Consider the following 136,429-nt stretch of genomic DNA (forward strand, 5'->3'; position numbering starts at 1 on the left):
ATGGAATGAACGCTTTTCCAAATGGCTGGTTAGGTTCAACTGCGTCTCAATTCTTTGAGTTAAATTTTAAAGATGAAATCGGATATTTATTTATTAGAGATTTTTTTTTTTTTTTTTAGCAGCATGAATTTTGTTATACATTGTTATGTTTTGTAATTAATTTGCATACGATTTTGTACTATTTTATAACCACAATTTGCATGTGTCATTACACCGACTTGTACAGCTTATATTCATATAGTGGAATTTTTATTTTGCCGCAAAAACGAATTTTTATTGTGGCCTATTGAATTGGCAAATTGCTTTTTTGCTTGACACTCTGTACGTAAAGTCGAATTTAATTAAATACACATTTAAAATTGTATAAATAACTGGCCAATGATTTGTATTTGGATTACCTTGGGGCTTGTGTTAAATTCAGCGCGAAATTTGTCGGGACATTCACAATTATGTTTGTTAATAATGAACTGGATATTATAGAAAGAGGTTTTTCATTGAATATTTCTTTCATATTTAACTTCGCTGAAATGTAATTTGTTTTTAGTTTTGCAAGATAAATAATACAAGTCAGACTTTTCTAGAATCTTTTTCTGATTTTGATGAGTTTTATTATCTGCATTTATTATCATTTCAGTAATTTCCTTTGCTTTCATTTAAACAATCAATGTTCTCGTCAAAAACCACAAGGACTTGTTGAATCTGCATTCCTGATTCATCTTCCTTTTCCTACCCTTTGAGAGACAGAAAAATTGTGTCAATTTCCTGTCTGGGAGATAAACATATTTGGGGAAAACTCTCTACCTTTCCACTGCTCACAATTCGCCTAATTGAAGTCTTTTCACGCAACCCACACACACGTACAAAATGAGTGAGTTGGGCGGAAAATGGGAGGATTCCTCATCATTATCTGCAATGAGCAAAGGAAGCAAGTCGGGCCAAAAAAAAAGTAATATTTGCAGCTGATGTAGATAAATGCGTAGACTTCGTGTTTCAATTAAAGTGATTGAAGTGAACCAACGTGTATGCCTGTCTCCCTCTCTATCGCCCTCCCGCTCGCTCCCCATCTCTTTCTCCACCTGTCTGTATCTTTCATCTGCCCCTCAAAATGTTTTAGCTGACAAAAAGTTAGTCTGCCGTTTCAATGCCATTTAAACTTTACCCGGCAGCTGCTGTTCCCTTAGCTTTTCTAGCTGATGCAAATTAATAAGCCAAGTTCTTAGCCAGATCAATCTAAATTTGCCTGTAGTGCCATGCAAAACTTGTGTCAAGCTAAGCGAACTCGAGCATAACAATCCATCAATGGTCTAAAACTAAATCGTAATATCTTTTCTATAAAGTTTTTCGGCTAAGCTGGCTGAGTGTGTTGAAAAGTTTTCCCTCTGTCGAGTTTTCTCTATCTTATCGCAATTGTTAAGGGGAACATTTGTGCTTAGCAAAAGTTGGCTTTGTGTCTCATTGGTTGTCATTAGGCTCAATGCGGGTTTGGCTAATGGGTCAGCAGATAAGCTTTAAATTTTATTAAAATACTGTAGATTGAAAAATATATGTATATTAATTTACTTTTACAAATATTTGCATTAGGTACAATAGTTAACTCTTCTGGTAGTTAAGTTTGCTGTTAATTTCTTGTTTTGTATTTTTTCCAAGTTGTGTGATCATCATTTATATTAAAAAAGTAAAGTTTTTCGCAGTAAAATACTTTGCGGAATAGCTGCAATTCTGCTGCCCGCCTTTTCCACCGCCACCTTCGCTCATTTGCGCTGAGCGACTCCTGTGAAAGTCATTTTTATCTGGCATTGCAAACATTTGCATGCGAAATGCATCTAAAATTTTCCACCTGCCTGCCTGCCTGCCTCTGCCTGCCGTGCACTCCATCTTCGGCCGGCTTTCCCACTTTCCCGCTTTTCAACTCTCCACTTTTCACGTTCAACCTTGTGCTCGGGTCTTGCTGCGTTGTCTGCTCCATTGCAGTCGTCGTCGTTGTCATTATTACCCTGCTGCTGTCATCATGCATCAAGTGTCGTTGTCACTCTGTCTCGCTTTCGCTCCGCCAGCTATCTCCTTCCCACCGGTTATAAATGAGCCAAAGCTTTTCCTCTCGTATTTTCAGTTTTCACAGAATTTGTGTGTCTTCTTCCTTCGTTTTTTTATTTATATTTATTTTTTATTTTTTTTAGCAGTAGCGTTGCGCTTGAAAAACTTTGCACATAATAATAAAATGGCTGTTGGCTGTTTTAGAGTCGCTCGCGCCGTGGCTTATGCAATAGAAAATGTAACACAGCAGTTTGCATGCGTGGCTGTATTGGTGTCTACAGGAAAACACCTATAAATGTAAAATAAATCTTTACAAATTTTAAAAGTTTTTTTTCGTATATGTTAGAATCCAGTTGAAATTCTCTAAAATATTAAAGTTTATTAAATATAAGCTTTGTAATCGGAAGTTGTAATAGGGCTTTATATTGTAAAAGAAATATGTTTTGTTTCGTTCCTGACATTTTTCGAGATGCCAAACTATTAGGTTAGGACTGTTTGACATTTGAAATTTCCAGCTAAAAATGTTCGACTGTATCTCTGGTTTTTGGCCACAGCTGTTGTTGCTTTGATAAGCAAGCCGCGTGTTGAGGTCGCTCCTGTTACTTTTGCTGTTTCGCTCCTGCTTTGTTGCCACTTCAATGTTGTTGTCGCCTGTCAGTGTTTTAGGGCTTTAAAACTGTTTTTGGCCGAAGGTGGTGGAGGCGGCAAAAGTGGCAGGTGAAGTACGTGAGTTGTGTTTGCAAGAGCGCAACATACAAAAAGCAGCGCCAAACCTGATGAAATGTTGGGCAAATGGATTATAAATTCAAACGAAAGAAATTGCCTTTCATCTTAATATTTTCTTTTTTAGGTAAGGGGGAAATGTTTTTTTCTTTTAATATAAATAATATAAATGGATATTTATTAAGGCTTGACACATATTTATCAGTTTCATGGCCTTTAGTACTTGATTTCCTTCTGAAAGAAAACTAGCTTTTGTACTCAGCTCCAATATATCTTCTTGTATCTGAATCATTTCAAAGTTGCTCGACTATCTCATTGTGAAATTTCATTTCAAAGCAAACATGCAAATAGGCAACTGGCTAAAACATCCCAAAGCAGCTAACTGAAATCTCAAACAGCATCTACATATCTCAGCTGGTGAAAGTGGAAAGACAGTGTTCAAGCCAGGCTTTTGCTAAAGTTAAATTGTCCGGAGCGTTTTAATTTCTCTAACTGACGGCCAGCTAAACAATTTGCACAGCTCTCAAAGGCTGATCCCGATGTCTGTTAATACCCCCTTTTAGCCCCCTTTTTTTTTTTTAGCAGTCTACCACCCTTTTAGCTGGTATTTGCAGAAGGCCCCTGCTTTTCACACAAGCATTTGCTTTGTGTCACATTTCCCCCCCATTCCTCCTCTTTTACCACTCTTTTTCATCCTCACTCACCTGCTGCAAAATTGCTGGCAACAATTTTTGTGTTCAAATAGTTTGCCTCGGGGCAATTGCTTGCTGGCTGGCCCATGAAACCACCCAAGAACCGCCCGTTAACCAGCAGCAACACCCACCCACTCGACCAGCCACCCATCCATTTCCCATTTTCCAACCTCTTTGCTGTCTGCTGCTGCTTGGCACATTTACCTTTTTAAATTGAAAATAAATTAGAATCTGGCTACGTATTTCGCACCGATTTGTGTTGTTAAGTGATAACAGCTAACACACATAGACGGATGTGTGTTTGAATGTGTTTGGACCAGTCTACACGTGCCACGCAGCATAAGGATAAAGCACTGGAAATGGAGAATTGTGCCTGCGGGAGAGCAACATGTGTTGTGTCGCATTTCCATTTATGACGTGCGAAGGATGCACCGGAGAAAATTAAAAATATTTTTAAACTCTTATTTTTACCGAATTGGATTTCGGTTGTTTATGTCAGAATTTTTCAAGTTGCTAAAAATACTCCTTACACCTTTACACCTTTAGTAAACCATTCATAGTTATATTTTCTGAGAAGATAATATTTTGCAGTGTAACACAGAAGCTGAAAGTCGAAAGAAAAATCGGAAGGGGTGAAAACCTTTTCGCTCATTGAGTTCTGGACTCTGAACACAATTTTTGCATGTGAAAAGAAAATGGGCTATGAAAAGCAGGCAGGAAAAACATTGATGATGAAGTTGCTGAGGAATTCTAAAAGCGAAGGACTGAAATGCAAGATGAAACGAAAGGGGAAAACAGGGGGCAAAATATGAAATGTTCATTACAGTTGACAAATATTTGCGCTGGCTGTTTGTTGGTTTTTGATTTTTCTGCATTTTATGCCCAGATCGCATCCTATTTTTCCTCTTCTATTGCTCCGGGCAACTATGTAGGTTGACTTGCACCCGAAATCCCCTCCCGGCTTTGATTCACTCCCGTTTTTATATAGGGGGTATATTCTTCTGTACTGTTTTTGAGCTCTTGCATGTTTGATTAAACGCATTTGTTGCTTTTCCACGCGCGTTTGTTGCCAGTTTGTTTATGGAGGGTTCGAATAGCCCTGCTTTATTTTAATTGAAAGTGTTGAATGGGTCGTGCTCCAGTTGCCAGTTAGTTGCTATAGATTTTGTTGTATAAATATTCAATATTTATTTACCCTAGGTGAGAGCATCACTCGCTCTTTGCTGCTTTGTGCTAAATTATTTTTAGGATTTATCCAATAGGTTAGTAAAAAAATACATATTGCTTTAGCTTTGTCGACGAACAGAATTCTAAACTAACAACTATATAAATATTTTTTTTTTACGAGTTTTAAGTCTCTTAGATAATTTTTGGTAAAGAATTTTCCTTTGCCCAATTTATTCTTTCAAACTCAAATTAATTCATAAAACTTTTGCGACTGTCAAACTTGGTGTCTCCGAGCTCCTTTCATAAATCGCAAAAAAATAATAGCAAACTGTTGAACCCAAAACTATTAAATCCAGCCATCCAGCAACGCCTCTAAAACTCTAAAGAAAATGGCTCAAACATTAAATCGTTGGGTAACTTGGGAATAACTTTGCTCTTTATACTCGTGCCGTCAAATTGCCGGGATAGCTTTAACTTATGGTGGCGATTGTATATTGTGCAAAAACTACAAGTAATTTTTAATAGACTTGCAACGCTTGGACGCATAATGCAGCCAACTTTTTGGAGCACACGAGAGGTACGAGCTTGAACTTTTTAATACAACTTCAAAGTTGCATTTGCATGACTTAGGCAAAAGTTTTGTTGGACTCCCGGAACCCCGCAACAACGGAACCCCCTTAACCCCCTTAACCCCCTTCTGCCCCGCGGTGTTGACGATCTCTGGCAGTTGTTCGACTCCGGCAAATAAACAATTTTTCAATGAAGAAAATTCTCTCTGCCAAATATGCAAAAATCTTTATAAATATTCAAATTCCTTTTGCAGCAAAAGTCAACTCAAACTTCCCTTTTATAAACTTTATATACACAGAATGGTGGGCAAAATAATAGTGACGGGCATTAAAATAAAAAGATTTTTTAATACTTATAAAATATATTTTTTTTTATACTCTAACATTAATAAAATCTATAAAAAGTTTAAAGTAGCTATTGAGTAGTTTGGAGTTTGATTTTTATGAAGAGTGCATAAATTAGGCAATCGTAATTTGTATTTTTTTTCAAGATCTATCCAATTTAATTTTGATAATATTCAAATGCATATTTTCTATTCATCACAATTGTCTATATGCATTTTACAGAACTTGCGATGTTTATTTTAATTCTCGCTCTTTTTCTCCAGTCCGCTTGAAATAAGAAATATTATATAAAAATAGTCAACGGAGAAAGAGGAGTGAACTTCTGGCAAAAGTTTTTCTTGGCAATTGAAAAGCCAACTTCAATGGCATTCCCATACGATTGTGTGTGTGTGTGTTATTTTTGTGTTAGCTGCAAGTGCTGTGCAAATATCTTTTGGTATCACGTCTGGAAACCAGTTAAGAGGTTGAGGTCAATATAAATCCAAAAGCGATGACAGGTGCAACGAAGGCTGAGATGAAATTTCTTGTGAAAATTTCATATCTGTTGCCAATAATGTTGCAAACTATTTGAGTAATTTGTTTCAATTGTGACGAATTTCAGAGGCTTTGAGTTAGTTTATTAGTATTTAAAAAAAAACATAATTCTTTATAAAAGTTCTTTATTAAAATAACTTACCTTTATTATTTAGCATATATTGAATTAAAGTTCAACTTTGGCTCATAACTACTTAGGTTGCACAATGTTCTTCCCATTTGAAATTGCTTAAATTCAAATCAGCTCGTCTTGGCTAAAATCTGCGCCTGCTCCCGCTGCGTGTGGCCCACCAAAATCAAGACCACCAATATCAGCGCCACACCACCACAGCCAGCACTTACAACATGTGGCCGTGTGAAGTAAATTGGTGGGGCAACCACCTGTCGCGAGCGGAACCTCAATAAATAAGTCGCAGACAGTTGGCGAGAGTTTATACGAAAGTCTGGGGACTCAAAGCTGGCACATTTTAATAACTTTTTGACGCCCTCTACTAACACACACACGCCCCCCACCTCCCCAGTTGCCACGCCCCTTTGGCAGGCGCGTTTCACGTTATTGAAGTCGTAAATAAAAAAGGTTGCCGCCCGGTCGAGCTCGAATGTATGCTACATTAAATTGCGGTTGGCGTGTAAATAAGATTTCGTGTTAAGTTGCACGAAAGATGCCGCTCGAATTTAATTAAAAATCGTGCGAGTTCCCCGACGTGATGCGTGAATTATGTGTATGCAAAAGTTAACCTTTGTTTTATTATAAAAAACTTTAAGTCTTATTTAAAAGGGAAACCTTAACAACTTTAAATCCATAATCCATCGAATTGAGTGGCGCGAAATAAATTGATACTCTTAAACTATTTAAATCCAAGGCAAATCCAATAAATCACACTTTCCTTTCACTCTCGCCATTAGTTTCTTCCATTGATTTCATCTGATTGGCCAATCTCCTTAAGTTATTTATTTAATTTGGAGCCAGGCTACAAGTTTTGTTGATTTTCTCTTCGCCAGTCTCTGTGACTGCAGTAAACCGTTCTTCGAAATTAATTTATAAGGCCAGTGTGCAAGGACACTTTGCCACTACGGGCAGCACAATTGGCTTAAATTGTTCATGAAATGCAATGAAATGAAGTAAGAAAAAGTCATTTTAATATTGCGGCATTGCGGCGCGGCAAAGAGCGGCACAAAACGGGTCAAGGATTCGCCGAGAAAGGACAACGCCGGTTGACAAGGCTCGGCTTTGGTTTTCCACCCACATTTCCCTCCCATTCCTCCCACTTTCCCTTCCATTTTCCCGCAGTCGCCGTGTGGCCTCTGTGGATTTGCAATTAATGTTGCCTTCAACTTTGCCTCTTTGCCACGCCTCTTTGACCCCTGCGCCTCCCTTTTGCAGTCGCCACGCCCACATTGTAAATTTGCTTAAATGAAAGTGCGAGCGCGAATTTAATTAGAATCTGCTCCTTGGGTTTTGGCCTGGCTATCTGCAGGATCTGGATCAGTTTCACTTGGCCTGGTCCGTCCGTCGAGACCTTATTTTTCCCTCTTTTTTTAATTACTTGAATTTTCCACTTTGTACAGCAACACGTGATGCTAATTGTTGTTGTTGTTGCTGCTTCCGCTGCAAGTGAAGTTAATGTAAACTTAACCAAATTAGTCGAATCAACTAAATGAAAGAGGGGAAAAATTCAAAGTGGCTTAAAACGAGAGATTTTCCGTTTAAAAAAAGTCGTTGAAAGTTAAAAAGGTTTTTAGCCAGCACATTTACCTTTAATTAACAAAGTATAAATTTTTTTAATTGAATTTTATTTGGTAATGGTTTACCATCTTTTTCTGTACTCTTTACTTTTATTTTTTTTGTTGGTTAGCATAAGTGAGTCGAACATTTGAATTGTTAATGTATTATTGTACGCTAAGCTATCATAATATTGTTTATTTCATCTATTTGTAAACAAACTGAAAACCACTCGGCCCTGATTGATTAAATGCAAACCGTAATCTCTTCCTGTGTTTGATAAATTTGCCCAATACTCTGTGATTTTCTTTTTTGTTGCCAATGTAAAAGTGGAAATCCCTGTGACCCGACAAATCGTCCGATGTAATAGTTGGCTACAAAACATATTTCCAGGACCCGAGCAAACATACAATTTTTTTCGAAATGTTCCTGGCCGACAATTGAATAATATATGCTATAATAATAAAAACTAACACCAGCACAACGATAGACGATAACCGAAGGCAGAAAACAGCGAAGAAGGAATAACATGCAGCATAAATAAAACAGGAAAATGCAGAGGGGCAAAATGAAAACAGGGAAAGAATTTGAGAAAAAAAATATATTTACAATGTTTATTGTTGTGCTTCGTAGAGCGCAAATACATTTCCCATGCAAATATCAAATGTGATTCAGTATGCAGCTCCGTAAATGCGAGAGTGTGTCACATGCATTTAAACTGGGGAAGAAAGTGGAAATGCAGCTCGGTTTACATGGTCAGTTGGTGGAAATTTAATATGCACTTTCTAGCCAAAATCGAAGTGGTAAATTATGGCAGGAGCCGGGCGAATGTTATTCCTTGTGGCCCAAGTTTCTTTGACAACTTTGCGTGTGGCTGGTTTCGGTTGTGGCTAATTGCTGTCATTCAGTTGGCCTGGTTCGACAAACATCCTTGCCAGGATCCATCCTCTGCTAGCCTTTGGCCTTCTCAATTTCGAGCTCGCTCCGTGTAAATTCAGTGCACGTGTTGAATTTATCCTTTGCACTTCCGAAAACTCCGAAGACTATTGAACTCATAACTCATGATGAGAGAAAAATAAATATGTTGATGGTTATCGTTTTAAAGTTAATAAGCTATATATTGCAATTTTTCAACTATTTTTAAGTATTACTAAAATATATTATTAACTATCTGTTTATGAACATTTTCTCTCAGTGCATTTGGGAAGTGAAAAGCATAACCAGAACTAGATCTGGATCCCAAACGAAACCCTTCACCGCCTTTTGGAACCCATCTACCATCTACCCCGCTCCCCAGTCACAAGTTGTTAAAAACTAATCAATCTTTCAAACTTGACTAAAGGTTTTGCCTTCGCTTTGACTGACTTTGACGCGCCACGCCCCCTAGAACTAGCTCCTACGCCCACACGCCTTTCCACCCATTGACTATGTATGCGTATCTGCGGAATGTACGTGTGAGTTTGTGTTTGAGTTGTTTCAGTTTTTCACGCTAGTCGCGTTTTCCTTTCTTGTTTCTTTTTTAGTTTTATTCTCTTTTTTTTTTTTTTGGATTCGAGCTGGAAAATCCAGTCGTTGTTTGGCCTTAAATCAAATTCAGTTGGGGGAGATGGCGTTGCAACTGAAATAAAAAACCGGAGGGACTTTCCCCCTTTTTGGAGTGTCAGTTGAGCTTTATGGAATGTTGCTATTGACACTTCAGCGATTCCATCGAGAGGTGCCCACATGCGAGGACTTCCTTCGATTAGCCATCGATTGCCACAACCAATTTGTGGCTTATTCCTCTGAAGGTTGCCACTCGATTTGAGTTGGGCTTCATCAAACTGTGTGTGTGTGTCTGTTGATTGATGTGGTGGGTGTGTCTGATGAAAGGTGAACAGGAGCAAGTTCACCTGTCGGATCCAAGTGTTCGAAAATAGTCGAGGCTTAAATCTAATTGGCGAATAATTATACTTCGCTAGGCAGCCTTAAATTTTAGCGGCGTTTAAATCATTTTTAGTACAAAAGCAATGCAATTAAAAATGTTTTTATATGACAAATATTTATACCTACCATATTTTTAATATTAACAATACTTGTTTGCTTGCCCATTGAAAAAGCAAATACAAACAATAATGACAGCTTGTTCGCCCATTTAGTTTTAATGTTTTCTACTTCACCTAAGTACTTTGGCAAAAGTCACATACTTCCCGAAGTGAAAATGCCGAGCTGCACTTTGTTTCCAGCTGCGTTGCATTTCGATGCACATAAGATATTATGCCTCTCATAAACATGAAATTTTATGAAGGTAGAATGCACTTGAAAACAATGGATTAGCCAAAAAGCGATGGAATGGCATCCTCCAGCTTAACAACCTTTATCCCTTGGACGAGCATATTAAATATTTTCCCATAAATACTTAAGTGCTTTCGGTTGATCCTTAGCCTTGTATCAATCGCATTTTTTTTCGCCGAGTTTCACATTGCAATTGGCAACTGCTTTGGTTTTGGCATAGCATTGCAAATTGCTCAGTGAGCTGCTAAACATGCCAAACAATGCTGAGTTGCAAATTGAATAGATAGACGCTACACGAGGTTGTTTGTACACACGTGTACTTGCCAAAAGAGAAAATATTGGCTTGACTAGAATTTAAGAAAAAAGTTATTCGTTAAAGCAGTCTTACGAATATTCTTAGAAATTTTAAAATAATAGTGCCTTTGTCCATTCAACTTTTTAAGTTTCATTTCTCGAGCCAACTGATTAGAAAATAATTTTGTTTTTTTTTTTATTAAGTCCCCTACTATTTTGACCCCCAGTGTATATATGTAGTTCATTCTTATTCGATGCTTATGTGCAGATAAAGAAATCTGGCAACAACACTGCAAAATTGTTGCCAAAGCCGCGATTGTCAGATTTTTGGGGCTCAGCTCCTGTCTGCTTCTTGGTTCGCAACCAGAATGCTGTGCATATCCTTGAAATAACAAGTTTAAAGGCATGCGCCATTCCCAATGCCAGGATAACTGGATTCCCTCTTTGGCGCCGTGAATTGGTTGATCGAGCTGTGGATGCAGGAGGGGTGTGAAGTTCGTGTGCTGATTGAGGGATTGAGCGTAAAAATCGAAAACAGTGGCGGCAATTTTCACGTTTTCACGCATGCCACTTTTGCTTTCCACTCTTAAATACACTAACATTTGGAAAAACACTTCCGTATGCAATTCTCGCACATAGCTGAAAATAGTTACATTCTATTGTATTAATAGCAGGCGACTAGTGACTTAAAACCCATTAAAAGTAAGGATTGGGAAGTACCCTAATTGATATTCTAATGTAATGCTCTTAAGCTCAGAAAAACAACACAGATCTAATTTTTTGACTGTAAACAATAAAATATAAAATTATAATAAATAAAATAAAAAAAATTAGTTTTCCTAGGGCTTTTATTAAATTATGTTTTTCAATCAAAACACAGTAATTTATAAAATAAACACCACATTTTATTTATTATAGTAAAACCGTATTGTTATTTACACTTAAAAGTACAATGACATTTTTTGAGTTGGTATTATTTTGCACATAAAAAAAATAATTTGTATAGAATATGTTTCATACAGCTTTTCCTATTTACAATTAAAGTTTCCAAGTAATTGGTTCGACCAGAGCAAACACAATTCGTAGTTTTGTTGCAGCCATTCTGGAGTTTTAGTCTTGTTTTCATTTATTTTGCTTCATCGCTTTTGATGGGTTGGTTGGGCGCTGGGTGGGAAAACAAAAATTACATTTCGTTACCGTTCGGTCCTCAATGGTTTTTGGGTTGCACTCGCTACGTTTTCGGGGTTGGGTGGTGTGGATTGCGATGTGCGGTATTCGAATATTGACAGACAATATTTTTGTGCGACTCGGGAAAAAAGCGTAGCATATTTTTTTTGGGGCTCCCACTATCTGGGCGAGTGAGGATGATGCACGTTGTAAAACTACAGTCAACGTTGGAGGAGCATGAAATCAATTTGATGCACGCTGCTTGGTTAAGCGTTTTCAATGCAATTTTTATTGGCAACTGTTTCGCCGGTTGGCTCTTCATCTCTTCCTCTGGTGCCTGCATTTTATACTCTTCCCCCCATTGGGCTTCCGCAGACCCCTACCCCCTAGCCCCTCCTCCTTCATTTTCCGACCCGTGACACCCATGGCATACCCTCAGATGTTGCCGGCAAATGAAATAAAATCAAAGTATCGCTGCAATTGCGTCAATTGTGCGAGTGTGTGGCCCTGCACCGAAACTTCAAATATTTTGTGAGGCCCCTCTGCTGTGTATAATGTCTTCAAATATATTTTAAATTTTTTTATGCAATTTATACAATTAGTAGGATGACTTAACGGCTTAAAATATTTTCAGCAGGCTTACCACAATATGTTTTCAGTAATTTCCTTTAAACTCTTTTTATTGCAGATTAACTATTTTATTTCGTTAGCTGACAATGTGTATTTATGACTATCTTTAGCTCAAAATATCTTAGGAATAGCAAACATTGAGCCTTGAAATTGAAATATACATTTATTTAAAAAAATTCAGAGTAGTCATGTATATCAAAGGAGATGCCGAATTTCGTCCCTTTATTTTTTCTGTGTGGCTTGAACTTGCTCGCAGCCTCATTCCGTCTTGCTGGGAATGTCCTGTCCCCCGGCCCTGAATTCGTTCCCCTTTTACCCCACCCCCTTATCCTTAACTATAGTCGACTTGCAGCGACTTAATTTCAAAAGCTGTTACGGCAATCAACGCAGCTGCCTGGAGTAATAGGAGGATGGATGTATGGGGCTCTGAGGGGGTGAGGGGGTGTTGCCGGAGGTGGAGGACTGCCAGTAAGAGCCAGATAGATGGGCTTTCAATAAGCGTAAAGCTTTAAGTTGCCAGCGACTGTGTCCTTTATTGATCGCATTGGGTTTAATTGGAACATTTTATTAGTCCTTTTACAGTCCATCGATTTCCGGAACGAAAAGTAGACAAAGAACTTGAAAACTTGAGGCCATTCAGTCAACTTTGAGGTTAAATGAAGGCAATAAAAAGTAGTTTCTTCTCTTATTTTAACTTGTCCGAGTTGTGCAAATCATTTTATATTTTAGTATCATTTATCGTTTATAAATTACTCTCAACCGATTTGCAAGAGGTTGAGAGGCATTCATTAGCAGAAAAGCTGAGTTAAGCCCCCAATATGTCTTTTTCACTTTAACTATCGGCCTTTCGATTCCACTCTGTCAGTTGACAAATTCCAAATCAAGCAATTGCACTTTTGAGTAAAATATATAACACGGCACTATATAACACCCTGAACAGCTCTGCAGCCAACCGCAACCGCAACAAAGATTACCTTTCCACCCACTGAAGTTTTCCTGTTTTCCCCCCTTCCGTTTTTTGTCCCCCTCTCCCCAATCAGAAGTCTGGTTAAGGTCAAATGACAGTTGTAGTTGGTTGAGGTTGTTGGCTGGTGCTGCCGTTCGCTTTTCGCCAGGTGTAAATTATAACGCGCATTGTGAAGCTGCCAGTAGCAGATCCAATTCTCCGCCAATCTACACTAGAAATCATTTTGGTTTGATTGCGCAAAAAATAACATTTAAAAATGTAGAGATATTATTTTTAAAGAAAAAATGATTTATTGAATTGGAAGATTTTTAGATTTGTTAGGAATTTTTAGTCCAATAAGTTGCCGTTTCATGAAAACAAATATCTGTTATGTATCTGTATATCTATGCACCCCACCTGAAGGTTTTCTTAAAGAAAGTTGTAAGAAAACACAATATTTCTGGGTTTCTTCAAGTGTTTGAGAACCCCTCTCAATGTTTCCCACTCCATCTCGCATTGAAACCGCCCCTGTTGTTTGGCCAGGTAAAAAGCCATCCGAACGTCACAAAAAATGACACTTAGCGCGCCATGATGCTGATTTATGGCTTAGGCAATGAGAATTTATTGACTTGGCAGCGGGTCAACGGCGACATTTGCCCTTTTCCCCCTTGAATTTTCCACCTGACCTCGCCTCACCACCTTCTCATATAAAGGAAATGCGTTATAATGCAGACAAATCCTTAAATCATCAGCAGCTTTAAGGGTGTAAGTCGCACTGAAAATTGATTTGAATCCCTGAGAAAAACAGTTTCGCAGCCAAAAAAGAAAAATAAAAACACAAAAAAAAAAACAACCTTCGGCAAACGAAAACTTTCGCTGAAAACTTTCGAAAGTCGCTGCACAAAATGGTAAATTTTGCTATTTATATTTATTCGCAGAGGCAAAAGAAAAGGAAACTGAAATGGAAATGATTTGCAAGAACCTTTTACTTGCCTGTCAGTCTGCCCTTTTTCCCTTTCTCCGGCACTTTCTCCGCTCGAAACGTGACAAAATTAAACCAATAAAATGGATAAAGCGAGGAAGCCGAGCGACAGCATATGAATCAGGTACACAGTATTGAATAGTGCGAAAAGACGAGCTCAGAAAATATTTCCTTCTGTCAGTAAAGCAAATTAAATTCGTCTTATGAATATCAAGCAACTTGCTAAAAAAAACTCACAACTTCTTATATCAATAACACGGTGTAATATCATTAATTATTCACGGATATTAGACACACATTGTAGTAATTTTTTTTTTAGTTTTAGGTTTACAGCTCCCAGTCTTTACGTAATTCAAAAACGAACGCACACACAATTTCCCGAAAGAAAACGTGAATATGAAGCAATTTTTTTTTGCCTTCATTCTAATTTCTATAATTATTTTTGGTGTAGAAAGCGGTGGGTAGTACATTATATAAATATTTACATTATATTAATTGAAGCTTATCTGTTTTTAGCGAGGAGCAGATGCAGTCTTAATTTAAATCCTGGTAGTTGTCAACCCTCGAGCAAACGATTCTTCTATAGTGCTCTTATAAACACGTGTATGCCGTTTATGTATGGTGGCTGTGGTGGCAATGCAAATAGGTTTATTTCTTACGAGAGCTGTAAGTCAACATGTGTCAATAAAAAAATACCAAAACGGAAAACGAAAAAGAACCGAAAAGATAAATAACCTGAAAATTTATAAGCATTAAACCATAAGGTTTTATTAATGTGTAAATTAATCTAGAACAAATACCATTAGCGAAAGGTATTATAAAACTGTTAGTCAAATATATTTTTCCGGTAGTAACTCGTTTGACTTGCAGTTGTCATCAATACTTGGAAAGTAAAATGAATATAAAGTTAATTATTATCTTCTTTATAATGTTTTTCTTAAATTCTTGTCTCGGATGGCAGAGAAGTCGTAAGTCTTATTATAAAAACCACCAATAATGTTATAAAAATTACGAAACTGTGGTTTTTATTTAGATAATAATTTTTTATTTAACATTAAAAGCAACATTTTTTTAACAGGCAAATGCTTGGAGCCGGTTCTTAGAGGACCTTGCACTGGCCGTGATGAAAGATACTATTTCGATTACAAAAGCAAAAAGTGTAAAACTTTCTCTTACAGTGGATGTGGAAGCAACGCAAACAATTTTAAAGACGTTAAAGATTGTATAAAAACATGTATCAAAGGGTAGATAAAATCTCTATAAAATTTAAATAATATTTACAAAATATACTTCCAAATAAAAACCAAGACCTTTCAATTTTAGACACAAGACAAAATGTGACATTTAGCTTCTTATGATGTACTGAAAAACAAAAGGTAGGGCATGATTTTTTTATTTTCTGTGATGGCATATTAAGCTAGAACAAATACCATTAGGGATAGATATTAAACGTTATTCACACATATATTTTTAGTTATAACTCAATTGACTAGCTGCTGTCATTAACGCTTCGAATATAAACTGAATATGAAGTTTTTAGTTATCGTCTTTATATTGGTTCTCTTCTGTTATTGTCTCGGATTGCAGAAAAGTCGTAAGTCTTATCAACATTAAATGTATAACATTAGTTTTCCGCTTATGAAGCATAAGAAATGATTTACCAAAAATAGGATTTTTTAAATTAAGTATTTTTAACTTGCATTTAATTTTAACAGTATTATTTTTTTTACCCAGAGAAATGCTTGGAGCCTATGGTTAAAGGACCCTGTGTTGGTCGTGTTGACAGATACTTTTACGATTACCGTACCAATAAATGTGTCCGCTTTTCTTACAGTGGATGTGGCAACAACGCCAACAATTTTAAAGAATATAAAGATTGCGCGAGTGCATGTAAAAAGACGTATGCTAGAACTACTAAAAAACGATAAAAACGAACAATTTAAGCTGTTAGAAGATTGTGATTTATCTTCTTATGATGTAACGAAAAACCAAAAGTGTACAAAAAAGTGGGCATGCTTTTTTTGCTTAGCTAGTTTCGGTTACCTTTAGTTTTACGATTGTAGAATACTACTTTTTTGGAATGCACTTTGAGAATAACCTAAGTTTTTTGTTTTATTAATTTTTTTTTTCTGCTTTATTCTTAGTTAGTTTTTTTTTTGGTGGATAGAGAGTCTGGCGAAATTGTAATTGTTTATTAATTGTAATTAATTACTCATTAAAAACCAGAAGATAGATAGAATTTATAGAGTAACTCCTGAGATGGGTTTTTTTCGACCAGTGCTCGTCTTCAGATGAGTTGAATGGACCATCAGCCAGCAGCCTTCGCCTTGGCACACATTTTATGTTTTCGCCCCTCATTGTTTGCCTGGGCGGCCGTGTGTATGATGTGGAAATTAAATACTTTGCTTGAAATGCCACACTGACGACTGTCGCGCTGTGGGCGATGGGGGCGTGGCAGGGGGCTGTGGGCTGGGGGCAGAGGGTGGTCGTGGGTGGGCGAGGCAAGGATTTTGGGGGAGTGACAGCGGGACAGAAGGACAGGCAACCCATGACAAGGCAGCGAGGCAGCAACTTGTTAGCGATGCTCCCTCCGTGCCGTTTTCCTTTTCGCTTTCACTCTCGCTTAAATTGTGCAACATTTCCGAGATGCCTTTCTTCCTCTCGAGCTGTTGTTGAGTAATTAAAATGCAAAGCAAAGTGCAGCAATTTGAGCCTAATTATAATGGCAGCATAAAAGTTGCGAACGGCAGGGGAGGAAATCAGCAAACAAAATGGTTTAACCGACGTCCCCCCAACAATGTCTTGCCGCATTTCAGTTTTGTGTGTGAGACAGCAAAACATTTTCAATTTCCGCGCTGAAAGCCGCAGCAACGAGAGCATTTTCAAAATTGAATGTCACTGAAAATGGCCGCAGAGCTGGGCAAAAATCATTTGACCCACTCGGAACCCCAGTTTAAACTGCTCTAGATTTGTGGCCCGCTTTTCACGAGATTGCGAGTTCATTATAAATACTTTTTTTACCAACCTCAAAAATGTACATAATATTCCGTGCACTTGACTAACACTCGACATTTGCATGTGAATAAAATAAAAACAAGTTCGTAAAAAAAACCTCCCAAAAGCCACAAATATGCGGTGGACCTATGGAGGTCAAACATTTTTGGGTATAAATATTTAATGTTCCATGAAATGAGTAGGCGACGCACACAGAGAGCGAATAATGGAAAGGGTTTTTCCGAATGGCTAACGAATATGTCAGTCGAGGTGAACGATGGGCTCGGATTATGCGAATTAAATTCGCTTTTACTTCAAATTCGACTGAGTCTAGAAATTGCGTTGTTATAAAGCTCAAAAACAGAAGGCCAGCAAATATTTTTGTAAAGATTTTTTCAATGAAAATTTAACGCATATTTTCTCTCAGTTTATTGTACAAAAAGAATAAATATTTTATATAATTCCAGCAAATATCTAAGTGATATGTGCATACTTTTTCAATACATAAATATTTATACCTGGTTCCTCATATTTGCCAAAAAATCGAGAACCACTCAAATTTTCTTCATTGACAGGCAACAAGTTCTTCAATCAAAACCATTAAACTTATTCCCACCTCGCCAGGTGCTAGTCCAAAAGGAAAAAGTTTATTTGAAACCTTTTCCAACAATTTTATGCTTTCCCTTTTTTTCGCAAGTATTTACATATATATAATACATTTTCACTGACCAAACTTGCCAGAAAAGTTTAACTTGTTGCACAGTTGGTGAACGACTGTTTCTTGATTTTTCTCTGCGATTTTTTCCGCCAAGCAGTAATTAATTGTGTCCTTTCTGCAAAACACTTCGTCTTTTATTTTGCTTTTATTGAAACCACAATATTTAATATAAAAAATGGGGGAAGAGGGAATATCAACAGCTCGAATAATAATTAAGTATACGCCCTGTTGCCCTTTGCGAGGCAGAAGAACAAAAGTTTGTTGATTTTTTTGCGGTTTTTATGTGGTCTACTTTTTTCTGTTACCCTTTTTCCGCTTTGTTATTTTACTGTATTTTAAGTATTTTAATTTACGCATTTTCTTGCCAATCAAGCGTAATTTCAGAGGGGCTAAAAAATGACCTAAAAGTTTAGGTAATTTACATTCGGCGGTAGAGAGATGTTTTTTTTTTTTCATTTTATTGATGTTATATCTTCCTCTATTTTATGGGAAATTTTCAAATCAGACCTGTTGCTGGCGAACAAATGGCAACCAGTGCAAATTATGAAGGACACTGGGAAAAGCTTGTTGACTACTCAAGTGGCACAGTTCCTTTACGGGCTTTGAATTTCTACAGCGTGATATCTCTTTCTCGTTTTTTAGGATATGTGCGACCTGCTCTTAGAAAAGCTATAGAGAACTTTAAGAGCTTATCCAATTTGGTGTGCCAGCCACAGTAATTGTCACAATTGTCCAAATGGTTTAGTAATTTTTTTTAGCTCCATTTACTCACTTTAAGCCTTTAAAAATCTCAGTTGGTAGTACGCTACTCTTAAAAGCTTTGAAACTAAGAGAAATTTTAGGGGAAAGCTTAATATCCACAATTTCTCTTCGATTTTCTCTTTAGCTTAAACCTTATTCAGCAAAGAGAATGTTTTTGTGTATTGCAAGCTTTCGATAAGGACTCGCCTGAACAGCTGATTAAAAAAAGCTTTTAAGGACTTGCTTTGCTGGCGCGTTTTTTAATGGTATTGAAAAAAATATAAATATTTTTTACGAAATCAACGTGTTTCTATTATTTTATTTCTTTTGGATTTCTATAATTTTGCAAATAATAAATAAAATATATCAATAAAGGTGTTTATGAAAAAATATGTTCAATTAGGAATATCTTATTTTTTAAGTCAAATATATATTTTTAAGGTTTTTACTCAATATTAGTAAAAATCAAAAAGTCAATTATAGAGTTTTTAATTTATAACCCTTTTTTAAACAGAATGGAATTTTTCTATCTGAATACCATTTTCACATTGCTCAACCGCAATGTTGCCAACAAGCAGGTGATCCAACATCTGATAGAAGAACCGGTAACAAATTTTGTGTTGTATATTTTAGGGGGTTTTGTTTATTCCTCTGTTGTCCCCTGAGTTTGCACTACTCTTGATTTTTGATTTTTGTTTGATTTCTATTTGACTTTGTCCGCCTTCTAGATTTTCTTCCCCACCTCCGTTTTGTGTGTTTACCTAATGACTGTTTTTGTTGCCATTATTGTTTTTGGCTTGCAGAAACTTCGCACTAGTAGTTGTTGAATTTGTATGCAGATTGGAGGAAATTGCAATCTGGATTCCGACTCGACGGAGTTATTCGCATTTGGTTAGTTAGTGGACAATAAACTGGAGCTGCGTGCATATTTATGGTCGGCGTAGGTTAACTGGTAATTGAATCAATGCCTGCGACATTGTTTATTAATTTGCAATTTGAGGTGGAGGACGTGGGCCCTCAAATTTGGTTTATAGTCAGCAAAGGGCAAACTAATTAAAGGAAATTAATGCGCCGCTGATATCTGAGCCGGATTATGTAATAAGCAAAATGCGTGGTCCACGAAATACATAACACTGGTAAGCCGATGCAACTTCTATATTTATTTAAATAGATAAGTAATTTTAGTTTTTTATACTATACTTACGCTTTAAAAAAAGAGTACCATAATTATTTTTTGTTTCCTGCCCACAGGTATAAAATAGTGCCCAATCTGCAATTTCGTTGAGAGTGCATTGTACCAGCCTTGAAAACTTCATTTTATTCACTCCCCCTCAAGTCAATTTCAATGTAGTGCCTTCGGCAAGGAACATAGGAAAAAAACTGCAAAATTGTATTTTACTTTTAAGCTGTCGCGGCGGACTGTGCAAAAAAACCAAAAAAAGTGGGATCCCCTAGAAATGGCAAAAATAAAATATACGAGACTCGCTCTGTTTTTGTCTAATGTAAAATGCGACGCTTCGGGTAACGCGCAGATTTTGAGCTTTATAAATTGAAATGTCAGAAAAAGTTGAGGGAGCCTCAGCAGTGCCGAGCAGTTGACTGACTGACTGACTGACAAGCAGCCACAGCCAGATACCAAAATCTGCCAGCAGACAGAGCCAAGTCAACTGCAAAACTTTGCCATATTTTATTATTATTATTTGCCCTCTTTTTCGGTATTAGCTAAAATATATAAGCGGCAATGCGGCTATGAATAATGCGACATGATTATCGTTTTTGCCTTTGGAGATCGGATCAGAAGTGCGCTATTATTTAGTGTAATTGACGTTGTCGTGCTAAGCTTTTCTTAGTTTCACTTCAGCGAAATTTCGCCGGCAGTCTTAACTGCAATTTCAATTTACTTGTCGTAATTTTGACATTTCATTCAACAAGCTAAATGTTGACTGAGTCCTTTGACTTTCGCTGGCGGCAATATATTCTGTAGTTGTTAATTAACAGCAAGCAAATTGCTTTCAAATAGATGTAAATAATCAAATTCGAAATTAAAATAATTTCCTCGCTTTGATTTATAATTTTTTCTGATAGGTCGACCATTTATTTTATAAATACTGAAAAAATTATTGAAATAAAATGCCTTTCGTGCATAAACGAAAAAACAAAATCAATCATCACCTGTATTTTTTTAAAGTTAAAAATCGCAATCCTTAAAAAAAGTACTTCTGTTTACAAAATAAAAAGCCACTTACTTATTTATTGCAAATTTAATTGCTTTGCCGTTCAGAAATAAACACTTTTTATATGGTAAAGAATTTTATTCAAAAATTTTTCTTGTTCAGCTTAACTTTATACAAATTATAACTTACAAAATACAAAAATCAATCATCATCATGAAAGTACATTGTAATTCATTTATGCACTTAACTAAGTCAATTATCAATTAATACGTAATTGTGTAAATTGTTATAAATAATAACATTAATTGCCAGTATGGAAAATGGATGGATATTGTTAATATTACAGAAAAACAATAATAATAATGATAGAATACTTTTTAATTTCAAGAGATGTTCAGTATATATTTTTTCTATTCAAATTTGTCCAAAGTTTTGTTTAAATGCTTTTTTTCTGGCAGCCTAAATTGTTACAGTTCCTAATTTTGCATATTCAAAACGGCGATGTGTACAAAAATGTTTGCGTAAAAATAATGTAAGGTTCTCTAAACAAGTGTACTAAAATTTCGCATAGGTTCTTATATTTTTTTTTTTAGCTTCTTGCCTTAAATTTACATTTAGCTTAAATGCGAGACATTTATGTAAATAATTGAGATTTTCAAATGATTTTTTTTTCTCTTGCCTATGTTTATGTAAATTTTATTTATATATAGTTTTGTTTTTGCAAATATTCTTTTAGCTTTTTTAAGGTTCTCTTTCATTTTATCTTGTTGTAAATTTGATTTAATGTGTGGGTTTTTAGGAGAGGGGTAGATATTGAGAGGGCGTGTCTTGTGTCAAGTTTTCTGTGCGGAGAATTAAGTTTAAGTTTTTGTATAAGTTTTATTTTGCGCTTTTGTTTTATGTTTTTAGTTTCACATTTCATTAGATTTTAGTACACACATTCAAGAAGTTTTTGAAAAACCACTTAAGACATTTTTATATTTTTTTTTCTGCGTTCTTAATATCATTGTAAAGTTAATTTAATGCTGCACTGGGGTCCTTGCTTACGTTGCTGCTCCTTAATTTTTGTGCATTCGTTTTTATGTGTTATTTGTGTCAGCCTCCCAGGATTTTATTTTGATGGGCTAGATTATTTTTTGCCTTCGCCTCCCTTTTGCACGTAAACTATTTCGGCGTACTCCGTCGAACTTTTACCTCCAACTCCAGTTCCTTCAGGTGTTTCTGCTGTTGTTGTTGTGGGTGCTGGTGGTGCTGGTTTTGTTGTTTCATTGGCTGGTTTTAGTACAAGTTCAGCATAGACGAGTTGTTTGTCTTGCTAGTTTGTTGGAAATAGAAGTAAAATAGATCATCAGTATTGTTTCAAGTGAGGTAATTATTTAATGGAAAATTTAAATTTAAGGATTTTGGTAAGGGAAATTTTCAATACCTTTTCCATTTGCAATTTGCATTTAGCTTTTCTTTACTTAAATGTCCACACTGGTGAGGTGCTCTGCCAAACTATAGCCTTTATTTGCGTATATATACAAAAGTTATACAACAACGGATTTTATTTTGCATGCGTTTGTTTTTTTTTGTTTTGTTTAAAACGGAAAGAGCAGAGAACGGCAAAGAAAATTATGTAGAAAAATTTGTGATTATAGCAAAAGTAAACTTATAAAAGAAAAATTGTTGTTTACTAAAGCTTGCGTTCAAGTATAAAAGAACTATGCTAAGCTTAAGGTAAATACAGCTCGCATTCAAATATACACACACACACACTCATATGTGATTCAAACAGAGAAAAAAAGTGTTAACCAGCCAAATTTTATTTTTTTCTAATCATGTTAATATTAAAGTCTTGTCACAACACTAATTTAATTAACATTTATTGCTGCATACTTTTAGACATATGTGTTAAAAACAACCCCTTGGAATAAAGTCACTGTAAAAGTCTAAAAATATGCCAAACAGTAAAATGTTATCATAATTAAATCTTCGATTTTATAAAGTGTTTACTGTACTGTTTTTTTTTCTGTGTGCTCGGAAGAAGACAGAAAATTTGAAAAGAAAAAGAGATGGAGTCTGGGACGCTTTTCTGTACCTTTGGTTCATTGTCATTGCCATCGATGGCGTTGTTGCCCGCTGGATTCTCCTGTTCGCTTCCGTCCACAATATTCACTGACTCCTGGTTATCCTTGTACTTCTTTGAATCCTTTTCGTTGAAGCGCTTTAAAATTGCCACGGCAAAAGCGGGCAATCTCGTGGCCTTCTTCTGTTGCTGTTGTTGTTGTTGTTGTTGTTGTTGTTGTGGCTGTGGGTTCTCCTCTTCGTTAACGGTATCCTCCTCCTCAGCCGACACGCCCACTCCGCCCATTGTAGTGGTGGCCGTGGCCGTTGAGGTGGCTTTTATATCGGCGCTTTCGGTGTCGCTGCTGCTTGTTGGTTGTGAAATTGTGAGGAGGTTTTTGGATGGGTTCATGATTTTGATTTTTGAATGAGAGTTTCTTGCTGTTTTTCTGTTTATTTTTTTTTACTACAAATTACTGTGTCAAAATAGTTGTTGCTGTGCGAATTCTCTTCCCAAAAATATAAGTAACCAAAAACGGCCATAAAAGTGTTCGGGGTTAGTCGTGTGGTTAAGGGTCTTCCCTTGGCAGCTTTCCGCTCTTTTAATAGTATCCTATCTGGCGATTGTTAGTGGGCTTTGGAACTTGTGTTTTGGTAATTGCGTAATTGTTATTGCTGTTCGTGTGTGGCACCATTTAAACCCAAATTGTGTTAGGAAAAGCAAATACTCGTGGGGAAGTTTGTATTTTAAACCTATTAGGAATTTTAGTTAAAAAGATTTTTAATTTCTTGTAATCCTGTTTGAAAATATTTTTTTAATATGTTAGCCGCCTTAACTTTCAAGTTTCACAAAAAAGGATGTTTAAAAAAGGTTTTATTAAATTTCAGATTTTTGGGTTGCAGAAAGTAACCTTAGCCATGGCCATATGGAATATGAAATTCGCATTTGACCTTTCACGGACTCCTAACCCAAATTCACCCCCACTTGAAAAGCCATATTAACGGGGGCTGACCAAGTAAATTGCTTTCGCCTGGCTGAAATGAGTTTCATCTATATTCTATAAATATTTTTGGCTCATTTGAATGTCTGCCTGCTGTCTGGGCCAACTCAACAAGTATCTGCTGGATACATTTTCATGTCAGTGTGTGTGTGCATGTGTTCGTGCTTGTATTTGTATTGGTTTCTGGCGTGGCGTGTTAGTCTCTCATATGTATGAAATGTTTATTGCACAAAATGTTGCTGTTGTATTTTAATGAAATTGCTTTTGTTATGGAAAACCTAAAATTGTTCGGGGAATTTCCTTTTTGTAACGCTGCATTGTTGGGAATTTCCTTTCAGGTTGAACTTTACATATTTCCATTCTAGTAAAACATCGCTTTTCACACACACACACACATTATTCAAGCACTCGTAAAATAAGTAAATCCAAATAAAGGGAAACTCATCTGAATTTTAACAATATTTATTGTTGTTCATTACATACTAAACATACGTATTGTGAATAATAATCAAGGAAAAACAACTGGTATCAAAAGTTCCTAACTACATTTTCGGTGTTTAATTACTAATTATAAATGTTATTTTTAGGTTATCTTCTACTGAACAGAACTTAAGCCAACTCAATCATTGAAATCGAAAATAAAAAGAAGTTCCTTTTCGATCTTAAAGTACAGTGTGCGCTGCTTAAGTTGAACACTTTTTTGATGCGCATTTATCTCACTTAATGACTTTGTTCTACAGTGCCTACAATAAATATTTATGTAAAACAATGATTTTTCGCTTCATGCTTGCCATGCAAACTCTTTATATTATATGTATTCGATAATAACTTAATTTCATGCCGGCATCTCTATGAAATGAAACAGTTTTTATAGGTTTTAATGTTTGGTTTGTTTTTCGTTGTGTAGGAGAAGAAACTTTCGTGAATTAATACAAAACTCAGAGCCTTAAATTAAGTCAGTTTTGCTTTGGGCTTATAACTTTTATCTGGGAACTAAAGTTATTGAATAACGTTTTTAAGGAAGATCTCACTGAGCTCTAAACTTTACTCGTAGAAAAACTATTATTTTGTTTTTTAAACTTCATTGGAATCTAAATTTGTTTTGTATTTATTTTGCTTTTACTTTAAAATTTAAAATGTCATTGACACATATGGCTGCTTTTCCCAAAAATTCTCAAAGGACGCAAATCTGCTTTATCCCTAATCCTGCTGCGCGTTTCCTGTACCCAAAAAGAAGAAATAAATAAATATGAATGCCACACGCGCACACACACACGTGCACACTCTCAGATTTCCGTTTCCTGTGGCAACTTTGGCGTCGTCGGTGTTGTTGTTGTTGTCGTCGTCGTCGAAGTATTCGTATTGTTTGCCAAGGTTTGGGGTCTTTGGGGCTTAGGTGGAGTCGCTGGAGCCTTGGACTTGCCCCTTCCCGAAAGTAACATCGCCTGCTTTTCGATCAGCTCGCGTTGATCCTTGGGCAGCCATCGCGAGAATCGTGACTCGGGGATTCCCAGTTGGTTTCCCTTTTGCAGGAGATCAGCGTTCTCATTGCCATCTTCCTTATCGCTGTTGGAGCTTCGGGAATTCCGACCTGCCGCCTGACTCATCAGGATACTTTTCAGGGGTCGTGTGGTGGGATTATAGACACTGCTCTCACGATCAGTGGCATAGTCAAAGCTGTCATCTTCATCGTGATGTCGCCTTTCAACCGACAGACGATCCTGAACATTTCCATTCGCCTCTCGCAATTTACTGGATCCCAAAAGCGTAATTCCATTGGGGGTCTCCAAAAGTGCTACATTTTGACCATGATTGGTTTGGTTTTCCAGTTCCAGTTGCTTATCATTCTGGCTGTATATGTTTTTATATGATTTACAATTTTGTATAGATTTTTTTGAGTTTAAGGTTTGAATTGATAAAACGAGTTATGAAACCAAAAAGTTTTTAACAGTAAGGAAATGTTTTTAATTTTTGTTGGGGTTCATCACACATATTTTCATAGTGTTTTTCGTTGGGTTGTCGGTGTTGTTTGTTGTCCATATGAAAGTAGTAGAAGAAGAAGACAAAACATAGCAAGAAGTTTGTTTTCGTTTCTTTGTGTGGTTGAGATTTGATTTTTTTTTATTATATTATTTTTGTGATGCATTAGCAGAGTGGCTCTAACACTAGAGTTGTTTTTATTTTGTTCTATGCATTTGTTTGCTTCTAGTTTTTTGTTGAATGACTGGGACAGCGACATTTTTGACATTTTTAGTAAATGCGTGAGACAGAGCGAGAGAGCTTTATGATGTTCAGAGGGTAAGAGGAAGACAGAGCGAGACAGAGACTTGTTTTTTTCTGGTGGGCGAGCGAGCAAAGTGGGTGTGGCAGGGCGACTAGCGAGCGTTTTATTTGTGAAAAGTTCAAGAGTGTATATTATGTATATGTGGTGTGTGTAACAGCGTGATAAGTTTTCTAGCTGACCTTGCTTAAATGCAATTACAATTTAGAATTTAAGCTTTAAGGACTTTCCAAATACAAGACGAAACACGAGACTTTAGCAATGTGTGTGTGTGTGGTTGTGGCGTGTTTGTGTGTATGCGTGTGCTTAAGTTAAAGTTTTTTACTATAAATGGACTATGAACTAACCTAAGATGATAATGAGCTGCTTCTACATCTAGAGATGATTGCTTTGCTGACATACGGTTAATGTAAGTACGAAAATTAAAGCCACTCAAGAGACACATGCAAGTAGACAAACAAACACACATCCGAACTACGCAATATTAAGGTTATTAATGGATAACAGATTAATGGCTTTGAAAATTAAACAAAATAAGCAAACCAGATACCGTCGATGGGTTAGTTGTGGATCCTTGGAAACTATTTATGTTTTTATGGCCTTGCCCTCTTCTTTTTGCACTTTTCTGAACTTATTTTGACATTTGTTAGGCTGATGGGAGTTATTACTGTACTTACGTTTCGTTTGTGGGCGTCTTGATTGATTTGCCTGTGTGGAGATAATAAAAAATTCATTAAATTTTATTTACAACAATATCAGAATCATTTGCATATTAAATAATAATGATTTTCATGATTGATGATTTCAGAATAAAAGATACCCCTCCTAACAACATCATCATCAGCTTACTTTCGGCCACATCACACACAAAAAATAAAGAAGCTTTCCCAAAATGTATATTTTTCATGTTTTTGTTTATTTTTTTTCGTTTTACTAAAAGTACAAAAGAACAGAAAAAAACACAAGAGTGAAGCGGATAACTAATTAAAATAAATCATGGGCATGTTTAATTTTCTAATTTGTTATGCTTGCCAAGTTTGAATTGATTGATTTGCCAATCGATACAAAATAATAATTAGAACATGCAAAATGCTGGCAGCTTTTATAGCTTAAATAAATACATGGTGTAAATCATTATTGCTGGACAAAATATAATACAATAAATTGGACATTTTTGATTTATTATTCATAGTTTACATACATTAATATGTATATGTTTTGTTTTAAATGTATTCGAGTGGATAAAGAAAAATTACACTTTTGGAGATTCTCGATTTACGAAAATTGGTCACTTAAAATTACTTGGCCTAAGGTAAGTTGTTGCTTTTGTTTTGTTTATAGTAAAATTAAACATATTATTATTGCTGTTGTTGTGCGATTTTTGAGAGATTTCTTTCTTTTCATTATTTTTAATGAGAGAGCAAATATTTGAGAGCAAAAGTGTGGTAAGGAGATATATGTTTATTCGTTTTTTTCGTTTCATTTCCCTCTTGCTTTTAGCAAATGGGGCACACAGCTAACTGGCCAAGAGCCACGCCCACTTATTGGGAAAATGTGGGGCGGCTTAAACGGAAGTGTTTGGCGGCTTGGGAGCCTCAATGCCGTTTAAATTGTGCTGGCTGCCATTTCCAGCGGCAATAACCGCTGCCGCCTGGGCTGCCGCACTTTTCTTCAGATCCGCCTTCTTTTGCGCCTCCAATTTATCGGTAACGGGGGGCGTGGCCTCCTCCGATTGCTGGGTGGTATCGATATGCTCATCGCCATTATCGCGACCATCCAACTCCTCGTCGTCATTGAATTCCGGATGGATCTGAGCCTCGGAATCGGGACCGATGTCCGTGTTTAAAGTGGCGCCTGTAAAAACGACAACAACAAGAACTAACATTTAGCTTTTTGTGCAGAGGAGAGAGAGAGAGAGAGAGATAGAGAGGAGGATAGACAGAGAGAGAAGTTTTCGATCTCGAAGATACCAAAATTCCATATTAAAGTTGAGGTTAGTCCGTTTACCAAAAAGCTTATCAAGCAGAAAATACAGAAAGCATAGGAAACAGAGAAATACATTTTTTCTTTATAATTATTTAAACATTAAAAGCAAATAACACGTTTTTAAAAATATTTTGGAATTTTGTTTGGGATATTTTTAGTGACCAATTTTCTTGTTTAATGTTAGCTCTTCATGTTGTTGTCATTTGTAGACACTTTTTCGCAGAGAGTTGTACAATTGTTTAGTTAAACTTAGGTATCTAATAAATACAAACATTATACATTTAGATTTACATTTTAGTTGGGGTTTTTTTTTTTTTGGTTTTATTTTCAAGATTTATTCAGCACGCAGCTTTGCTTCAGGAATTACCATTTTTTTTGTAAAATTTTACGCTCCAATATTTGTATCTTTTAAAAACGACCTAGTTATTCTTTCATTTTCTCTTTCATATGTTCCATATTTCAATTTTTTGCCCCAACCACACACTTTTGAAAGAACATTTTTCCACAGAAACTCCGCCGGCAAAGTCAAGTGAAATTTTTTAATTAGATGAGTTTTCTAGGGCTGCTGCGCTCAAGCGACCCTTCAGCTCATCCTTCTGCTAGGTTAACGCTAATTAAAATTTAAAAGCCGCACAATGTGTCGAAAGTTAACAACGGCTTGTGGCCCACAGCCCCCAAAAATCCGAGTACATATATGAATTGCAGGATGAGTTGGTGGGATGGGGAAAAGTGGCCGGTGGTGGTGGATATGGATGGTGGCGATGGAGTTGAGTGGTTTTTGGGTGGAATACCTAAAGCCAGAAATTATTGTTAGCATAGCTGATGATGAGACAATAGTGGCGTTGGATGATCATGATCATGTTGATGATGATAATGATGTTGTTTTTGTTGTTGATGTGGCTGATAGGCTAATGACGATGTTTCACCCACGAAATAAGCAAAAATGTGTGTATGGAAAATGGTAAAAAAAACAAATTTCGACTTACCGCCAAAACACCATCGGCCAGTGGCCCGTGCAAACAAAATCAGCAGAACGACGAGGACCAAAACGGCGATGGCCACCACAATGCCAACAATTGCGGCAACATCGAGGCTGCTGCTCGGCGGTTTGCTCGACGAACTGATTCGCACCTGGTAGTCCGTCAGGCCCAGTTCATTGCTGGCCCTCAGGTTGTAGACCTTTGTGGTATCTTCCAGAGTCAGACCGGCGATGGCCAGAGTCACGTTGTACTCGTCGTTGCCCAGATACTGCGGCTCGTAGGCCGAGTAGCGTCCGTCGGTGCGTCCCTGCCCCACAATCGCCCCATCGATGGTCCACTCGATCTTGGGCTGCGGACTGGCCCGAATGGTGATGTTTACAATGGCAGTGTGCTCGAGGTAGAGACCGTAGACGGCGGCATCGGGCTGGTGGACGGGAGCATCTAGTTGGGGAAGAAGGTTTATTAGTGATAACTTTAAGTAAAAGAATTAAAATATCGATTTAATGGTAAGCTTTTATACTAAAATGATGCTTAGTATTAAAAAAGAAAAAACTTTTATTTAACTAGCTTTAGAATACATTTATAGCCTTTTAATTTAAGATTTTAGAGATAAGAATTAAACAAACACGTATTTAATGAATATGTTGTACAAATATTATGAAAGTTATATGAACTGTTCTTCGATATATTGAAATTAAGTTTAATAACAAGTGGCAAAAATAATCAATTTAAAGTTATTTTAATATAAAATTTCACGCTCGTGTAAAATATTTAAAGTGTAAATCATAAGCGTTGCAAAAGTTAATTTAGAGAACTCTTCAACGGTTTAATATTTGTACTACCACTTCTTATTCATTATTGTGTGAGTATACAAATGGATATGTATACACGTAATTAAATCAGAGTTAAGAGTACTTACATCGCACGTTGATGATGTAGGCGGCCTCCTGGGGCGGGACACTTTCGCGATCGGTTTGGTGGTGGGAGCGGCAGACCAGTTTCCGGTTACTGTCCTCGGGCGACAGGTGCCATTGGATTTCCTGAATGGAGGTCGATAGCTCAACGTTGTCGTTGGTGGAGGACATGACCTCCAGGGGAGTGGTGCGCTTGTTGGCCGGCATGTTGTCGATGTACCACGAGATATTCGCCGGCGGGCGACCATCGCGAACGCTGCAGCGAGCCCTGAACTCGGTTCCCTCGTTGAAGTAGCCCTCGCGATTTGGCCGCGACAGCAGCTCGATGATGGGTTGCTGGGGACGCACTTTAAGTTGGGGAAGAATGGGATTTTTTATTAAAAAAATCAAGGTATTACAGAAGCTTAGAAGCTACATTAACTAGGTTAAAATTGAGTTTAAAAATAAATAAAAAAATACCAACAAAAAAATGGTTGCTTTAACTATGCTGTTTTTTCAGGAAAATAATTTATCAATAATGTATCAATGTTTTCTTCAATAACTTTTTTTATTATATTTTAGTTTTTTTAAGTAGGTCATAGATACTCTGCTCAAGTGGAGAAATTTCTATGAAATATGTAGGTAATAAATAAAGTACTTACATGCCACCACCAGGTCGATGGTGCCCGAGAGCTCTTCTCCTTCGACGCCCAGACTGCACTTGACCTGGCCGTTGTTGCTGGCCTTAACCCGCTCGATGCTCACTCCGCACTGGCCGGCGGTGAGACCCGCTCCGTAGTAGGTGAAGCCGGGGGTCTTGCTCCACTCGGGGGAGAGATTGAGGACCTTCTGCTCGCCGGGGATCTCGATGCGGCAGTAGTTGATGGACCTGCCGTAGCGGCAGAGCAGCTCGGTGCGATCGCCCTCGTTGAGGAGCGCTGTGTTCGGTTCCACATTCAGTTGGGCCCAGGTGAGCGCATCTGAAAGATAAGTGCAAACAAAAGGCGGCGATTATGCTGGGGTTGTTGTGCAATTCGCTTGAGTATCTTGTATCTGGTATCGCATAACGCGCGGGGCTTTGTGTTTCGCCAGAGAATAAAAAAAACGGCACGTTCCATGCAATACTCGACACGCTGTCCTAATGCCTCGGCAATCAGGCAAATGACTGTCGCATTTAGCAGAGAGACACCTGCCCGTTTGCATCTTAAAGATACGCATCGCATACTCAGAGATTGTTTTTGCCTGTTTCACTTGCCATCGCAAACAATGCGGCTGCATATTCTCATTAAGTTTCGATTAAGTTATTCGCTCGTTTTTTCATCGCCTTGGTGTGGAAATGTTTTCCCACTCCCATCGCTGCAGTTGAAAAAGTTTTGCGAAAAGTTCTCGCAACTGCAGTTGCTTGCCATTCTTTTTCAGCATTTCCTATTTGCCAATTAAGACATTTGAGTAATTTTCTAAGTTGGCTACTAAACGTTTGGGTAGAAGTGGAGCTTTCGCCTGGCTTGTTTGTTTGTTTGTTTGTTTGCAAGACTTTGGCTTTCTCGGTTAGGCGGGGCAAATATGTCAGAGGAGCATAATTTCTAATGAAATTTCTACTTTGGATTATTTGGATTCTGGTAAATGATTTTGATTTAATTTTACTTAAATTGTGTGCTTGGTTTTGCACTTAAAGTGCATCGAAATTTACTTCTAAAATGCTTGGATTGTGTTCAATGTAATTAAATTGTATTTTGAAATTAAAATAGATCAGCTTATGGTATTGAAATTGTTTTCACTTAAACATAATCTTTAAGCAAGCACGTACTTTTGTTGAGTAAATGCTTAAGGAAATGGAAATGAAACATATTTTATGAAAGCTATTTTCGAGAACTCTTTTACTTAAACAAGAAATTCAATATTGAGGAGAATATCAAAATACATAAGCCAACGTTTTCGGAAATTGCCGACTAATTTCTGTAAATGAAAGCCGCAAAATTGCAAATTGTGGCATGAAGAGGTGGGGTATCGAAAACAGCTGCAGTCTTTAAACCGATGGGAATACGAGGTGAAAAAGCGGGGAAGCTGTAAGCAAACCTCAATATGCAGCTGGCCAAAAGTGAATTGATTTCTCCGCTCGATTCCGTTGCGCTTTTTGGCTTTTGGATGACTGACTGGCAGACTGGCTGAGTGAAGTTTTGTTTGGTCAGCCGGAAACGTGCGGAAAATCAACAGCATTTGCATTCGACTTTAAAAATCGGGTCAGCCAGCTGGCGGTGTAATGCGAAACTTTTCGACCGCCCCATGAGATGTCGCTTAACTTTTGACAATTGAGTTGTGAGCGAGTTTTTTTCTGCTTTGCTCGCAGACTTCTTTCGGCTGCTTCTGATATTTTTATGCGACTCCCCCTCTTTTTGTTTTATTTTTTTTTTTTTTTTATTCTCACATTGGAATCTGCAGACCCTATAAAACCACTTAGAGATCTGAAAAGGGCCTCGTGAAATCCCGCCGAGAAGTTTTGCTGCAGCTTGGATTCCAGAGTCCAGAGTCAGCAAAAATCGTTTCACACTTTCCCCCACAAATAAAAACGAGAATTGCAACAAACTGTGGCTCGGGTTCCGAAAAAATGGTACAAAAAAGAAGGGGGAAACGTTGAAGTTGGACAATGTCACATTCACAGCTATGAAAACAAACGCTGGCACTCGAGAAGTTGCATTGAGTAGAGATGAGTGCGTGATAAAAGACGATTAAATAATTGCTTTAAAATAGTGCTGAGCTCCAATTTTAGTAGTTAAGACTAGGCATCTTTTTAGTAAGTGATTAGAGATTGAATAATATTATTTCGCATGGTTTTTCTTGGCTTCTTTGTTTTGCATAAGGAACTAGATTAAAAAGATCTATCTATATTATAAATTGGCAATAAAAATTCTATTAGTTTTTGGTCAAAATAAATGGTAACATTTATATCAACTTCCTCACGAGTTCAACTCTCTTGTCGACATACGCTTCGTATCCATGTGTTTATTCACAGCACAAATCTATTTTTTATCCATTCCCCTGCTGGTGATATTTATTTATTTAGCTTTTTTCACTGGCGGAATTTTCGGTGGACCATCGTCGGTCCTCTGGGTTGGATTTACGGATTCCGACTGGATTCTCCTTTTCTGTTGTTCCCCATGTTTTATTTGATGCCATGTCTGCAGTTTTTGGGAGAAACGTTTGTCCAGTTCAGTGGTCTTGCCTCAGCGGAAACGCTGCCCCAAACTTAAAGTGATTTTTTTCTAGCCTCACATGTGTGGCCATAGAAATCATTTCACTTCACTTTTCCCCTCTATAAATTGTACAAATAGATATAATTTAATGCCCTCACTCGCCCCAATAAAAATCAAGTTTGGTCCGGGAGTCCATATCGATGCATCGACTCGGATCCTCCTGTTGTGGCTATTGTTTCCCATTTTTTGGCCACGTTAGCGTCTTTTGGTCGGAACGTGATTTTTACTTGAATTTTGTATTCGGGTACTTTGATTTTTCAACTAGAGTTTTAGTTGGACGTTGTGTGAAGTTGCACAGGGCACCGTGGAATAAATACAAGTATTTATAGGCCACAAAATATATGTTTGTTATAAAATAATATTCATTTGCTTGGGATAAAAAAAAACATTGAAGCTGTGTATTTTAATTGAATAATAAAACTTGTATTTTTATTTCCTTGAAACATTCTGATGAGAAAATTGTTCCCATTATCCCCATCAACATCTAGTTGATTTAAACAGAGAAGGAAAAAATGAAAAACCCACATATGTCTGGGCTGCTGTCTACCACAAATTGGTATGCAATTTCAGCAATATAAAAGGAAAATCAAATGCTGCATGCACGAGTACACGTACTTTTGTGTATGCAATCTGTGAGCTTATCATCCCGACCATTATATATCGCTTGGCTGGTAATTTTCAATTTATCAGCATCGATTTACCAGCTTTTGTGATACCAGCTACCTGCATTTGGGCAATTGCAGAGCAACAAAAAAGATAATTATTACTGATTTATGGCTGGCTTTCCATCGACCGACTGACAGCGAGACTTGAACTCAAAGCCAATAAGAGTTCAGCGCCAAACTTGTTATTGTTAACTTCTGGCTTTTCTTTTCGGGCAACATTATCGCGTGTGTGTGCAATTTCTTTTTACCTTTACGGGTTGGTTTTTATCCAGCGTTTCGTGGCTATTAATAATGATTGGTTGTTACATCAAATTGCCGTGTCGCGGCCTTTTACTTTTTTCTTGACCAATTTTCTATTTATTATTGGGATTATTTATGGCCTTTATCAATCATGTTTTATGTACAAATTTATTAAGCTTTTTTTCGGAAGTTTCTTTTTCGCTTTGATTAATGCAGAAGTGCAAAAGTGTTAAGCAATAACCGAAAATATTTTTGGTAAAGTTGAAAGGAAAGTATTTTCTGGGGAAGGAGGTTGGTGTGGTAAAGTGAACGTGACTTTTGCCACACGTGGCACACAGGTGCATTGCAGGCGAAAGTTTCCTAGGGCTTTTCCTCGGCTTTCCATTAATGGCAGGGGTTGCTTTTCAGGCCGGCAATTTTTCCTTTTCATGGAGATTTAGATATCCACTCGCTGCCACAAGTGAAAGTTGCCCAAAAAACAGATGAGGAAAGCCAAAAAAAATATCCATTTATGATCTGGCTGCAGCTCCACTCCCTGAGATATCATTTTGTTCAGCCAGCTGGTGTAAAATGGCACGTCACTGAAAAAAACTGGATTTGGACTGGAGCAATTAACGGTGCCCAAAGCGATCCCATAGAGCTGACCATCACAAAATAGGGGGCCACCGAAATCGGTAGTACAAACACGATTTTCCAAGGATCTCACACATATTAGCTCATCGTTTTCTAATCGAGACTCCTTTAAATCTTTCTTTACACTCAGACACTCTTCAACAGGTCGCAATTCTACATCAACAAATAACATGCTTTGAAATGATCCAAATCTTTGTCTCTAAGGAAAATCCTATTAATGATTTAATTATTTTGTTATATAATAAATACCCACTTTAATGCCAAAGTTTCCACCAACGGTCTTGCAATCTTTACCAACTTCTAGTGGAGAACTTCCTATTACAACTTTTGCCAAATGGTGGCCATCAAATTTAACAGTTCTCTTTAGCTTGATAATTGCCAAATCATCCTGCTTGTTTCTATGGTAATAGGGATAGATAACCATGTTTTGGATTTCAACCAGGAATTCCTCGTACTGTGGACTTTTAAAGAGAGCTGAACAAAGAGCCACCACAATTCTTTTTGGGTTCATCATCATACCCTTTTTACTAAGAAAACCGTCTAAAATAAATTATTGAAATAGAAATTAATTGATGTACCTACTCTGTGATGCAATGTGCTGAAGTGAGTACATGGCGGTTAGTTAGAATCACTCCGGTGCAGAAGTGATTATCTCCAGGAACATAAATATATTTACGAGTTCGCAAGGACACCAAATACGAATTCAGGTGGCTATAAGTACCATTCGAATATTGATATCCTGTGGTCAAATTCCCAAGCGAGAATATCGGAATTTGCAGTAGCAATAAATAGGTAAACCACATTTGTAAATCTATTTGCTTTGAAATAAAAATGATAAACAACTCAGGGATTCCTAGTTATTGATATTCAACAATGTCTGTAAATGGCTAATAATGTATTATGTCACGGATTGTGCAAAATTTGTACAATTTTCGGTATTGCAATAGAGATGATTTACAGAAGAATAGAGATTCCTTCTCGCTTTGCCATTCAATCTATAAACTGGCTGCATAAATACAAAATTAATTATTTTCACAAGAGTTGGCAAATTTTCACTTTCAAGTCATCAGTACAACATTTGCATTATTTATGCCCCAATTTGAGCTTCCCTTTACAATGCAAACACTCCACATTTGTTTTCTCGATTGCAGACGTTCGGGTATTTAAGCGGCTGAGATTTATTTGAGCCCGGCCACAGAGGACAAGAGAGTAAGACAACTTCCCCAGCAGACATTCCCATCTGTCAGTTAATTAATGCGAGCGAGACAATGAGGTTCCCTGGTTCTCTGCCATTTGCATCTTGCATTTGGCACTCTACTTTTCGATGAGCTTATGAGCGTCTTATTGTAATTACCCGACAATGCAGTCAAGTGGCGTTGACTGTCAGGGCAAACCGTTTGCATATTTGAGGGCTCCCCCTGAATGCCAAATGCTTATTAAGGTCCAAGAAATACTATCATAATTAATGCCCCAACCAGAAGTGCAAAACGTACTGCAAAACTTTGTCCACTTCTCAAGTTGAAATTTATGCTAAGTTCTGGATTATTATACAATGGCAAACGATATATATTCTGTATGTGCGATTAAAAGAGGGGGAAAGCGTTAAACTTGCCACTGGACATTTGATAAATATTGCGGTCCATATTTCTCATAAATCCAACGATTGCAGGACAAAATTGCAGCCAGCAATTTATATAATTCTCCATCGTTGTGCAACATGTTACGGGCCAAATTAATATGCGGCCGCCTGCTTGTGCAACTCACTTTCTGGCCTTAACCCTTTAAGAAGCTTATACAAATTGTGACGATGACAGCGTCTGCCAAAGTAGAGAAGACTGAAATAACATATTCCAGGCCAGACGAAGGTTGCCTAATTTAATGCATAAAAACGCACACGCAAGCAACAGACGTGGTTGAACAGGATTGAGGAGGAGTTGAAAAATACGTGGTACCCTTTAAATTTTACTTAAATATGATACACTAGAAAATCGGAAAAAATTTATCAAATTTCAGAATTTTTGAAATGATTTAAGATCCTTGAATCGAACTTTATTCTGCTGAATTCATGCAGTTAGCAGTATTACAATGTTTTATGAAGATGTAAAAATTTTTTTAAATAGTTTTAAAGGCAATAAAAATTAATTAAATTTTTTAAAGAAATAAATCAACCATATATTCAAAATTATATGAGTGGAAAATAATATTCTCTTAGTTAAAACCAACCCAAAATCGAGCACACCCCACACACTCCTACTAAAACATTATGTTAGCAAAAGCAGACGCCCCAAGGGGAAGCCGCCTCCAAAGCAGCTAGAGAACTGGGAAAACAGCAGGATCCGCAGCCAAGCGGAGTATAAATTAACATAATTTTCATATACACGAGCCAAAAGTTGCAACCACACCTAAACCTAGACGAAAGGATCCAGGATCCACGCCCCGTTGAATTATGGAAAAAGTGCCGTGTGGCCAAAGATGGGGAATCTTGAGAGACATATGAATTTCTTAAGTAAAGTGAAAAAAATATCAAAGAAATTGTGTATGTGTGTGTGTGTGAGTGGGGAGGAGGATGAGACAATGACAGCGTCTCACCCAAATGACAGTTATTAATATATACGCAAAAAAAAAACTGTCTCGAAATTGTTGCTGCCTATTTTTTACGGATAAATGTTGGAAGGCCGCCAAGTGTCGCCAACGATTTGCGAGACATTTATCAAACCGCAGAGAAATTATGCAGACAGACTGAAACTTCGCTTAGCCAAATCAGAAACGGCAACAAAATCAGCACCCAAGCCAAAAGGTAGATAAAGTCAACTGAGATACTGAGATATATATAAAGGCTAGACGTCGCCGGTGCTCATAAAAATTGTCTGCGAGTGGGTTTTAATTGTTTTTCCTTTTTCGCTGACATTTTCACAGGATGTTAGGGAGGGCGAACCTGTCTCGAGCAACAAAATAAATTGATCTGTGGTTTTGGCCTCATAATTTATGGGCTTTCTTCGAGAGGAAGAGAGGATGGTGAATGCGAAATTTGACAAATGGCTTGAAATCACCAAATGGCAGCCACCTTCATCCCAAAAAACAGAAAAGTTCTTCTTGTAAATGCTAACGAAACTGACATTAATTTTATGTTACTGGCAAGCGAAATCAATTAATTATTGTTGTTGTCAATTGTGTTGTGCAGAAATACGTACACAAATAGATGGAATATATTGATTTCTATTGGTGTTGACATACCTTAAGGGGATGTCTACCAGCTAAAGCGTGTCTTTAATGGGCAAAATTACTTTTGGGTATTTATAGATAGTTTGTTAAGGTTATAAATAAGGTAAATAAACAAAAAAGCAAGTATGTTAAATAATTGGGTTTTTAAATTATTTTGGTATTTATTTATTTAATGTTGAAGTTAGTTTTATAAGCTTAAAAAGTTGGTTTTTTATATTATTTACCCCTATGAAAAGTAACTGGATTTTCAATTAAGTCAAAGTATATTAAAATACCACATTAATAACCAAATCTTTTCGCAAAAACTACTTTTTCATTTTTTGTTGTGCAGATCAATCAAACTTTGCAATAATATTTTGCAACTTTTCACCTCACGCTTCTCTGCTCATACAATAAACGCGGTCAAATTTTATGTGACCTTTTTTTATGTTTTCTGTTGTAGTTTTTCTTCATGCCATAACGTTCCATATGCGCGTCACAGTTTAATTGCATAATTAATATGCAAAACTAATTTGTATGCTAAATATGTTATTATTTATATTTGCAATTTCCTTTTTTTTTTTATTTATTTACGCAAAGGCACATAAAAGAAATTGCTTGGCCATGAGTAACAGCTTAACGGTTATGTTTTAACGGTTGACTGGGCCATATGTGTCTTTGAACCCACTTCGGGCTTAAAGTTTTCAATGTTTATGGGCAAAAAAAGAGTGTTTCTGCTTTCTGTTTAGTTTTCGCACTGATCTGCCGAACGGATATGGCGATATAGTATGACTCAGTCCCTTTCGACTGACCCAAAATTCCGCGAAGAGAGAATTGTTTTCGTTGCTAATTGTTTGTCAACGCTTTTGGGACGTTTGAAATGCTTTGCTAATTAAAGCATAAAATATAATGCTGACAATGGCAGAGTGGTGAACTTTCTGGGTAAAATTAAAACTTTGTCCAAACTTTAGCAAGATCAACTTTTTGCCTTGCCTTCTGTTTGCCTTTCGTCTTTAATTTAATTGCCCTGTGTGCATTTGTTGCTCAGTTGAAGAGGCTTTGAAAACAGTTTGGCAACTAAGCGCTTTTCACAAAATACAAAATCAACAACGCCAGCTGAATGCAACATTTGTCGGCGTCCATGACTCGGTTTTCATTCACATGCAAATGTGCGAGAGATAAGTGGGAAACATGTTTTCCCAGACCAACAAAACTGAAGCCCCAAGGCTGAGAGTTGTCCAAGTTGCAGCGGCAACATTCGAGTTGCAGCATTAGAAGACGTGGCCTGTCTTCGTTCAAGGTTATCCACTTTGGCTCCCATAGTTTGTGTATCGACTTGCCGCTTCAACTCAACTTGCCTTTAAATTTTCACATTCAGTTTTTTTGTTCAGCCCAGGGGAAACTCATTTATTAAAGCCATTTTTATCTGCCGCTTACCATATAAATTTTAAATGACAGATGCATACAAAAAATTGCTCCTTCTGGTAATTAAAGTTTATTAATAATATTTTCATATTAACTGTGCAAATATTGTAGCAAAAAATAATATATATTTAATGCAGGCCTACTTTGTTATTAATACGCATTGACAGACTGGCTAGGCTTATGGTATGAATTATATGCCACGTGCATTTATAATTCATAAACTGTGCTGACATGTGCTGACCAAATTGAAACACACAGTTTCACTTCCTTAACAGGGAATAAAATATATTTAAAATTCATGTGAAAATAATTTTTATTGCCGCTTTAGCTTTTGCTTACTTTTATTGGTTTGTAATTCACCTACAGGCAATCAAACTAATAACCATTAAATAAACTAAGTTTTAAATAACATTTTCATTTATTTATAATCACACCATTAATTTACATTTCTAAAATGACAGCTCGGAATATTTTTCAGAAATTAGTTGGCAAACCCATTGGGAGTCAAACTATGAGCCAATCTTTGGCCAACCTTTCGGGCCATTTCACTTGGATAATTTATCATAAGAATATTCAAGGAGGTGAAACCTTTCGTTGGAGCCGTAATTAAAATGTTATCTCTCCGCCGTTCGCATTTTCTCCAGAGGGGGTCACTCACTCGCCACGGAAACTGAGGTGACGACAAATGTGTGGGATGCCCAGGGGCCATCAGGGGGTTAAAGTGTGATACCTTGAGCCGGGGTTAAGTTTTGCCTCGCTGCGCCCATTTAACCTTTAGGTTTGTGTGTGTGTGTGTGGCCACGGGCAAACATAATTGAAGTCATAAATAACGAATTATGTTGTGAAAGTTGGGCCGGGGATATCAGCAGTAGCGCCAGCAGTGGAATGAGGCAAGGTTTGTTTAGTTAACTTTTTCTCCTCCAGCTTCAGGTTCACACTTTTTGCATAATTATGACATGACCGGGAAACGTCTACAGGGGTGGGAGTTTAAGTCGTCCGAGTTGCTGGCTAATTATGCAAGCCCAGCGCAAGCCAAAAGATTTATTATGATGGAATAACTTTTTAATGCACGAGGGAAGGGTAAGGGTTAGGCGCGCAGGATTTGCCAGGTATCTCTCTAATTAAAAGCTTCGCCGCTTAAATACATTTAATGAATTTGTTTCACATGCCCCAAGGCCGTTTTTCAACTCCCTGCACATACGTATGTATATGGTTGTATATATGCTTTCCTGTTTTAGTTGGACGAGTGAGTAGTAAATACGAGAGGGCAATAAAGTTTATTTTTTAACACCGCCAGCGAGGCAAAGTGTTTTTAATTAATGACGTTGATGCCTCCTCCGTTCGCAGCCCATTGAATGCCAATAAAAGTGCATTAAATTGCAATTATGCTGCTGCTTTTGCTGACAACACGGCCGAGTATTGAACGTTGAACATTGAGCATTCAACAGCCAGATAAATGGCTGTGAATATTTCGTCAGGCGGCATATGGGGCGTATGCTTGTTGTTTGCTCTTACAAAACCTTTTTGCACGCTTCCTTTTCTGTTTACCGGTTTTTTTTTTATTAATTAAAGCAAAGTCAACTTGCAGCTTCCCAGGCAACTGCGTTAACCACAAAGTGCAAAAGTGCATTAAAAATGCATTTCAATATTGGCTGAATGTGTTGTCCATGCGGTTATTATACCAGCTTGGATTGAAACATTTTTTTTACTTGTTTGACTTTGAGTTCAATAGCGTTCCTTAATGATTGCGAAAGGGGAATGTTTTCTTATTAAATAAAATAACCGAAAATAATTACTTTTTTTTGATTCGGAAAATCAATATATAAAACGTTTAAATATCTTGTTGATTCCAAGCATCTATTCAAGAATTTTCTCCCATTTTATATTCACCTCGTCTTCGCAACGACTTAGAATATAATTAATTGCAGGACATTTGTTGATGTTCGCTCTGCCAAAAACTTGTCATGTCTTTCAGCCAGTTTCCGTTTCCGAATCCCAGAACTTGCCGGAGATTTCCTTTGCCAGCACGGTGAACACGTTTGCGGCGATGGGGAAAATGAAAAGTGGCTGGCAGTCGTGGGGTAAACTGAATTACATATCTCCACCGAACAAGGGATTACAAGGAATGTGTATACCTGTGACAACCCGCAGATTTACCCAACGTCCCGAAGTTGGTCCGCAGTCCGGCTCATTTACGTTGATTTCGAGCGGAAAACGTTTGTCGCCAAATTTCATTTCAGCTCGCTTCAATTCGATTCGATTGACATTAATTAATGATTGTTTCGAATCGCCTTCGCTTACAGCTAGAGCATTGATTTACGTTGTCATCGATTCCCCTGGTCGCCTTATTATTATGCTGGCACAGCGACAATTCTCCGACTGCCGACCAGCAGAATGGGTCGAAATATCTCCATCCCGTCGCCATTGACGACGGGAATTGCTGGGACGGGTGTTAATGATGATGAGACATCCCTGTCCCTGTCGGTGAGATACTCAAAAAAATCTATTTGAGCTTCTCAATGGAAATTACTATAAAATTCAATTCAAAAATATAAATTTTGATGTGAATTTGTTTCTTGTTAAATAATTTTTCTTTTCCAAAGCAAATTCACATCATTGACTCCTGATTTAAATATTTATTAACAATGGGATTATTAAAATTTGTCGAGTGTATTTCTATATTCCTGTTGCCCTTCTTCATTGTCCTTGCAAATCTCAATTGTGGTACGGCTTCGTGCCAAGTTTCGATAATTATTGCTCAAACCAGTTTGGACTTTGCACCAAGACTGGGGAGCTTTATTTAATTATGGTTTCGGTCCGGACATGAGGTCGGGGGTATGGAAATGCTTCCGTCTCCGAGTTTTGTGGCTTTCCCTTCGACCGTGAGTGTGGGCGTGTCTGCCAGTTTATCAATCAAATGGCAATTTGGCGATTAGCATTTTACTGTAGCTACTTTCATTAGCCGAAACACCAGACAATTGAAAAGTCAGCACTGGCAATTCGGCTAAAAGCCTGTGAACTATTAATCTACTAATAGCGAGGGACCTTCGATGGCATTAAAAATGAAAAGCAGGTCTGTCGAGATTTTTATATAGAGTTTATCGCTTCGATTAGCTAATCGGATCTGTTCGGATCGGAAACAAACAATGTGCTGGTATATTGTTTGCATATTTCATGACCTTTGACAACAATCAACCAGGAGTGGAAAATCCCCAAAAGGATATCCGTTCACCTTTGTTGGGCAGGGGAAAAGCTTTCAGCTATCACCGAGCAAATCCTTGCGGATTTTCCCCGACTTTACTGACTTGCATTTCTATGCAGGACAGGACACTCCTCGGAAGGGAAATGTGGACGTAATAAATGTCAGTTCTGCTGGGGAATATCCCAATTTTATTGCGGTTAAGGTAAGGGTAAATTCCTGCTGATAATAAGCTGGTTTATTCAAGAACTAATGATTAAATTCTAGAAACGTGAATTAGAGAATCATATCTCTAAATTAAATTTAGTAATTTAAAGAAATAATCAGAAAATTGAAATATCTTTTCTCTGTTCATTTCTTTTTGATTCAATTATATCATCGAAAGCGTGACTTCCAAGTTAAGCTATTGCCAGTTCACATTGCATTTGGTTTTCCCTGCATTTTCTTTGAATCCTCCCCTCATCGGATGCATGCAAATGCTCTGCAATATTTGCATAATTTTGTATTAAACAGCACACACAAAAAACTGAAGTTTTCATTTAGCAATTGCAGGGCATGGCATTTGATTTTAAATGAAGACAGCCAGCTGCGCACACAAGTGTTCAGGGGTGTGTCCATTCAATTTAGGGGCGACAGGGGGTGCGGATACGGGATTTAAAAACCCAAGTGGCCGGGGGTAGTTCACCCCAATTATGTCAGAGTGTGTAAAGTCAGGCGGCTGAAATTCGAGCACTCCGAATTATGTCATCAGGGAAAGCGGAAAACGAACAAAACAAAAGACCGAGGCAAAAAAAAAAGTAAAGCAAAATCCATTCCCTTAGTCTTTTGTGATTAGCTTGGTCATTTGGAAATTGAGACGTCAAGAGAGCCTCAGGGCTTCTTGTCCGGAGAGGATCGGGGTATTTCGGCTACTTACGGGTTGGATTTAACAGCCACAACAATGGCAGGGTAAAGTTTTGCCACTTCTCCTTCGCTACCTGGGGCGAAGTAGCTGGAAAAGTGTCAGCTGTTGTGGCACAAAAATGGGGAAAAATGCAAACAGGTGCTGTCTGCATCCAACTTTGAAACAATCTGCCTTCTTCTCGAGCTCTTTGCAGTGTTGAAATTGCATTTTAGCTAATGTTTGTCTGGACCTGCACTTTGTGCTCAGTTTTCGGTTTCAATTACATTTCCACAATAGTAGCTAATGACTTTAAATGGTTTTGCAGTAGCGCAAGGGAAAATTGGAACATTTGCGCGGCCTCTTTTGACATTGGTTGGAAATTCGAAAATTTGATTAAAAGCCCGTTTTGGGCGGTGGTGGGTGGTATTTAAATAAGCTCACAATAGACAGTAAATTAAGTGAACTGTTAATCAGATTACTTGAGCAAATAAGTTCATTTTCAAATTGCAGCTTAGTTTTCGGCGCCTTTGTTTGCAGCAGATTCTTGTGATGCATGACTGAGCGATCAAATCACGTAATGTTAATTAATGAAACCTTGCAAGGAGATATGCCACAAATATTCTTAAAATTGAACTAGTTATGTTAATTGCTAAATGATTACTTACAAAACATCCACAAAGCGATAAACCATATTTCCAATAAAACTACAGAACGAAGAGAAAGGTCCTTCCGATATTTTGTTACTAATTTCAATTCTTAGTAGAACCTTCCCTAAAGTTTATGTACTCAATGGGCAGCGATAAGCCCCTCGAGTGACCTTTAAGTGACCTCATAAGCCCGAACCACCCCGTCAATTGAGCTGTCAATTATCGCCTCGAGCAACCCAATTTCCAAATTCGACTCATTGAACAGTGAATACAAAAAGTAACAATAATAACAGTCAAGCTGAGTTTGCTAATCCCACCTAACGAGAGGATCGATGGGTAGTAAATCCCACTTGGTGACTAGTCGTGAAAGAGGCTTATAGAATTCGCTACCTGAATTTGGAAAAGGAACAGGGAAAAAAAACCATCGCACACCCGATTTTAGATCATTGTCTGAGGGTTTTCGGGGGATCCTTAGCTCTAGTGAATGAAATGCGTAGAGCACCACAATGGAACATATGTAACTGCCAGTTTGGAAAGCATTGTGCAATACATTTGATAAATGTCCGTTTGGCGAGTGCGAGGAATAATTCCGGCTAATGGCCATTGTTATATGCAAGCTACTGTTCCTATGTTCATTTGTCTATTTGAAATGCGGATTTCGAATGCGCCATGAGTCCCTCCTTCCGCTTCCTGTTCCACAAAACATTCCTCACTCTTGATTTATTATTAAATCCGTACATGGTTATTAGTTTTTCTCTTCCTTCATGCAGAGGTAATAATTTTCCAAATTTATATATACGTATTTTTGTATGCACCCCTGCGGTCCTTTTGGCATCGGGTATAAAAAGGAACCCCCGGTTCTCAACGCCATTTCGGCGCTAAATTTGATTTATATACATTTGATTGTATATATTTGTTGCTGCCTCCGTACTACCCTTAACATCCTTGCTATCCCTCCTGATTTTCCCCCTTTTTCGGGTGTTTGGCGCTAATGAATTCAAATGTGTGCGTAATTGAGTTATTAAAATTTCAGTGAACAGGCCATGGAACCCCTTATACTGGCGTTAAAGAAGCGTATATGCGTGCGTTTGAGGAATTTCAATTTTGAAATACTTTAGAGGCGTTCATGTAAGGATTTTCACTAGATTTACAATTGCAAAAAATATATTTTAATTTATGACCAAATCCAATGTAATTAATCTTTTTTTGGGCATGGTTTCAATCATACCAAAATGGTGGAGGTAAAATAAATATTTAAAGGACAACCATTATATATGTTTTTATCAATCTATCTTTTTCTATTCCCTCAACTACTGTACAAAATGTTCCGTAAATTATTGTTATTTGATTCGCAATCGAGTATAAAGTTAAATTTTATCGAAATCAAATTACCTACAATTGCATTCAAATTGCAATTTGGTCGTTTTTAAACCGAATGCTCACCAATTGTCGCAACAATCAGCCTTTTTTCACCCGGTGCTGCATTAAATATTTCGCAGCCAATAATTCCCCTTAAATACGGTCGCTTAAATTATATATCAGTCGATGGCTTTTCGAAAAAAATATTAACCGATGCCGAACAAAAACCCAACCGAACTAGCCGAAAGTGAAAAATGTTTCGTTAGCTCCACAAATATGTGAAAATGACTTTTCATTTTTTTTTTGCCCCTCTCACATTTTCGCATTTGCGTGTATTTGGGGTAAATCGTTGGAGTTTTTCCTTTACGGCTCCTGTTGTTGTGCATCAATTGGCGCCACAAATTTTGTACTGCTTTTTTCATTCCCTTTTTACACCCTTCTTTTTTTGGAAATTTTTTATGGGCCATTTAAAGAGCGCCATGGGAATTCTCTGGGGTTTCCAGATCCTGTTGGATTATTCGGTGTGCGAACGTGGGCCGGCAAACAGCAAATATTAACCTTTTTATATGCACACATACCCGTGTATAATATACTCCCACTCCGCGTGATCTGCAAATATAATGTTTGCGATTTGAGCGGGGTTAAATCTATATAATAATTTGGCGTGCTCTTGATTTTCACGGCACTTCTAATTCTCAAGTGCAGAATAAAAAGGGGTTGCCGCCGGCATAAAGTAGAACCCATAATTTGGCTTAATAGTTTTTGCAATTACCCGAAGGGGTTCCGGAAAATAACCCTCTCCGGGCTGCCGGAAGTGCCGCTGAAGAGGCGTAGAAGTTGAGTGGATAAACAGGACGAGGAAGTTGAGGAAGCGGAGGAAGTGGCAGTGGAAACAGCCTGTTTATGCGTGAAATTCGCCAGGCGTCAGGACATTTGTCAAACAGAACGCAAAAGGGGGGAGGCAACTTGGAAGGGCAGGGATACTTCGAGCCCCTGTCAATTATGAATTTATTATGCTCCGACATTACCTCTGTCTGTGCTGTCTGGGTAATTACCGTCAGGAGTGCTATTTTTCTCGATTGGCAGAATGGAAAAGCCAGCCAGCCAGCAGCTGGCGAAGTGAAATGATTGAAAGGTTCAGGAAATGGTGCAACGGAAAGTGATCCAGGTATGGAAAAAAGTAAACAAAACGTTATCGACAAGCAATCAGGGCTAGTAAAAAAAGACTTTACAGAAGTTTAAAGCTTTAGCTCTTCCAGAATCTTAAAATGGGGAAAAATCTTTTTCAATTTCGGGTACAAAATCGTTGGCAACAAAACTAAAAATCAAAATGAATGATAGTATATTTCTATCCTTGGCCTTTCCCATGTGTTTGTTTTCTGTTCAACAACCTTTCCTTTGGGCTCACATTTTGTATTTTCAACTACCTTTTAGGAGCACAGTTTTTCTCCCAGCTGAAGCGCTTTTGTGGAAACTTCAGCAACACTTTCATTTTGCGCAAAGCCCAAAAACGGCACTCATATTTAGTAAACGTTTATCTTGTTCATTGATTTTCCTTTCCGCCCAGTAAACTCTTGAAACTAGGAGTTTTCCCTCTCTGTGCCCTGGTTTATTGTAAACTGTTTGAAGGGCCACTCCACTGCCTCTTTTTCCCCTCTTCTCTCTACCCCTTTTTTTCCCCACTCCACGCTTCAATTTATGTAGATTTAAAGTGGCAAATTGTATTTGCATTTTTGTATGAAAGAGCAGAGACCACAAGAGGCTCTTTGTGTTTGAGTCACGACGGCTTCAGAGGGTTAAGATAGAGGGAGCAGGGCACTTGCTGATTGCTTATTAATTGAACAAATTCATTATGGTCTGCCCTTCTCCACATTTACTGTTTGGCCTTTCGAAGGGGCTCTTTATTATTTGAAACGAAATTAGTCACTCACGAAACTGCTTTGAACTCGTACTCCCCACAGAGTTTTGGTAGCGGTTTGAAATTACCTGCAACGAAACAAAAGAAATATAGAAATTAGTTTTATATTTTACAGCAATGCAAAAGAGATATTAGCAGGAATAAACCAAACAAAGACGTGAAAAAAGATGTAAGGATAAATACCGAAAGCCCACATAGCCACATGTGTACACAAACACACCGATGGGTCATACATCTCGGCTTATTACACTAATTACTGTAGGGCCAAAACATTTTCGCCCGCCGCCTGGCAACGAAAACTTTTGCGGCTTAAGGGAGATATAGAGATACAGCTACATATCTCCTCTTTTTTCGGGTTTGTTTTGGGTTAATGGCTTTCAGGGGAATCGCGTGCGGTAATACAATTTCATAGAGTTACAGCAAAATACAGAGAGAAAGAGTGAGAGATCTCATGGCTAGTGCATAAATAGCCAAGAAAATAGTGCAAAATATTCTATGCTTTTAATTTTATTTTATTGCAAAACCGACTAAATAAAATAGGGGACTGTGCGACAGTTTCGGGGGCTTCTCGTTGTACGTATGCAGAGCTAACGCCATTGCGGAATTTTTATTGCCCTTCCGTCGCCATAGCGAGCACACCTTATATACACAAAGCTTTAAAGTGCCATCATGAAATATTTCATATGCAAACCAAAAAAAAAAAAAAAAAATTGCAAGAGAAATGCAAAAAGGTATCTGAAACAAAGGGAGGAGTCTGAAAGCGGGAATGCCAACAATGCCACAAACCGTGGCCCAAATGGGAGCCCCACAGTCAACTCAACTGCTCATGCCCGCTTTTCCTGCCGGCGTTTTCGGGTTGATTTTCATTACAAATTACGTTTATTTACAATTGAAGCCAAAAACTGGGCAAACGAAGACCGCAAATATTTTCACAAAATATGAGAGCATTTTTCCACGTATTTACTATATACATTGCACTACTAAATTAAAGAAGTCACCGTTAGATGCGATTTCAGCACCGTGCCACAAAATTCAACTGCATATATTTCGCTCTCTAAAAATTCCAACTCAGCTAAGAGCTTTTTGAATGGTTGCGGGCAGGAACATTCAAATCTATTCGGATAGTTTGATTGCCAGCTAAAGCGAATGGAATTTTAAATAGCTGTTGAAGGACAGTTGACAGCAACTGCAGTGGGGGGTTAAGGGGTCATAAAGGGGTTAAGCCGTGAGTTGGAAATTCGTGTCCCGGGGTGCTTTTGTTTTTGATTGAAGCGTTGAGCGCGAACAATTAATTGACAAATCTTAAAATGCGTTCAACCGCATAAATTGGTTTTTGAAATTTGCAAATAAATAATTGATTTTAATTATGTTATTGAAATATATGCGTAACTAATGTGTCATTAACTATTGGTAAAACATGTGTTTTAATCATGCACTCAGGAAAATGAAAGTGCTGTATTTTTTTTTTTAAGAAAGAAAAAAGAAAATCTTTGTTATCTATTTTATGAGCTTTGATGACAAGTGATGTATTTTTCGATTTTTAGCAGAATACATTTTGCATTTGAAACGTTCATTAACTGCTTATCCTATGTAACAAGCCAATCTGGATATCTGAACCATTCATTATCCCCGGCTTACCCCAAGCTTATGTTCTTTTTTAACCCACATCACTGCTATTTTAAGCCACCCCGCCTGACCACCATTTTTAAAATCCACAAAGCAAAGCTAGGTTTTCTGATTTACCTTTTTTGTAGAAAATGGTGCGGTGCAACCAATAAATTTCCATTTTGTGTTTGTGTGTCGGGGCGCGTCGAATAAATCAAAAATGGTGGCCGCCCCGCCGTGTGCGAGAAATGTGTGACCTATGACCTCAATGCAAATGGAACGCAAAAATATGCCAAGCATTTAGCCGAAACATGCTGTACCATGAGCAATTTTAGAGATATGTATTTTTTATCCCCCATTTTTTTGGCCACTACCATCCCAACCCCTATGGTGGAAAAATTAAATTTCTATCTTCAACGTTTTCTCCCTTTCGTTTTTTATTTGATAAGGTGCGGATAGGGCAACTTTCTAACCCCGGGGTTGATGTTCACCTCAAGCTGATGTTTACTATGCTGCCATTTTTGCCATCCGCCCGATGTCGCTATGGGTTTATTAAATTTCGCCAGCTCTAATGAAATTTTCGCTTACCAAATTGCGTTTACTTTTTCCGTTGAGGGCCGCAGAAACCTGTGATGGCCATTGGGTTTCCTGCGGCTTTTCGGGGTGAACAATCTGCCGCTATCTACCCCACATTCTCGTCAGAGACATCAACATCATCATCCCAGGAAGCAAACATCATCGGGCTAAGATCCCAATAGCTTCAGTTGCCATTGGCTGCAGCTAGCAAAAAGTTTCCCAACAATTTTTAGGGTTGACATTTTGCAGCTCAACAAATGTTTCTAAGCCAAATGTTGCATTGACAGAAATGTTGCAGCAACTTTGGTGCAAACATTTCAATTAGGGTTAGGGATTTATCTACAGAAATATTGTACCCAATCCATACACTAGCAAAATTTACAACATATTTTTATTATAAAATGTTTGGGTTTATAACTGGCCTCTTAAAGATCTTTAAGCAAACGGATTTAGAAAAGTTTTCAAACTAAAATTCCTTAGCTTGAGGCACATAAATCTTAGTTTTTTGGACAAGATAACTTTAGTAATTATTCAAGTAAAATGGGAGACTAGAAGCAGGTGATGAAAGTGTCCCTAATTGGCGGTAGATTTTCCGGGGAGATCCCACCGAAAAAGAGAGGTCAGAAAGGGGTTTCCACAGGTGTTAGGAAACTTTTCTAGTTGGCCTCTTGCCTAATTTAATTAGAGACGCAAAACTTTAAAATTTTCTGTCACCTAGAAATTGGCCACACACGTGAGTGTGTTGCATGTTGCACATACAGGATTCACCTTCATCCTTCCCCTCTCGTCCTGTTTTTGTCACTCAACTGAAATTAGTTTACATTTTGTTGCTGTCTTGGCATTTTCGGGGAAATATTTTTACAAGTTTCTTCGACTAAGTGAATTAAGGTGCAAAAACTTAAGCTAAATTGTCTTTCAAAAGGACTTAAGGAACCGACTGAGCTGAGTTTTCATACAGTTTTCCCATTTATTTATTATGAAACTTGACAGAAAATTAGTTTAAACTTTAAGGAAGATTTGGAACTTTAAGTAAACAAGGTTATTGCCTAGAAAAAAAGTTTATTGGTATTTCAATGCAAAATATTGGTTTTTATTGTATTTGTACCTGACAGAATTTACAACCAAATCAAGGTAAACCGTTTTATGCTCAAATAATTTACTACTAATTGTGCCCACAAAAGTCTACTCGTAATTAACAACCATTTGATAAAATGGCTTCCCTCCTTATTAGGTTATCTAATGGGTAATCAAAATGTCAACAAACACGCTCCGAATGATATTAAAATTTAATTTTCAATTGTCTTCGTTAAATGAAAACTCATTTGTAAGAACAACACGTGCATATCTGTCCTAAGACGTGTCCCGATCAACTTATTTTCCTCGGGGTCATCATTTGCTACCAACCGCATTTGAAGATTCGGCAATTTATGCTTAGATTTAATTAAATCGCAAATTTAAACCCACATGGTACATTTGGCGAATGTTGATTACATTTTTGGGGACTGTCTATAAGTCATAAAGGGTTGTGTTGTGTAGTTGTGTATATGCAAATTTTATGGCCAACATGTGTGACGAAAGTTTTGTGTGTAGGCATTTTGCATTTGAATTAGGCCCATAAACCAGTAAACTAATTTCATTTACTTTTGCCCACAATTTGCTTTATAATTGTCATTTTCTGTTATTGTCAGAAAACTTTGTGGTGATATATGTCAAAATTTGTTTCAACTATTTTGTGGAATGCAAACAAAAAAGGATTTCGGGTTAAATAATTTAAAGTATTTTTCAGGCAACTCCTATGTGAAAGTGACCTCAAAAAATAACCAAACATAAATACGTTCTAAATAAAGAGAAAATTAGACCAATCTGATATAGATTTGAGGCTACAATTGAATGAATATTTGTCGTGGGATTTCCCTTATTTTATTGCTATTTTATTTGACTTCCTTTCTGGGAATCAAAATTATAGTATCAATATTTGAATCAGTTTCAAGCATTCAGGAAGTTGGCCAAATGTATATGCGTTCAATTAAGCCGCCTGCGATTAAATGTAAATACAACTTGCTCCCAATTGAGACGTAAATTTGTTAAATCAAAAATCAATTAAGAAAAGTTCTCTCATATCGGCAGGCCGCAAACAAAAAAGTTTAAGTGGTAAAAGAAAAGAGTTTTATTCGCCTTCGCTTAATACTCCCATGTAATTTTCACAAGCAGCACACATTTTCGTTTTCATTTATTTTTCGGTGCTCAATGGCGAACGCATTTAATAAAATATTTTCCATGCTGTCCAAGGCCTTGTAGTCCTCATGTCATTCAGAGCTTTTACCCCGGTAGTGAAAAGCCCTTTTCCCGCCGCCTTTTGTTGTGCGAAAATTTATTGATATGAGTGCGTTGTGGGTCTGTATGTGTATGTATGTGCAATTCATTTTGGCAGTGAAAATGTTAAGCGTCGTTGAATGCAATTTAAATGAGGAGTCAGCGGGTCCAGAGTTCTCTCCTCCGAAAAGCGCATTTTCTACTCGTTTGCATCACGAGTGGGTCCTTGCATGTGTAATGCCGAAGTTAACATTATTTTTACCCAATAATTCTTAAATAACAAGGCCGTCAAGCGACTTTAAGCCGCTTTTCAAGTTGCCTGTGCGTGCGCGCGTACCAAAAACAAGAAACAAAAAACAAAAAGTATGAAAAGAGTTGAATCGCATCGAGTAGGAATTTGCATATTTGCAAAGGAGCATTGAACTCGTGTCAGACTCGTTGGATCGTTGGGTGGTTGGTTGGCTTTTTTAGTTTGCTGCAGTTTCAGTAGTTTCTCCGGGTGGCTCCCGCCATGTAATCGTCATCGCTGTCGTTTTGGGTGGAGCGAACACGTCTCAAATGACGCCTCCGCCCGTTTTGTTTGCCCAACTGATGGACAAGTGTCATGAACATCGAGAATGAGGGATTGGCCATCGCCCCACCACCACCCTACACATGAATTACTTCTCGCACATTTTCCTTTAAGGTGCGTCGTCGTGGCTCTAAATTTGATTAATTCAAGAGGCATTCGCCTGGGTTGTTAAGCTTGCAACGCGAGACTTTAGAAGTTGCTGAAGTACGGTTGAAAACAAAATTAAACAAGAATTACAAAAAAAGGGAAGTACTATGCAATTAGCAATTTTAGCTTATATTTAATGATAATTTATTTTATTATTTTTAATTTAAAAAATATCTTTGCAGTGACAACCATTTTTCTTATGCTTGTAATGCGAAGCTTTGGAAATTTTTCGAACACCAGAGGCGGCAATTTGTGCGCTTAGATGGGGAAATTTGGCGAAACGTTCTCCCGGCTAATGAAAACCTCAAGCTGTGCGCTCGGACTGTAGAAAATCAGACATTGGCGCAACGGGAGATGAATTGATTTTAAATCAATATTGACAGATGACACTGGCAACAGCAACAGCAGCAGCAAAAGCAGCGCAGCAGCAGCATTTGAGGCAGAAAATGGTTAGCAAAACCAAGTAAACGGGAGTTGTGTGGGGGAAAATCGGATGCTGGCAGGGAAAATCCTAAGGGGAGGTTGTGTGTAAAAGTGTGCAATGTTGCAACACGTTATATCGCTGCCGTTCAAGTGGAAGTAGGGTCGGTAAAAATTCAGCTGCTTTCTCAGCTGGAGACCGGCGATTAGAGAGAGGCGGCATTGCTGGATATAAACTGTCAACACGACTATTTAGCAGAGACATCTATATATCTGTATCCGAGACGGGGGAATTTAAAGTGCATGACATTTGCACTAATGGGAATTTATATATGTATGTCTGAGGTGGAACCGAAACCCCGCCAGAAGGTAATTGCTTGTCTGCGGCTTGAAATCTCGACAGCTCTACAGAATATTCTATTGCTACTTTCATTTAATATTGTAATAAAAGTTATGGTAAAAAATAATATTATAAGTCATATATATATTTCAAGCAATTTAGTTTGCTCATTGCTCATTGTTTCAGTAGCAACCGATTAATCCTTTTATTTTCATGTACGATAAAAGTAGCAAATTAAAGATACCGCCCCCTTGTCAATAATTTGATTAGGCCATTCAATCTAGACGGCCAAGCCTGCCCTTTCCTTTCCCTCAAGCCATTTAAAATTTTCTTGTGTCAACCCCGGGGGGTAAACTAACCGCAAATTCCACTCATTTTCCGAGCAGACCGACAACAATTGGCCAAACCGCAGGACCCGCATCACCGACGTAACCCATAACCATAAATCCTGTGTCTGGCTACCTACGCAGGACACATAGAATTAGAAGTCAAATGCAATGGGTGTCCCGAAGGAACTGTCATCAACAATTGCAAGTTAATAAATGTCAAAAGTGACATTCTCTCGACTGCCTTAATTGAATGACTCCACCGCAATTATCTAGATCTACTAGAAACTAACTCCCTATTATTTTCCCTCCCTGTCGACAGTATTTCGTTTTTGATGAGAATATCGATAGGGGCTGATTAGCAACTGATGGAGTGTACTCCATTATATGGGTTCTTCTGCTCAATTAAATGAAACTATGTCAAGGTTCACAGACGGAGAAAAGAGATAAAATCCGCAATGAGTGTGAAAATTGCATAATGTTGCGGGAAACCCGCAGAGCTTTCCCACTTTAACTCTGCTGAAAACTGTTGCACAATTTCAATTGCCACCTGCCGAGCTTGAAGCCGAAAAGATTCGTTGTCTGTTTTGCTTTTCTCTTGCCGTGAGAAAAGAGGGAGAGAGTAACTCAGCAATTTGGAAAATTGTATCTGCCAGATAAGATGAAGATGAAGGCAAAGGCAAAGAGACTTTTGCTATTTGCACTTTTTCTTTCTCTCACTATCGGGTTTTTCATTTTGCGGTGGTCTCTTTTGGGAAACGCCTCCTTCCTGGCCAGACTTTTGTAATGAAGCGTTGAAGTTGCTGTTGACTGTGTTGCTGTGTTGCAAGTTGCCATCATAGTTGTTGCTAGCTGCTTCCGTGTGGCCTGACTTGACTGCAGATTGCCCCTTGGGATCGCTGTCAGTACGAAATGCCATCGCATAATCACAATAGACTAACGCCCCGCAGGCAATCTCTTTACGTCCCTAGCAAAAAACTGACTTTTGTCATCGCCAAATAGTTTTCCCTCACCACACAAACACAAAACAATCAAGCTGAAAACTTTGCCTTTCTCACATTACGCAAACAGTTTCGGAAAATATATTGAGTCAGCCGTTTGAAGAGACTCCGTTTCATTTTCAGCCGCGAGTTCATATATTTCATGTTTCACGGGTTTTCTTTCATCCCTTTTATTAATCAATATATGTTTTTTTTTCCATGCAGTTTTCCCATTCATGTTGCAAAGTGTTATAAAGTTGTTGCATCGTTGAATGCTTTCAATTTAATTAAGTTTTTTCAACAAGTTGGGGCCCTTTTAACATTTTATTTCATTTCGCACTTTTTTTTCAAGATGCACTTTGCCCACAATTTTTAATGGGCTTGGGGTGCATTTAAATTAAGTTGTAACTTTATGAATTTGGTACTTTAATCAGTCGTGTTAATCGAATATGCAATCCTAAGTTATGTTCAGTTAATTGCCAAAACCTAAAAAAACATTTTTCATAGAATGCAAAATCCAGTCTCTAAATTATAAAGGTATAACCTTTGATGATGTAACAGAATGTTAATGGTTTATCACCGGTGTGTTAATCCACTTAAAGCATTTAATATTAAATTACGCGATGTTATGGTCTAGAATCCTATAAAAGGCATGTTTCCGGTTGAGTTTTCGCTTTCGTGAAAGTACCTGCCTTAGGATGTGGATTTTGAGGTGTCAGCAGCTCATCGCCGTTCTGCTCTTCGGAGCCCTGATGCCTTGCGAATCGAATTTGATACAAACACTTCATGAAAGGTTAAAGCAGATTGTTAATCCGCCAGTGGTTGAAATTCAGCAACCCCAGTTAATTCACTTGCCCCACTTAATTCAACTGCAGCCTCCTGAATTAATCGCAACGCATCCATCTCAATTGATAACTGTGCAGCAACCTCAGGTGATCACAGTACCCAGGCAAGACGTGATCCCACTGCCAGGGCAACAGGTGATTTATCCTGTGGTCCAATATCCAGATCAAAGTCGGCAAGCACAAAATCAGCAACAGGCAAGTGGAGCTGCTGGACAGCAACAGTCGCAGTCTCAGACGAGTAACGTCAATATAAACTTTGATTTATCGAAATTGAGTGGAAACCCGAGGATCGCCAGGCTTAGGCAACTGCTTGCCGATCCCAATTTGGCACTTGTTCCTAAGGATAAGCTGGCCCAACTGCAATCGCAGCAACAGCAGCACCAGAAGCAGCAGCAACAACAGCAAGGACAGCAACAAAAACAATTACAACAGCAGTCAGGACAAATGCAACAGCAGCAGGAACAACAGCAAGCACAACAACGACAGCAACAATTGCAACTACAACTGGGACAATTGCAACAGCAACAGCGGCAGGAACAACATCAACCAGGGCAACGACAACAACAATTGCAACAGCAGCAGGGACAACAGCAGCAGCAACAGCAGCAAACACAGCAACGACAACAGCAATTGCAACAGCAACCACAGCAACAGCAACAAATTCAACCACAGCAACAGCAACAAATTCAAGAGCAGTTGGGAGAACTCCTAAAGCAACAGCAGCAGCAACAGCAGCAAACACAGCAACGACAACAACAATTGCAACAGCAACTACAGCAACAGCAACAAATTCAACCACAGCAACAGCAACAAATTCAAGAGCAGCTGGGAGAACTCCTTAAGCAACAGCAGCAGCAACAGCAGCAAACACAGCAACGACAACAACAATTGCAACACGAGCTGAGACAACTACAAGGACAACAGCAGGATCAGCAGAAAGATGACCAGCAGCAACCACAGGAACAGCAACAAATTCAACCACAGCAACAGCAACAAATTCAGAAGCAGCTGGGAGAACTCCTAAAGCAACAGCAGCAGCAACAGCAGCAAACACAGCAACAACAACAACAATTGCAACAGCAACCACAGCAACAGCAACAAATTCAACCACAGCAACAGCAACAAATTCAAGAGCAGCTGGGAGAACTACTTAAGCAACAGCAGCAGCAACAGCAGCAAACACAGCAACGACAACAACAATTGCAACAGCAACTGTGGCAACTACAACGACAACAGCAGGATCAGCAGAAACAGGACCAACAGCAACCACAGAAACAGCAAAAAATTCAACCACAGCAACAGCAACAAATTCAAGAGCAGCTGGGAGAACTCCTAAAGCAACAGCAGCAAAAACAGCAAGGACAACAGCAATTGCAACAGCAACCACAGCAACAGCAACAAATTCAAGAGCAGTTGGGAGAATTCCTAAAGCAACAGCAGCAGCAACAGCAGCAAACACAGCAACGAGAACAACAATTGCAACAGCAACCACAGCAACAGCAACAAATTCAACCACAGCAACAGCAACAAATTCAAAAGCAGCTGGGAGAACTCCTAAAGCAACAGCAGCAGCAACAGCAGCAAACACAGCAACGACAACAACAATTGCAACAGCAACCACAGCAACAGCAACAAATTCAACCACAGCAACAGCAACAAATTCAAGAGCAGCTGGGAGAACTCCTCAAGCAACAGCAGCAGCAACAGCAGCAAACACAGCAACGACAACAACAATTGCAACAGCAACTGTGGCAACTACAACCACAACAGCAGGATCAGCAGAAACAGGACCAACAGCAACCACAGCAACAGCAACAAATTCAAGAGCAGCTGGGAGAACTCCTCAAGCAACAGCAGCAGCAACAGCAGCAAACACAGCAACGACAACAACAATTGCAACTACAACGACAACAGCAGGATCAGCAAAAACAGAACCAACAGCAACCACAGCAACAGCAACAAATTCAAGAGCAGCTGGGAGAACTCCTTAAGCAACAGCAGCAGCAACAGCAGGAAACACAGCAACGACAACAACAATTCCAACAGGAGCTGGGACAACTACAAGGACAACAGCAGGATCAGCAGAAAGATGACCAGCAGCAACCACAGGAACAGCAACAAATTCAAGAGCAGCTGGGAGAACTCCTCAAGCAACAGCAGCAGCAACAGCAGCAAACACAGCAACAACAACAACAATTGCAACAGCAACCACAGCAACAACAACAAATTCAAGAGCAGCTGGGAGAACTCCTCAAGCAACAGCAGCAGCAACAGCAGCAAACACAGCAACGACAACAACAATTGCAACAGCAACTGTGGCAACTACAAGGACAACAGCAGGATCAGCAGAAACAGGACCAACAGCAACCACAGCAACTGCAACAAATTCAAGAGCAGCTGGGAGAGCTCCTCAAGCAACAGCAGCAGCAACAGCAGCAAACAAAGCAACGACAAACACAATTGCAACAGCAACTGTGGCAACTACAACGACAACAGCAGGATCAGCAGAAACAGGACCAACAGCAACCACAGCAACAGCAACAAATTCAACCACAGCAACAGCAACAATTTCAACAGCAGCTGGGAGAGCTCCTCAAGCAACAGCAGCAGCAACAGCAGCAAACACAGCAACGACAACAACAATTGCAACAGCAACTGTGGCAACTACAACGACAACAGCAGGATCAGCAGAAACAGGACCAACAGCAACCACAGCAACAGCAACAAATTCAAGAGCAGCTGGGAGAGCTCCTCAAGCAACAGCAGCAGCAACAGCAGCAAACAAAGCAACGACAAACACAATTGCAACAGCAACTGTGGCAACTACAACGACAACAGCAGGATCAGCAGAAACAGGACCAACAGCAACCACAGCAACAGCAACAAATTCAACCACAGCAACAGCAACAATTTCAACAGCAGCTGGGAGAGCTCCTCAAGCAACAGCAGCAGCAACAGCAGCAAACACAGCAACGACAACAACAATTGCAACAGCAACTGTGGCAACTACAACGACAACAGCAGGATCAGCAGAAACAGGACCAACAGCAACCACAGCAACAGCAACAAATTCAACCACAGCAACAGCAACAATTTCAACAGCAGCTGGGAGAACTCCTTAAGCAACAGCAGCAGCAACAGCAGCAAACACAGCAACGACAACAACAATTGCAACAGCAACTGTGGCAACTACAACGACAACAGCAGGATCAGCAGAAAGATGACCAGCAGCAACCACAGCAACAGCAACAAATTCAAGAGCAGCTGGGAGAACTCCTAAAGCAACAGCAGCAGCAACAGCAGCAAACACAACAACGACAGCAACAATTGCAATTACAACTGGGACAATTGCAACAGCAACAGCAGCAGGAACAACATCAACCAGGGCAACGACAACAACAATTGCAACAGCAGCAGGGACAACAGCAGCAGCAACAGCAGCAAACACAGCAACGACAACAGCAATTGCAACAGCAACCACAGCAACAAATTCAAGAGCAGCTGGGAGAACTCCTAAAGCAACAGCAGCAGCAACAGCAGCAAACACAACAACGACAGCAACAATTGCAATTACAACTGGGACAATTGCAACAGCAACAGCAGCAGGAACAACATCAACCAGGGCAACGACAACAACAATTGCAACAGCAGCAGGGACAACAGCAGCAGCAACAGCAGCAAACACAGCAACGACAACAACAATTGCAACAGCAACTGTGGAAACTACAAAGACAACAGCAGGATCAGCAGAAACAGGACCAACAGCAACCACAGCAACAGCAACAAATTCAACATCAGCTAGGACAAGTGCTACAGCAACAGGAGCAGCTACAACAGGAAGCTAAGCAAAAACAGCAACAGTTGCAACAGCAACTGGGACAACTGCTTCAACAGCGGCAGCAACAACAGCAACCAGGGCAACAACAACTGCAATACCAACAACAGGAACAGCAGAAGCAGAAACAGTCACAGCAGCAACGCCGACAGATTCCATCCAATGCATTAGTCCTACCATCTGTACCTCTTCTTTCCAAAGTTATTGGTTCAAAAATTCTTGATGCAGCGATATCAACCGTCGGCGCTTCAAACAAATTTTATCCAGCGGTTACTGTTGCTACTCCTGCTCAACTAATTTGGCACCCAATGGAAGTTGGACAACAGGGGAGGATTCAGATTGAAAATGTAGGTACAGCTATGCAGACGACCCAAGAGCGATTGCGCATTGAGACAGAACTGGCCAGGCAGCGAAATATACTGCAGGCGCTTTTGCAGAAACAAAAAACAGAGCAACACCTGGACCCATTTGAGGCACAAAGGCAAAAGCAGGAGCAGGAACGCATTCAGAGGTTGATGCAGAACTTTGTTCAACAGTTGGCGCAGCTTCAAAGCCAGCAAGGGACCCCAAATCAAGAGCAAATAAAAACCCAGCAAGAAGTACCTGATCAACGAGTATCAACGGTGAACGGTGGATTATTTCAAGGCTTTAAGAAATTAGTAGAAAACTCTCAGAGCTCATCTTCTAAAAATGAATCTAAATCTCAATCAGAAAAGAGTGAGTCTAACAAGACTATCCTAAACTCTGGATCAGGATCGTCTTCAGAGAGTTCGAAGAAAACGGCGTCATCCTCTTCATCGTCTTCAACATCATCAGCATCAAAATCATCATCATCCACATCATCCTCCCAATCGAATTTGGTGTCCAATCTTCAGAAACAGCAAGATGACAATATAAAGGGGGCTTCGATTAAAATCAATTATTAATATCAAAAATGCCACGGAAGGGCTTTTTCCCAGGGCATGAAATAAGTAACGCTTTTAAGTTAATCAAATTTTTGTTTAACCAATAAAGAATTTATGAAACACTTAATATAATTTTTTTCTTGGAACATTATTAGCTTGCAGCTCAACATTTTTAAATATTATGAATATGTAAATAAATTCATTATTGTCAATTAAATTCAAATTTGAATGAATTGTAGTTTGCAATTACTCCGCTAATTAACTTGTATCCTAACACTTATCTTTTTCTCTGGTATCAAGCCCGCGAAGATTTGCTAACTGTATCATTCCTTAACAACCCTCAGCCGAGTCTTCTTTATTTTTAAATACTCCTTAATACTGCGAATGCAATAAATAAGCCATGCAAGTTGGCCTATATTTAAGCATAAAAAGGCAGATACAATTATCATTCTGTCCGGAGTGCAGGAAAAATTAACAAATGTCTAAGCCGGGACAAGCGGTGACCAGATATTATTAATCAATATACGAGTATGTTTTTTTAGTTGTTGTTTCATCGTAAATTAAATTTTTTAAGTTTATTTGAAGATGTTTCGTCCTTTTTAACAATTTATTATTTCATTTCATTTCATATTTTTTTCAATATGAACTTTGTCCGCAATTTTTATTGTGCCTGAGATGCATTTTAATACATTTTTTTGTGAATTGGGTTTTTTAACTTTTGTGTTTGCCAAATATGATATCCCAAGTAAAATTCATTTAATTGCGTAATGAATTATTTCTTTCAGAATTTTAATGCTGATGTAACAGAATATTAGTGATATTTTACGGTTAGTTAATCCACTCTAAGCATGGATTATTTTATTAAGCGATGATATGGTCTAGAATCCTATAAAAGGTGCATTCTCGGTGAAGTATTTGCTTTTCTGAAAGTACCTGCCATAGGATGTGGATTTTGAGATGTCAACAGCTCATCGCCCTCTTGCTCCTTGGAGCACTGATGCCCGGCGAATCAACTTTTGTTCGTACTATACCAGTAGTTCAGATTGTTAAACCGATTTATAGAAGGCCAACGGTTTTAATTCAGGAACCTCAGGTGGTTAACGTGCCCCGAATAATTCAAGTGCAATAACCTCAGGCAAGAATACCATCTGGGCAGTTGCAACAAGTGTTAAGACTACAGCAACAGCAGCAGCAACAAGATCAGCAACAACATCAACAGCAGCAAAAGTAACGCCAACAACCGCAACAGCAACTAATTCAGCCAGAGAAACAACGACTGGAATTTTTAAGGAATAGGCTGCAGTTGCAAGTTCTCCAAAAGTTGCAACAAAAGCTTTTTATCTGATAAAAAATAATGACAATATAATTTTTGATTTATTAATTATATATTCATTTTTAAGGTATCCGGTTTTCATACCTATATTATATTCTTTTTCTTTTGTTTTTATTTTTCCCTACTATGGGAACTATTCGATATAGCCGTCCGATCAGGAATATACCCCTGCAAGAGTATAAAAACGCCAAAGAGGGCTTTTCCCCAGGGGATAAAAAAGATTTTTAAGAAAGATTTTAAGAAAAATCGTTATAGCTTCGATGTTGTTAAGCCTTTATGCATTTTAATCGACATATTTGATGACTGCAAGGGTAAATAGGTTCCTTTCTTGCTTTAAGTTTATTTGAAGATGTTTGGTCCTTTTTAACATTTTATTTCATTTCATACTTTTTTTAAAGATGCACTTTTTCCGCAAGTTTTATTGTACCTGAGGTGCATTTTAATGAATTTTTTTGTGAATTGGGTTTTTTTAACTTTTGTGTTATCCAAATATGATATCCCAAGTAAAATTCATTTAATTGCGTAATATATTATTTCTCCCAGAGTTTTAATGCTGATGTAACAGAACATTAGTGATTTTTCAACGGTTGGTTAATCTACTCTAAGCATGTATTATTTTATTAAGCGATGATATGGTCTAGAATCCTATAAAAGGTGTATTCTCGGTTAATTATTTGCTTTCCGAAAGTACCTGGCATAGGATGTGGATTTTGAGATGTCAACAGCTCATCGCCGTCTTGCTCCTTGGAGCACTGATGCCCGGCGAATCAATTTTCATTCGTACGCGATCAAGAGCTCAGGTTATTAGACAGATTATTGATAGGCCAGCGGTTGTTGTTCAGAAACCTCAAATAGTTCGAGGGCCGCAAATAATTGTGAGGGAACCTCAGGTGGTTAACGTGCCCCAAATAATTGTGAGGGAACCTCAGGTGGTTAACGTGCCCCAAATAATTCAAGTGATGCAACCTCAGGGAAGATTACCAGCTGGGCAATTGCAGTCTCAAACGAGTAACGTCCATGTCAACTTTGATTTGGGGAAAATTGTTAACAACCCGAGAATCGATAGGCTTAGGCAACTGCTGGCAGATCCTAATTTGGCACTAGTACCAAAGCAACAACAACAACAATCGCAACAAGCGTCAGGAAAACAGCAACAGGAACAGCAACAGCAAGAGCAACAGCAACAGCAACAACAACAGCAACAGCAACAGCGACAGGATCAGCAGCAGCAGCAACAGCAACAGGATCAGCAGCAGCAGCAACAACAACAGCAATCGCAACAGGAGTCGGGACAACAGCAACAGCAGCAGCAACAAAATCAGCAGCAGCAGCAGCAACAGGATCATCAGCAGCAGCAGCAACAACAACAACAATCGCAACAGCAACAGCAGCAGCAGCAGCAACAGCAGCAGCAAGAACAGAAACCACAGCCAAAGCAACAACAACTATGTGTAACGTTGCTGTGTTAACTGCAACAACAGCTCAGCTTACAACAACAACAACTGCGCCTACTACGACAACTGAAACAGCGACAACAGCAAGAGCAGCTAAGACAACAACAAGAACAACGGCAACAGAAACAACAGCAACAGTAACAGTCGCAGCAGCAACGCCAACAATCGCTACAGGAACTAATTCAGCATGAGAAACAACGACTGGCATTTTAAAAGAATAGGCTGCAGTTGCAAGTTCTCCAACAGTTGCAACAACAACTGTTTACTATGTGGCAAGACGAACTGCGAACAATTAAGCTAAAACATTAGCTTACGATTTCTCAACTAAACAGCCCTCTTCAGATTTAATGTCGCATGCTTGAATTAATAATAGTTAGAAAACTCAATATTTCAAAACTAATGCTTGCGTGATAAAACTAGAAAAAATCATTTCAATATGAAAGAAGGTTAGCTTCGGCAAGCCGAAGCTTATATACCCTTGCAGTTATCAAATATGTCGAACAAAAAACCTAAAGGCTAAACAACATCGAAGCTATGACGATTTTTCTATTAATTTTCCATATTTTCGTCTATTGTTCATAAGGCAGCTGTATGTTATAGCCGTCCGATTTTGATAAAATTTAATTCGTTATTCAAGAGTTGTTAAAAAACTCTATATTCAAAAACAAACTCTATATTTCAGAACAACGATATTATAATTTTATTTCCGTTATTTCTATATAGATTTTTCGATCTTTCCTATGGCAGCTATATGATAGTGGGTTCTGAGTTGACATAGAAATAGACAGGATGACAGACGGACAGACGTACAGACGTACAGACGTATTTGGATTCTGATCGTGATGCTGATCAAGAATATATAATTTATACTTTATAGGGTCTGAGATGTCTCCTTTACTGCGTTGCAAACGTCTGACTGAATTTATAATACCCTTTGCTCTACAAGAGTATTAAAACCACGGCGTAATTATTATTTTTCCTTTGTTTTTTATTTATCCTTACTATGGGAACTATTCGATATAGTCGTCCGATCCGGCCTGTTCCTCTGCAAGAGTATAAAAACGTCACAAAGGTCTTTTCCCCAGGGGATAAAAAAGATTTTTAAGTAATCAAATTTGTGTTTTATCAATACAGAAAAAATATAACACCTATTACATTTTTTCTTGCAATAAAAATTAATACTATTAACTGGCTGCTCAACATTTTTTAATATTAGGAATATGCAAACAAATTTATTATTGTGAATCAAAATGGTTTTTATTGCCCCGCAAGCAAGAAATTTGAAAGCCTTAATTGCAAGGTTGTCTCTACACTAATTTGCCGAACTTGTATCCTAACCCCAATCTTTTTTACCATTATCAAGCTCGTGTAGATCGGCTAACAATATAATCCCTTGACAACCCTGAATAAAAGTCATCTGTCGAGTCTTATTTACTTTCGAATGCTCCTTAAACGTTGATTTAGCCACGGTTTTCACACTCAAGCGTTAATAATACTGTGGACAGGTGTACATAGTTGTATCCAAGCATAAAAACTGAGATTAAGGTATTTCCTGTTTGGGGTGCAGGAAATATTAACATATGTCTAAGCTGGGGAACGCGAAGAGCTGCAAAAAATGGCTTCAGATATTATAAATCAATATATGTTTTTTTAATGAAGTTTTTCCGTACGTGTTCTAGAGTTTTGTAAAGATGTAGCAGCGTTAAATACTTTGAATTTTGAAGAGTTATTTAAGTTTGATCCTTTTTTAATTTTTTTTTCATCTTATACTTTTTTGCACTTTGCCCGCCATTTTTATTGGGCCTGGGGTGCATTTAAATAAAAATAACTTGTGAATATACAAAGTTGGGGTCCTAAATTTTTAGTTAATCAAAAATGCTAGCTCAATTCAAATTCAGTAAATGACCTATAGTATAATTTATCACAGAGTTTTAATGCAAAATTAGGGCTTTCGATTCCCTTATAACCTTTGATGATGTAACAGAATTTTAATGATTTATCAACGGTTCGTTAATCTACTTTAAGCATGGATTATTTTATTAGGCGATGTTATGGTCTAGAATCCTATAAAAGGCAAGTTTCAGGTTGAGTTTTTGCTATCCTGAAAGTACCTGCCTTAGGATGTGGATTTTAAGGTGTCAACAGCTCATCGTCGTTCTGCTCCTCGGAGCACTGATGCCCCGCGAATCGCTTTCATTTGATACGATCTCAGAATTTCGGCAAAGTGTTAAAGAAAAAGTTAATCCGCCAGTGGTTCAAATTCAGCAGCCTCAGTCGATTCCAGTGCAAGAGGCGGGTCAACTGCAACAGCAACCACGGCAAAAGCAACAACAACAATTGCAAAAGGAGCAGAGTCAGCTGCAACAACAGCAGGATCAAGCCCAGCAACAACAACAAACAGGACAGCAACAGCAGCAAACGCAGAAACAGCAACAACAACAACAAAAACAAACACAATTGCAGCAGCACCTGGGAAAACTGCAACAGCAGCAACAAAAACAACCACATCAACTACAACGACAACAGCAGGATCAGAAGAAACAGGACCCACAGCAACTACAGCAACAGCAACAAATTCAACCACAGCTGGGAGAACTCCTAAAGCAACAGCAGCAGCAACAGCAGCAAACACAGCAACGACAACAACAATTGCAACAGCAGCTGGGACAACTACAAGGACAACAGCAGGATCAGCTGAAAGATGACCAGCAGCAACCACAGGAACAGCAACAAATTCAACCACAGCAACAGCAACAAATTCAAGAGCAGCTGGGAGAACTCCTAAAGCAACAGCAGCAGCAACAGCAGCAAACACAGCAACAACAACAACAATTGCAACAGCAACCACAGCAACAGCAACAAATTCAACCACAGCAACAGCAACAAATTCAAGAGCAGCTAAGAGAACTCCTCAAGCAACAGCAGCAAACACAGCAACGACAACAACAATTGCAACAGCAACTGGGGCAACTACAACGACAACAGCAGGATCAGCAGAAACAGGACCAACAGCAACCACAGCAACAGCAACAATTTCAACAGCAGCTGGGAGAACTCCTAAAGCAACAGCAGCAGCAACAGCAGCAAACACAGCAACGACAAGAACAATTTCAATCGCAGCTAGGACAACTACAAGGACAACAGCAGGATCAGCAGAAAGATGACCAGCAGCAACCACAGGAACAGCAACAATTTCAACCACAGCAACAGCAACAAATTCAGAAGCAGCTGGGAGAACTCCTCAAGCAACAGCAGCAGCAACAGCAGCAAACGCAGCAACGAAAACAACAATTGCAACAGCAACCACAGGAACAGCAACAAATTCAACCACAGCAACAGCAACAAATTCAAGAGCAGCTGGGAGAACTCCTCAAGCAACAGCAGCAGCAACAGCTGCAAACACAGCAACGACAACAACAATTGCAACAGCAACCACAGCAACAGCAACAAATTCAATCACAGCAACAGCAACAAATTCAACCACAGCAACAGCAACAAATTCAAGAGCAGCTGGGAGAACTCCTAAAGCAAGAGCAGCAGCAACAGCAGCAAACACAGCAACGACAAGAACAATTTCAATCGCAGCTAGGACAACTACAAGGACAACAGCAGGATCAGCAGAAAGATGACCAGCAGCAACCACAGCAACAGCAACAATTTCAAGAGCAGCTGGGAGAACTCCTAAAGCAACAGCAGCAGCAACAGCAGCAGCAACAGCAGCAAACTCAGCAACGACAACAACAATTGCAACAGCAACTGTGGCAACTACAACCACAACAGCAGGATCAGCAGAAAGATGACCAGCAGCAACCACAGGAACAGCAACAAATTCAACCACAGCAACAGCAACAAATTCAGAAGCAGCTGGGAGAACTCCTAAAGCAACAGCAGCAGCAACAGCAGCAAACACAGCAACGACAAGAACAATTTCAATCGCAGCTAGGACAACTACAAGGACAACAGCAGGATCAGCAGAAAGATGACCAGCAGCAACCACAGCAACAGCAACAAATTCAAGAGCAGCTGGGAGAACTCCTAAAGCAACAGCAGCAGCAACAGCAGCAAACTCAGCAACGACAACAACAATTGCAACAGCAACTGTGGCAACTACAACCACAACAGCAGGATCAGCAGAAAGATGACCAGCAGCAACCACAGGAACAGCAACAAATTCAACCACAGCAACAGCAACAAATTCAGAAGCAGCTGGGAGAACGCCTAAAGCAACAGCAGCAGCAACAGCGGCAAACACAGCAACGACAAGAACAATTTCAATCGCAGCTAGGACAACTACAAGGACAACAGCAGGATCAGCAGAAAGATGACCAGCAGCAACCACAGGAACAGCAACAATTTCAAGAGCAGCTGGGAGAACTCCTAAAGCAACAGCAGCAGCAACAGCAGCAAACACAGCAACGACAACAACAATTTCAATCGCAGCTAGGACAACTACAAGGACAACAGCAGGATCAGCAGAAAGATGACCAGCAGCAACCACAGGAACAGCAACAATTTCAAGAGCAGCTGGGAGATTTCCTAATGCAACAGCAGCAGCAACAGCAGCAAACACAGCAACGACAACAACAATTGCAACAGGAGCTGGGACAACTACAAGGACAACAGCAGGATCAGCAGAAAGATGACCAGCAGCAACCACAGGAACAGCAACAATTTCAACAGCAGCTGGTAGAACTCCTAAAGCAACAGCAGCAAACACAGCAACGACAACAACAATTCCAACAGCAACTGTGGCAACTACAACGACAACAGCAGAATCAGCAGAAAGATGACCAGCAGCAACCACAGGAACAGCAACAATTTCAAGAGCAGCTGGGACAACTCCTAAAGCAACAGCAGCAGCAACAGCAGCAAACACAGCAACGACAAAAACAATTGCAACAGCAACTGTGGCAACTACAACGACAACAGCAGGATCAGCAGAAAGATGACCAGCAGCAACCACAGGAACAGCAAACATTTCAACAGCAGCTGGGAGAACTCCTAAAGCAACAGCAGCAGCAACAGCAGCAAACACAGCAACGACAAAAACAATTGCAACTGCAACTGTGGCAACTACAACAACAACAGCAGGATCAGCAGAAAGATAACCAGCAGCAACCACAGGAACAGCAGCTGGGAGAACTCCTAAAGCAACAGCAGCAGCAACAGCAGCAAACACAGCAACGACAAAAACAATTGCAACAGCAACTGTGGCAACTACAACGACAACAGCAGGATCAGCAGAAAGATGACCAGCAGCAACCACAGGAACAGCAAACATTTCAACAGCAGCTGGGAGAACTCCTAAAGCAACAGCAGCAGCAACAGCAGCAAACACAGCAACGACAAAAACAATTGCAACTGCAACTGTGGCAACTACAACAACAACAGCAGGATCAGCAGAAAGATGACCAGCAGCAACCACAGCAACAGCAAACATTTCAACAGCAGCTGGGAGAACTCCTAAAGCAACAGCAGCAGCAACAGCAGCAAACACAGCAACGACAAAAACAATTGCAACTGCAACTGTGGCAACTACAACAACAACAGCAGGATCAGCAGAAAGATGACCAGCAGCAACCACAGGAACAGCAACAAATTCAACCACAGCAACAGCAACAAATTCAGAAGCAGCTGGGAGAACTCCTAAAGCAACAGCAGCAGCAACAGCAGCAAACACAGCAACGACAACAACAATTGCAACAGCAACTGTGGCAACTACAACCACAACAGCAGGATCAGCAGAAAGATGACCAGCAGCAACCACAGCAACAACAACAAATTCAAGAGCAGCTGGGAGAACTCCTAAAGCAACAGCAGCAGCAACAGCAGCAAACACAGCAACGACACCAACAATTCCAACAGCAACTGTGGCAACTACAACGACAACAGCAGAATCAGCAGAAAGATGACCAGCAGCAACCACAGGAACAGCAACAATTTCAACAGCAGCAACAATTACAAGAAAAGCTTGGACAACTGCAACAGCAGAAGCAGCAACAAGTGCAACCACAGCAACAACAACAACAATTCCAACCGCAGCTGAGACAACTGCAACAGCAACAACAACAGCTTTTACTACAACGGCAACCACAGCAACAATCAGAACAATTGCTACTGCAGCTGGGACAACTACAGCAACAACTGCAAAGGCTTTTACTGCAACAGCAGCAGCAACAACAACGACGGCGAACACAGCTGAGACAACTGCAACAGAAACTGCGACAGCAACAGCAACAGCAACGGCTTTTACTGCACCAGCTGCAGCAGCGAAAACAACAACAATTACAACAACAGCTGGAACAGCTGCAACAACAACAGCAGCAGCAACGCCAACAATTGCTACGACAACTAATTCAGCAAGAGAAACAACGACTGGAATTTTTAAGAAGTAGGCTGCAGTTGCAAGTTCTTCAACAGCTGGAACGAAAACTATTAACGTTGTGGAAACCCGTAACTATTAACACTCCCGGTCAACTAATTTGGCGCCCAATTGAAGTTGGACAACAGGGAGTCAATAAGATTAACAAAAACATACAGTCGGCGCAAGACTTGCTGATACAAAAGCTATTGCGAATCGAGGCAGAAAAGGTGGGGCAACAAAATGTCCGGCAGGAGCTTTTGCAGAGACAAAAAAGACAGCTACAAACACTACAGGAGCTAAGGCAAAAGCAGGAGCAGGAACGCACTCAAAGGTTGATACAGAGCCTGGTTAAAAAGCAAGCGGAGCTTCAAAGCCAGCAAGCGTCACAAATTCAGGAGCAAATTAAAATCCAGCGACAAATACTCGATGAGCGAGTAATGCAGGAACTGCGAAAAAAACAGCAACTGCGTGAAGTCCAAGAGAAACAACGGCTGCAGGAACCATTTGAAAAAGAGAAGCTGTGGCAAACTCTACAACAACTTAAGAACGAAGAGCAGATCAAGAATCAGCAACTTTTGACTAATCAGCTGATTTTGCAGAAGCAACGTGAAGTTAACCAGAGACAATTACAGGATAACCTAAAACTTCAGGAACTAGAACGGCAACAATTCCAAGCTCAACAACAATCTCAGGCAATCGGAAATGCAGAAGTCTCTGGTTCTCAACAAAGTGTGAAGAATATTGCATCCCAACAAAACATTCAAAGCTCATTATCGGAAAACCAATCTGAATCTCAATCAGGTTTAAAGTCACAAAGTATTGTTGAAAGTTCTGGATCAGCATCCTCTTTATCGTCCGATCCTTCCCAATCAGATTCGTTGCCTAATATTCCAAAACAGGACTATGAAGAGATGAACGTGGCTCCGATTTAAAACATTTATTAATATCAAAAACGCCACGAATGGGCTTTTCCCAAGGAAATGGAAAAGAATGGATTTTAAGTCAATTAAATTTTTGTTTTACCAATAAATAAATTATAAAACATGTAATAAAATTCTTTTTTGCAATAAATAGTACTAACGTGCAGCTCAAAGTTTTTAAGCAATTTTTATTTATAAAACAAAAATTCCTTTTTGCCAGTCAAAATAATTGTTATTGTCCAGCACCCAAGGAAGTTGCAAGGTTTGTACCTTATGTTAGTTACAAGGTTGTCCATCCACTAATTTGATTAACTTGTATCCCAACACTAATCTTTTTTCCGGTATCGAACCCGCAGAGATCGGCTAACAATATCATCCCTTAACAACCCTTAACGAAAGGCAGCTGCCGAGTCTTGTTAACTTTCAAATGCTCCTTTAATGTTGATTTAGCCACGGTTTTCTCACTCAAGCGTTAATAATGCTGCGAATAAGCGTACATAGCTAATTAAACAAGCAATGAGAGCTGGCCAAGCAATATCCAAGCATAAAAAGGGAGAAACAAGTATCATCCTGTCCGGAGTGCAGGAAAAATTAACATATGTCTAAGCTGGGACACGCGATTCCGGAGAGCTGCAAAAACTGGTTTCCCACATTCGCCTCGCTTCACTTTTGTGAACTGTTTGTGCAAAGCATTTAGTGCAGCAATTGAGTCGGAAATAAAAAATAACAAAAGGAAAACACAAGACAGCTTGTGCCTTAATTTTCCGCCAGAGTGGGCAGAAATAAATTTCCCTACCCGAAGTTTTTGGAGTTCGAATTGTTCTGCTGGGTCCAGGGCCAATTAAAATTGGGTGCAGAAAGTAATGCGTATTTGATATTGTCTCTTTTAAGCAGTTGTTTTGTATTTGGGGGATTGCGAGTCAATTAAAATTGGTTGACAGTTTTCCCCGGTCGCCGGCGGTGAAATCTCCAGAGCTTTGCGAAAAAGGGTTCTCTAAATTAAACTTTTCTCTGCACTCCCTCTTTTTTTTCTCCTTGGGTATTTTTTTTATCCTGGATATCGTTATTTGGCAAATAAATAAAATGTTGCGAAAGTTTTGCTATTTGAGTTGTGTTGTCATGGGAGATGCAGGGAGGAGAGGCCATGGAGAACTGACCGTGGCAAAAGTTTTTCCAGCATTAAGCCGGGCATAATTAAAATTTTCGTGCTGTAAGCCCCCGGGCATATTATAGCCAAGTTTTTCCTCGGCCCGAACTTGCTATTGGCTTTGTTTGTCCCGTTGATTGATGGTAAATAAGTCGGGTTAAGGAAGCCTAAACCCTTTTAGGGGAAATAATTTTGAAATTCAATTGAAGGAGCAGCTTTAAAGATTACATTGTTGCTATGTTAAATGGAATTGAACTGGCGACTAATCGAATTTACGAGATGCTCTTTTCCGACTTTTATTAGCCCATCGAGCATTTCTCTTTTCAGGATATTTCTTTTGTTTCGCCCATTTTAGCTTCGTTTTTACGCCAAATTTCATTTCAATAAAAGTCGCATTAATTTCATTTATTTGCTGTAATTTTTTTCCCATCGCCTTCGCCATTTTTATACCCTCTGTTCCGAGTTGCCCTTTTTGTGCTCCTGTCTCACCTGATCCTGCTGTCCATCAAATGGCCCGCCCACCTCGACCCTCTTTATCACTCTGCCGCCTCGTCCATTTCAATTAACTCTCAAGGATTATTTTATTATGTCAATCAATTTCCGTAACTAAAAAGTCACCAATAAACGAGTGACTGAGCCACTTATTTCTCTTGCCGGTGTTCGTTTTCGTTTAGTGTTTAATTTCCACTACTGTCTTTTTTATTATTTTTTTTTGCAGTTCGTTTTACTTTCCGCCCATTTTTTTACTAGTCACCTTTTAATTATGGGATGCTGCAGTTGAAGCGGGCTTTAATTAAAACTTGAATTTAATCGATGCAACTTTATTGAATGATGTTTAGCAGTGGGAAAAGAGGTGTAAAGAAAGTTCTTGTTAGTCCGGCACTAAGGCCCCTGATGGTTCGCTTCATTAGTATGGATATTATGCAGTGGGTGTATCAATAGGTTGGAAATCGATGGGGGAATTGAATGAATCCAGGTCAGTTGAGCGTACTTTAATATTAAGGTTAATACTTTTTTAAAAATAAGAGAAATCAAAACATTGTGTTCTCTATTAAATTATAGAAAAGTCAGATTTTTGTTTTCCTTAGTTAGTTGTTTTAAAAATGCACACAACATTTTATTTCTTGTAGGCCAGAGAAAGTAATTGCCAGTGGAAAACCTTACCATTTTCCAGACAAGGAAACAAAATCAAATCTTTAGTCATGAATCATTGAACACACTAACAGAGAAGAGGGGATAGCACTCAACCAATTATAAATTTGTGGGCGGGTCTGTAGGCGTATTTTCCTGTCAATTTGATTGCGCACATGGTTGTGTATTTGTAACTTGATATATAGCTGTGGGCATATGTTGGCACACAGAGAAACAACAACAAAGAATTGTTACGACCAACAATAAAATGACTCAAAAGCCAATTAAAGATAACAAGAGGCAACAAAAACTTTTGCCACAAAAAATGCATTAGCATAACCAAACAAAGTTGAGAAAAGAGAAAAGCTTGGAAAATGTTTTGGGAGGGCGGGAGTAACCAGGGACTTAGACTAAGACCTGTGACTAACCGCATAACGGGAAATAAATGTTGCATAAAGAACAAACAATTGCTGACTGCAATCAATCAACAGAGTTAAACGTTTCCGAGAACAGCCCAACTTGGCTCTTGAGTGACGAATAAACTGCAGAAAACTCTTCCCTCGGATGCCACGCCACACCCCGCAGTCTACAGTCCTCGGAATCGGGAACCCCGGAATCAAACAGGAAGGAAGTACTACGAGCTGCAGGAGTTAAAAACCTACAAGGCCTACATGACTACCATAACTTGCAAGACACGAAACGGGTTGAGCCAGCACTGAGCTTTAAACTGGGTAATCAAATAAAAATAAGATAAAAATGTAAAAGAGAAAAAGAACTTATATATTCAAGAGAAGGAAGTTTAAATAATATTTATAATAACAAATATTTTATTTATTTTACTTTCCACTGAATTTCTATTCTTATTTTTTAAAATAATTTGGAATTCAAGCAAAATAAAATGTAATAATTTTAAAATGAATTTCTTACTCAACTCTCAACCGATTGGCAATATTTTTCGCTGTGTAAGAAGTGAGGGCGTGTTCGTAAGAAGGCAGGAAAAGCATTCGAAATGAAGAGCATGTATGTGGCCATTGTGCGGAGTGGAATGAATTGGAGTGGGCCAGAACCGAATCAAAAAAGGCTGGGCAAGGCGAGTGAAGGGGGGCTTGGATCAGTGGCGGTGCCAGGGGGTGCAAATAGGGGGAGTTGGCTAAAAGAGTGCGGCCTAAGCCGACAAGTCTGACTGCAGGCATTCGAAAGTTGTCGGAATGCAAAGGAGGCAGCTTTGGCATTGAAAGAGCATTTGAATGCGGTCGACAAAAAAAAAACGAGACTGGGAAGCAAACAAAGCAGGGCGATGAAGGGGAAAAAAGAAATGCCAAGTGCATGAAAATGAAAGATGAATGGAAAGAAGGGTGAGCAGCAGATATATTTTCAGCTTTAATCGAGCGTGTTGGTGGATATGGGCGCCCAAAGGGAGCCATGATTTCTTTTGAAGAATTATTGACTCTCGGCCAACACTAGCCAATAAGAATGGTGTAAGAATCCACCAGCATCGATAGAAAAAAGTGGGCAGGAAAAAAACGTAAAAACTCCTGCAGCAGCTTAACAAGAAATTCACGTCTGTCAGGGCAGAGATAGAAAGATCACCGGATAAGCTGAGAATGTTTGAATGACAAAGGCAGTTGGTAGGCTGCGCAAGAAAAAATCTATTGTACGGGCCCAACTATTGTTAGAAATCTCTTGGAAATCTTTCGACATATGCTTTGCCTCCACCTGGAGTGCTTCATTTGAATTTATGCGGCTTGAGTTATTCAAAGCTGGCCACTTGAAAATCGAATAAAAAACCCGGGAGAACATAAGAAAACAGAACAGAAGATTTGAGATTTGGAGTAGCTGATTGCCAGCCAAGGGTGGAATGAAAATAAAGGGTTTCTTAAAGACGAATTTTTTTTCGATGGGAGCTGAAATCCTATGGAAGGCCCCATAAACAGATCGTTAAACGTTCGGGCAAATTGCTGGCACACGCAAAGTGGCACACCCAAACCGGTTTGCGAGGAGGGAGGCACTCGTACATCAAGATGACAACCCTGGCGAGGAGAAGCTAATGTTGCAACTTGCAGCGACAGCGAATGCCCCTCGAAACAATGCACGGCCCCCTTTTCGGCCACGCCCCCTAATGGCCCGGCCATAAAAAGCTCATCAACGTCATCTTCCCCATTGTCCCCCTGCAAAACCCACAAATGCTGCACATTGTGCAACAGCAGCAACAACAGCATCAGAAATTTGATAAAAATTACACAGCAAAAGGTAAGGAGGGAAAAAGTAAAATACAAGCGAAACACAAAACAATTTTGAAGAGCCAACGATTATTTAAAGTGAAGTCAGGCAACAAATGATAATGGTAACCGACCAACGACTTCCAACAAATAGCCGTAAGATACGCCCGGCAAAAGTCATGGAAGGCAAAGGAAAATTTAATAATAGTACAAGCACACAAATGCCACTTTGTAAATATGTTTTCTATACAAAAACCCTGAACAATCGTTTGGTGTTGCTGCTGTGGCTGTCGATGTTGCATGTTGGTGGCGGAAAATGTTTCCTGCAACAGCAACGTGGAATGTGGCTACCCTTGTATTAAAAGGTGTTTTCGAAAAAGCGTTAAGGCTAAGTGTTGTAAAATAAAAAGAAATTGTTAATAAATAAACAGAAAATAAAATATTTCTTAATGTAACGCATCAATAAATGTTATAATCTTTTAATAATAGCTAAAAAACCACAAAGCTTAACCCACAACTAAACGAACTCCTTCTAAGAGTATATTAGTTTTTAATTGCCCAATACCATAAAAAATTTGAATTAACTTTTATAGCAGCACCTCGATGTGCTTCCCGTTTTCTATGTTATTTTAAGAGTGCCTCATATTTTTTTATTTCTCCTAACTATCACTTGTAGTGCTATCGTTTTTATCGTTGGCTATTTCAACGCCATGCAATTAACACGATTTTTTGGGGTTATCAACATCCCATTTGGGGGCAAACGGCTATAGTTGACCATTTAGGAGAAAGGCGTCTCTCTCAACATGTGTTCCATAAATCAACCAAAGCCCAGAACTGGGATTGGGGATTGCATGTTGCGGAGCCACAAAACAAAAGAGAAAAATATTTAACTAATTAGAGTCATAAATCTGGACGAAATATGGTCTACCCAAAAAACCAAAGCCTTTTGGAAATGAGCATTAATAACTCAATTCGAGGGCAGCTCCACTGTTATGAATGGGCCAAATCAAAGCTTCGAACTTGCATTGTCCAAGTGTCAATGTTTTTGCCAAAAGGGGAGAAGTCAGTGTCAGTGGGGGACAAAAGAAGGTGCGTCCCGAATGTCGGGTAGATGAATGTATATAGAGAGACTCTGACCCAAATTGTACATTCTGATGGACAAGACATTTATGACACTGCGCCTGCCTTTGGGGTTATCGTTATGGTTATGGTTATGGCCCCGGTACACGGAACTCCCCGGAAAATCCAACAGACAAATGGCAAACTCATGGCAGACACTCTGGGCGATACATTTGCATGTTCAACTTGGCACACAATGGCGACTCCGATTGCAAACCCAAACTCAAACTCAATCCAAAACCCGAGTCCAAACCTGAACCAAACCTCTTTGCCATTGAAAGTCATGGTTTGCATTCGAAAAAGAAAACCTGAAAACCGGACCACAAAACAAAGGGGGTACATATTGAGCGGCAGAAATTAAGGAAGGAAAAGAACACCGTGTGTATGCTGCGGAATTTATTTGCGAACTGAAGTTTAGCAAAGGAGAAACATTTTGGTATACATATTTTCTTATCCCTATTTCGTTAGATCGAGACAACTATATAGGTCTCGCGATCTGTGTTTACATTCTTACATATACAAGCGTGCATTGTCACATAGATAATATACAGGGGCTTTATTTTCAACACCCTTCCTCAATGCAAGCATGTTTACAAAAATTTAGTACAAATTTAACATTTCTGTAAAGTCTTCATGTTTCTTCTTAGGGAGGTTCTTTGTCAAAATATCTGCTAACATTTCATTTGTACATTTATATTTCAACAAAACTTGACCATCCTTCACAACTTCTCTTACAAAATGATAACGAATATCAATGTGTTTGGTCCTGAAATGATGAACTGGGTTCTTTGTTAACTCCTGTGCGCTCAGATTGTCTCCATACACGATGATTGGAGTGCTTTGGTCTCCGCATCCAATTTCCAGTATGAGCCTACGCATTACTATGGCCTCCTTAAACGCTGACGATAGAGCCATGTACTCAGCCTCAGTACTGCTTAATGCCACGCTCCGCTGCTTCTCTGATCGCCAAGAAATCGGACCACCAGCCAAAAAATAGATGTAGCCAGTGTAAGACTTCCTGTCCTGTCTATCACCTGCCCAGTCCGCATCCACAAATCCACAAAACGGTTGACCACACTGCCTGTAGTGTAATTTCGTTTCAACAGTTGATGCGAGATACCTGAGCACATGCTTTATGCCAGCCATATGTTCAGCGTGCGGGTTTTGATTCCGTTGGGCCAGCTTCGAAACGGAATGCAAAATGTCGGGTCTTGTTGTAAGAGCTAGCCACATAAGCTCCCCAACAATGGACTGATACAACGAGGGGTCAACTTTCTTGCAATGGTCACTTGTGCAATCTACTTGGAATCCTGCATCCAGAGGTGTCTTGGCCGTCCTGCAATTTTCAATGCCATGGGTTCGCAATAAGTCCTTGATGTATTGCGAATGGCCCAAAGTGATATCTCCAAGATCGCCTTGCCTCTCTATTTCCATTCCCAAAAAATGGTTTAGCGGACCCTTGTCAGTGCATTCGAACGATTTCGAAATTCCGGCCTTAATTTTGACCAAATCTTCTTGCGTCTGGCAGGCTATAATGAGATCGTCAACATATACAAGTATTAGTGAAAGGTTACCTTCTCCACTCTGCTTGTATAAACATGGTTCGTTGTCGCAAGCAACAAATCCCAAATCCACCAGAACTCCATTCAGCTTCTCGTTCCAGGCCCTTCCTGACTGCTTCAAACCATATATCGCCTTCTTAAGCAGCAATACCTTCTCTGGATTCTTCTCGTCTAGATATCCTTCCGGCTGCTTCATGTAGACGGTCTCACTTAGATCGCTGTTGAGATAGGCCGTGCATACATCCATTTGATGAAGATATAGTTTGAGCTCCGCTGCGAGCGCTATCATAAATCGCACACTTTCTAGTCGGCAAACTGGAGAAAATGTTTCCGTGTAATTAACGCCGAACTTTTGGGAGCATCCCTTTGCCACCAGACGCGCCTTGAAACGCTCTATGCCGCCGTCCTTATTGTGCTTTACGTTGAACACCCATTTGCAACCAATTGCTCGCTGATTTTTCGGCAAATCCACGATCTGCCAAGTTTGATTGGCAACAAGAGAGTCATATTCTCTTGCCATAGCTGCGCGCCACTCGGGCGCATACGTACAACTCAAAGCCTCCTCGCAAGTCAGGGGTATCGAAACATTTTCCGAAACCAGAGCGCTCAGGATGTTGAATTGCTTCTTAGGGCGACCAGGTTGGCCAGTCCGGATAATCTTGGGTCGACCAGGTCCTCTGCGTTCCTCGACGTTCACATCTGCGTCCTTATCCTCAGCACTCTCGTAGTGATCTGAGCTCTCACTAGAGCTGCTGTTGTGCATGGATGCGTCAGAATCATTTTCTGCATTATCGGGCTCATCTTGCTGACACGGTTCCTCCAACTCCTCCAGTTCGATTGACACGGAATCACCCTTGAGTTCCACGTCATGTTTTTCGTCGAACAGGACATCTCGTTTCTCCACTAGTTGTCGAGCTGCAGCGTCGTATAAGCGATAACCTTTGGCTGCTACCGAGTATCCAACCATGATGTACTCCTTGCCTTTGGGTTGAAATTTGCTCCCCTTCTTTGGACCCTTGTCCAGAGCAACTGCAAGAGAACCAAAAACTTTTAGATGAGTTACACTAGGCTTTTTACCCGTCCACGCTTCCATGGGCGTCATGCTCTCCAATGCGCTGGTAGGAGACCTGTTTCGAAGATAGACCGAAGTGTTGACTGCTTCTGCCCAAAAAGCATCTCCAAGTCCCGCCTGGACCAGAAGGCACCTTGACATCTCCACGAGTGTCCGATTAGCCCTTTCCGCGACTCCATTTTGCTGGGGTGTATACGCTATTGTGAGCTGCCTAGCGATGCCGTTATGCCTGAGAAACTGATCGAATTGCTTGTTGACGAATTCTCCTCCGTTATCGCTTCGCAGACATTTGAGGTTTTTGCCTGTCTGCCGTTCCACCAAGCTCTTGAACTCAATGAACTTCGATAGCACCTCGTTCTTCCCACGCAGAAAATACACAAAAATCCTCCTGGATTTGTCGTCAATGAAGGTCAAAAAATACTTGGAACCTCCCAAAGATTGTGTCGGAAACGGTCCACAAACATCTGCGTGTATCAATTCTAATAATTCCTTAGCCCGGTTACTTGTCGATGTTGGAAAACGCTGAACATGGATCTTGCTAACCATACACGTCTTGCAGTTCATATTTTGTGGCAATGAAATATTTTCTACTCCAAGAACCATTCCTTTGGATACCAGCTCTTTCATGCTAGAGAAATTAATATGGCCGTATCTCTTGTGTAGCAAAACACCATCCACTGCTTTCATAGCAAAACACTTACTTCGTCCGCCTTCGAACAAATACAGGTTGCCGATCTTATTAGCTTTCACAATGCATTCACCATCTTGCACTACCTGGGCGTTTTTCATATCGAAGATCACCTTGCACCTGTTCTGCACAGCACTGCTTACCGACATGAAATTTCCGTTCATCTTTGGAACATAGAGAACATTTTTTAGCGTCAATATACACAGGTCTGTCTGTATCTTGACGTCACCTTTTCCTTCGGCTTGAAGAAAACCAGCATCGGCCAGTCCGATCTGTTCTGTGTGCTTCTCGAATTTTGTGAATAGCTCCTTTTCACAACACATATGGCTCGTTGCGCCACTGTCTAAGCACCACACTGAGTTCTTTAAGTTGCTGACGTCACATGCATTTAGCAAGCTGCTTTGGCGGTTCACCGTGTTTTTCGCCAACGTGGAATTGTTGCCGTCACTCACACTTCGACACTGTGATTTGATGTGCCCTTTCTTTCCACACTTGAAACAAACGATACTTTTCCGTTTCGTCTGCAAGTCCTTTCTTGTCTGCATGTCTGTGGACTGTGCTGCAACGAACGCCTTTGTACTGTCGCCATTCTCGTCTGTTACTCCTTTTCTCTCACTCTCTTCTTTCAGCTTTATGGTGAGAACCTCAAAGGAAGGCAACTGATCTCGTGTCTCTATAGCCACCACGAAATTCTCGAACTGTTCTGGAAGGCTCGACAGCAAAACGATAGTGCGAAGTTCATCGTTTAGCTCTATGCCTATTCCAGCTAGACCATCCAGAATTTCCACGAACTCACTTATGTAGGTCACCATACTTTGCCCCTGCTCCATCCGCTTGTTGAGCAGTTTCTTGTATAACTGTACTTTTCGTACAGGTCCGCTTGGCTGATGTACATCTCTCAATTTCGTCCAAGCCTCCAACGCAGTCCGACAGTTCTTGATATGGCTTAATTGAGAAGTCTTTACACTCAATGTAATTGTGGCCAACGCCTTATTATCCAAGGCCACCCAATTTTGTCCTTCTGGAACATTCGATTCCGTAAGCTCTCCAGAAGTGACGCTCCACAAACCGGAATGCACCAATACAGATCGCATCTGTATTTTCCAGGTGACATAGTTAGTCTCCTCTAACTTGTCAATTTGATAAAGAGCACTCATTGTTCTTTTTCCTGAGTCACACACCGCACAACCTTAATTTTACTTCTTTAGTGCCTGGGCCCATAACCTATTGAGCGGCAGAAATTAAGGAAGGAAAAGAACACCGTGTGTATGCTGCGGAATTTATTTGCGAACTGAAGTTTAGCAAAGGAGAAACATTTTGGTATACATATTTTCTTATCCCTATTTCGTTAGATCGAGACAACTATATAGGTCTCGCGATCTGTGTTTACATTCTTACATATACAAGCGTGCATTGTCACATAGATAATATACAGGGGCTTTATTTTCAACAGTACAGACAACTGCAGTCGATGCACGTGCATTACATATATTTAAATTTGAAAGTTTTTCTCTTTCGGGTAACAAAAAATATAAATAAAATATTACTGCCAGTTGGCTGTCAATGTTTTTTCTCCTTTTTCCTACCATTTTATTTTCCATATTAATTTACGAGTTTATTGCTAAAGACATCATTAAAGTGAAAGTCAATTTGCTGGCGATTGTTGTTTCGTTCATTACTTTTTAGCTTCTAATATTTCCGAAGATCTCTCAGCTGGGTTTTATTTATGACCGCAAATTTTTCTTGTAGGATTTTTCCTTTTATTATTCGGTTGCCGTTTTATTAAAGTGCGTGTCTAGCCGAAAGTAAGCAAAGCTAATTAATGACTTGGGCGCTGCTTCTTCATAAAAGTGAGGGAGTTAAATTAATTTAATTTTTCCTCGCGTTATTATGGTTGATTTTTTCGGAGCTTTACTTGCCTGCGGTAATTTATCATTGCATAACAGACAGTTTGGATAGGTTTTTTAAGAAGTCGGTAAACTCCTTTTTTGTGTGCAAAAATAATTGAGATTTTTTTGAAGTAAATTTCATTAAAAATGTATGGTTGATGCCAAAAAAGAAAAGCTCAGGAGCAAATAATGTCAGATACGCTCGTATCTCTACCATTCTCTTCCCGTTTAAGCATTTTCAAATGGGGCAATTCACATTTCATTAAATCCCGCGAACAACACCCAAAACTAGAAAAGGAAAACGTTAATTTGCTTTCGCGCGGGAAAACCCCAAAACTTTAATTACGCTAAGCGAGTGTTTGCTGTGGGGGAAAACTGTCTGACGGCCGTTTCGAAAAAAAAAGGAAAATGCAAACAAAGAGTGTTTGACCGCGAACTGGCGAGCTGCACACTTCCACTAAACTTGATTCAAACAAAAGAGCGTTAAACGTTTTAGCGCGGATATTGAGTCTGATGCGAGGAATGGAATGTAAAATTGTTTAGAAAATACAAAGTTTAACAGTCGACAGGCGACAGTTTGAAAACTCGCACTGGAATCCAATAAACTCCAATAGTGAGTGGGTGGTGTGGGGGTGAAAAGTGGTTGGGGGTGTGGGTTAAAAGAGAAGGAAGGTTGTCGGGAAAGTGGCCTGAGTGCCAACGCAGGCTGAGTCTAAGTGGTTGGGCTAGAACCAAGCAATGCACTGCAGAAAAATCTATATATTTTTTATAATTATTGTAAATTGAGTGGAAAACATTGTAATAACAGATTCTTTTGTAATTCAAAAATTGTTTAACTTAATGTGAGACCCTTCTTCTTAACTAAGTCGCGATAAGCCTGTAAGAAATTCTCGCAGTGAACTTTAGTAAACTTGGTCAAGAGAAGAGCATCGTAGCCCGCTGGAATGTGAAAGCCATCGCGTCATCATTGCCACAATCATAGTCAGAGTTGCCGGGGTTTTGAGTTTGGAGTGTGGAGTTCGGAGCTGGGAGCTTGTGAAGAGTCGGGAATGCGTGTTGGACCAGTTGGCACGTTTCTGTGTCAGGAACGCTATTTTTACGGTCAAGCATGACCGAAGAAAGAGACAGCAGCAAAGGCATTCACATACGGCGAAAGAGAGGGCGCTAGGCTTTAGTTTTTCTTTTTTTTCTCTTATTTCATTTGGTCGCGCAGACCTGAAAACTTACTTTCTGGTTACCATTTTTATGGCTCCCATTCTTGGCCTCATTTTAATTGCAAACACAAACAGAGATAGAACGAAATGGGGAGGGGAATGGGTAGGGAAAATCCAGCGACACAAACTGCACTTTCTATGCAATCCGCGTTGTCTGAGAATGGTTTTCTATTTTTATGCCACTTTGGCTTGGGTACTTCTTCTTCTTCTTCTTTTGCTTGTAATTCGCTTAACGCCGCTAGGTGGCGCTGCTGATGGCCCCTGTTGACCCAATTGTCCAGAAATGGCCCGCAGCCGAGTGGGAATCCCCTCGATTTTTCGCCCACTTCTACCCGCACTTTTCCTTCGCTCGCCGCTTTAATTGTTGGCGCGAAGATTTTTCTTTGTTTTTTCGCTTTTCACTTTTACGCTGGCCGGCGGCAAAGTGCCTCTCAGCTCCACTATCCCCTCACAATTCTGCGTTTTTCCGACTTTTCCTTTGCATTTTGGATTTCTGCTTCCGCAGCTCCTACACTTTTCCGTTTCGGCTCACCTGAGTTGAAGTTTAAGTTGCAGACGAGCAAATGTTTGAGTTATGCGCGAAGATTATCTGACTGTATTTTAAGTTAATTGAAAGGAAATTGTTAACCTTTCGGCGGCGGATATTGCAAATATTTTAAGGCTGATTAACATACCTGTAACGAGAGAAGAAAAGTAAATTATTAATATTAAATAAAACACATTGTCTTAAACTTCTTGTAAGTATAATTTTCACAACAATTCTCCGTCACGCGCTGTCCGTACACTTAAAGTAATTTCTTTTGTTCATGTGTTATTCATTTCAAGTCAGAAACCCAACCCTGAACAGCAAATAAGATGGAGAGGCTATCCCTCCTTCGCCTAAAAGCAAAAACAAAAGAAACTTCTCATGTCAAAGCAAGTTATTTTTCTATGCAAAGATGCCGGAGGCTCCTCGGAGAACATTTATTTACTTAATATTGTGTGCATCACACATACGCCCCATTAGACAGCTAGAAAGGAACAAAAACAAGAACATCAACAACAGACACATAATAAACAGACTTTGTTATTGTTTTTCTCTGGCTAAATTCTTTTTGTTTTTTATTTTTTGTTTTGTTTTGCCTGGGAAAGGGCGAAAAAGCAGCCACAGGTGGTTAATATGGTAACTTTCACACTTAGCGTCACCTGCATTTTCCACCCAATCCGCCCCACAATTTCAGCTTCGCGCTGCTGTTTGTTATGCCATAATTTACATACATTATGCATGTTCTCGCTGCTCGCATCTGTATCTCAGGTACATTGAACCTGCAATGATTGCAGGCAACAAAAAAAAAAAAGAAAAAGCTGGCCAAATGGGAAACGGCAGAGAGCAGGAGCTGCAAAAAGGTGCCGCGGGGGGTGTTGGTTCCTCGGCTTTACATGCAAAAACAAACAAAAGTTCTTTTTGGCAGCGGCAGATACAGCAACTGTTGCTAGTTTCCGGCTTCCTGTAGCGATGACAAATTTTTGCCAGCCATCCAAACATTTTTTTGCTGCAGACCCCTTCTTTTTTTTTGTTTCTGTTTATTTTCCAATTTTTTGTGCATTGAGTGCGCGGGTTTTGAGATTGGCAGTTGAACTTTGGCTTCGACTGCTGCCAAAGTTCACTTTTTTGTTTGCCGGAGAGTTTTGCATTTCTGTGGGTAAAAAAATGCAACAACTTTTTTGGGTCTAATAATCGGTTTTTGTTGTGCTATTTATTTATTAATTATGAAGAATTCTCGTTGCGCCCAGGGAGGAATGTTTGTTACTTTTTATACTCCTAGGGCTTATTAACAGTATATTAATAGAAATTAAAAATTATAATAAAAAAATTATAAAAAAAATTATAATTAAGTATATTTTATTTTTTTTTGATAATATCTTAATTTTCTGAAATCCGTTTTGTAAGTCGTTTAAAATTAAACATATTAAAATATTGCACTCTTCGACCTTTTACGTTCTTTTAGCCTTTCTATTAAGCTATACGTTTTTTATTTAACACACTGTTTTTAAAAAAATTTTTATCAAGTTCGAATTAAGGAAAGATCTCAAACTGCTCGTATCCCTTGGAAATGTTCACCCAATTTCCTTTCGCCACACACTTAACCCTTTTTTCCACTTCCCTTTCGTGGTTTCATAGCACTTTGCCATTTTCCAACTCCCACGTACAAGTTCACAGTCTCCCAAAAGCATACAAATTATTTAGGCAATTTGCAGTCCATCCCCGAAGCACAGCTCAATTGCGAAGTTATTCACATCTCCGGCAGTTCGCATTGGGGATCTACTTTAAATAATGAAGCTATTTTCGCGTTCAATTCCCATACGCAGCCAATCACTTCGCTGTGCCAACAAAAGGGCCAAAGTCGAACAATGCCAATGGCACGAGTGCAGAAAACTTTAGACTAAATCAATAATATAAAAAAATGTGAACGGAAGGGGGTGGGCAGGAGTCATGGGAAGGTTTAGGAATCCCCAGTGCAGCAGCATCTTTATCTTCATCTCTATCTCCATCTTCATAATCGCCATCATCGTTGCCATGGACATTCCGTGGCACTTCCCCTTCTCATAACGCGCACCGAACACGTTTCCCTTATCACCAGAAGGGAAAAATAAAGGGGGAAATCTTATCGGCATGCTTGGCATTCATAAGATCTCTGAATCGAAAGCTATAGCCCGCCAAATCGCAGAGCTACTTACGTCAGGCCGTTTGCACTGAGCGCGTGTGTGTGTGTTGCAGTGGCAACAATGAACCCCCAGCAAAATATGCCCGACATAGGTATTACCTGTCTTTTGTATAACCTCGCGATTGGCCGGGGAAGTTGTTCGGGGGCACAGGAAATGCTTTTGGCACGACAGACTTTTCAATAAACTCCCTCAAGCGTGTGCATTAAGTGCAGCAAGGGAAGCCGAAGCCAGCCAAGTCACAGTAGTACTGTGTTTTGAGTGGTGCACAGTGGTATAAAGCTCATTAAAAATTAAAAAAAAAATAATGAAAATTAATTTCAATTGCTTTCTATAATAAATCTTTTCACATATTTAAAAGAGATTTATTTTAAAGTAGAGTTGAAGGCTGAAAGGTGAGAAAATCTTATTTATTCGCTATTTAAATCCGGAGTTTTTTGGTTGAGTGAATAGTTATGTAAAGTTATTTTCCATATCAAACTCATTTTTTTTGTTTTAAGTTCCAACAAATTTTAAATATTTCACCTTCTCTTTTCCCCCACAGTGCATGCATCATTGGCCGCATTGTGGTAGCCACAAATTCTTATTTGTTTCTTTCATTTCTAGACCGACTGGCCTTTCTTTTCCGCTCTTTTCCCTCCTTTCGCCAGGTTCCTCTACCTTTCTCTGTCTTTTTCACTGTTTTTCCCTTGTGTGGCTCGGCAATTTGCATGGCTTGAAATTCGAATTTGAAATGGAAAAGTAAATCGTGTAATGTGCCTGCAAGAAATTGCCTAATGCCCCAACGCTCAGCCTGAAGTAGAAAGAGAGCGGTGGCACTGCACAGAAAGAGACGGGGAGAATTGTGAGACTGAGGCAGAAAGAGGTAGAACGGTTGACTGCCTGACAGGCAATTCCAGTCCGCAAAGTGCGGAGAGTGGCTTCGTGCTAAAAACCTTAACCAGAAGCAACGACTTTGAGGCATATGGGACCGCAAGTAAAGGGAAAACCAAGCTTCGTAAAAAAAAAAAAAAAAAAAAAACACAAAATGAAAATAGAAGCAAAACCAAGGAAAACTGAGACGGAAAAAGCAGACCCGCGTAACGAGGAGAACGTGAGCTTTGTGCATCGGCCATTTATGATGACGACGATGATGGCGATGAAGGCATTTCCACTTGTTGTTGTTGCTAATACACCGTAAAAAATTTGAGATTTGTACCTTGTACTTACTAAAATAAGAAACCAATACAGAACATAGCTTTTTTAAACTCTTTGTTTACAAAACGTGACTTGCTTTGTTGTTTTCTTATTTATTTATCACATTATTGATTAGGCCATATCAGGGCAAAACGAACTCATTTTTTCTGCGTGCTGTTGGTATTGCTGTCGTGCATGCACCGGCAACAGCAACAACATTAGCAACAGCAGCAGGTGGTGCATGATTGCATGTTGCAAAACGGGGAGGAAACCCGGGCTGGACTTTCTCAAGGGGTTGCCTTCGTGTTGATCTTAAACTTAGATAAATAAACTTCAACTTCAAGGAAAAGCGAACGGAACAAAAAACTTTTGAAAAAAAAGTTTGGTATACAAGGGGAAAATATTTAAAGATTTTCCAATGCACATTTTTGTGCAGCAGCATTAACACGTTGTTGCCCGAACAAAGGACCGGCGAAAAAATGCAGACAACAAAAACGAGAAAAACTGATTCTTCAACACGGCCATTGTCCACTCACGAACGAGAAAGGAGAAGCAGCCTGAAATGGGGCATTGAAGCGTGGAAAAGCCGCCCCCACTTTTCTGTAAAACTCCAATACCCCCACGCTACCATGCTGTGCTCAGCCATGTGACAATTGTCAATGTGAGACCATAATTTAAGGTTTAAATCGGCGAAGCAAATTCCCAACATTTCACTGCAAAATGTAATCAAAGAAAAGCGACCAAAGCGAACTTCAATCTTTGCATGAAATTTCCAAAAAAAGGAAAGAAAATAAAATAACAATGAAATACCCTTCACCCTCTGGAATGCTTTTACACTTTTGCAATTTCAGTTCAATATTTTTTTTTTTTTTTAATTTTCCTCTTCGGTTGTGGTTGCTGCTGTTGTTTTGTCACATTGCGCATACGTCACGTTGGCCCCAGTTTTTGGCTTTACTTCAGACATTCGACTTTTTCAACTGATAGAGTGCAGTAAGGCAAAAAATGGAAAGGGGGATTTTCGGGGGGTGCTGGCCTTATTGTTTCGTACTCGGCGACAGCCTCAAGCAAAATTATACGCATGAGCGCCACGGAAATGGCAAACTCGACTACAACAACCGATGCCAAAAAAAGGAAACTACAGAGGCCAAAGCACAAAACGAAAAAAAAAAGAATAATAAAAACAGCAACAAAACAAACAGAATTGAAAGCAACACCGAAAAGTGTTGCCAGAGTGAAGGAGACAAAAAAGTGCAGCATTGCATGTCTAAATGGAAAAACAAAGGCTGCCATTTCCACCTGATGCCACGCCCCAAACCCAACACTTGGCAAGCCAAGGCGGAAGAGGGGGAAAAGCTGAGGAAAATCGGTGTATGAGTGAGTTCCGTTGTAAAAGTTGGTAGGAAATCAAAAGAGTTTTTGTCATCATGATCAGAGCATGGTGAAGTTGAGTGAATGGCAAGCATCTAAGGGGTATGAAAAGGAGGTCTTTTGTGGTAAACTGGGGCAGTTTAAAGAACGGAAGAAGTGGATACAAGGATTAACTTTCAAGGCGATTTTTTAATATAGCTGCCAATTGAGAGAGCTCGAATGAACAAACTAATTTACATGAGCTTATATATTTGAATGATATTTTTTAGTAAAGATATTAAATATAGCATGCAATCTACAGGAAATCAAAAGGCCTTATCCCCATAAACCAGAATTTTAATGCCGTAATGTCAGCTGATTAGTAAGCAAAAGAAGAGCAAAACATTTGGCCTGGAAAACAAGTTGAGGGTCGTACGGAGTCTGAAACTTTTTTGGGAAACTACAATGTTATAGGAAAGCCAAACAGACCAAATGCAAAGTGACCCCGAAAATGGCAACATATCCAAGTGTTTTCCGAATGCTTTGTTTGCTTGTGTGGCCAATGGCCAACTGTGGTTCGGGCAAAACCCTTTCACTTTGAAGCTGCAACTCTCGGGTCACTGCTGCCAAACGGCTGGACAGGATTAGAGCCACTTACAGCCGGAGTGGCCAGTGCCAGTAAAAATCCACCAGTGGCAGCAGCAGCAGCCGCAGCAAGCAGCAGCAGCAGCAGCAGCAGCAGCAGCAACAGCAGCAACAGCAATATCATAAAAAGCAACAGCTAAATGCCATAAAGCCGACGCGAGATCCAAGTGTAGGCCAGGCCATGGATTAGTCGGAGTTTTTGGCCGGGCTCTTATCTATTTGCCCCGAGTGATGTGAAAGCTAAGCCAATGCTCACTGAGCTCGTAAATTAATTGCCTCGGTTCGAGAGTCCCCGAGTGGAAAACTGGACAGACCAGCCAGAGTCGCCTGCATAATGGATGTTAGCTTTCCATTTTCAGTTGACAGCATTTTCCAGTTTAATTCGGTGCGTTGCACTTTGCGTTCGGCAAAAACGGGGAATCCAAATGTCTAATTGAAGTGCGATCGCTTGTTTTTCTAGCAGTGTGTCGCTGGGAAATTGACAGTAATTAGATTGATTGCACTGCCTTTATGCAAATCGCACGGTTATACTTTGGCAGTGATTAATTTACCGGGCGAAAGTAATTTTCGCTTTTTAAGTTGTCGTTTTGCAATTATGCAGTTCATATTTTATTTAACCTTTTTTTAGGGGGCGTTAAGTGGGTGTGGCTGCTTTCAGGTGAAAGCTTGCGACAAGTGGCTGTCATCGTTGCCTTTGTTGGCTGCTTTTAATTGGCTTTTAATTATTTATTAATAAATTTTTTTTCCACTTGCGACAATGAAAATGTTTGCTATTTGCGGCCTTCGCAGTTATAATTTGAAACTCAATTAATTAAAAAGATATGTTGATGGACTTGAACTATTTTTCGCTCAAAGCGTAAATGTGCGTAGAAAAATGTGAGCTATTTCAGGAAAAAAAAAGTTTTTTTTTATTTTTTGGATTAATGATACAGATATACTTGACAATTTGAAAAATTAATATTTAATTAAATTGTACTATCGTTTTGTATTGCGACATAAAATAAGTTATATCAATAGATGCAATTTCACCCTACTTTTCTTCACTTGTTCATTGCGACTCTCATATGTATTTAGTTATCCACACCAATTCACTGGCTTCACATTGTCCAACAGTCTCAATTACGTTCAATTGTCCATAATTTGGAAGCCAATTTCAAGACCGGATATTGCTTAAAATTTATAAATTCCAGCCAAAGGCATTATCTGCCAAATAAATCAGCTTAAGACCAGCAATAAACCGCAGATCGGGTCGAAAAGTTGGGGAGTAAGCCACATAAAATGAAGGGGGAGCACTAATTACACAGATTTCATGTTAGCCAAGTCCGAGCCATTCTTGGCCAGTCTCCAGTTAGCTCGCCAATTTGTACTCCACCAACAAAAAAAAAACACACACACTTAATTGTTGTGCCAAGGGAGTGGGTGACTGAGGGGGTGAGAGGGGGCGTGGATCAGACTTGGTTAAATTTGTGTGGTAAATTTTCATGTAAATCGCAGCTCAGCAAATAAATCGACCGAAGTCAACATCAAGTCATCAGCGTTCAGCCAACAGCAAACAGCATTCCAAGTCGGTTTTAACTGCCAAATGTGGAGCAGGCGCCGTCTGAACTGCAACTGCCTCATCCCCCAAAAGCACTGAAAAAAATGTCCTGACTATTAAAATACTACCAAAAAAATTGTAGGTTTAACTTCTAGAAAAATATAAGACATTTTGAATACAAAAGAATATTGCTATATTTGAATATCACTTGAAGTATTTTTGTACTTTAATTTTTTATATTGATAAGAATTTAATTTTTGTAACTAATAAGTATAGCTTTCTGATAATTATATTTTCATTGTGTCTGATCATAATTGCATATACCAATAAATTTTGGTCAGTGTGAAGTGATCCGAAGTTGAAGTCAACATGCATAAGCATAAGATAGTCATCATCATGGCGGGCGCATTAATGACTGCCTAAAGGGGGGATTGCGGGGTTCCATTCGACGGTGAGTGAGGGGTTATTTGGCGGTGGGGTGAGGAGGGGGTGGTGCAGCAACGAACGGAGGCAACAATTGTTGTGGCTTTGCATTTGCGGCGCAATTTATATGCAAGCGATTGCAATGCGTGCACAAAACGCATACAAATGTAATTTGCAAAGCGCGCGCTCTTGCCCCAAATGCAAACAGTTCGGATAAGATGGGTTAAGGGGAGCGGCGAGGGGGAGGGGAAAGGGGAGCGTGCATTCAAGGGTTAAGGGGCCGGCAGTGGGTGGTTTTGGTGGTAAGCAAATTCTGCAGACAAGGCGCACATGAAATCAGTAGCAAACACACAAACGCAGCTGCATGGCGGCTCATTTTGGTGAATAATTGAGACAATTACGCATATAGCATATAGAATGTGGCGTATGGGGGTCGGGGGGGTTAGAGCCCCCCTTTATGCCCTGCAGCCCTGCGCGTGTGCCATTCAGACAGAGATCTAGGCAATTTGTATTTTAAGTGGCATTAAAAAATATATGCATTAACATATATATACAAGAGCAGCTTGTATGGAAATGTGGCGCACATAGGAAATAGGCATAATTATATCCACGCAGGCAAGCCAGCCATAATATGTTATGCAAGACGCGTGGCAAAAGGGAGTATACGTATATGGAAAACTGCCGCAAAGAAGTCGGCCAAAGAACCCACAAATTAACTTTAATATCACGGTTCAAAAATACATTTAAAAAGGGAAAGCAGGTTTCGTTTCCCTTTATTCTAAAATAGTTTCAACAGCAGAGCTGGTTATTTTGTTGAATAATTTAAATAAATCGTAAATTAATAATTAACAATATATTATTTGTCTGGGAGGAATATGTTTTATGCAAACACTTAACTCTTTGTTAAAGCTTCTTGGATTTTTTTTTTAAATTTCTTTAAGCTTACTTTTTTTATTTTAATTCGGCAAGACTATTTGCCAAACTATTTGTTTACTATTGCACTTATCAACTTGCCACATTGGTTTAGCATTTGCTACCTCAATCTACACATTTGACTTGGAGTTTGGGCTGTGGTCTTCCAATCAACATTTTGATTTGCCCTAATTTATATGTATGTTTCCAATTTCGGACAAATATATCTGCCCAAAGCTTTGCATAAGTGAATCAGCTTAATTCCCAACTGAGTCACTTGAAAAATATTTTTTTTTTGTAATTGTCTGCCCTCTGGCATATTCATTTAAATTTTGCTCTCCTCCTCCACTGAAAAAAGTTCAAGTGGCAAGTTCCCTTTTGAGGCAGTCGGTTTTTTTTTTTCTGTTCGGGAGCATGAACTTTATCAATTGAGCATGGAAATAGTTCTCTTTTTTACGATGGGGCTCAATTTGTACGGGGCAGCGGCAAACAATTGACTTTGATGGGCCATTCCATATTAATTTTATTAATTTCTGTTTTGGCAATCAAAGCAAAGCCAGCAGTCAATTGTTTTTTGTAGCCACACAGCAAATGACAGAGAGTGGGGAGATGTAGGGGAAAAATGCTAAATTAATCATTAAACGCGACTCTAGGGCGAAAGTATTTTAAGTGAGTTAATTGTCGAGGCAGCCGTTGCAACCAAAAAAAAAAGAAAAAAAAAAAAAAAAAACAAATAAAAAACAAGTACGCAAACGAGGCCATAAGTTATGCCATTTTGCGTTGGCAGTCCCCCACAGATTTTTCCCCCACTCCAGAGAATTGAAAAGTTGAAAAAAATTACCGTAAATGTTGTTAATTACATTTTCATACACAACAACATCAATTCACAGCCCTTGCACAGTCCGTGCAAAAAGCTCGCGCACACTCGTCCAGTTAAAATGTGAAAAATGCCACAGGAAAATAAAAATAGTTTACTAAAACTGTGAACCGTGTTGCATTTGTTGTTGCTGTTATGCTGCTGCCTCTGTGCAAAACACAAAACACGAATTGCCATTTAACTGGTATTTTTTATTTAGGAGTACGGGTATCTGTATATAGTCGGTGTATCCATGCCTGCGGGCCTCTGGAGAGTAAAAGATACAAATGCTGGGGCTTGTTTTTCTGGCCATGTCGGTTCAGCATATGTGACCCGCTAAATATGTAACTAATTAAGGATTATCTGCCGGAGGGGCCGGACAATTGGCAGAGACAGGACAACGAAATATTTCCAATTGTAGGTATTCTTTGCTTTTGTTTTTGGTCGACTTTAAACGAAATTAATACTTGTGACAAAAAAACTCAAATAAGAGAGATACATTTTAATTAGTTTTATGATTAAAACATTACCCTTTGTATGTAGTACAGTTCCAAATATTTACCGAATAAAGAAGTACTCTAAATATATTTAAAATTTTTTGGCACATCTTTAAAAAGAATTTTAGTGAGAACTCCATTTCCTGTTGTTTTTTCCACTTGTGCGAATACTCTTATTTTTTTTTCTTAAGCAATTCGTTTCTAATTGCTGGTAATTGTCTTTTCTTACCCGTCCTCCCCGATTTTCTCTTTCTCTATGAGCAATTCGCAACAGCTGCGAGACCCAGAGACCCACAAAACTGAGGCAGCAACAAAAAGTAGCATGTAATAGCAAATTATGTTGCAATTACAAAAGCAGCGCAAAAGCAAAGCGAAAACAACATGAACAACGGGTAAACTGAGAAAAAGTTTAACAACAGCACATGTAGAGGATCCACGAAACCCCATTTTGCCCCTCTAAACAGAGTTCTCTATGTGTTTTCGCAACAACCTAATTGTTTTCTTTTTTATTTTTTTTTGTTTTCTGTTGCTTTGAGCCAAACTTCTTTCGGGCAAGAGATACGTAAACACGAAAACAAAAATTAAAAAAAGGGGTAAAAATAAACCAACAGCTAAATTGCAGGAAATTGTCAAGTGGCTCTCTAAGCATTTTGGTTCCACCTTGAATATGGCTTTAATCGATTTGAAACTGAAAAAAATTAAACGCCTACATGAAAACGTACACAGGCAAACACTTTAATTTATGTCAATTAATAAAGACAGCTGAGAGAGCTTCTAATTGACCTTCTTGAGCGTAAAAAAACTTGTCAAACTGATCAGAGACATTACAACAATAACAGAAAAGCTTAAAAACTAAAGCCGTACAAATTATCAGAACAACTTTCTCCGCAAAAACACCAGACGGAAACAAATCATAATTGTTAGTTAAGACTTTTCTGGGGGGAAAACTTGTTCTTGGTCACGTTTTTGTGTATTTTTCATGATAATTAATTCACCTTTTTGTGATTTCTCATAATTATTATGCAGAAATTTTTATGAGTTTCCACGAAACAATTAAGTTTTGTTTTGCTTGAGTTCCGCAAAAGTTAAAAGAAAACACAGATTTAAATGAAAACTCGTTGGGTTAAAAATATTTAAATCATTGAATGAGAATAAAGGTTAATAAATACGGGGAGATGGGCCTGAGAAAGTATCTGAGATTTTTGGCTAGTTTGTATTTTCTATGCTTTTGGCGGTGAGTAAGCTAAAATTTGGATTATTTGGGGCATTGACTTCGTTTCACATAAGAAGCTCGTCAATTGACTTAGTCATGTTTTTTTTTTATTGAGGGGATTACTTCACACATGCTAACGGTCAGCCTGAAATTACTTCTCACCATTATTAATAGATTTATTATTATGCTCTGATTTTAGGAAAAACATTTTATTCTTGCAATGCTTTTACTAATTTGAAAACAATTTATTTTATTTCTGTTCATTTGAATTTCTTACTTTCTTTATTTTCCCCACACTTTTTACTTTCGAAAATCATTCAACTCCGTATTTAATAGCTTTTCTTCGACGCACAATAAAATTACTCGTTGATTGAACCGCACTGAAATCAATTGCTTTAAAATCGAATTCCCAAGAAGGCTAATGAATGCTTTAACCCACTTCAATCAACGCCTTGTCAAATCAGAACGGAAATATTTTATAAACATTTTCATAAAAACCCAACGGAGAATAAATCGAATAAACAATGACAGCCGCAGAGGAGGCAACCGCAGATGCCATAGGAATTAAAGGAAATTAAATTGAGCAGGCAACAAAAACATAAATCGACAGAGGAGGAGTTGCCATTGTTTATACCTATTCGTTGTTGTTTTTATTGCAGTCGATGGTGTTGCATGTTTCTTGTCACTCCTCGTTGATGGATAAACAAAGCGAAATGCAAAACTAAGCCACAGAAAAAGGGACAGCGAGCGACAAAGATGCATAAACAAAAAGAACAAACAATCTGCAGCCCACTTGAGAGAAAGGCACTTGTGTGTATGCCACACATGCCAAATGAAACATGCCACTGGATGGCTGAGATACAGATACATTTACAGATAGAGGAATACGAATGCACGGATGCAGATACATCGGGTGAAAGGGGAGAGAAGACGAGAACGATTGGAGAATGTCGAACTGCATCCGAGGAGTGATTCCGGCTGCCTGCCAAGCGAAACTCCGGCAATGTTGGAATGATAAGGGCCTGTGGCTCCCTAGATTCAATTGTCACTCCTCCCATTATTCAAAGATTTATGTTACGCCCCCAAAAAACTAAAAAAGAAGGGCTGCAACATGCGGGTCTACAGAACATGACTAATTATGGTGTAATAAATTTTCTTTGCAAATCCGCAAATGTCTACAGTCAAGCTGCGCAGTAAAGAATGGTTTTATGATCAAGTTACTAGTTTCTCATAAATTCTTTGGGTACTTGTATAAATTTATACCTCAAAACTCTATATTTGTCATAATGCTTTAACTTTTAAAACAACCAGAAGTGATGGTACTACAAAAGTTCCACTGTATCGGTATATCTGACAGATACAAAACCCCACTTGGCATGCAAAGCTCGGCACTTGTCTGGCACTCAAGTGGTATCTCTCCAAACTTCCCTCCGTTTTCCACTCCACCCACATACCCATCACAATTGGCATTCTTCAAAAATTCCACAACCCCCTCGCCGAAGCTCTTCTTTCCATTTGTGTGTTCCATTTCCTGGGAGTGCAATCAATAAATATTTTTCCTTGAAATTAAACAGGGCTTACATTGTGGGCGAGAGGCGGGCGCATCAGTAAAACAATCGAAATACAAATAATGAAGAATAATGAGCACAGAAGGGCTGCATTGTAAACTGGAGTCAGGAAAACTTGAAAGATGCAAGGTGGGCATTGTCTGTGTGAAGTGTTTACAGAACGGGAATCTTGAGATCGTTTGATTGTGGTGTATTTTCGAAGGCAAAGGGGAACCCTTTAAAATTCATCGATGTATTTTTGTTTCTATTCTTAGTTCCGAAAATGTGTTCAGAGATTATCAGAGGAGAACATTGGACATAGTGACATACGATTACAAATTAGAAAAGGGGAATATATGTCAGATAAATTGGGAGAATTCACTCTTTAGGGAACCATGATGCATAAAGTGTGAATTTAAGCACCACGTTCAACAAAAAGGCCAACAAGAGTTAAAATCCATTTGAAAATAATAAACCCTTGGTGGGAAACCTACTACGAAACCCCAACTAGCCACTAACCCAGTAAAAAGTTAAAGGGATAAACCTCACCCACGCAACCACACCACAAATCCTAAACCAATTTTGTTACTCTGAAATTTATATATGGCAAATAAATATTTTTAGACATTCAACTATTTATTTTTGTATTTGTCCGCGCGGGCCACTGTTATTTGCATTTGATTTTTATGTGTTTTTAATGGGAAATAAAAATGAAATCATGTGTGCAACAGATTGTGGTTCGACCCACCGATTGACCCGCCATTCTAAATCTCTGAATTGAGAATATTTTGTGGATTTGTTTCGCCCGTTTGGATTTTGTGTCACATTCGAAGCGACAGATTAAAAAAGAGCGACCCCACAACATTGAAAACAATTGCGGATTTTGGTTTTCGGGCCGCAAAACATTTGATTTCATTTGGTTGCAAGTCAATTGATTTGTCATGAGCCACCCGAAAAGCCCATTTTCTAAACCGCAATTGGTGAACGTTTGAAATTCAATTAGAATTGACTTCAGTTTGTTACGTTATTTTTTGGAGTTCCAGAAACTTTAATTGAATTGGGTGGGGGCGTTTTATTTTTTTGTCTGATTTTTTGCAAATGAAATTGCATAAAATGAATGTTAAAGTTTTTGGTTCTGCCACGCCCCCAAACGAAATGTTCTTAAACGATATCACAAGGCAAAAATCACGAAAAACCGCAAAATAGGGGGAAAAAATTGGCAGCCCAGGAAGCGAACGAAAACAAAAGCCGGAAAACAATTTGATGAAAGCGTACCGAGAAACTCATGCTGAATAAAGAGGGGAGTTGGAAAAGCGGGGAAGGGGGAAATAGAAAGGTAACACTCACTGCGAGCCAAGTGAAGTTCAAACGGGGCCAATGACATTTGCAGTTGCTGCACTTGATTGCAGTTGATTCGTAATCGTAATCGGATTGCAATTGCCTGCACTTGTTACAAACACGTGCTGAAACTAATTGAGGCCAGCACTCAAAAAAAAAGTCCCTTTACTTTTAGTAAAAAAAATATTCACCTTTTTTTGTATACCATAAATCTATACAATTTTTAGTTTTCAATACAAAAAAAGGAAATAATCCCATAATAAAAACAAATACAGTAGAATCCTGTTATAACGACTCCGCTTATAGTGTCCGTCCGGGTATTGCGACGATGGCTTGATTGGTCCCCAGACAGACTTATACACTTATATCCTTTTGCTAAGTGCGTCTTCCGGGTATAACGACGAAAACTCGTCGGTCCCTTGAAAGTCGCTATAAGCGGATTCTACTGTATATTAAAAAAAATATATATAAATGTATAGATACATTTTTCTGAGTGTGAGCAATCATTAACAGTTACCAATTCCAATTGCTATTTGTGGATTTAGTTTTGAAGTTCTGGAAAACTCCCAGCGGGACGTGTTAATGGCCTCAACCTTCCTGTTAATGAAAATCCCTTATGCGGGAAAACAAAAAAGATTTCCCGACATCGGTTAAAAGATATTTATGACCTGCCCTCATGTGCGTGTGCCTCACGCCTTTTGTTTTGCTTTAATTATGGGCGTGCGCGTTTGTTTTCCCTTTCATTTTGTTTACATTTCTCGCTCTTGGGTTGAACTTCTCCTTAGCGAAAACGTAAACAATTCGGCATCTTCAACCCGAAGCGAAGAGCCTTCCAAATGCTGGGTTTCGGCTCAGTGGACCAGCTGTCAGCAGACCAACATTTAAAATTTAACTCCAAAATTTCTAAAAAACGAAAAAGTGCTGTTGAAGCAGCAAGCGTTTTGTCGGCTTTTGTTTACAATTCGCTTCCGCTTTTGAGGCGGTTTTCTGTTTACCAATTGTGACAGCAACTTTCTTTTTCTGCTCGTCTATTTTTCCTTTTTTTCACGGTTCATGTCTCGTGTTGATGACATTTTCGAGAAGGTGATAATTCTTTTTTAATAGTTTTTCCGGCAGCCAGCCGCCAACAAGTGACATTTATTTTGAACGTGTCTGGCCTCCGAAATTTCCTAGCAGAACTTTCGCTTCAGATACATAAATTTGGAGTCGACTTACGTGAGATCAGTGGGGTTAAATAAAGTCAATGGGAATTGTATGCTTACCTGGAATAAAAATAGAAAAAATCAAAGAATTAGTTAAGGAATTTTAAGAAATCTCTAAAAATAAAAACTAAAAAAAAATATATTTTTCGAGTATTCTGGAAGTTTTACCTATTTTGCTTAAAGGAAAATCGTAGTTCGGATTGCAAAATCCATTAGATAAAACGTTTCAAAAGAAAAATAGCTCACAGCCCATTCGCTTGTTTTTCCATTCAATTGAAATATTTTTTTTTTTTTTTGCAAATTGTTCTGCTTGCCGAAATTCACTAAAAATATCTGTCACTCGTCTATCAGTTGGTCAGCATTTGGTAAACTCCATTGCATTTCCTTTGCGTTCCTGGCACCAACAAAATTTTATTTCATTTCACCAAGCTCGGTAGCATGCCCAATTTATAGACATTTCACCGAAAAATGCAATACAGAAATTTCCTGGGCGAAAACCATCGTCACACACAGAACTGGCCTGGATTTCGCCCCATGGCTAAGAACACGTTTCATAGCCCACAATTGCTGGTCGGGCTGAAATCTCGGCTAAAACGAGACCCACAGACTGCAGCTGCAATTTTCCCGCAAGGGGGAAATTGCGAAAACCGAAAACGGGGCTAGCAGCAGTTTGATTAGAACGACTCACACTCACACTCACAGAAACACTCACGACCACTCCGTGAATCATTTTCAATTAGGCGGCGGCTGGTGAGTCAGTCTCCATTCATAAAAATGTTCAATGTCAGCGAAATGAAAGGAAAAAATTATACGAGTTGTACGTTTCGCGAAATGGCAATTATTTCTCACTTAGGAACGTCACAAGGTCTTATGTCATTGGCCATTTCGGGTTTTATTTTTGCTGTAATATTTGCATAACTCAAAACAGTGGCAATAATTACAACAAAAACCGCTAATTTGGAGGAAGCCCAAAACAATTTTTTGTATTGCTAACGACCGCATTTATTTATGATATTTTTTTATGGGTGCCGCAAAAAAAAAAAAAAAAAATATTTGGGAAAAAATAGCCCAAATCCAAAAAAAACCAAACTAGAACCACTTGGCCAAAAGTTGGTGGCTTTTGTTGGGCTGCTGTCAAGCCAGTGGCTGACTTTATGGCCGAACGTTAAATTGGTCTTGGTTGCAGCCGCTGTTTATCGCTGACAAAAAGGTTTTACTTGACCCAGTCAAGTGCGGAGCAATCGGCTTCGGGTTGGGCCCACCAAACTGGGTCGATTTGCTTTGGCTTTAGCTCTACTACAGCCAGCTTGCCGGAGTAGTGGCTCTCTCTATAGCGGACAAGTTTGTAGCTGCAACGGAGATTTGTTGCTGCTGCACGCGAAAAAAAAAGTTTAATGCTTTTAGATTGCCTAAAAAATATCAATCTATTAACTCTGTAGTTTGTAATGTGTATATAATTAATTAAAATAGTAATAGTGACTTAAGACGTATAAAATATATTTGGGAGAGTAACCAAATACTAAATGAAATGCAAGCAATTTTTGCAATTTTGTTTTGGGTTTTTCTGTGTAGCTTTATTTGTACTGCAGCTGCTGGTGTTGCTGCTGTATTGTTGTCGATGTTGCTGCTGTTGGCAGCCATGTTGCTGGTGCTTAAACAACCGATGTTGCTGGTGTTCCATGGGCATTTTTTTTTGCTACATTTACTAGTGTTGCTTTTGCAGTTACTGCTGTTGCTATTGCAGATTTTCAAGTTGCTGCTTAAAGGTTCAACTGTTGTTGGCCTTGATTTGGCTGTGGTTGCTGCTGGTCTTACTCTAATGCCCTCGGCTTTGGGTACCAACTTCTAAGCCTTCTTCTGCAGAGCTACTACTGCAATCGTTTAAGTGCAAACAAATTGAATTTGGGCACTTAATGACGTTTTACTGCCGGGTCAGCTGCAATCCCTTGGGAGTCCCTCCTTGCCTTTCACTTTAGCCGGCTTTCAGTTAGTTGGGCGACAAAGTTGTAAACCATTTACTAACCATCCGCTGTCTCGCTAAATAAAAAAACAAGAAAGGAAGCTAGCTTCGGCAAGCCGAAGCTGATATACCCTTGCAGATCTCAATTACGTCGAACAAAATGCATAAAGCCTAACAACATCGAAGCTATGACGATTTTTCTATTCATTTTCCATATTTTCGACTACAGATCATATGGGAGCTATATGATATAGTTGTCCGATTTTGATCAAATTTAATTCGTAATTTAAGAGTCGTAAGAAAACTCTATATTTTAAAAATCATACTTGTCTGATGAAAAACCACGATGTTATAATTTTACTTCCGTTATTTCTATATAGATTTTTCGATCTTTCTTATGGCAGCTACAAGATATAGTTGTCCGATTTTTATGAAATTTTTTCTCAATATAAGAGTTGGTTAAAAACTTGATATTCTAAAAATCATGCTCGTACGATAAAAAACAACGATGTTATCAATTTATTTTCATTAATTCTATATATATTTTTCGATCTCTCCTATGGCAGCTATATGATAGAGTTATCCGATTTTGATCAAATTTAAACCGAAATTTAGTAGTAGTTAGAAAACGCCATCTTGAAGAATTCAAGTCGATCTGATGAAAAACAACGGAGTGAGATTTTTTTTTTCAATCTCTCGTACGGGAGCTATCCGATATAGTCGCCCGATCCGGCTCGTTCCGACTTATATACTGCGTGCAATAACTACACAACTTTTGGGAAAGTTTCAGCAAGATAGCTTCAAAACTGAGAGACTAGTTTGGGCAGAAACGGACAGACGGACAGACGGACAGACGGACAGACGGACAGACGGACAGACGTACAGACATATTTCGACTCTGCTCGTGATGCTGATCAAGAATATATATACTTTATGGGGTCTGAGGTGTCTCCTTCACTGCGTTGCAAACTTCTGGCCAAAATTATAATACCCTTTGCTCTGCAAGGGTATAACAACTTGAGGAGCGCGCAGATTGCAGAACAAGTTAAAGCAAACAAGATTTCAAGAGATGTGTAAACGTGTTCTAAATGCTGCTGATCAACCTTGAAACTGCTACAAACCAGATTTAATCAAGCTGAGTGATTCTAACTATTTTGTCCAGCCTTTTCATGTCGCAACTGTTATGAAAAATATCTGTTTATTTAAACAAAAATATTTTAAAAATGTAGCCCCGCGGCTCTTAAAAATAAACTGGTATTAATTCATTGTTTGTTGCGCAGATTTATTGATATTTAAATTAAGCAGAAATCTCAATTTTTCATAATCATATTGTCATGACTTTGCAACCAAAAGCAAAACATAAACATACAAATTATCGAGTTAAATTAGAATTGATTTTAGTGAAATTTTCGCCGAACAATGCACGGTGGCTGTGGCATAAAATAATTGCCATAATTCGATTATGAAAATAATTTTTCACTTAAACCCACTTATACATTATGCGAGCATATGTGTATACAGTGGGAGCTGCGGGAATTTGTATTTTTATCATATTACAAGCATAATTACAACAATCAAATTTGGCCAGACATTGTCCGTTCATAGAACATATAATATTCATAATAAATTCAGCTTAAATGCGTAAAACTTTTTAATTTTTAACAGCACTCCCTCTATTTTCTCATTGCATTAATTTAGTTTGCAAACAATTTAATTCCTCTCTGTTTGTGGAAAGTAAATGCCATATTTGGTCTGTTAAATTGCTCTCTCCTCGCAAGGTTTGTTCATGGCTTTAATTTTCTATATTACCCGCTAAGAGAGTTATGATTGGCGCAAACTTTTCGTTGGCACTATGAATTCCAGTGGCTGTTTCAACCGCCTGCAGCCAAGGTGAAAGTTTTTTCTGCTTCTAGGCTGTAAAAGAGTTTGTGTGTGCTTCTAATTCCATAATTAAATGCGGAAATTAGAAAAATTAAGAGTCAAATGTTTGTCTTATTTGAATATAAAAACATTTTATTGGGTTTTAAGTGGTTGAAAGTTGTAGTACATTTTTTTAGTAGCATTCCATGTGTTTAAGCATTGAAAGAATTTCGAAGTAATCGTGGTATTATTGGTATAGTTGCAAGGTTGTTGGTTATTTGATTGCTTGTTATCATTACACAAATTCTTTCCTTATCAAACATACAGTACTAAATTATTTATCAACCTTCGTTGTCATAACATTGCATTAATATTTAATCGCCACTATTTGCCAGAAGGTATGCCCCTTCCACTTTGGCTCATCCATCATCTAAACTTTTTACGGAGATTCCGCCATAATCCACCACGACAAACTTGAACTTTTTCTTGCCATCCCTTTTGTTTATCATTTCTGCCGCCAAGAAGTTTTCATTTAGTCAGTGGTTGCCAGGGCCAAAAGTGGCAAATAAAAAATAGAATTTATATAAAGCCAAGTCGCTGACTGATAAATCCCGCAAATACTACGCGTACACAAACAAAGTAAACACTATCAACGCTGGCGAGACTCAAACACAAAAAGGAGTCGAAATGGGAATATTCATTCAAAGCGATAAGTTAACAGGCGTGACTAAGCCCAAAGCTAGTTAGGCGAAAAAAAAAAAAAAAATATGGCTAGAAAAACTTTCTGCTGGCATTTTGCTCTCTCCACTATATACTTCTTGTTTTATAGTTATGCTGTCTTGGCAAGCCCTTTTCCGCAAGTTTTATAAATTAAATGCCATAAAGTGAAAAACTTTCCTGTCTGCCTGACTCACGCACTCACACGCTCACTTAGAAAGTAATTACCTAAAAAATATGGCCAAAAAATAGTTGAAAAGATAGCAGGGGGGCAATTCCCAGCAGAAGTGCGTGAGTTGTGAAATTTATTTACGTTTAATTTTAATTCTATGTGTGCTTTCTGGCTTAAATTGCAACCGCTTTTATGGCCAAAAGCTTTTCACTTTTTTAGGACCTTGTCACGCACGCCATTAGGCCGTAATGAAAACTTAATAAAGACGTGAAAAAGTCGGAAACCCTTTGCCAGCCGCTCTTTCAATCAAACCGAAATAGGAGTTTGTAATGCTAAAATCCACCTGCGGTAATTTCCCCAGACCGTTTGAATTGACATGTTAATATGCTAACATCAATCCTAATCTCGGTCGAGTCACTCTGTCAATCTTTGTGTTCAGTGGATGCCATTGTCTGGCCAATAAATGAGTAAATGACAGGCACACACACCCACGCTACAGGCCAGTAAAGACTCCAGTAAATCTGGATATCCAGTAGCAGTACACAGAAATAAAAACTGATTTCTTGAGGGTTATGGCTTGAAATACAAAAAAAAAAAAATATGTTTGTCTGATTTGCACTAATCTATGTGACAGATACATAGATAATATTTTTGTTCTTCAATGTTGTTATGAAATAGTGTAGAAGTCTTTTGGTTTTTGATCAGTGTACCATCTACAGTAGCCAACCAGCCAGCTGACAACTGTTTTGTTGCACGAACGTCGGACATTTATCAAATTAAGCAGAGTTTTGAGGGAGATGGCTGAGATTGCCGGCACACAGGAACACAGGGAACACTTGTTTGTTTGGCCAAGGTGTGGATCCACCCCTTAGCCCACAAACCCTCCTGTGAAATGAGAGTTAAGCCCAACAATGGACGGATAACGAGCCTCTGGCATGTCATCTCATTTCCACTCTTCAAATTGGCACTGTCCCACCGCTTTAATTGCCGGCCAAACAAATTTACACATTTATGGTTAGCTCTAGCCGCACCAGGAATTATCCATAACACAAAAAGAATCGGAAGACACAAACTGTTTTTAATTATGTTTCTGGTGTGTGTAAATATTAGTTATGGCCTGGTGAAACGTACGACTTAAATAAGTTGATTATGGTCAAATTAATGGAAGATGCTAAAAGAGTTTCCTTTTGAAGGAATTATTGCTGTATTTAAGTGCAGAAAATTATATTACTTTAATAACATTTGAAAATACAATAAAATGCATGTTAAATTGAATTTATGCAAGTAATAAAATGAAGAAATTAAATGTTAAAAGAGTAATAAATTGATACTTCTCTTCACATTCCTGATCTGTTCTATAAGCAAGATCGAGCTTGGGAAACAATCTTTTCGGTGTTAATTACTTAATAATACTACCCATTTCCTCTTTATTTTCTTTTTGTGTACAATAAGCTCGACTTTCCGAAGACTTGAGTTCAGGAACCACGCCCAAGTCGGGACCCAAAAAGAGTAAATAAAATGAAATGGGTCAAAACTGAAACCTGAAACGAAACTGTCAAATTGATGGCTCCCATGGAGAGGCTTGATGAGGGGGAGGTGCCAACGAGGGGGGTACACACAGACCTTTTCCGAAGCTCCGCTCGTATTTTTCTACGCTCTTTTATTTTTATTTTTGTAAGTCAAATAGCAAGAAGCGAACAAAAAAGTTGAGCAAATACAACGTGCAGGCAATACAAATATAAAATAATTAACTTTAACAATTCTCTCACACACGCCCTCTCTTTTCCTCTCTTCGACTGCCAACACCCATTGAGTAAACAAAAAAAAAAAAAAAAGTTAAAACCAGAAGTGAGCAACAACAAGACCAAATAAAAGGCAATAATGTAGAACGGAAAAAAGCCAACAATAATAACAGTTAAAAATATTAACGCACACACAGATACGGCAATCATTGCGCATGTGTGCGTGCTTTGGTTTTTACGCTTCGAAGAGAAAAGACTGAGAGAGCGAAGCATTTTGTGGCAAATTAAAAAAATCGTTGAAAATACTTGTAGAAAAGGTTGGGAAATAAAAACACCAAGTAATAATGAACAAAAATGGAAACTAGTTGGAACAGCTAGCCAACAACAACACGAAAAGTCAAATAAAATAAAACAGAAAACAGCAGTAAAACCGGTTCGTGAGCTACTAGAGTTGTGTATCCGTGAGATACTGAAATACGAAATTTAAAATCCAAACGGAGAGAGATAGAGAGGCAAAAACTTTAGCATTTTCTGAGATGTATGGTAAAAGATTGCGTTTTGTTCGAAGCTTTTGTTACGAACCAACTGATGAACAAAGAGAGGTGCGCGTGGAGTTGGTACCAAGAAATTGTTATAAGGCCAATGAATGGCTCCATTGAGGCAAGTCTCTGAACTTTGGGATGATAATTTCGGGGCATGGAGCTCGGACCTGTTGCTAGGTACCAGAATTATCAGTAGAGACAAGATTATACTGTCGGGTTTATTTTTTTATGCGGCTATTCTAATAGATTACATCATTTAACCATAAATAAAACGGTATTTATATTTTAATCTGTTGATATGATGGCAGAATTTTAATTAAATATTGAGATTTAGGTCGTTTGCATGCTACCTTCCCCCAGGACTGAATTTCTCTTAAGCTATTTAGTTTCACACTTAAACCCAATTAAAAGTTATTGTCAATCTTTAATGAATCCAATTATCGCATTCATCAAGGCATGTTTTTTCTCCTTATAAATGGCTTTAATACGCTTATTATTCCTGTTTTAATTTCTTTTTTTCCACAATTTTCTTTGTTAAATTTCCATGCAAATCTGAAAAAAAAAACTTTTCATTTCTTTTCGCAGCTACTCTCATTTATTTGATTGACTGTTTATCCACATGTGAATGCAGCTTGATTACTGCATTCAAGGTGTGGGTTTCGTGTTATTTAACCCGTTTTTTCAACCAACCTAAATATGTTTAATTAATGGCAGTCTTTTTCGCCATCAGTAATTTTCGCAGCCCGTCTGTTGATGCACGTTTATTTGCGTATCTGTGCTCTGCTGTTCGGTGCACAAATATAATATGATTTGGGATAATTAATAATTATAATGCCCGGTGAAACATTATTTTCAATTATTTTGCACTTTCGGGTCGAGCACAATCTCTCAAACCAACAAAAGCGAAGTCCCCAAGCCCCCAAAACCGAGGCAATAAGTCAGTCAGTTTGACGCATCAGTTCATTCAATTTAGACAGTCATGTAAATTTAATTAGAACTGCACATTAAATTAGTAAATAGAAATCCCCAAACCACACCCACGTCTTTATTGAGATTATAATTTAATGCAGCCATTGGGTGTACCTTCAATCGGTCATTTGATGGCGAGACATTGAATAGAAAAACTATTTTCAAATATTGATTAAATTTGCCAAATAGAGGGAGCATGTGCCGGATGAATTGAAAGGGATGTAATTGCTTCTGTTTAGAAATTTCGATATTAATGAAATTTTAATTGAATTTATGCCCAAAAATGTGGAAATATACGTATGTGCGTGGCCCAGAGATCGATCATATTATGGACCAGATTGTGGGCCATAATAATTTAACATTTCCAATTAGCTAATGCTCAATGAGGAAATTTGAGTACACCGAGATAAAATTAATGTGTCATAAATAACTTGATATAAACAAAATGTTTTTGAAAATATAGTTTGCATTTCAACAACTTGTGTATTGATATTTTTCTTACTCCTTACTAAAAAAAGCTTTGAGGGGAAAAAAATTATTGATTGTTTCTCAGAATGTAGATTTCTGCGATTCAAACTGCATTCTCCACATTTCAGGTTTAGCATACAAAACTACAGTGACCCAATAAGACTCAAAAATGAGAACTGTTATCAACAGTAAGCAGAGAGCTCGCTTGTGTGTTTGTCAGCTGATAAGGGACACCTAATACACTTCCCCTTGCCACCCTGAGTTCAACCCACATATGTAAGCCTTATCTAATCGTTCACATTTTCCCCAAGCGACCCAAACAAAAACAGAACACGAGGACCGAGCAACTTCTGGATGTGTATCATGCAACTGAAATTGCAGGTGGAACACTTTCAGGTGTCATACACAAAAAGAAATAATAAAAAATAAATACAAATTATATAGTAATAAAGAAAAATGCTGCTTAGGGAAAAGTCAAGTGATATCTTTATAGCATGGTTTTGAAGTAACGCGTATTTTAACTAAAATTCAGTGTAATTTATTTTTGTGATATTTTTCTTAGTGTGCATCTTATCAATAGCCCAAATCGTGACCCAAATCAAAACCAACTGCATTGAGCGCAAATAAAAGGAGCAATGAAAACGTGTAATGGCCAAACAAACCTGACACAATTCTCTGAGACTGACTATAAAGCGATATAGAAAGACAGCGGGGGTACGAGAAAGTTGAGTCAATCAAGCGAGCTTCTATTCACGTCAAATTAGTCGATTGCTGCCTTCGTACGCTATATAAATGACTAACTGGCCGAGCCAATGATTCACCTATAGCTGCCTAATATAAATGTACATTTTCAAAAAGGGAAAACAAATAATTGCAATTATCTTTGCCGTTATATTTATAAAAGCATTGTGTAAGATGTGGTTTTTGAAAACGGGGAAGTCACTAATGAAAGGGATCACTCAGTGGGACGTGCTGATAACCACAAAAATTTAAACACAGATGGAAGTCACTCACCAACAACCGCTGCACTGAGTAATAAGTAATAAGGGCTATTTATTTTTATTTATCTATATAGTTATATAATTATTTTGCACAATTGTAAAGTGGAGTAACAAGAAAGTTTTATGACCCTTACATACCACAAATGTTCTATATTTAATCACAGAGAACCTTAAAAGCGCCCTTTTGCAATTACTTCCTTTGACCATTTAAAAAAATTCCTGGTCTCCCTTTATTTTGGCCACGTTTTCACGCTTTTGGTACGTGCCCATAAAGACAATTCAGTGCCGCCGAATCGATCAAAAGTTCGCTTCATTGTGCTCGAGCCCCACACACTTGTTTGCAGTTGCAGCCCGAAAAACAACTGCGGAAAACGGGAAACTTTTCTATAAGCTGTGCAACTTTTTCCCGGCTTTCCCGCTTTCCTTTCTTTATTGTCTTTTCAACTGTTTTGTCGAGCGGCAGAGGAGCAGAATAAGTAGGGTAGATCCCCATTATATTTAATTTGCCTGGCATACGCTTTGTCAATATCGCACTTCTCCCATCTCTTTTTGGCCCCCAAAAATTTCAGAATGGCCCAAAGCGTTGCCAACTTCCTGGGCACGCACACACTCTCACAAAAGAACAGACAAACACAGATAAACGCGTTACGAAATACACACGCATATACTAAAGATGCATGCAAAAAAGTTGTTGTTGACATTGTTCAGTCATTTTTCAGCAAATTAGTCATGAAATTGTGCATTTCTATTTGTCTCTCGCCCCAAATTGCTAAATTTGTAAATAAAAATTGTCCGCCAGCGATTATTCAGCGATATATGTACGAGTATAAGTGTGAATGTGAAAAACGGCGAAAATTCAATCGACAAGTGATACAGCGAATTTTGCGAATCAAAACAATTCAATTGGAATGGAACAAGTGTTGGGGAATTAGTTATCGAATTTGGTCATTCAACTTTGGTTTAAGTTTTGAAGTTTGGGTGATAAAAGATTTTTGTTTCCGCAATTTCACCAATCAAAAGGAATTAGAATCAATAAAGTTTCCGAGTAAAAATTAAACGTTTCATAATGCTCATCCATAAATCATAGATTGATTAGAGACTTACAAACCAAGCAAACAATTAGAAGCCGGAAGAAAAGCATTTAAAAAGAAGCCCGTTAGCAATTTACCGCCCTTTTCCTTCCCAGCCTTCTAACGGGGGAAAACTCCCGCTTTTCATTAAGGGAATACCTTTCGAAAAACTAAAGGCCTCAGCGCGATAAAGCTTTTGTGTCCTTCAGCCAGTCCTTTTTCGCAACGTTTCAGTTACTGGAAAATTTTCAGTTGGTCGCCCGGACGCTTTTTTGTTGACCAGGTAGCAAAGCAAAAAGCCAAAATGAAACGATGTTATGAATATGAATGAGAGACGGAGGAGCTTGCCCTTCTCTGCGATTCCCATTGCAATTACCATAGGTAGAAAAGAGTTGAAAATTATGTATGTCATGGGCGGGAGGGGCTGGAATGGATTGGATTGCCAAAAAAAGAGATATAGATGCCGTCACAGTTTTGCAGTAGCAGTCACTGGCCAAGTCACATTTAGAGCCAGCAAACTGTTCAAACATAGCACGTATTTAATTCAATGCCTGGATCTTTTTTGTTGCCAGCTGGCATATACATATATACAAATGTAGCATAGGACATGCCTCAATTGGTGGCCATTAAAATGCATAAATGCTGAACCGCTTTTTGCTGGCCCCTAGATGAGGCAGTCATAACTAAATACGTCACGACTGGAGTTCCTTTTGGCCATTTGAGTTACTGTGAATGGTTTTTGGATACAATGCCTTATTTACATGCTGCACATGTTGCAGCTCGTGTCTCCTTCGCCCTTTTTTATGTCCTGCACAAAGGGTATCCATGAAATTGAATGGGAAGTTTGCAAAGGAAATTGTGTGTGATTTTTATGTGAGTTCTGTTTTTTTGGGACGACATAAATAGTGGTGAAAGTGGAACTTATGTGTTATTTGTGCCAAATAAGTTAAATTTTAATTGAAAATTCTGGTACACAAATAAAATGTACTACTGCTTGATTAAAAAAAGTTTGAAGCCAGTAGAAAATATTTTATATAATTTATTCTTCCTAAAAGCAATGAAAATTGTAAAAATTATGCACGGTGTTCTTTTTTATAGTGAGTGCTTCGTACATTTTTTAGTGTATCCCTGGGATCGGTTAGCTGAGTTTCCGGCCCATTCCCAACTGAAAAATGGTCCAGGAGCCATGGCCGGAGCTGCATTAAACATTTATAATTGCAAGACAACAGTCAACTGATGCGATGTCTGCGATGCGTCAGTCCTATAAAAATGTAAAAGTATTCAGTGTGAAGTACCAAAGCCCTGCTAGAAAAAGACGGCAACTGGGTGGGGAAAAGAGATAGGGAGCAAAGCTGAACCTGCAGTGGATTCCCTGCTTTATTTTTTTTTTTTTTTTTTTTTGGTTTTTTGTGTGCAGTTTTTGCATTTACATTTCGTGAACCTTTGAAAGGTTGCAGGGCAGGCTTAGCGTCTGAATAAAATGGTGCTGTCTTAAAGTCACGTCATGTGGGTGGTTCCATTAGGGGGAAAATTCTATGGGAGGGAAAGGACAGGAGCGGAGGGGCTGTTGAAACTGCCGAGGGGTTGTGGCAGTAATGAGACAGCTGCAAAAGCAACAGCTTCATGTGCCGTACGTTGTGTTAATGTTGTTAGGCTTTAGCATAAACCAGCATCTTCTTTTCAGCTAATGAGAAATCTGTCTCAGTTTCCCTGCGAGCTCTACATATATCGTTCTCGTTCCTGCCTGGCGTAATAAGAGGGTACAAAATAATAAGCACGGGCTGAAACATTGAAGGATTTTAATTAAATAGGACCGACAACGTTTTTTGGGCCTGGATGATAGCATAGAATTTATATTCGCATTTGTACGTGGCACAAAGAGTTAAAAGTAATGCTCAAGTGGATGCTGATGTTGTCTCTTAATTTCAAGGATGCATGCTAACTCAAGTAGAGTCGTTGTTAAAATTTTATTAAAAAAGGCTTGGAAACCGGAGACTAATTACAGTCAGGAGAAAAAAATGGGTTGGATAAAATTTAATTTGTTAAGCTAAATAAAAAAAAATTTAACTTCGAGGTAAACTAATTGTTGGAAAAAATAATTTTACACCGACTTATATCAATTCCAATGAAAAAACTATAAAAATGCCTAATGCCCCCATAAAATCAATCAAACTGTTTATAGGCACACAAAGCTATTAAGTCCTCTTACATACAAACACAGACCCAAACTAAAACCGATCAAAACAGCTACCCAATCAGGTAATTACCCGAAGAGAATAATAAGCTCGCCAAGATCTTTGAGTCAAGCCCAATTCCGTTCGAATCACTTTAGTAGATGCTGAGTTACAAAAGTGTGGTTGACCTTTCCAACGGTGTTGGCGCATGGCAAATGCCAGCTGAACCCGAAACAAGAAAGGTCACACTTGACGCGGACACAGGTTAAACACAGCTTCGGTCACACTCTGAGCATGCGCAGTCGAAGTTATGGACCAAACGGGGTCAACCGCCAAAAAAGAGGAACACCTATCAATTTAATGGATATTATGACAGGAGACTTTTCACTCAATCACCACTTTCATATCACAAACACTTTCCATCGCCCCGCGGGGTAATGTCGTGTCTCATCAATCAAGTTTACCGCTCATCTATGATATTATCATTCAGCTTAAGGTGAGAACACGTTTTGGGGGCATCTTTTTATTTATATAGATATATTAATATCTTTGTGTCTGAGAGTGAGCTAAACTTTTTCACACATTTGCGCGGGTCTTAAACGGGCGCGTGATATCATCTCATGAGCTTGACTTTGGCTTTATTTTCTCTCTTGGCTGTTGTTTATTCTTACCTGTTAAGATGGCTGCAAGACATATAAAAACGATCCGTGACATGATTTTGCTGCAGACTTCCTTTGGCTTCCTTTATTTATTTTTTTTGCGTGCGTGTAATCCCGGGCTTATTTTTTTTAAGTTTCCTTGTGTGTATATATTTTTTTGGCTTTACTCCGGTTGCACTTGCCTTAGCTTTTTATGCATACAATAACGACCAAGTACGTTTTGTTGACACTTTACGGCCGCTGAGGCTCTGGTTTATATTTTTTATGAGATGTGTGTATGTGTTTTGGGGTGTGTGCAGTGTGTTTTTGTTGTTTATTGCGGCTCGTTGATATTATTATTATTTTTCTGCAGGGGTATATCCGATCGGTAGGTTTTGCTGGCCTCTAATCGAAGATTATGCCACAGTGATAAACACACACGGACGCGCTGTGGAGCGAATGCCTTTGGCTGTGTTGGTTCCCAATGGCCGGCTGACGCACACGGACGCAGGTTTATACGATTCCGACCCGAATCACGAAATACCGAAGCCAAAAAGCCGAGCGAGCGACGTGCCACCCACGAAATTCAAGAGCGACTGAGGGTAACGAGCGAACCAAGTGCCGAATGCAACAGTTACCAAACGACTGAGTCCGCTCCGTGTTTATGAAGTTGCCAACCGCCCGTGGAACATTGGCAGCGCTGCGGCAGCGACGCCGACAGCGGCGGAGGCAGAGAACTCATGCCAACACACAGGGTATGCGTTTCTACATATGCAGCGGTTGTCGACTGCGCTGCCCTTGTGTTGCATGTTGCCGCTGTATGTTGCTGCTGTTCGCATATCGCCGCTGTCTGCTGCCGCAGTTAGATGTTGCTGCTGCATGTTGCTGCTGCCTTGGCTGGTGTTGCTGCTGTCACATGCGCGACGAGCTAGCAACATTGCATGTTGCTGGCGGCGAACTGGTGTTGCTGGCGTTCATGTTGCTGGTGCTTGTTCTAGTTTACGCTCTGCAGAGACTTCTTTTGCAGGGTACTCATAAATCTTAGGGGTATATCTGCTTACGAAGACAATTCAATTACACTGAAAAAAAGTAATTCATATATCTTATGAGCAATATGCTAGCAGCAGTAGGGGAATGTTGTCAGGGTTGGGCCATGTTTTGACCTATGTCCATAACTTCTGAACCAATGACAATTCAGAATAAGTTTATACATTTTTGGAAAGGTACAAGCAAGAGGAAGTGTTCACCAAAAAAAGAGAACAAAAAAACAAAAACAAAAAAAGTTATAGGCGTTTGAAAAAAAAAAAAAAATGTAGTCAGCGTTGGGCCATGTAGTCAGGGTTGGGCCACCTTCAGAAAATCGTTGACAATATCGTAACGTGGTGGAATAAAATTAAATTCAGGTTTATCTGACATTATTTTGTTCATTTATTTAATTATTTGGGATTTTACAGTAAATAAAAAATTATTCAGAGTTGTTTTTTCGTTTGTAGCGAGAAACACTAAAGAAAAAGATAAAAATGATTCATCTTCTTTCAATCCATCGAAATATTTTTTTAAGAAAATCTATTTAATTTATTTTGCATATTTTTGCTACAAAAAACTTAAATATTACAACAAAAATCGAAAATACACGAATAAAATGTAAAAATTATGATGGCCCAAGCCTGACTACACAAGTGGCCCAACCCTGACGACATGCGGTATTAATCTATTATGGTATGATATAGCCAAACTATATCTCACAATGAAACTATATCTTAGTATTTTGTAAAAAAATAACTATATAACGTATTTTTATGCTCACCTTGCGGATGACATGTTGTTTTCTTGTGATATTCACCTTTTTCGGCCAGGTAAAAAAAACTTTTTCGAGCACTTTTTCTTCACGGAGCAACGACGCGTAGAAGAATGAAATCCCGAAATAAGTAGTCACGTGGAAAGTTTCGAGTGACCGATAGAAGTTTCTAGACACCCACAAACAGATTGTTCTAGAACGAATATTCGAAATATTGAGATGGCCCGACCCTGACAACGGCCCAACCCTGACAACATTCCCCTATATGTTGCTGGCGGTTGACTTGTGTTGCTGGCGTACATGTAAGTTGGTTTAAGTTTATATATAAAACCTATTTAAAATCGAGTTTGAAAATGCTAAATAAAACTTTTTATTCGACACTTATTTATTTTAAGTTTTAAAAAAAATATAAAATGACTAACAAGTTTCTCTATTATTTGCCTAGACGTCATTACTCGTGTATTTTTCCAAGCAATATGCTAATGAATTTGTCACGACCTATGCATTAGAATCGGTCTACTTAACTTTACAAATTAGTTGTTTACATTTGTAAAAAAACACGTGCAAAAGTTTGGTTACTATGGAACGAAATTCACCTTATTAAGTATTAAAAAATTGTGAAAAACAAAGGATAACTTAAATATTTGTCCGTTAAACCACTTCAGTTTAATTAGTGTTAATTAGGTAAATCAATAAATACAAATTAAATAAGCAAATACAAACAAACAATGAAATTATGTAAACAAGAGTTAAATAGGCCAATTTGACAACAGGTATCATACAGTTCTAACCATGATTACTTTTATGCCATCCCTGTTATTGTTGTCTAGTTTGATTTGAATTTGTTTGGCTCTTGTGTATTGCAGTTGTAGTTTTCGTTCGTCTGCTGTTGTTGCTGCTGCTCTTGTTGTTGATTTGGCCAAGTTTGCTTTCAGGCTGTCGCCGATGCTGCTGCAACTGCCGGATTTCTGTCTATTTGTCGTTTGATAATCTACCCCCCCTGCCGGTCGCCTCCTGGATTTCCCCAGCTTTTGTTTGCCTGTCGTGTTGTCGAATGGCACACATACAAATTCCGACCGAGAGCGAATCTTTGGCACAGTGGCTCCTCGTTCTGGTTGTCTGATTCCCAGTTTCCCGGCTCGGACCGCAAATATTGAAAGGGTGGCCCGCTGTGTTTGCCATTGTCCCAGATCGCCAGAGTCGCCCGAAATGGGTCTCTGACCCGACCCATAATGATTTGAATGATGTAAACGAAGTGTTCGATTTAGGGCGAATTCAGCAAACAGACGGTCAGTGGGTTTTGTGCAAAGAAGGGCAAATAAATTTAGGTTGGAATAATAAATACTTATTATAAATATGAAACCTTTTAAATAACATTTTAAATTATAAAGGTATGATAACTGTACCTGTCCACATCAAAATAACTATTAACTCGAGAACATTTAATGGGACCCATATGTGTTCTCACAACCCCACCCTGGTTCATCTTTCGATTCATTGCCCCGTAATGTATTTACTTCTGCATTATTACACTTGCCATCCTGCAGTTCCTCTGCCCCTCGAAACCAGGAAGCAAATAGTATTATCAAACATTTTAAATTTAATCAAAGCACACACATTCAATAAGCTTTTGGCCAAATTTGGGCCATGAAAAGGTAAAGGATGGTAAGCGCACAGAAATTTGATACCCTTTAGGATGCACAATGGTTGTATGTAATGTGGGAAATATTATAAGTTGTTAGCATATTGTTGAAGGCCCAAATTGAAAACAATAAATCATTGCTACTTATTAACAAATTAAAAAAACAAACATTTTAATAAATATGTATATAGAATATTCTAAGCTGATCTGAACTATGTTTTTGGAAAATTGATTTTTTTGTTTCAGCGCTGTTAGAGTAGATTCGAATTCGCATTTGACTTAATGCACAGATTATTTCGTTCCGCCTTTTCAACTAGAGTTTTTTTTGTTAGTTTTGCATTTTGCATGAAATAAAAATATCGCATGCAATAAAGTATATGTGTTCAGGGTGCAGAGGACTGGAAATTGTAAATTCCTGTTATATGCTTGTGTCCATGGGCGGGTTTATACGGGGGGTGGGATGGGATGATAGCCGGGGTGTGCGAGAGTCGAGCTGCTGAGAGCAGACAGCATGTGTTTATTGCCAGCACAAAATGATGATTATACGTAATGTGTAATGGTCAGAAGGGCGAAAGGGGGCGGGCGCAAGTTTTCCGTAGCTCTGAGTGCGACGTGTAAAGCCCCGGAAAAGCAGCCGGAATAGCATCAAGCAGACGGCAAAAACAAACAGGCTTCCCTCCGCCTGGTAGTGGCATCTCCTTAGGTTTTCCTATTCTGCTCCAGCTCCAGAAACACCTCCGCCTGCTTTTTCTTCATCCCTGCTCTTTGCCCATTTTCCGCTCAGCAGTTTTTCCCCTGACGCTCGGGCAACTCTATTTTCCATATGTGTTGCCGGCATCAGCAGCAGCAAGGCACAGAAAACAGCCAGCAACGAACTTAGACCATTTTCGAGGCTCTCTTTCAATTTTTGTTTTGCACACCGTTTCACTTAGTTGAGTTCTTCGGTTTTGGACACAGCTTAAAAAGCAATTTGTGGCTTTAATCTACAGTTGTTTAATTTTCCAATGTTAGAAAAACAGTAAATTATAGTCTAATAATTGCCAATAAATATTCAGACCGAGAACTATACATTCTAAACTAATATGATCTGTGAATTAAAGCCTATAATTTTAAAAATCTCACACTCTGTCAAGCTGCAAGTGAAACTCATTATGTTATCATTGCAAGTCATTTCCATGACACTTTCTGACCAACAAAATAAACCAACAAAACCGAACTGAACCGAAATACAATAAGCGAGCAATTTAATGAAATGAGAATCGCCTAGAAGTCCAAATGTGGAAAATAAGGGGGTCCAAAAAGGTGTGGGCGTTATGGAAAACATGCAAAGCCAAAGAGCCAAGGGAGCTTTTCTATATGAAGTTACCCAAAAACATGTAAATTAAGCATCCGGGGGTGGAGGTGGGAAAAGGTTGGTGGGTGCGGATGAGTGAGAAAGACCTTGCATTACAATTGAGTTACAGTTTCAGTTTTGTTGGCCTTATTGCAGTGGCCACTTCGAAAGAAGAGATTTCGGGGGGTTCTTTAAAAAGGGGAGAGCAGTTCGGAGTTGTTTGCAGCAGAACCATGTTCATATTGTGCGAAACAATGAATTTATATTCGTATTTCTCGTTTTTCACTTTTTTTCTCGTGTTGAGTTATGTTTTTGCTTTTACATAAACACCAAGCGAAAAAGAAGGGAGGCGGTGGCAGTGGATAAAAAGAGTTTTAGGTCTGAAAAATATAGGAAAAGTGGGTGGAAATCTAGAGGAAAGAGGCCATGGACTGCAGTTGGGAAAGCAGAAGAATGAAATAGTGGAGCTGGGTCACTCAGAGCCAGCTTAACACATTTGACTCGTTCAACTCGTTCCGTAGGATAACTTCAACACCCCACCAACCCACCAACCCACTGAACCACCCAACCACCCACTCTAGCACCACTTTCCCCCCTTATATCCACTAGCCCCTAGGCTACAGATTAAACTGTGCTTGTAATGAGAATTTCTGTGCTCCACCTCGCTGATGATGTTGCTGATGAGGAGGCTGCTCACATTGTGGGTGGTCCACTGGGTGGTGCAGCATGTGTAGGTGGCTCCATTGGTGGGTGGGTGAAGGCATTGAGCCTCTGGCAATTTGCATTAAAGTCAGCTCTTTTTCCTGCCACCGCTTTTCCACCGTCACATCTTTTGTTGGGTGAAATAAGTGTGTGCAAAGGTATCGGGTCAGAGCTTGGATTTTATGTCGCTCTCAAAGGAGGTAAAAATGTAATATAGAATGGTTTATATACCCTTTTCAGCACACTACATATTCACTGGGAAAAAGCATAATAAAAATACAGTACTTAAGGAAATTAAAACAATAACTTATTTAAAAATAAATTTAATAATAGGAAATGATAAGTTCTCTTTGTTTGTTTTCCATTTATATCACAACAAGCCATTTTAATTGAGAAACCATTTAAATTAAATTATTAATGGACAATTTAAAAGTTTATTGCGTACAAATCTGAATTTTATTTTTATTGCTAGTTTTTCGTGGTTATTTTAAAAACATTTTTATTGACCTCGACAACTGTTATCTATTTGTATGTAGAAAATTATTAGTTGAATAGTTTCACGCCTCCTGCCACGTGTAAATTTTCCTCGCCGTGCTGCCCATTTGAAGCAAAACTTTGCTGATGCAGTGCAACATGTTGCGGTCGGCTGCGTGCAATTGGGATTCGAGTGAACATAAATTAAAAAGAGACGCCGTTCTCCGCCGAGGAGAGCTTATGAGTTGTCCTTGCCGGGGCACCCTTAACACCGCCCACTTTACCGCTCGGCATCCGCCTCCCTTAACCCCCTGATGCCCCTTTCCCGCGGCAAACCAGGAAACTGCAAACTATTCGCACTCTTCGTGTTGCTACAAATTAAGATTTATGTGTGCGAAACTTGCACAACCTCAGCCAATTGTGTTTCTGTGAGTGTCTTCAATTCCCTGCCCCCTTCTAACCCTTAACCCACCCCCCGCATTTCTCTCAGTGAGTGTGGCCTGGTGACCGTCTGGGAAAATGGGATATGGCAACTGGCAATGGGTTAACAGTTTCCAGCTGTGGTTAAAAAACTTTGCCAACTTGTCGCCTTTTGGCACTGCCACATTACTCCCAAAAGAAATGAGGGGGAGGAGGAGGGGGTTTAGGAGGCCAGGAGTGCGATGATCATCAACATGGCAAAGTTCTTGGCCAGGGGTTAAGGGAGTTTTGCCAGTGCATAAGTACTTGGCTGAGAGGCTCTTCATCTGCGCACTCAGCGATATAAATGCATATTTAACGGCTGACTAAAACTATGGTTAGGAGGAGAAATTAATTTAATTAAAAATACAGTTGTCTAAGGCGACATTTGTTTATTGTAAAAGGTGATATTGAAGTACAAATCAAATCAAGATCTTTATATTATTCATGCAGTAACAACATTGCTTGAAACATTTGGTATTCAGTTTATTTCCAGAAAAAAATAACAAAATAAAACATAAAATCCAAAAGGTATTTCGATTAAAAGTTTATTTTAATTAAATTTTCATTGCGATTTTTAATACTATTTTAAAGTCTTATATTCTATTAACTTTAACCGTTATTAAACTCTTTTTATTTAATTACATTACTCTCAGCATTCTGTTAGCTTAAGCTGTCTGTAAAACGAATGTTAAGCACCTCTGCCAGCGTCGACTGAGCCGCCGGCGTCAGCCGTCGACGTCATTTGTGACTGTACCTTTTGTACCTGTTGTTGGTTTGGATTTGTTGTTATTGTTATTTCCCTGGCTTTTTTTTCGAATGCTCTTTACGCGCGCTTTTGCCCCGTCATTTGTGAGCGTGTGTGTGTTTGCGGTGTATCTGTGTTAGCCGTATCTTTGTATCCGTATCTTTTGTTTGTTTGTTTGCCCTCGCTGCTACCTTTGCCTCACTTTTTTTTATTATTTGATCCACACCACATTTTCTTTTTAACCAAAAACCAGCAAACGGTCAAACTTGAAAACGAGAAAGAGATGCACAGAGCGCTAGAAAGTGATGGGGAGATGCTGAAACAAAATTGTGACTTGGGGTTTTATTTATTCACCGTTCAGTTGCAAGTTTACTCTCCTTTTCAGCAGCTACGTGCAGCGTTTTTCGAGCTTTGTCTCTCTTTTCTAGTCGCCACGCTAGATTAGATACAGATGCATATACAAAAGATACGGATACAAAGATACAGATTCGACAAGCTGCCTTTCTAAAGGGGGGAGAAACTGGGAAATTGAGGCTGCTTACATGTTTGCTTGCTCTAAAAAAGGTCAAACCCTTCGGCTGAAACGCGCTCAAGCATTCGGCATTAAAATGCAATCTAATAATTATATGTAAGAGAAAAACAACAGGCAGCTCTTGAGCCAACTTCTAGCTAAATTAGTCTCTAGTACTGATTCAAGGCTAAGGGTAAATACACTAGGATTAAATCAGAAGTAAATATAAATATTAACATGCTGGGATTTAAAATATAAATACTAAAGTATCTAAAATGTAAAAGTCATTAGTCGTTTAAGTGCTCTGGCTAATTAAAAGGTTTTGGCTGAAGAATATTACTTACTTTTAAATATTAAGTTAAATATGATGATATGATCCACTTAGTATTGAATCAATTTTTAATTGGGAGGCATCTTCACGAACTGAATCCGTTTATCCCCAACAAATATACGTATTTTGTATTTTTTCAACGGTGTACAAGTAAAGAGTAAAACAAGGAGGGGGATAGAGTTGACGGCATCGTCTGTCCCAACTACTTAACCTTTCGAGCGAGCCAAACTGCAGGAGATGGCTGGCAGATAGGAGTCAGGAACCTGAACCCAAAACCCGACACTGACATTAACCCGCCAACGCCAGACTCCGATTCAGCCTCGGATTCGGGCTCAAGCTCAACAATTGCCCAGGGAACACGCCCACGTAGACCGAGAGGAAAATAAGAAGGGGTTACAGGGGTTTCATGGGGATGGAGGGGGAAAATCGGGAAAGGAGCTGGGAGCATCACATGTAAAATGCTTTTATATGCTGCACCCACAACAATCCTGACATGGTTGCATCCAACCAGTTGCAGCAGCCTCGGGGAAACTTCGGCCTCATCAGTACGAGAATTATCATCGCACTCCTCCATCTTCCCATCTTCCCATCATCCCACCTTCCTCATCATTCCCCATCATCTTCATCATCCTCATCATCATCATCATCGCCTCCTTGGGCGTCATCATTTTCATCCGACTCATGTGGCTCATGGGCTCGTTTTTATCATGCATTTTAATGCGGCCTTTGAAAAGTGAAGTGGAGTGCAGCAAGAAGTGGAAAATAACTAAAGTGTCGCCTCAGAGACTCGGACTTCAACAACTTTGCACAGCGATAAAATCGCCTTTAATCAAGGATATTTTCCAGAACAGCGTTCTTCAAGACTCTTGAAGTGACCCTGAATTTCAAAAATCAAGATTGTATCTTAGTTTTCACTGAACTCATGTATGGTAAGTAAAGAAGGTAACGATGAATTTCTTCTTTTAATAGATTTTTTTTATAGATATTTCTATCGAAAGTGTACAACATGAAAATACATGTTTTGACAAAAAAAGTGTGTAACTCAGCTTTTGGCTTTCACCTTTAATTCATGTTCCTGGTTTCCCACAGTGCAGCAACTGCAACTCCTTAACCAAAACTCCGAAAGTCTGCGTTTCTGTCTTTTGTCTCTAAAATATTATAAAACATAACAATAAGAAGGCAGAGGCAGTGTTAAGCTTACTTTGGACCCCCGGTATCTGCCGCACCGAAAACCCGTTTGTGTCGTCACTAAAAAGTCTCGAGCTCCCCCGAGGGACCCTCGTCTGTGCGGGGAACAGGTTTCCCCCACTTCGGTGTACCATATAGTATACCACAGGCGTCTACTGTTGCAAGTCGCACCCAGTTCTCTACTCCGAACTCCATCTTCGAGTCGTCTTTCTCTCGCATCTCCCGCTGGTTCTTAAAGCTTCGCTTCCAATGCGTTTCAGCTGGACTTCCTTTTTGTTGCCGTTGTTTATTTTTTTGGCCTGGCCTAAACTAAACAAACCTGGTCCGCAACAAAATGTGTTCCCCTTTTTTTTTTTCTTTTCTCCCTGTAATTGCTTCGCTGCCGCGCCGTAGGTGTCTCGTTTTTGGTGTTGCCTGTGGCGTTTATTGCCGCATTTACAAAATGTTACAAAAATTAAGAAGAGAGAAGAAAAGAAAAGGCAACCGCCACCCACTCTCGCTGAATGTTGCCGGTGGTACGCACATGTTGCTGCTGGCCGATGTTGCTGTTGTGCGTGTTGCTGGCGTAAATGGTGGTTAAATAAAATCTATTCTCCAGATAACTAACTTTTTTTTTTGGGGGGGGCAGATAATTTAGTAGCAGTGGATTGTTTTTTAAGTGGGTTGTTAATTTAATTAACAACATTTCGCAGAAATATAAAGCTTTAAAAACTCTAAATCTTATTTTAGTCTATTAAATTTCTATGAGAAATTTCCCCTTTTCATTTTTGTAGAGAGTAGCTAATAATGCTAGCTGAATTATCCAATTGCCACACTTCTATGTTGCCGTTCTAGCCTCAATGTTGCTGTTGCGCCTGTTGCTGGCCACAATTCATTTCGTCATGGGCCCGGCTTTAAAGTTGGCTTCTCTTTCGATTCGCCGGCAGTTGCAAAAAGCCAGCCGAAACCAGGCAAGTTGTCATGTTGCCAATGCCATTTACCATTAACCATTCTCCATTTGCTTGCCCCGACTTTTGTTTTTGGTTCTGGTCTGCGTACGTGATACCATGTGATGTGTTGCTGCGGTGCTTTTGCCTTTGCTGTTTCAGTTGGTGTTGCTCTTGCTGTCGCTGCTAACTTGGCCAACCAGACAGGCAGTGTTGCCTGTTGACAACGTCATTACTGTTCTCAATTTCACATATCGCATGGCCAACTAGCACAAGCGTCTCTCCTGGGCCAAACAAAAACGCTCGAAAACTCCCGCTTGAAGAGCGGTTGCCTTGTTTTCATGCGGGCCAAAAAATCCAAGATGACGCTATGCTACCTGCCATATACGCTCCACGCTATATGTGCTATATGCCATGGTTTTGCTCTCGGCTCTGGCTGCTCGACCCTGTTCCCGATCCGTGCTACTCCGCCCCTGCCACATTCTGTAAATGTGTCGAAAATGTTACGAGCAGAAACATGTGGCTTCGAAGCTCCACAACTCAACGGCAGCAACAGCAAAATAGCAACAGAAATGGCACTGGAATAAATGCTTTGAACTTCACTAACCAAATTAACTATAAAACTATCAATTTCTAATAATACAATTTATATTTTAAATATTTATATAATGGTATTTTATATAATGGTTACCATTTCTTGAAACGGAATTCATTAAAAGTAGTTTATATCCTATTTTTAATAAGTCATTTTATAATTTTTATAAGGATTTTTCACAGTACATCAGCAACCGCAACTTTTGCCGGCTAGTAACAGCAACATGGCGCACTTTTCTCGGGCAACTTTTGATGTTCGCTAGACATAATTCTAAGAAATTTTGACACTTTTGACATTTAGTAGTTTTGTCTACGCGCAGTCGAAGTTGAAGCTGGAAGTTGAGCCGAGGGCCCCGGCTTTACCCATTGTCTTGTCAAGAGTTCTGCCTTCAAATCCGTGAGCGCAATTAAAAGTTGCAACTACTCGGGGCGGTGAGTGTGGTGAAATTTCGGTGCCTGGCCAATATCCAATGGTCAGCTGCGGGAGCCTGTGATCCGGGGGCAATACATTAGCCAACTGTGTTTGCTCTTGGCCAGCCATTTTATGTTAAACGAAAGTTGCCGGCGAAGCGAAAGTTTTTAGTGGAAGGAGCTGGAAAAGTTTTCCTGGACAATATGATATGTATTAAGGGCGTAAACTTTTCGTCTGCATAAGCTGAGCATTATTTTTCCGGTTGGAGTATTTGAAAAGATTGCTAAAGTCTAAGTGGAGCGAGAGATTTTGCTTGTTTTGATGGTTTACTATGGTCTGCTTTGATTGCTTTTAATGTTGTAGTAATGTAAAAAACAAAAAGTTCTTTGGAATTTACGAAAAATATATCAAAAAGAGTATTTCATGTTTATAGCTTTCAGAAATTTGAAGTGCCGTTTATCGTATTTGACATAAATCATATTTATACCATTGCCTACATTCCTATCGTGAAATAAAATCTCTAGCAGATTTCTCCGAATATTTCAACCACCCGAACATTGCAACACTGAAATGCCTGCTCGGTTTGATTTCTCACGAAAAATCAATAGAAGTTTTGGTTTATTTTTCTCTTGAAACCATATTCAATTACGTGGCTTCCAACGCCCTGGAAACAATTAGCAAAGCCATATAAAATATACTACATATATATCCAGTGGATGGCCACTCACGCACCATTGGCTTTCCTTAAGTGGTTTCATTGGCTGCCTATCGACGATTTACATCTGTTTCAATATATAGTTTAAGTTCGGTTTTGGTTTTGGTTTGTGCATGCAATGCAGAGATTACACCCACATAAGAAGCGTGACAAATGCGAGGGTTGCTCCTGCAATCTTGCTGACGATAATCTCGGCCAATTTATTGTCGGGATGGTGGCTAATGTCTTGGGGCAACACGGATTAGATGGTGACAAACCGCCCGGACAAGTCGAGCTAGTAAGTAACGCCCCCCGAAAAGAAATGGCACATCATCGGGGGAAAAAGTTCCGATCTATCTGGCAACTGTTGCTGATTATTTATTTGCGCTTTTAGCACGCCACACACTGAGATAAATTTTCCACACACTCGCTGTTTTCCCCGTATTTTCTTTTTTGCCCGGGGAGCTGCGATTTTTGTGACAGCAAATGTGGTTAGAAGGGGACTTGTGGGGGAAGGGGAGAAAGCTGGGAGTCCTGGTCCTTTTTGACAAGGGTGGACAATGGCGATTAGCGCTTGGCACTAATGGGGGAAACCCAGAGACATGGGCGAGAGTCATCTGTTTGCTCAAAGGCTTTAGCCGCACGAAGGAGTGAGGAAAGTCTGGGAGGAAAAACCGGGAAAAACCGGGGGAAAACACTGGCAGAGGGAAGCTGATGTCTGGGGAGCTATATGTCCTGTTGCTGGTGCTGACTTGCCACTTGTCTTTATTAGTTTTTCGTATGAGTTTTGCTCCTGTCTCATGGTGCACTGCTACAAAAGTAGTCAGCTAATTAATAAATAGGAATATAAAATAATAAGCTATGTGTTTAAATTATCTATAGTATTCTTCTTTTTTACTTTTAAAAAATAAAATGTCTAGACCCTTTAAATATGGTTGATATAGGCGGCATGTTAAACTTATACAAATGCATCTACTTATACTTAATTCGCCTTCGATGTTTTTCTTTTAGTTCTTTGTTACAAAATAAATTTTTTCCAGTGATGGGTTCCTCTACTCTTGTCAGCAACAGGATCAGGATAAAGTGCATTGGACATACTTTTGGTTTTGGTAAGTTGGCTGGGAGTAGAAGGATAGGAAGGAGGAGATTTAGCAATCAGGGAAAGGACAAACGACTTTTGCCACTTGTTTACTTGCTGCTTAGGTTATTAGCCAATGCCACATGTTTACTCAGCCGGTCAGCGGAGTGTGAAAATTGAATTTTCCCTCGCCCTGCGTAGAATTTCTGATTTGTAAATTTACATAATTACCCGACAAATGAAAAGGAATATAATTTCTTATCCCAGCCAACTAAAGTGCCGACCCCGAGTATCAATAAATTTTACTATCTATTTCAATCTCAGATTTTTCGGGGGAATGAACTCTGAGGAAACTATTGCACCACGGGAGACAGAATGTCAATAATCTATCCAGATTCAGTCAGGTAGAGGTTGAATCGGTTTTCCCTGCGACTCCGATTGTCCCGTGTCCAATGGAAAATACTTTTTCGTTGTCATTTGTTGTCACGCTTCGAGAACTGGAATTGGTTTTTGTTGCCGCAGCATCCGATGGAAATCTTGTCCAGGTTATTGACTTTTTTCTTGATTTGTCTCCACCGTCGAGACAATAAATACTTGATGTGTTTTGTGTGTGTTTCCTTGAGCGGCGGACACTCGAAAGGGTATAAATTAAAATTCAATAAAAACGTCACAGCAAAACAAATACTTCTTGCCGCAGACCCTTTTTGGTTGCATTCAATTGCTATTTAATTTTGGTTGGAGGCTATCCAAACTCCTCAGGTGGCACAGAAATAATATTTTTAAAGAGGGTTTCGTCTAAGAATCATTTAAAACGAGAACTTTAGTCTCATAAATTGGGGTTAATTATCGTAATTTTCAAAACTCTACTGGCAATTGGCTTGCATATTGCAGGAAACCATTAAAACTTTTCGACATTTATTAACTTCTATAATAGCCAAACAAAAACTTGATCATATCCTTGCAAGTCTCCTACGGCTACAATTCCCAGCTACATTATGCAATACTTTATTTAATTTCATTCCATCTAAAACTAACTTTTACATAAACAAACTTTGATTGCTATTCAAATCTGTTAAATGCCGAGATCACTTTAAAATTCATGTGTCGGCGAGTGGGAAGGAAAGGACTTATAAAATGGGCCAATAGAATGGGAATAGAAGGAAGGGGCAGAAATCCTGGCCAGTACGCAACAATTTATGTGCATTTGTAATTTAAAGGGACAGAGCAACAGGAAAAAAGGGAAAATAGATAAAAACGCAACAGAGGCTGAGGGAAAGTAGAGGAGTCGACAGACAGGCGACAACACAACACAAATTGAATTGGCTAAAAAGTTTTAATTAATTTATTGTTACTTCAGGCTGGCAGTAACAGCAGCTTGTGATTTCCCCCAGACACTTTTCCCATCCAAAAGCCAGCTCATTTAAATTGTTGTTCTTGTGTTAATGCATGGCTGCAAAAGTTCTCTAATTGTTTAGTGCTGCGACCCATTCGAAAGGACACCCAAAATGGGGCGTTAGGGGGTTAAGGCGTGGGGTTAAGGCCCAACTAGAGACTGGGTAATGGTCAGCAATGAGTCAGCCCATTAAATGGAGGGAGAAGCTCTCCATTTTCATTAGCTGCTTGGAAAAATATAGCATGGTAAAGGCTTACTAATAAATACATTTGGTGAAGAAATTTATATTTGAATAAATTAATGGTGTATACACATAGACAAAATTTCCTCTATAAACAAAAAACTTACCACTTAGAAACCCCACATAAAGGCCACTAAAATAATCCCCCATCAAGATAGCCTTGATCCATTTCGAATTGCATTAGAAGCGAAGCCGGAAAACTCCCTAAGAAGCCAAACCACAAGACGAGTCTTCAAGACAGGGCCAATTATTTGGCTGGCAACCGAAACGGGTAATAAATACACATCACCCTCGATTAAGATGTAGGCCAGAAACCCGAGGAAAACCCTTGAGAAACTGTGTGAAGGGAACAACACCTGTAAGTGAGTGGATCAACCCCCGGAAAATGCTCGTATCTAAGAGCTACTTAGGCCAGGATATTCCATTGTCAGCCGAGTGAGTCAATTGCACAATGAAGTTGTTTTGATGATGATCCCGGGAAAAGCCACCGACAGCTGCCCCTAGAGTGCATTCCAGCGAATGTAAAACTATATTATTAATCAATATTTATGGCTGCGGGCGGGGGCTGGGGGGCTCAAGACCAGCCGACCATCTATCAAGTGAGCAGCCTGAAAATTGAGGGAAACGAACGGGAAGGGAAGGGAGGAAAACCCAAATGAAAACCGGGAAACCTGTTATGCGAGCGCTGGGCAAACAGACAGCGAGACAGCGAGGGTTGAGTCGTGAAGGAAAACATTTCCAGGTAGACCTCTCTCGATTCATGCTTGTGTGCACTTTGACCACAAAAAGGTCAAGACGACTCTCCCAAAGATACAGATACTCGAGAGGAAAGACGCTTGGGAAAACACTTGGAGGAACACTTGGAGAACCTCCTTCAACTGAAAATATTTTGGTTGACCTTTTTTGAGAACCTATCGAAAGGGTAAAAAAGTTTCCCTTCAAAAAAAAATATGATTAATTTATTTAGACAATAGACTATCGAAATTAAAAAAAAAATAGTACGTCTAAGACGTAACTTAATTTATTTTTATGTTACCCATACAGAGTATAAACAGTATGAATATTACTGTGAATGTAACCCAGTTTTATTACTATTTTAGAGATTTTTATTAAACTTTTTCCCCAGTGCAACTGCAGCATTATAAATTGCAAAGGGATTTCAGGGTCTGCCCTGAACTGGGCTGTCTTCTCTCAAGGTAGTCAAATAAATATTTTTTTTCACAGACACAACTCGTTCAGGTTACCCCTCCGCACCCTCTCCTTTCTAGGCTATATCTCTGGATTTCACTGTCCAACAGTCCGTAACCAAACAGATGAGCAAACGGACAACCGTAAAAGTGTTGCCGTTGCCATGGAATGTAAAGTCATCTTCATGCATAAATAAGCTCGGGAGCAAAGCAAAGTAAAGTTAAGAAATGAGAAGCAGAACGCAAAGTGTTCCCCTCATATCAATTTCCATATTAAAAGAGTCCAAGTATGAAAAACGCTTGCCTTTGATTTGTTTGTAAAATAAATATATATACGTTCCCACATCATTTTGACATCGGAAATATTTCTAATTGAATGCTCAGCCAAGTGAGTCGAGCTGTTCTATAGAAAGTCTTTCTGATTCTAGCTTCCGTCTGACTGCAGGTTGAAATAATTTCATTAAATTTCATGAGTTTGTTCTTTTGCTATTTCGGTTATTTTACCTGGAGTCTTTGGGTTAACACTTTCCTATAGTTTGCCTGGTAATTTTGTTTCCAAATAATTGATTGCAGTTAGCTTAACGCTTCCATGGGTAAGCATAAATTTCCCAGATTTCCAGTTCAAATAAAGACTTCTGAAGGCAAGTGTTTTTCTCACCTTTGACACTTCTAGATGGATCTACTTCTGACGAAGTCACGCCTTAAGTCACTCCCTGAATTTGGATCTGGTTCTTATGAAATATTCAAATTTAGTTATTCAAAATTTATTTTCACTTATTAATAAGTTTTCAAGAAGTTTGTGTCTGAAATTATGTACAAACTTATGATCTTCTGCACCCAAATATTTATTTTGAATTTTTTTGGAAATCTTAAATGTTGGGAAACACTTTTAAATTTTATTTGGTAAGAATATACGAAAATTTTCCTCTACCTTTTGCACTATTTGGTTCCCATGCAACGCAAATTTCTGCCTAACAATAAACCATTGGTGGCCATGTAATTAGAGCCGAAAACCAGGCCGGCACAATTGACAAATGAGCCTGTTCCGTGGACGCTGGTGCGTTGGTTCGCTTTATTAACAGCTTAACTTGCTGTTGGTCAACTGAATCAAACGGGGCCAAAATCCGTAGCCCGAAAACCGTGTGGGAAAACTCTGAGCGGGGTGGGCTAAAATAGGGACTGCGAGTGCCACATGCAACTCAATTAAGTTTGGCGGCATCGACGGCTACAGAGTGGCTTAAATATTCACTGTTGCATAATTTTCCCCGTAGCCAGGAGTCGACGTTTTATAAAATATATTACGCTGGGCATAATAATTCACGCATGGAACGGGAACAGCGAACAGGAGCAAGCTTCAAGCGTTGCGAAAACTAATTAAAACCGACCGGCCACTGCCAATTAAGGTGGCCAAGAGGACTAGGACACACCCGCTCAACATGCATGAAATTCTCATAATAAATAGTTGGCCAGTTGGCGGGCGGGGCACTTGAACTCCTCCTAATTTACATGTGCTCCTTTGCACAGGGACAAAATAAAAAAAAACAAGTTTATGGTTTGTTTAGTAAGAAAATTAGTTATTAAGACTGGGTTACCCCCATTAAAACGATTTTATTAAGTTTTATTTTATAAAACTTTATTAAAAGTTTTGAAACACGAAGGCAAATGCAATACTTTTGGTTGCACTTGATTGTCACAATAAGGTATTTATTAATTGGTCTTTACTAACTTTATTTGAGATATAAAAGCTTATGTTTTTTTTTTTTTTTTAAGTGTAGTTTCTCATAATTAAAGTCAGCCGAAAGAAGCTTTATGACTTTGGCGGCGCCCAAAAAACGCGGTTTTATATTTCAATAGGCCCAACTGTCCGTTCATCCCGAGTGCAGTTCAGTAATTAATTGACACTCCGCGCACGCACACACACATGGGGAGATCCTGTGAGGGAGATAGGAACAAAGGGAAAGAGATGTGAATAGAGGCGACGCATAACGGGAGAGACACACTGACCCTAATTACGTGTAACGAGTTCATAAATGCTACACGCACCTGCAGCGCCACTTACTCCAGGGCAAACTCATGTGGCAACAAATGCGGGGACAATTTTCCCCAAATACCCTTGAATGGGTATGTATTTTTGGGCGGAAATTGCGGTGGTTTTATAACTAAATAAATCATTTATGTGCCATTTGTGGGACTAAAAAATGTTTTATTTACTAACCACTTTTTTGGTATTTGCAAGCGTAATTGTGGCTTTTAGAAATCATGCATTTTAATTGACAACACTTTACATTTTATTCATTGTTTTTAAAATTTCGATTTATTTGGGGTGTCCTCATAATCACAAACCATTAAAAACTTATTGTATTTATAATTGCACAATAATTGTTGTAAATATTTTTCTTGCACTGTTCGATTCTTTTTTAAAAAAATCTTTCTGGGAATGTTAAATCCTTCAAGTGAAGTTACTTATTTAATGGGTATCAAATATTAGAATAAAAAAATAATACACTTTTCCCCAACTTGTTGTGGTCTCCTGTTGCGGCTAATTAAAATTAGGAAAGCGAAACCTGGCAGCGGCAACTTTTGCCATTGTCATTTAGGCACAGGGATTGTCTGACTTCGGATCACGAATCCGGCTGTACTATATGTTGTATGTTTCGCTCTGCTCGAGCCACAATCCCGGACATGTGACGTGGCAACTCCTGGATCCTTGATTGTATGTGTGTCAGTGTATCCTTGGACAGTTTTGTGATTTCACAACCGTTTCATTGCCATGTTCAGTTATGTTTCATTGTCCTGTTGTCCTCGTTTCATTTCGTTTCTTTTTTTACTTATTTTTTTTTTTGCCACGTCTGTCGGAGGCAGTTAATTAATCTTGTCACTTGTCACCTGAAGTTTCTGGCTTAGCGCGGCTTGCCGTTGTTTCTACTGCCATTAATGCCACCTGACGTCATGTCAGCTCACACCTTTTCAGGCGAGTCGTCCAGAGGATGGAATTGGGTTTGGCCGGCGCAATTGTTTAATTTATGAACAGTGCTCCAAGGCGGCTATGTGGGTTAATAGTTAATAATGGCTGCGCAATTAACCTGCAAGTGACCCTAATCGAGAGCAAATTAAATGCTATTAAAGGTGAATTTATAATTTATAATTAGCACAGGACAACTTATTAACTAAATGAGTTTCTTTTAGTTTGCAAAGATTTTACAAAAATGTTAGGACAACTGTTAAAATAGAGTATAAAAAAATGCTATTGTAATATGAATGTGTACATAATTTCTCTTTAAAAGGTTGCTTGATATTTTTATTATTCAACTTTAAAGACTTTTACTTCAACCAACGAGGGACTTAACTTCACCACAGCAATTAAAGAAAAAGTCTCTTGAAACTGTCATAAATCCAACTGACGGTCTTAAAGAAACGGCTACACCCACAGGTTATTATTTCTCATTATCTGGAGATAGCTCCCTGTCTTTGGCTCAGCTTCTCCTTCGGATACACTATCTCTCTGACCGGTTGCAGGTATTATTGATGAGGTCTCCCTTAACGAACTCCCAGACAGCTCAGCCAGCTCCTTCACATGCTCGTACTTATCGGGCATGTATAAAAGTCAGGAGAAATCGCCAGCGTTTTCAGTTGATTGCAGGTGTTGTTGCTGGTGTCTCTCTTTATGCCACACCCCCTGTTTTTATTTTTTACACCGTCCAACACCCACCGCCCACTGAGGTGATGGGTGTATCGGTGTGTGTGTGTGTGTGTGTGTGTATGTGTGAGTGGAGTGTGTAGTGCAGGTGGCAAAGCATAAAACTTCATTATTTTGTCGTGTCGCTTACGTGCGATGATGGCAATAGAATGCCGTTAACATCTGGCAGTCGCATCAGCGGCAATGATACCGCAAAATAGCAGCAGCGGCAGCAGAAGCAGCAGCAACAACAACAACAACAGCGGCATGCAATACGGCAAGGGGCAACAACAAAAGCAATATATCATGAGTCCAGCTTTTAGCAAGCTTTTCATAATCAGTGATGCATTGCCAACAGCCAGCAGCTGACAACCATGAAGAGCAGTATCTGCAGCAGGAGGGCTTACACTTGCCAAAAATCCGGCAACTTCAAAAAATATCTATAATCCGCATAGAAATTGATTCACTGAGTCCCCCATTTGGTTATTATAATGCTTGGCTGGTTTTAAACAAAATGCTTGGCAGAGCAGAATAACTTGAAGAACAGCAAAAATATTTTTCATTTCTGTGTTTAAGAAATGTTAACATAAAATATTCGGAGGTGAAAATTCAGATTCTAAAGCCTTACCCAAACTTTATCTGGTTTAGAAAGAACTTAAAATATTAAAAAATCATTGAAAAAATTTATAATGCTCTTTTATTTATCTCTATTTAAAAGGAAATCCCATTATCGATTTTCAATCTGTTTGTTTTTGTTTGTGTAAAAGGGCGCGAATGATGACAATGTGGCTGGCATGACATTGTTGGTAGTCCCGGTTTTTGCTGCTCTTGTTGTTATTGCCGCTGACATAAATCCATATTTTGTACAGCAAATTTCACGATTGGCCGGCAACAACAAAGGCAAATCATAGGTGGTGGAAAGCCAGGGAAATTGCTAAAAATTTCCAATTAACTTTAAAGTTGAAGGAGTGCCCAAGGAGAAATGCTGACCGTGGTGAATGACAATGACACCGTCGATTTGCCGTGCAGCATACCATAAATCCCATTTGAAGATGACAAAATATTCAGGGAACTCCACTAGCCGTCTGCCCCCGTCTCGCTCTAACCATTAGCTATCTCGCTTGCTCGCCGGTGGTGCTGTCTTTGTCTCGCCTTGTGTCCATCATTCTTCATTTAGTGACCCGACACGAGCGTAGGATGTCAGCAGCTGTTGGCCTGGCTCTCTGGCATCATCATCAACATCACCATCGATGTGGCTCCGTTTCCAGCACCTTGCCGCCCACTTTCGGGATAACGGTGGTGCAGTGGGTGGTGCAGTGGGTGGTGCAGTGGGTGGTGCAGAATATGGGGGGAGGGTGGATAGGTGGATATGTGCAACGCATGCGGAAAACAAACAATGCGCGACAGGCGGACAAACAAACATTCAACTGACAGCAGAAATGCGCCACTGAGACAGATGAATGGTGATGCTTGAGGGGTTAGAGAGGGACTAGGTGGTGCCGGAAAGTGGGTGGTGGTGCTAGAAGTAGAGGGGCGGGCTGTGTTGCCCGGCATCACTAGCCCCGTCGCACGAAGTCAACAGTCAAACGGAGCTTGCGGTTCCAGGACATTGCACCCTGCGGTATTTGCTCTCCATTTTTCGCCTTTAAAGTGTTGCCTACATTTCAGCTGAAAAAGGAAATATACTCGTATTGTCAGAGGTGGAAAAATGTAAATATAAATAAATATGTGAAAAACCGTGGCTTCTAAATGGTAAAAAATATTATCTGCATTCATGCAGTCAAAGAAGTAAGCTGAAAAATGAAATGCAAAATGCGGCATGAGTACCCACTTTTCATGAATAATATTATAGTTTATTTTGAGTAGAGTTGCAGGAAAGGCTTTAATAAAGTTTTTTGTTAAGGTAATTATTATATGAAAAAATACAAAACAATTATTTTACGTTCGAAAATGTAATGCGCATTGGTATTGTGACGTTTTTAACAATTTCAAATTAAGGGAATAAACGAATATACGAATTAAATAGTATTGAGCGCTCACTTTTCAACTGTAATTACAAGCCACCTTTTTTTGTATATAAAAATTCCACCTCTGGCAGTAAAGTATTCACTTTGAGCAACTGCAACAACTGCAACTGAAATCAAACACATCATCCTGGGCAGCTTTTAGCGGGCTGCCTCCCTCCTCTAATTACTTAATTACGTGCTGCACCATCGCTGGGAAACCCGACGTAGTAAAGGGCTGTTCGGTGGGCTTTCCGGATGAAAAGGGGGTGGGGTTTTTCAAACCGGACAGCGGAGAAGCCAGTGGAAGCCACCGAAAAAGCCGCACTGGTTACACCTGTGGCCAGACTAATCTATCATGTGCCATAAAGCGCTAAGCGGGATGCGAGGAGCCGGCTGCAACAGGAGAGCCATAGAAGCTGTCTCTTTAGTTGGCCGCCATTCCCGGCCATTTCCATCCATGCCGCTCCCCGCTTTTCCCGCTTTTCCCATTTTTCCAGCCTTCTCCTCTATTTTGCCGTGTTGATAAGCCGCATTGTGTCCGGTGAGTTGCGCACGCGGCTTTTGTGGCCAAGAGGACGGTGCAGGGCTAGAAATGTTTATGGCTCCGCGGGGAGCTCGGGCTCAGTGTTTGCCAGCGTGTGAGGTGTATCTCTGAGTGGGATAACACATAGGAACAAATATCTAACTATGATAATATTAGAGAAATGCAATTTTAACCGGAAATAAACCTTTAAACAAATTGTGTCACCTAAAGAAATGAAGCTGTGGCTTAAATTAAAAAAGGTTCTCTGTTAAAACTGTAATTTTATTATTTTTTCTTTTTGTGGAATCTATTTTTTATTATTTTTCTAAGTGTTCTTGTGTTTCTGCGTGTAAGAATAGGTGTGGCGGTGTGCGTGTCAGTATGTGGGTGTGACTGCCGTGGCGCAGTTGTTATTGGCCAAAAGAGCTGGCCATACTGATCCCAACGAAGCGTCTAAAAGCCTTTTGTGCCTTCTGTCGTTGGAATGATGAACACTGGTGACTAAGGGCCAAAAGATGTTAAACAACGGACTTTGGCTTACCTTCTCTAGTTTTCTTTGTGTGAAAATAATTTTCCCACTCCTCTTAGATGTATTATTTATTTTTCACAAGCAGTATTAATTCCAAAAAAATAACGATTCCAATTTATGGAAACATAAATATTTGCACATTTTATATTTTTGTAATCTCGGCACGGAATCATTTGCGACCGTTTATCCTGCGGCCTAAAAGCACACAATGAAATATGCTGAATTTGGTTTTGGCATGAAAAACTACTGCATGCTTTTGGGTGCAACAATTTTTCTCTCCGATAAAAATGGAGAGGGAAAACTTTTTAATAAACTATTTTGCTGCGTCGACAGCTGGAACTTTCCTTACTTGGTGACTTGCCAGCACCCGAAAAATTTCTCCTTTAACACATACATATACGTATAGATATGCAGATAGAAATCAGATTTCTTTTCTGGGGCACAGAATGAAATTGTCAACATAATTCGCAGTGAGCCATGAATTTTTTGCTGCCGACCGACAAAAACAAATGCCAAAAAGGGAAAAATTATTCAACCGAAAGCAAAAATTCCCATAACCTTTCCGTGCAACAACAAAGTAAAATTTGTTGTAAGCGTCAATAATGCAAATTGATAACGCAGGGGGGAAAATATTCCTTTGGGCAGGGCTCGTAAAACCAATTGGGAAAATGGCTGTCGGGTAAAATGTTTAAAAGAAATGGGAAACACGATTGTCACAAGATATTTTTAAGGCAGAAATCGAAGGTGAGAAGGGTTTTGCAAACATACAAAACGATAAAATTAATGGGAGTAATTGAAAAAAAGAAAAGGTAAAGGAAAGGCATTTCGAATAGTCTTTTCTTGACATTGTGTAAAAAACAAAGTTCTTTAAAATTCAACAATATAAAAATTCTTAGCAAAGCAAAGTAAAACAACACAAGTAATTATATAAATATTTTTTTTTAATAAATTACTTTAAACATTGGAAACAAATTTTTATGAAGGGGTATTAAAATTTAGATTGTCCCATTTTCAGAGTAAATAAAACAAAATGTACAAAGGGAGCAATCAAATCAATGGGATACCATGAAAATAATTGAAAAAGAAAGATACCACAAAGGATGTAGGTGCCTTGATTAATTTAAAATCAACAAAAACATAAACATGCCCAGTATTTCGGATGTAAATTTCGTAAAAATTTTTCATCTCCCTTGTTTTTAATTTTTTTTTGATTGTGCACAATACAATTTTTTCTGCCCCAAATTGGTTGAGGGAAGGCTTTTCTTTTTTTCTCTCTATTTCTTTTGGTGGCCAGGACTCAAGTCGAAACCAAAGAATATATAAAACAAACATCGTCGGTCTGGAATCAAACATTACCCGCTGCCTGGGAAGCAGTGGTAACCAGTTCAATGGGATAGGATACGAATGCCTTTAGAGTTCTGGCCGCCGCCGATGGAAGTGTTTCCCTGGGCCGCAAGTGCTGCTGATGTTGCAACACGTGCTGCTGCTGATGTAGCGGCACTCCCGGCGTAATCCGATGCTGATCGCCGAAGAACGGATGCTTCAAAGCCTCCTCGGCGGTAATTCGCTTTTGGGGATTCACCTCCAGCAGGCGGGACAACAAATCGTATGCATTTGCGGGAAACATGTCCAGGCCATCGTAGTTCTCCAAATGGTGACCACTATTGTGGCACAGGCAATTGAAAGTGGGCTGTTCACAGCTGCGGCACATTTCGGTGCTGCCATCGGGCCTGCGATATTTCCGATGAATTTCGGGGGCCAGGAAAAAGTCCGCGTGCCGAAACCTCATGCAGACCCGCCGCAAATCCAAGGTATTCACCTTTTGCGCCAGTAAAATCAGCCTGTCCAGCATGAAGGCAGTTTTGCGCACCGGCATATCGCCAAATAAATTGATGATTTCCGCCAGGGCAGCGCAATCGTGGGGAGCCTTGAAAAATGGATGCACAGCCGATAGCAAAGATAGCATTATCACACCAGCAGCCCAAATATCCACCGCAGTGGTTTGATGGGGATACCGGAGGAGCACCTCCGGCGGTCGATATCCTGGCGTTCCGGCTCGCGAGGCATGCGTATCCTTCTTCAAACTGTTGGCAGCTATCACATAATTGTTGGGATCCACATTGGGGCCCATGAGTCGCAGGCGATTGAGCAATCTCAAGGTGTCTGCCCTTTGATTGGCCACGTCCCTCTTGGTCAAGTGGACACCAGCCTGCTCGCGGAGCTTCTGGATGCAGGGAGGTCCTGCCGGGTTGTAATCTACACCGCCTCCACCCGATGCCCGCATCCTTCGAAGCGCCATGAAATCGTCGTCCTCCGCTTGAGCGGAATTTCCATCCGGCAGCATTAGCCTTCGTCCGTTTTCCATGTCCCTCAGAAAACTGAATCCTTCCGGGGAGCTGAGTTCGTTTGAAGTCATAATACTGCCATCAGCGGCGATCCTTTGAGCCAAACCGAAATCGCAGAGCAAAAACTTCCCCGTTCGGCGGTTGAATAAAATATTACTCGGTTTCACATCACGATGGATAACATTGAATTTGTGGACATGTCGGAGGGCGATGAGCAGGTTCCTCAAGTAATCCCGAATCTCTTGAAGGCTTAGACTCCTGTAAATGTCGTGGAATCGATCATGAGTCATGTAGGGCAACACAAAGGCCACATTCTCATTGTATCTGATGCAGCAGTTAATGCCAATGACGTTGTCCACTCCGCCAATGCGAAACATGCACTCCAACTCACGGAGGATTCGCTCCGGATGATTTGTGGGATTGTGATGTTTGATGGCGAATCTTCTTCTCTGGGTTTCCGACAAACACCTTTCCCGCTGCAGAGTTCCCAGCAGAACTGAGCTGAAGGTTCCACTGCCAATGCGACAATGAACATCGAAGATCTTGTTGATCTCCGGAATGCTCTTCTGCAATTCCGTCAATGCCTCCTCGTTTTTATCTACTGCTTGCGCGTTTTTCAGCTCCATGGCATTTATTTCTTTGT

At 39.2% G+C, this 136,429-nt stretch overlaps 3 protein-coding genes and 2 long non-coding RNA genes across 9 annotated transcripts in view; 2 read left to right on the forward strand and 3 right to left on the reverse strand.

Annotated features, from left to right (window-relative positions):
* The first annotated feature begins 14,824 nt into the window (after positions 1 to 14,824).
* Positions 14,825 to 15,380, forward strand: LOC108096045. Its single transcript, XR_001771688.2, has 2 exons — positions 14,825 to 15,045; positions 15,156 to 15,380. It is a non-coding gene; the product is annotated as an uncharacterized LOC108096045 (long non-coding RNA).
* A 197-nt stretch (positions 15,381 to 15,577) lies between these two features.
* Positions 15,578 to 16,179, forward strand: LOC108096051. Its single transcript, XR_001771689.1, has 2 exons — positions 15,578 to 15,671; positions 15,812 to 16,179. It is a non-coding gene; the product is annotated as an uncharacterized LOC108096051 (long non-coding RNA).
* Positions 16,180 to 20,857: 4,678 nt separating this feature from the next.
* Positions 20,858 to 111,739, reverse strand: LOC108096036 (fasciclin-3). 5 transcript variants are annotated; one of them, XM_043209462.1, is made up of 7 exons: positions 111,030 to 111,660; positions 30,554 to 30,871; positions 29,918 to 30,259; positions 29,005 to 29,439; positions 26,710 to 26,740; positions 22,785 to 23,115; positions 20,858 to 22,019 (listed from the first exon to the last, which is right to left on the reverse strand). In XM_043209462.1, exons 1-7 carry the CDS (start codon positions 111,070 to 111,072, stop codon positions 21,834 to 21,836), a joined length of 1,686 nt encoding a protein of 561 aa, XP_043065397.1. In that variant the 5' UTR covers positions 111,073 to 111,660; the 3' UTR covers positions 20,858 to 21,833. The 5 variants fall into 5 exon arrangements, with proteins under 5 accessions (XP_043065397.1, XP_043065399.1, XP_043065396.1 ...); XM_043209464.1 differs by lacking the exon at positions 22,785 to 23,115 and having other exon boundaries at positions 21,874 to 22,019; positions 111,030 to 111,658; XM_043209461.1 differs by lacking the exons at positions 20,858 to 22,019; positions 22,785 to 23,115 and adding an exon at positions 24,198 to 25,602 and having other exon boundaries at positions 111,030 to 111,662.
* On the reverse strand, positions 32,928 to 36,852 carry LOC108096055 (granzyme M). The gene is made up of 3 exons (XM_017197405.2): positions 35,263 to 36,852; positions 34,934 to 35,207; positions 32,928 to 34,879 (listed from the first exon to the last, which is right to left on the reverse strand). Exons 1-3 carry the CDS (start codon positions 35,481 to 35,483, stop codon positions 34,484 to 34,486), a joined length of 891 nt encoding a protein of 296 aa, XP_017052894.1. The 5' UTR covers positions 35,484 to 36,852; the 3' UTR covers positions 32,928 to 34,483.
* Positions 111,740 to 134,587: 22,848 nt separating the features above from the next.
* LOC108095089 (cell division cycle 7-related protein kinase) overlaps positions 134,588 to 136,429 on the reverse strand; it is a 2,475-nt gene continuing 633 nt past the window's right edge. Inside the window, exon 1 of the mRNA XM_017196025.2 lies at positions 134,588 to 136,429. This exon is cut by the window's right edge and continues 633 nt beyond it. Within this exon, the coding sequence (XP_017051514.1) occupies positions 134,787 to 136,429 (1,643 nt within the window). The 3' untranslated portion in view covers positions 134,588 to 134,786.

The sequence above is a fragment of the Drosophila ficusphila genome, unplaced genomic scaffold (assembly GCF_018152265.1).
Source record: "Drosophila ficusphila isolate 14025-0441.05 unplaced genomic scaffold, ASM1815226v1 contig_127, whole genome shotgun sequence".
Lineage (NCBI taxonomy): Eukaryota > Metazoa > Arthropoda > Insecta > Diptera > Drosophilidae > Drosophila > Drosophila ficusphila.

Bases quoted from the DNA above. Each gene is read 5' to 3' on its own strand.
- LOC108096055 (XM_017197405.2), bottom strand. From the start codon at position 35,483: ATGTGGTTTACCTATTTATTGCTACTGCAAATTCCGATATTCTCGCTT. The intron at 35,208-35,262 runs GTAGGTACATCA...CGGTTTTCTTAG, and splicing joins TCAGCACATTGCATCACAGA to TAAAAAGGGTATGATGATGA. The intron at 34,880-34,933 runs GTGGGTATTTAT...GATTTTCCTTAG, and splicing joins GTGGAAACTTTGGCATTAAA to AGACAAAGATTTGGATCATT.
- LOC108096036 (XM_043209460.1), bottom strand. From the start codon at position 80,341: ATGAGTGCTCTTTATCAAATTGACAAGTTAGAGGAGACTAACTATGTC.